Raw genomic sequence first — 136,703 nt, forward strand, 5'->3', positions numbered from 1 at the left:
CACAGGGCCTCTGGGCTCTTCCTTGTCCACCTTCCATCTTTCAGGGGTTTTCACCCACAGGTCCCCCACCCACACCCCAGGGCGGCATCATAATGGACACACTTCTGATTGGGCAAAAACCCCACACTTTTCAACCACACAGCTTTGACGGATGGGTTCAGACGAGCTGACAGCAAATGTCAAAGCTCTCCCAGCATCCCAGCGGCGTCGGGACATACACACATCGCCCAGTGGTCGGGGCTCATGTGCAGGACGCCAGAGACACACAGCCCCGTGGTCTGTGAGGTCCTCAACCCACGTCCCTGTTTTTTTTTTTTTTTTTAAGATTTTATTTATTTATTCATGAGAGACAGAGAGAGAGAGAGAGGCGGAGACACAGGCAGAGGGAGAAGCAGGCTCCAGGAGGGAGCCCGATGTGGAACTCGATCCCGGGGCCCCAGGGTTACGCCCTGGGCCGAGGCAGATCCTCAAGTGCTGAGCCCCCCAGGTGTCCGCCCCACATCAGAATTGTATACAAGAACGCGTCATGGAGCCACGAACCAAACCAAATGTTGGAAAGGAAGTCGGTCAGCAGCAACGTGCAACAAATACAGCAGGAAGAGAAGGGGCAGGGACGCACAGTTCATATCAGCAGGGCCCAACACAACCCCGTTAAGCTCCCGCTTCGCTCCTTTGAAGGAAATTGCTTGATATCAGACATGGGCATGCTTATGGCTATTGTGGAGGCCGCTTTTTGTTCTGAGGTTAATTTTAGAGCGAGAAGGAGCAGGAGGAGCAGAGAGATGGAGAGAGGACCTCAAGGAGACTCCCGCTGATCTCCAGACCAATCAGGCCTTGACCTCATGACCTTGAGATCACGACCTGGGCAGAAACCAAGAGTTGGCAGCTCAACTGAATGAGCCACTCAGGCGCCACCGGAGTTCATTTTAATGATAAAAACAAAGATTTTAAAAAGGAGAAAAAAGCAACTCATTTTGGATGCAGGTACTTGGCAGCTATGAACTGGGTCAGTCTGGTTTGCAGGTGCACACGTGAGTGTGTTTGCGGCTTAGGGTCAGCCTGGGACCCGTGAGATCCGGCCTCACGTGCGCCGTTTAGGGCGACTTCATCCTCACGCGCAGGGCTGCCATCGAGCACCCCGGGCTCTGCACACGGGCACGTGGTTGTGCTGTCGTTCAGAGACGGGGCGCCAGGAGGGCGGCCTTTCCAAGCAGCCAGGCCCCGGAGGGCCAAAGCCAAGGACGCTTGCACCAGCTCTGTGGGGCCCGGTGGTGGGCTGCGGCCGCAGTGGACCGGGCTCAGGTGTGCAGAGGCAGCAGCCACGGTGTCCTCCACCCATCTCAGTGCCTTCCTCTCCAGGTCCCTCAGCGAAACGCACTAGGGAAACCGAGTCAGCAGCAGACTGCGCTCCTGAGTTGGCGCAAGCGGGCGCAGGGCTGGGGCGCGGGAGCTTGGGGCCCCTAGGGCACCTCTCTGCCCCCCCCCCCCAGCCAGCACTCACTGAGGGCGCATTCTGTTCCTGTCCTGGAGGAGCTGCCGTCCAGGCGCTTGGCAGCCGCCCAGGACACTGCATGGGCCTCCCCCGGCCTGGGAGGCCCCGAGGCGCACAAAGCCGTCCTGTGCAGGCCCTTCCCCCGCCAAACCACAGCAAGTGGCAGCTCCTCAAGGCCCCGGGGTGAAAGGCACCTTTGTTCCCTGCGAGATGTGTGTCCGTGATCGGGAGCGCCGTGCGTGGGTACGGATTGCTCTGCGGGGACGACAGCTCCCACAGCAGCCTGTCGTCCACAGCAGCCTGTCGTCCCAGCTAACAGAAATCACGTCACAGACTTCCCACGTCGTGGCGCTCTCGTGGCGGGCGTGCACGCAGTGTTCTCGGCAGTTGTGAAACACGCATGGTGTTTGCAACCGTGGTACGTGCAGACTTACACCTGACACTTAGTGAGCTAGCTGCACCTACACGGCTCCGTACAACCCGGCTCACAGAGCCTGGAAACGACCCCGTGAAAGGGGGCCAGAGCCTGAAAACGTTTTTACAAAACCACACTACAGAGAAAAGAAACGCCGTTTGCAAAACAAAACAAAACAAAAAAAACACAATAGAAGAGGCCAAGAGGAGAGTGCAGGTGTGCGCTGTGAATGATGTAACGGCGCTGTTCAAAGCATAAACGGAAATAAGGTACTCAGGGGGCAAAAGGTCACCGGGGTCACTAATAACACCTCCCACAAGATACATTTATTACTATTGCGATTGTTCACGAGCTCGTTCTCTTGCTAAAAAGCAAATGTTCAACAGTTGCACGCGCGCGACGCACCGACACCGTTTGATAAAGGAAATTCAGCGAAGCAGGGTCCTCTGCGGGCTGAGGCTGCGCTTTTCCCGCAAAACTGCAGGACGGGCCTCGCGCGCGCTCCCGACCTCCGCTCGTCCCCGTGGTCGGCGGAGACGCACTGCGCATGTCCGCGCGCTCCCGCCGCGCACGCACCGCGCATGCGCGCCCCGGCCCCCGCCGGGCCTCCGGCTCGCTCCCGCTAGGCACGCACCGCGCATGCCCGCCCCCGGCCCTCCGCCGGCCCCGCTCCCTCAAGCGCCTCGCGGCAGGCACGCACTGCGCATGCTCACACCCCCAGGCTGCTGCCCCTCCCCCACGCCCAGCCCTAGCGCCCCCCGGCCCCCTCCCCCCCCCCGCTTGCAGCCACGCCCCCACCGCGCCCGGCCAAGGTCGCCGCGTCCGACGCCGGGGAGCGCGCGGGGCCCGGGCCGCCGTGATGACGTCACGCGCTGCGGTGACGCGCGACGTGGGCGACCTTGTTGGGGAGCGCGGCCGGCGCGCCCGTTTTGAAGCTGCCGGGGCTGCGCCGGCCTGTCCGCGCTCCTGACGCGCCGCCGCCGGGACGCCGCCGCCGGGACCCCGCCCGGCGCCCCTCCCGCTCCCGGGGGCGCCGCCCTCCGCCCGGACCTCCGCCCGCGCCCCCGCCGGGGCCCCCGCCGGGGCCGGGCTCTGTCCCCACCCGCGCCCCGCGCCTCGCCTCGGTATCGGGCCCGTGACCCCGCGACCCCGCGACCCCGCGACCTCGAACTCCGGGTTCTAGGCGCGTGACCCCGCGACCCCGCGACCCTGAACTCCGGGTTCTAGGCGCGTGACCCCGCGACCCCGAACTCCGGGTTCTAGCCGCCTGACACTCCGGACCCGCGACCCGGCCGTGACCTCGCAACCCCGGGACCCAGAATTCCGGATTCTAGGCGCGTGACCCCTGAGACCCCGCGCCCCGGCTCGTGACCCCGGGACCCCAATCTCTGGGCCTGTGACCACGGCGTCCCCAAACTCTGGACTCCGCGCCCCCAGCCCGTGACCCCGAACTCCGGGTTCACAATCCCTGGTCCCTGGGACCGGGAATTCCGGGTTCTACACGCGTGACCCCACGACTCCGAACTGCAGGTTGGCAATCCCTGCCTACCCGGGACCCCGAACTCCGGGTTCGGCCCCCAGGGCCCGGGGCTGCAGGCCCGGCACCGTCACTAGGCCGGCTGTCACCCCGCCCGTCCCCGGGACCCGGGACTCCCGCTGGTGGCCAACCCCGGCCTGGCCGAGCTCCATTCCGGCCACACTCTGCCCGCAGCGTCCGGCGGGGTGCCGAGGAGGGGCTCCCCGGGAGCGCGGCTCGGCCGTCAGGATGCCGCCCGGCAAAGTCCTGCAGCCGGTCCTCAAGATGAAGGTGGACGAGCTGTTCCTGCGCTGGCTCAGTGAGTCTAGCACACAGGCGCTGCTGCGGGACTGCCTGCAGCGGATCAAGGTGCCCGGGAGGAGCCCCGGCGCCCTGCTCGCCCCCGCAGCGCCCGCCTGCAAGCCCGGGGTGCTGGACGGCCTGGGGGTGCCCAGCCTGGCCCCCGCGTCCACCGCGCTCCCGCTGGGAGCCGCCTCAAGTCCCAGGAGCGGCCCACACGCACGAGGGACTCGTCGATCCACGGGGACCAGAGCTGTAAGTCCATGCGCACTTCCGCTCGCACCTCTGAGGGTAGCATGGGGGGGTGGGTTGTGACTGCACCAGCGTCGCGCTCTGGTGGGTCCCCACACGGCGGCCCTGCGCGCTGAAGCCGACCCGCGGCCGTCTGGCTCCTGAGGTTGCTGGAGTCGTGGCCTTCAGGGGCCTGCTTTTGCAGTTTCTTCTAGAGGCTCGGGCGTGGAGCCTAGAGGTAACTGCCTCCTGTGTGGTCTCGTCCCTAAAGGGTCCGGGGTGCTTACAGGCAGGGGTGCAGCGGACGAGGTGTGGATTTCTGCCGCCAGGCTCCGTGGCCCTTCAGAGCCCTGCCGCGGTGGCCGCAGCAGTTCACGAGCAGGTGTGGCTGGTGCCCACTGCTGCGCCGGGACCTGTTGTGACGCGGCCCACGGGGTGTCTGCAGGGAGCAGGCAGGAGGCTCAAGGCTACGCCAGACCCCGCCTGCTGTGGATGCCCCGGGTCGCCCCCCAGGGAGGCTCTTCCAGCTGCAGGCCCCAGACCGTCCTGCCTGCCCTGGCTCGGGTCGCTGTCCCCCTGACCTGCAGGACCAACACGCGGTCTGCGGTCGCACCCGAAGCGCTCGTCGCCCGGAGGCCGCGGGGCGTGTGAGAGGCCAGCACTCGCCTCTCGCAGGGCCGGGGGCATCCGTCCTCAGCAGGTCTTCTCGGGGCTGACCCCGAAGCCCGTCTCGGGGAGGCTCCTCCGCTCTCACAGGTGCATTCTGGAGCCTTGGGACCCCGTGACCTCGCGTGAACCCCGTGGGGCCTGCAGGTGGCAGGTCAGCCCTGCATGAGGACGGGCCCTGGATGCCTTCTGAAGGGCGTGTTTCTGTAAAGCAGGCTCGGAGGTGTGTGGCGCTGCGGGTTAAGTTCAGGTGTTCACAGCACAGAGAGGTTTTTCATGTCAAGTGGGAAGCACATTGGGCAGGAGGGGACAAGGGGACTTGGGAAGACGTCCCGTGTCCCGCCTCGCTCAGAGGCTGCAGCAGTTGGGCCGCGGGAAGGCTGGCTGATGAGCGGGGCCGCCTGCAGCCATCTGACTGGGAGGCGTGTGGCCACCTGCCCGTGGGCTCGGGCAGGGTGTTTGGGCAGGATGCAGCTCTGGTCCCACAGTGCTCGGGCAGGGTGCAGTGCTCTGGGCCCAGGTTGCTCGGGCAGAGTGCTTGGACAGGATGCAGCTCTGCGCCCACAGTGCTCAGGCAGGGTGCTTGGGCAGGGTACAGTGCTCTGGGCCCAGGGTGCTTGGGAAGGGTGCTCAGGCAGGGTGCGGCTCTGGGCCCACAGTGCTCGGGCAGGTACTTGGGCAGGGTGCTTGGGCAGGGTGCAGGTCTGGGCCCAGGGTGCTCGGGCAGAGTGCTTGGGCAGGATGCAGCTCTGGGCCCACAGTGCTCGGGCAGGGTGCTTGGGCAGGGTGCTCAGGCAGGGTGCAGGTCTGGGCCCAAGTCTGGGACCAGGGTGCTAGGGCAGGGTGCTTCGGCCGGGTGCTCGGGCAGGGTGCTCGGGCAGGGTGTGGCTCTGGGCCCATGATGCTTGGGCAGGGTCCTTGGGCAGGTGTTTGGGCAGGGTGCTTGGGCAGGGTGTGGCTCTGGGCCCAGGGTGCTTGGGCAGGGTGTGGCTCTGGGCCCAGGGTGCTTGGGCAGGGTGCTCTGGCAGGGTGCTTGGGCAGGTGCTTCGGCAGGGTGCTCAGGCAGGTGTGGCTCTGGGCCCAGGGTGCTGGGGCAGGGTGCTCAGGCAGGTGCTTGGGCAGGGTGCTCGGGCAGGGTGAGCGCTCTGGGCCCAGGGTGCTGTGCATGCTTCCTCGGCTGGCTGCCAGGGCTCGCGGATGCTGTGCGCCGGAGGGGGGGGGGGCACACTAGTGAGCTACACGATTCACGCCCAGTCCACGGAGCACCCGAGTCTCACTTCCAGCTCGGGTCATGGTCTCTGTCATGAGATCCAGCGCCGCGTCGGGCTCCACGCGCAGCACAGACTCTGCTGGAGGCTGTGCACCTCTTCCTCTGCCCCTGCGCTCTCCCCCCGCAAGGCAGAGACGCACCCCGTGTGCTGCCGCAGCCCTGAGATACCCTGAGGCCCGGCGGGTGCCGGTGCAGGACGCGGGAGGAGGCAGGGAGGGGCTGCTGGGACCTGCCGCCGCCTCGGGGCCATGGGAGGTCCAGGGAGGGGCTGCTGGGACCTGCCGCCGCCTCGGGGCCATGGGAGGTCCCTGGGCTGCTCGGCAGTGCCCGCGACCAGCAGGGCAGCCGTTTTGACGAGGAGCAGAACGCGGTTTTTCTCTTTGGGGTTTTCACGGCAACGTCGGCTCTTGTCTGGGACGTGACGTTGACCTGAAGCGCGTCCTAGCATGTTTGGAATTTACGGACTGTTTCAGGGGAACCTCGGGCAGCGAGGTGTTCTCACAGGGACCAGATGCCAGGGCCCCAGTGCCGTGCTCCCCGCCCACGCGCTGCGGCGGCCGTGTGAACGGAGACCGGATTCCCAGGCACAGACGGGACGAGACGGTCGGGTGCTGCTCACGGTCTGAGGGCAGGTCCCAGGGACAGAAGCACCCTGCTCCAGACACGGGAAGGCGGAAGGTGCGCCCTGTGCGGCGGCTTCTCAGCCCTGCTCCGTGTGATTCCCCAGCTGCGAGGACGCGGAGGCACAGGTCGTCCAAACGCTCCCACTGAGCGCCCGATGGCCCTGTTACGTCACGCACCCCGCGAGTGTCGCCGCACACGGATTGCGTGATGGGTTTGCAAACACGTTACATAAATGCTAGGGACACTTGGACGGCCCCCTGCCTGACTCCCCGTGGAGAAGATGGAGTCTGAATGGGGGGGACTCCATGCGTCTGACTCCCACAGTCCCACCAGGATGTCCCTGCTACGATGACCCTAAACGTGCCTCTAGGGAGGTTCTTCCCAGGGCAGTCAGAGCTAACTGTGCACGGGAGTGTCTGCGGGACTTCCTACCCCGGGGACCTCGTCCACGGGAGACATCGAGGTGCAGTTTGAGGGACCACGGACCCGGCTTTCCTTCCTAGAGGACGCAAAGTGGTGCTTTAAACAGATGTTAGAGCTGAGGTCTGGTCCAGCAGCCAGTTCACGCTCCCTGCAGGGCCTCCCCCTACTCCTCCCCCCCACAGTGGGGAACGTCCTGGCGACCTGGACCAGTGGCCAGTTCACACTCCTCCAGGGCCTCCTGCCTGCTTCTGCCCCCCATGGGGAACGTCCTGGTGACCTACCATGTTCGTTCATCCTCCGTGTGCTGTGTGGTGAGCGATAAGGACTCAGGTTAGAGTATAAGTAACCCTAACGTCGCCTCGTCTCACCACGTCTCAGAGCATTGTAGCTCCTGGGCCTGGGGAAGCCCCGACTGTCCCTGGGGGACTCCCCCAGAGGCGCACTAACGCATCAGGGGACAGGATACCCAGGATACCTTCGCCTGTGACCACCGTCAGCAGACACAGCGTTGGCGGTGGGATCTGACGTTCCTGAAACGCCAAGGGCCGCCGCCTGGGCAGTAGAGCTTCCTTTGCACCCGCTCTGGTCGCCGATAAGGTTCCCTTCGGGTATTTCCTCCGGTCTTAGGTTGGAGTCTCTTCTAACATGGAGCCGGGAGGGTTCTCTGTATAAAGCTTGAAGCACGTGCTTTGTAACGCAGGTGTTCTGAAGGAGGTAGGGGGTGTGAGGACTTGCTCACGACGTTGGGGGGTATGGCGGTCCCTCGGGAGGGGTGCGAGGGCCTCCTCAGGTGGCGGGAGGGCATGGGCCCCCTCAAATGGTAGGGGGGCATGGGACCCTGTCTGTTGGGGAGGGCAGAGTGTCCTTCAGGACGTTCTGGGGTTCAGGGGCTCCCACAGCGGGTGGGGGGATGCAGGGGCTCCATGGCAGGTGGGGACACTTCTGACTCTCGGGGGGCCCCTGCTGACTCACAGGGCCTCCAGTCTCCCCAGCTCCAGAGAAGCCGGCCTGGATGCTGATGCCCCAGAGGCTCACCTGCCCTGCGGCTCGCAGCTGTACTGTCCTGGACGTCACCTACGGGAGGGTCTGTCCCCAGCTGCACCTGCCCCGATGCCCCTGAACGGCTCCCTGGCAGGTGGACAGCTGCCACTTCGGGGTGCAGCTATCGCAGACATTAGGTGGCCTGGCTGTCGCCTAGGCGGTGCTTTCCCCTTTCCTGCTCAAGCTCCGTTCACTCTGACACACCACCGTGTCCCCCAAGCAGCCAGTGTTGTTGTGAGGCTCGTCTTCTGCAGCCGTGCGTCCTGCAGATCGCCAACAGCTGCGTTCCATCGGCACCCCGTGGTGGTGCCTTCCTTTGGGCCTGTGCCGCCCGCTGCGTCCTGGGCTGCTTTCCACTGTCATGATGAATCCCGCTGAGGATTTTAGTATTTTTTTTTTTTAAAGACTTTATTTATTTATTCATGAGAGACACAGAGAGGCAGAGACACAGGCAGAGGGAGAAGCAGGCTCCCTGCGGGACTCGATCCCGGGACCCCAGGGCAACGCCCTGAGCCGAAGGCAGAAGCTCCACCCATGAGCCCCCCGGGTGTCCCAGGACTTTGGTTTTTAAGTGTTAGTGTCGACGTATGTTTTCGTTTCTCTTGGGGAGACGCCTGCAGTGCAGTTCCTGGGGGTGACGGTGAACACACACTTAAAGTCTGGGGAACCGGGCGCGCTGTTCTCCAGGGTGGCGGCGCCTTTCGGCGTCCCGCGGGGGGCGCACGGGATCTGCCCGCCCTCCCTGTGGTAGCTTCCATCCCGCTCCACACTGCGGGCGTCCGCGTCCCCGGAGTCACGCCATGCACGCCTCACGGGACGGCTGTCAAGCAGCTCCTAGGGTTTTGGCCGGGGGTGCGCTGAGGCCGTGTGTGTCATCGGTGAACTGTCCTCCTCCCGCGTTGCGTCCTTCGCGGGCTTGCTCGCTTTGCGTGGACGTGCTGCGGTTCCCTGCGCGACCCGTTACAGCTGCTGCACGTGCAGCGTCCACTGCTGCTCGGTGACGTCCTTTCCCTTCGTGCTCACGTCTCCGGAAGCAGGAAAGCTTCACGTGTCGATGACGTGCGACTTGCCACGGGTTTTTGTTGTGTCCCAAATAGGACATGGCATGATCTAAACAGTCTTTGCCACGCTCAGGGTCGAAAAGGTTTGCTCCTCTTTCTTCTATGAGATTTGCAAGCTGGGCTCTTACATTTAGGTTTTGGGGTGTGTTTCAGGCTATGTTTCATACGTGGTCATCCTGCGTAAGGTCCGTCCTACGTCCTGGACCGTCAGAAGGTTCGCAGTTGCTCTTCAGGAAGAAGTATTTTAAATGTGAATCGGACGGCAGGGACCGGGGATGCTTGTCCCTCTGTGCCCCTATGTCCCCCCCACTCTCAGAAATATACCTCTGAACTCTTGAGTTGCTAATAATCTTACCCCAAAACGTACGTACAGGTGGACAAATGAGGAAAAGCTTTCTTTTTTTATATTTGGAATAAGATTTCGGGCTTGTAGCAGCGTTTCCGGTGCAGCAGTCCCATCCGTGGAACGTCTCACAGAGCCCCGTGCCGTGGTGCCTGGTTCGCGCACGCCTCGGTCGCTGCAGAAATCCGCAGCAGGGAAGCCAGAGGACTTCATTTGAAGGTGGCGTTTTATCCGGCCCGGTGAGGCCACACGCAGGCGCCCAAGCTCTTGCATGGCGTGCCTTGCTTTGCCGTGGGCCTCCTGTGCTCTGGCCCCATCGCCGCGGCGTGAACAGACCGCCCCATGCTGAGGACCTAACGGGCAGAGCTCACAGCTCTGGGGCGGCATGTGGGGCCCCTCGGGGGGCAGGCGTCTGCTCTGCGTGGCGGTCTGCTGCCCGCCCTGTGTTCACGCCAGGAGCGTTGCACCAGCAGGGAGGGGCGGCCCCGTGCACGGCTCACACACACACTCCCGTGGCGGCAGCGATGTGTGGCCCCCGCAAGAGCCCACCGTGTCCTTGTGGGACAGGCTGCGGTCACGTTGCAAGGGGGAGGCAGGGAGGCCCTGCCCGTGTGTTCAAGCTGCACAGGTCACATGTCCTGTTGGGGGTATGCAGGAAAGAGGAACGCAGCAAAACCAGCCGGCATGGCCGTGCTTGGCAGGACACCCCACGGCCCTGTCTGATGCACGCCATCCCCGGATCCCTTGTCCTGGTCGCGTGGTGTTCGGGCAGCCTTCCTGCCAGTGGCCTCTGGGTCTGAGTGGACCAGCCTCCCTGTGGTCTCACACAGCACGCCCAGGTCGCCCAGCACCCGCGTGTTCCGGGAACCTGGCGGTTTGCACGCCCTGCCCAGGTCTGAGTGTCTGGACGCCTCAGACGGGGTCGTGGCAGACCTGTGAATCCTAGAAGACCTATAAGAAGTGGCAGAGATGGACTTGCTGGGGTGAGACAGTGGGGAGGTGGGGGTGGGGGACGTGCTCCGGAACAGGACTTAGAACAGGAACAGGGAGGGTGCTTAGGGCACTCGGGGCGGCGCCCCTGCTCTCCCGGCCCTAGGCCCCGTAGCTGCAGACTCGCGTCCTTGTGGGGGGTCCAGGCCCCCAGGTGGCAGCACCAGGAGGAGCCCGAAGGACTCGCAGGACTCGCAGGGATCGTGAGCTCATCGCTCATCACTAATGCGCCGCCTAGCCTAGGGCCGGACGTTCATAATCGGGGCCGGGGCGGGGGAGGGGAGCTCATGGGAGCCCTGCATTTCCATAAACCTGAAAGCGAAGCCTGTTATGGAGGGAAGGTGGGTGCAGTGTGCTCTGGGCCAGTGCTTAGTGACCGCTGGCATTTCCTGGATGTCCCTGTCCCTGGAGCAGGAAGAGAGGCCACGTCCACCTGCTGGGAGTCCACCTGCTGGGAGGCGGGATGGCAAGTGCAGGCGGATGAGGTGTCCCTGGAGTCCTGCGGTTTCCTGGGGGCCCAGCTCTAGAGGGTCTGCAAAGGAGACGCCCGCCCATGTCCGTGGGGGCCTGGTTCAGGAAGCGGCGTGTGCTGGAGCTAACGCGGCTTCGTGCTGCTCCGGGGTCCTGCGTGTCTTCGGGACGCCTGTGTCTCTGAGTGCGCTTATTCAAACAGTACCTACGCCGTGTGCTGGACTGCACCGTCCGCGTGAACCCTGTGCACGTGGCTGCTGTGCCTGCCAGGCGGTGCGCACTGGACAGACCTCAGAGGAAGGAAGGGAGAGATGCGACGGCGGCGACGGGCAAGGACCAGTAAAGAGCTGCCATCTTCTGGGGGGTTGCAGAGGGCAGCAGCCCCCTGGGTCATTTCCCTTCTGGGTGGCCACCCAGGCGCTGGCGGCCAAGGAGCCTCAGGGGGAGCAGATTGCGGGTGGGGTCCTGGGGCACAGGCGTCCGGGGCGGGGTGAGGCCTGCAGCGAGTGAGTCGTCACAAGAAGAGGGCCATCTTTCTCCGGAGGACACAGTGTTGTCCACGGAGGGGCATCTCGGCTGCCCATACCCCAAACGTAACACTGGCTAGGTACTCAAGTGTTTCTGTCTAGTACATGGCAGGCCTTAATCTGGGCCGCGCAGGTGGGCTCCCTCTGGGCCCTGCAGGTGTGCTTGCTCAGGGCTCTACACGTGTCCTTTCTCAGGGCTCTACAGGTGTGCTCGCTGTAGGGAGTACAGGTGTGCTCACTGTGGACCCTGCAGGTGCGCTCATTGTGAGCGTGCAGGTGCACTTGCTCTGGAGAGGGCAGGTGCGCTCACTCTGGGGTGTGCAGGTGCACTCACTCTGGACCCTGCAGGTGTGCTCACTCTAGAGTATGCAGGTGCACTCACTCTGGGGCCTGCAGGTGTGCCCATTCTGGGCCCTGCAGGTATGCTCACTCTAGAGTATGCAGGTGCGCTTGCTCTGGCGTGTGCAGGTGCACTTGCTCTGGGCCCTGCAGGTGCGCTCACTCTGGGGAGTACAGGTGTGTCAGTGGGGAGTGCAGATGTGCTTGCTCTGGGCCCTGCAGGGGCGCTCACTATGGGGAGTACAGGTGTGTAGCTCTGGGGAGTGCAGGTGTGCTGGCTCTGGGCCCTGCAGGTGCACTTGTTCTGGGCCCTGCAGGGTGGTTGGTTCCTGTCAGTGGGATGGCTGGACGCTGAGGTTCTGCTCCCCTTTGCTGCTGGGTGTGCCTTAGTGTCTGTGTCACACCTGGGATCCTGTCCTTGAAACCACTCGGGTCACATGGGGGACCTCTGGCAGGCTTTGGGGGTCGGCCTCCTCCTTGCGTCTTTCCTTCCTGGTGCCGAGGGAGGTGGAGAGCCTGGGACGTTAGGTTCCCAGCCCCCTGCTCCGTCCACTCTGTGCTGTCTGTGCGCGGTCAGGACAGTCCCTGTGCGGCCGCGGCGTGGGGCCACCTGTGCTGTGTGCCTACATCAGCTTGCATTGTGCCCGTGTTAGTAGGGGCCGTCCTACGTCACCTGGACCGGGTGCGCCCTGCTGCGTCCTGAACCTCACATACTGTGCTCCGTGGCCCTCTGGTCACTTCCTGCAGTGAGCGTCCCTCCCTTACCTGGGTCGCCTTCCCTGGTAGCTCCTCCGCTGTACCAGTGGCCTTTGCTGCTCCCCGCTTACCTGCGCGTCATCCAAGGTACACAACCCATATTCCGCACAAGCTGCCCTACGGCACATGGTCTGCCTCTGCCTCTGTAGGAAGGCCGGGTGGGATCCTGCAGGCCTCGAGGACCCCGTGCTGTATTTCCTCAGCCCTAAGTGCAGAGGGCGGGTGGTGGCGCAGACCCCTTTGTTCCGGGCAGGATTTCAGGGAGGGAGCAGCTGCTCTGGAGAGCGCCCCGCCCCCCTCCGCCGCCTCTGCTGACTAGCTGGGTCACCTCCCAGCGGGGACAGCGCCCCCGCCCCGCCCCCGCCCCTGGGGCCAGCAGGCGTGTCCCACAGGGCTCCTTGTGGGGCGCAGGCAGGAGCAGGGGCGCAGGCAGGGGCAGGGGCGCGGGGAGCGCGGCGGTCAGAGCACCCCAGGAGCCGGCTCCGACGGCTCCCTCCTGCCCAGTGGCTCCCGCCCGCGGCCGTGGGGAGGAGCGGGAGCCCCCCCCTGCAGCCATGTGCCCGCGTCAGCCTGTGGAATGCGCGCCGCCCGGGCCCGGCCCCCAGAGCGCCCGGCCGGCCACGCATGGAGCGCGCTGAGCCCGGCTGCCCGGACCGTCCCGCCGGGCGCCGCGGCCCCCCTGAGCCCCCCGAGCTCGCACAGCCCCGCGAGCGAGAGCGCAGCGCCTGGACCGGCCTGCGGAGGCCCGTGCGCGCCGATATGCGGCTCCGGGAGCTGTCGCTGCGCCAGGACCCCGATCTGCGGCAGGAGCTGGCCTCCCTGGCCCGCGGCTGCGACTTTGTGCTGCCGTCCCGCTTCAAGAAGAGACTCAAAGCCTTCCAGCAGGTGCGGCGGCGGGGCCGGGGGGCCGCGTCCCGGGATGGGGGCTGGCGTGCCCGGGCCTGCCCTCTGCGGTCGGGGTGGTCGGGGCGTGCGGGCGTCCCCCGGAGCGGGAGCCGGGCAGCCGGTGTGCCTTGGGCCAGCCGCCCCGCCCGTCCTCAGCCCGTCCTCAGCCGCCCCTGAGGACCGCCGTCCCTGTAGCGCGCCTGCACCGCCTGTCCCCCAGCTGCTGGCGGTCCTCGGGAGTCATCCCCGGGGCTCTTCCCTGCGTGAACCATGGAAGCGTCCCCGCTCCCTGCCGTGTCCCCCCGGGGCTCCCGCAGCCTGTCGTCAGGGGCTTGTACTAACCCGCTGGCTTGTGAACTTTGTCGTCCCGTGAGCTCAGAGGAGGAAAACGTGGCTTTGTGTGTGTGACTGTGTATGTTTGTGTCTACGTGTGTCTGTGTGCGTCCGTGTGTCCGTGCGTGTCTACGCACGTGTCTGTGTGTCGTCAGCTAGTCTCAGGGGACCCCGAAATTGAAAAGTCTGGCTCTTCCTGTGAGTTCCCAAGTTACTCTGTATGGCGGGTTTGTCTGTGGCCTGTCGCCCTCCGCCTGCCCCCTAGTGCTCAGGTGCCAGGGGTCGGTCGGGGACAGGACCACAGGTTTGCACGGGGGTGACAGGACAGGGGGCCGTATGTGGGGACAGGATCGGGTGGACTGGACGGGGCAAAGGATGGGGGGTGGATGGGGTGGGCACAGGGTGGGTGGTCTTGGTGGGGGGGACAGGACGGGAGAGTGGACGGGTTGGGGGAGGACAGGGCACAGGATGGGTGGTCTGGGTGGGGGGCACAGGAGCGCAGGGCCGGAGGGGGAGACAGGACAGGGTGGAGGTAGGATGCGGCACAGCAGCACAGGTCTGGAGGCGGGGCACTGCTGCCCAAGTGCCTTCTGTCTGGGCCGACTGACACTTGTTACGTGAAAGCCCAGCGTTCCCTTGGCACGTGGGGACTGGGCGCCCATGTGGCCTCAGGAAAGAGCCCCCAGAGTCCCAGGTCTGTGCGGGGCTGGGAGGGGGAATCAGTTGTCTGTGGGGGCATCGGGGGCGGGGAAGGGCTGCTTGGCTGACGCTGCGACTGCAGTTTTAGGGTCAGGAACTGCTGGGCCCTTTGTGCCTTGGGGGCCCCGAGGTTGTGTGGGGAGGTGGGTGGAGCTGTGCTCTGCTCCCTCCATGTGAGGAAACCCGGAGCAATTGGCCACGCCAGCGCCTGCTCGGGATCTTTAAGGCGGAGGGAAGATCAGGGGATCGGCCCTGTGCAGTCCTCACACCCGCGGCTGCTCCTCCCGGTGTGCTGGGTGGGCTGACCTTCCAGGTGTCGCCTTGCGCTGGGCCTGGGCCGCAGGTGGGCTGACCGTCCTGCCAGTGACTTGCCCTTGCCCTCGGGGCTGGGGTTCCTGAAGCCCTGGTGGTCCTAGGCTGACCGGCATCTCCAGCATCACTGTGGGGACAAGTTCTGTGAATTCCTTTAGCAGGAGGCTGTTCCCGTGCGGGAGACAGCAGTCAGCCGTGTCCTGCGGGGGGGCGGGGGGGGGACGGGGTGTACGGGGCACAGCGCCTCTTTTCTGAGGGCCCTGTGGTCAATCAGATGGTGTTTCTCGTGGGGGGGTAGGGACGGTTCGGGGAGGAACAGCGGGGTGGGGGGGTTCCTGGCTTCCTTCCACCCCGGGGTATCTGGGTGTGGATGTGCACACGGCCCTGGGCACAGAGCTCAGCATATGCTTGTGCCAGCGGGGGCCACCGGCACGGTGGGTGGGACAGAGATGGAGGGACATAGATTGCTAGATTGCGGGTGATACAGGGGATTGCAGGGGGCGGGGAGCGGCAAGGGCAGGGATGAGGGAGGATGGGGGAAGGTGGGATTTCGGGAAGTGGCCTGACAGCCCCACAGGAGAGAGGCTAACTGGGATGCAGGAAATGAGATTGGGAGAGATGGGGAGGGGTGAGGATGGGGGAGGGGGATGAGAGGGGAGATGGGAGGGGGGAGGATGGGAAGGGGGATGAGAGGAGAGACAGGGAAAGGTGAGCATGGGAAGGGGGGTGAAGGGAGAGATGCGGAGAGATGAGGTTGGGGGAGGTGGTGGATGAGAGGGGAGATGGGGAGGGAGGAGGATGGGAGGGGACAAAAGAGACGGGAGGGCTGAGGATGCAGAGGGGGATGAGAGGGGAGAGATGGGAGGGGGAGGATGGGGAGAGGGATGAGGGGACAGATAGGGTTGAGGATGGGAGGGGGACAAAAGATGGGAGGGGTGAGGGTGGAGATGAGAGGAGAGATGGAAAGGGGACACATGGGGTGGGGCCTGGTGTTGCAGGAGCTGGTGCGGAGCAGCCTCGGGCACAGCGGCTGTGCTGCGTTGGCATCAGGAGTGTGTCCACGTGTGTCTGGGCTGCGAGCTCGCCTCACACCTGCCGTCCCGGGTCCTCAGGCTGCGGCACCCACTGGGGGCACTTATTCCCTGATGCTGCAGCCCGTGGGCCCTGGGTCAGGGAACCCCACCCCGGCCCTCGGATCAGGATCAGGGCTGCCCTGTCGCCTGCGCTGGCTGAGCTGGAACGCCAGCAATCGCTCCGTCGCCCCCTGCCCCCGGCAGTGCTCCCCAGGCTCCCCCAGGTGGAGCGGCAGCCTGTGCACCCTGGGCGATGCCTTGGTCCCCGCTCCTGCCCCTTGTCACTGCCCGTCCTGGCCCTGCAGGGTCCTCCACGGGGACCATGGGCCCTGCACCGAGCCAGGGGAGGCCCCGTGACGCCATCCCCAGCTGACATGCCTCTATGTCCAGCCGGCCGCCCCCGGTGACTTCGGGGCCTCTGGGCTCTGGCTGTGGGGACCCGAGCAGGGCTGCAGGCTCAGCGGGGTCACGGTGCTGGGGTGGGTCGGCTCCCTGGACCCAGGCTGCCAGGGCCAGCAGGGGACAGGACCGCCTGTGGGTGAGGTGTGGGAGGCGGCTGACTGTCCGTGGTGCCCCGGCCGGGGTGGGGGTGGGGGGAAGACCTTGCGCACAGTTTCCACCCCGTGGGCGCGGCCTGGTGGAGAGCAGACCCTCCCTGTGTGCTGTGCCTGCGGCACCGAGCTGGAGCGAGGTCCCGAAGGCCCCAGGGGGCCACATTGGCCTGGTCCCTGCCCCTGGGAGCCCGTGTCCCGCCCCAAGTCACGTGTGCTGCTGGGCCACCCAGAACCTCCCCAGGAGCACGGCCCGTGCCGAGGCCATTCCAGCTCCTCTGCACCGCGGCCTGAGCTCGGGGGTCCTGTTTCTGCACCCCGGGCGTCCTGTGCGAGGCTCCTTGGCACGTGTGCCCCGTCACAGGGACAGCCCATGGGAGGGGAGGAGAACGTGTGCCTGGGGACCCTTTGTCCCCCCACCCCCCCGCCGCGGCCTCAAAGTGCCTGAAGCTCACCTGCGCGTCCCTCGGGGCCCCCCGGCCCACCCCAACAGCAGCTGCGCATCCGCGGCCCAGGTAGGGGTGCGCCCTGGGCCACTGCAGCTGACACGCACCCTGCCCAGCGCAGCTCCATGGCCTGTCAGGCCCATCACCGTCACTGGGCTTTTCCTGCGTGTCTGTCCCGCGGGAGGGGGTGAGGTCCCTTCTGACGTCCCCACCCTCACCCTGTGACAGGAGGCCGGTGTTCAGACAGGATCCCCCCGGCAAAGCCACAGCCTGCACTGTGTGTGTGCCAGGTGCGGCTGTCCACCCCGAGAGGCCGCGGTGGCTTCGATGGGAACCCGTGGGCAGCCCCCATGGATAGGGGTAGCCCCGCCGTGTGTGTGCTGGACGCCGCGGCCGTGCTCCCGCTCGGCGGCCTCGTGGTGACTCAGTGTGCTGGACAGAAATAGCTCTGCGAGGGGACGTGTCGTCTTTATCAGGGAGTTCCGGGCGGCGTGCCCCACGGGCTCACACAGAGGGGGCGGCCGGCAGGAAGGCGGGCGCAGCACCTGGGAGCCGGGCCCCACTCCTTTGCTCCGCGCGCACCTGCCGGTGCGGGTTCGCCGTCGCGGCGTGTGGCCTTCTGGAGCCCAGGGACTCAGCCGAGCCCTGCTCCCACTGGGCGGCGGCTGGGGTGGCCGGCTCCCAACGGCACCCGTGGCCCACAGGAATGTGCGTCCTGCAGCTGTGCTGCCGCCGGGTCTATTTATGTCCCCGAGATTAACCCTGGACGTCCCCGCAGCCTCGCCGGGCTGCGCTCCGGCTCCTGGAGCTATGCGTCGGGCTATGGGGCCTGTGGACACGAGCCCTGGGAACCTGGGGCCTGGGAACACGGACACGGAGCCCAGCCTCCCTCCTTGCTGGCTGCCCCGTGGCGCTTCTGCCCTGGGCGCCGAGGCTCCGTGTGCAGCCCCGGTCGTGGCAACAATGCTCCATGCACGGCCTGGGTCACGGTCCCCCTCCAGGGTGCAGAGTCCACGGGCCCCCCAGGGCCCCCTCCAGGGCGCAGAGTCCACGGGCCCCCCAGGTCCCCCTCCAGGGCGCAGAGTCCACGGGCCCCCCAGGTCCCCCTCCAGGGCACAGACTCCACAGGTCCCCCAGGTCCCCCTGCAGGGCGCAGAATCCACGGGCCCCCCAGGTCCCCCTCCAGGGCGCAGAATCCACAGGTCCCCCTGCGGGGCGCAGAATCCACAGGCCCCCCAGGTCCCCTTGCGGGGCCCAGACTCCATGAGCCTCCCAGGTCCCCCTCCAGGACCCAGACTCCACTGGCCTCCAGGCCTCCCCTCCAGGATGGAGATTCCCCAGGGCCCCCCCCATCTCCCCTGGAGCGTTGGCAGCCTGAGGCCGTGCTTTCTCGTCAAGGTATAGATGGTCCCAAGGGCATTTTGAACAAGACCCTGTTGGGCACCCGTGGGGCCCCGAGTCAAGGGTTAGTCTGGGCACCTGTGCCTGGACGCTGCACAGGTGAGCTCTCCTGACCCTCGCAGCTGCCCTGGCTCGGCCCCCAGTCTGCTCTGTGGTTCGGGGTGGGTGTGGGGCCCAGCGGCTCGGAGCCCTGCTGCCGTCTGGCTGGGAGCGGCCGGTGTGGCCGTTACCTGCTCGCAGCACCTGTTGGCCTCCTGTGACCCTCCTGCAGGAGTGGGGGGGGTGTTGGCCGTGGAGGCGGGATCTGAGCCTGGTGTGGGAGGGGCTGACTGAGGGAGTGGGGGTGTCTGGGGCAGGCCATGCGGAGTGTGCCAGAGGCCCTGCACACCTGCCCCTGCCCAGCTCCTGGGCTCCTGGTCCTCAGCATCCGCCCCTGAGCAGGAACCCTGCTCCCTCAGCAGCCTCCAGGGGGAAGGGGGAGGGGCGGTGCCCGTGCAGGGGAGGAGGGGAGGCTTCCCCTGACCTGACCAGGACTCCAGTGACCTGCTGCATGTGTGCAGCGCAGGGACGGGAAGCTGTGTCCCTGGGCTCCCCTTTCCTCCAGCCTGCTTTGTGCCCCTCCCATCCGCACCCCTGCACCCTGCACCCAGCACCTCTCTGCTCCTTCCTCCCCCTTCCTCTCCCTGCCTCCCCCTCCCTTCCCCTCCCTCCTCCTGCCTTCTGACCCTCTCCAGGCACTTCCCTCCTCTCTCCTCTCTCCTTTCCCTCCTGCCTTCTTCTCTCCCTTTGTGTCCCCCTGGTCCCCTCCCACCTCCTACCTCCCTCCTCCTTCTCTGTCCCTCCCCCCTCCACATTTGGGGGCGTCTCCCTCACCATCCCTGTGCACCTCGCTATGCAGCTATGTCCCCTGTATGGGCGCCTCCGCCACCCCCACTGTGAACTGAGGCCAGGTCTGATGAGTGGGAGCACATGGCTCCAGGGGGAAGGCTCTGCAGAAGAGCGGAGGGGGTGAACAGATGGCTGACCGTGACCAGACCTGTGACTGTGGAGGGGATAGGGACTGCAGGGTGGGAAGGGGATGGGGACCATGGGGATTGTGACTAGAGGGGACAGGGACCACGGGGATCTGTGACCATGGGGGCCACGGGGAGCTTGGGGACCTGTGACCTGAGGGCAGGGACTGTGGGGACTTGTGACCACGAGGGGGGACAGAGACTGCAGGGATCTATGACCATGGGGCGGGGGACGGGAAGCGCGGGGACCTGTGACTGGAGGGGGGCACGGGGTCCAGGGGAACCTGTGATCAAGGGGACGGGGACCGTGCCTGTGGCCGTCATGCAGCTGGGCAGAAGCCCCGTGTGTCAGGGTGACCGCCTTCGGGGTCCAGGCCCTGCCCGCGCAGGTGAGGCGGGTGCATGTCCGTGTCTGGGCGCCCCTGCCAACAGTGGGGATCCCTGTTCCTCGGGGTCGGGGCTGCCGGGCCGTCCCCTGTAGCCGTGATCCCAGTGTGCCCTGGGCGTCTACCCCCTTCCCTGAGACCCTCCCTGTGGGTGAGCATCAGCCTCCGGTCTGTGGGCCTGGGCACCTGGGGCGGGGGGCGGTGTTCCCTGCTGGGTCTGCAGGACAAACCCCCAAGCACTGCTGGGAGCCCGGGGCGGGGCAGGGGGGCAGCCAGGGCCTCTGAGCGCAGCCCGGGACGTCCCTGCCTCGCTGTCCCAGGCCTCCCCAGCTCCAGGCGGGTTCCGGTGGCCGTCCCCCATGGCAGCCTCAGCTGTCGTTTGTCCCTGGGGGTGGACGGACGGACACCCGTGCGTTGGCGTGCGCGTGTCACCGACCTGTTTCTGGGAAAGTGCATACGCGTTCAGGAGCACACCAATCCGGGATTTTACTGACGTAACCCGGCACGCGGACGGCTGTCGCTTCACGAGGTGACTGCACATCCCCTGCGTCCGCTCTGCCGAGCGGCGGCCAGTACATGTCATCAGCGGGGCCGGGATGGTGCTGGCACATGGAGCCGCCACCTTAGCTGCCACCACGGGGCGGCCCGGGCCGCGCTATGTGCGGCGAGCAGGGGGCGGGCGGGGTGCTGCGTGCGTGGCTCCCGCGGGTCGGGTCAGGGTGCTGGGCGGGTCTGGCGACCTCTGTGCTGCACACGCTGGGTCCCCTGTCCTGGGTGCACGCAGCCGCCCGTCACCGACCACCTGAGCCCTGGGCTGGCCCTCCCCTGTCCACGAGCCTCCGCGCCGCCTCCTCGGGCAGCCTAGGCGTCCCTGTCCCCGTCCCGCAGGGTCCAGCCTGGGGCAGGAGCTGGGGTGGGGGGCTGGCAGCGTGGGTGCGCGACCCCCGCAGGGGCTGCTTGCCGTCGTGTGTCTGGATGTCCCGGGTGCATGTCCTGCTGCCCGGCCCCTCCGCATGGGCATGGAGAGCAGCCCGGGCAGGTTCTGACGCGCGTGTGTCTGTGTCGTCCCCAGGTGCAGGCCAAGAAGGAGCAGCCCCTGCCGCCCGCCGCCAGCCAGAACATTCCTGCCTTCTACTTCCCTCGGGGCCGCCCCACAGACACGCTGCACGTGGACGCCGTCATCTCCAAGATCGAGCACACCTTCGCCCAGTTCCCGCACGAGAGAGCCACGATGGACGACATGGGCCGCGTGGCCAAGGTGGGCGCCCACGAGTGCGCAGCTCGGCTGCTCACCATCCCAGTGGCTTGCCCTTCGAAGCCCGCGTGGGACTGCGTGGGAGCCCCGCCCGACGAGGCGAGGGACGCGCGGCCTGGGTCGCGGTCCCGGGCTCCCCCAGCCTCTGTCCCTGGGGCTGCGCACAGGCCTTCATGCGGTGTGATTTCATGCCAGGGACCGGCCTGCGGTGGCCTCGTGTGTCCTGGACGCCGTGCTGCAGGCGTGTCCGCGTCGAGGTGTGCAGGGCTGACTCTGCACACTCTGGCTGTCGTCCTGCTGCGGGCGTGCACCATGTGGACTCACGCGTGCCCCGTGAATGCGGCGTCCCGGACCCAGGTGTCCATGTGCATGTCCGCGGTGGCTGTGCGGGTGGCCCTGAGTGGGCTCTGTGGCAGCACGCGAGGGTTCCCACAGGCCCGGCCCGGCCCTTCCCGTCTCGGGGTGGACGGCTCCCGTGTGGGCCCCCCTGGGTTGTGCGCATACCCATCCGCAGAGCCTGCAGTGCTGATGCTGCAGCAGGAAGCGGCTGTGAGTTGCATGCACAGTCCCCCACGCGAGGGCATGTGTCCCCTGGGCGCTGAGCTGCCCGCGTGCCCCTGCGTCCCCTGCCCCGCGTGCTCCTGCACAGGTCCTCCCCGTGCTCCAGAGGCCAGCACTCCCATGGGCTGGGCCTGTGTCCCGTGTTCACGATTCTGCCGTCCAGGCGCAGGGGAGGTTTTCACGCTGACGCACGTCGTCGCACCCAGGATTTCCTTGTGGCTTGTGCTCAGCGTCATTTACTGGGAATCCTTTCAGGGCTGGGGAGGTGGAGCCTCCTCTCTCTGCAGGTCCAGGGCCTGCAGCTGTGACGAGAACGCGTGTCACAGGTTGTGAGGCGGTTGTATGTGGCGCTGTCGGGGTACGCTCTCCGGGGAGGTCTTGGCACCCCCGGGGGAAGAGCGAATCACGGGTGCACGTGGATCACTGGATCCTGCCCCTGTGCAGACACGTGTGTTTCTGTTGTGGCGCCACGACTGTGCTGTGGCGCCACGACCGTGCTGTGGCGCCGTGCTTTGTGGTCACGTTTCAGTGGGGAGTGTGGCTCTCGTGCATTGAAGGTGTTGCTCAGGGCCGCCTAGGCTCCGGGGACTCCCGGTCACGCCACGGGGCAATGGAGGGGTTGTGGGTTCTACACAGAGGTCAGCGGGTGAGCTCCTGAGGGTCAGGCTGCGTGGCCGTGGAGGGGTCGTGGGATCTGCACAGAGGTCAGTGGGTGAGCTCCTGGGGGTCAGGCCGCGTGGCCGTGCAGGGGTCGTGGGATCTGCACAGAGGTCAGCGGGTGAGCTCCTGGGGGTCAGGCCGCGTGGCCGTGGAGGGGTCGTGGGATCTGCACAGAGGTCAGCGGGTGAGCTCCTGGGGGTCAGGCCGCGTGGCCGTGCAGGGGTCGTGGGATCTGCACAGAGGTCAGTGGGTGAGCTCCTGGGGGTCAGGCCGCGTGGCCGTGCAGGGGTCGTGGGATCTGCACAGAGGTCAGCGGGTGAGCTCCTGGGGGTCAGGCCGCGTGGCCGTGCAGGGGTCGTGGGATCTGCACAGAGGTCAGCGGGTGAGCTCCTGGGGGTCAGGCCGCGTGGCCGTGGAGGGGTCGTGGGATCTGCACAGAGGTCAGCGGGTGAGCTCCTGGGGGTCAGGCCGCGTGGCCGTGGAGGGGTCGTGGGATCTGCACAGAGGTCAGCGGGTGAGCTCCTGAGGGTCAGGCCACGTGGCCGTGGAGGGGTCGTGGGATCTGCAGAGGTCAGCGGGTGAGCTCCTGAGGGTCAGGCCACATGGCTGTGGAGGGGTCGTGGCTTCTGCACAGAGGTCAGCAGGGGTTTCCTGGGGTCAGGCTGCGTGGCCGTAGAGGGGTCTTGGGATCTGCACAGAGGTCAGTGGGTGGGTGCCTGGGGGTCAGGCCGCATGGCCGTGGAGGGGTCGTGGGATCTGCACAGAGGTCAGCAGGTGAGCTCCTGGGGTCACCCCTTCATACCTGCCACCGTGTTCACAGTCTCTCCTGCGATCTGTGTCCGCGGGCTTCTCTCCGTGTCTTGGAGCTTGTCTTCCTCCCAGTGAGGTTTCAGAGTTTCTGCGTGAACCCTGCACGTCTTTAGTTAAATTCGTTCTCTGCTGCTGTTATCAGTGCAGTTGTGTCACGCACGTGTTGTTCAGACGGCCTTTGGTGAGTGTGTGAAAGTGCAGTTGATGCTCTGTGGATCTCGTGTCCTGCACATGTGTGACCTCACATGTCTGTTGTCGTGCTGCTTCGGGGTGTCCGTGAGTGTCCACAGGGGAGAAATGTGTCAGGGGTCCCTCTGGCCACCATCCTCCCCACCGCGCGTGTGCATGGCTCCTGTCCTCTCTGTGCCTCCCTGTGCCACTGGCTCAGCTCCTGTGTAGCGTGGGGGCAGCTGGACGTGTGCACGGCCCTGGGTCTGCGCTGCTCTCGTGCGGAAAGGATGCGGTGTCCCACCCACGAGTGGGACGTGAGCTGTGCGCTTTGCGCAGCACGTGTGTCGGGGGGGGACGTCTCCCCACAGCATGCGAGCTGCAGCGGGACTTGGGCTGTGCGCTGCGTGTGTCACCTGCCTCGTGTGCACCTGCTCCGTGGTTTGGTGTTTCATCCACCTGATCCCGTGTTTCCGCGTAGCACCAACCTCTCCTTCAGGGAATACCCGCCGTGGCCGCGGGGCGTCGTCCCCTCTGGGTGTTCGTGCTATCGGCTCACTCAGGATGTCACCTGCGTCCATGTCCCTCAGACGTTCTGTTGCCATCTGGGGACTCCTGCGTCTCCGTTTCACATTAGTCACATGGCTCATGGAGCAGGGGTCACACGGGTTCCCGTCTCCCTTCGCAGCTGGGCCTCTTAGAGGATCGTCAGACGTCCACAGGCGACGCTGATGGGTTCATCCCGTGTCGACTGGCCCCTGGTGCAGCGCGAGCTCCCCAACCGTGCCTGGCTCGTGGTCCTGCTGCGGGTCTGCCTGGCTGCCCGCCTTGTCCCCGTTGCACGTTTTGTGTCGTGACGTGTGTCTGGGAGGTCCCTGCATGTGAGGCCGGCATCATTTCCTGTGGGCGCGTCCGAGTTCCTGTTCCACCCTCACCCGTGGGGGTCACGGGCTATCGCCCATGTCCTCTGGCCACCCAGCCCCTTGTCCTGTGGCCGCAACATGTTCCCGCGGTCGCTCACGTCCCCGCGTCCCGCCCGTGCCCGTCCTGTTTCCCCCAGAACCCGGCCCGCAGGACAGCGGACCTCCGGCTGCAGCCGCAGTGACGCGTGTGACCATCAGGCTGCGACAGTGGGCGCGCCATGCTGCAACCTCTGGCTGAAGGAGCGGGTTTCAGGGGTAAGCAGCACGTTCTCACGTTCCCCCCGAGGCCCCCGGAGAAGCAGGCTGATGCGGCAGGAGGCCAAGGCTCCCCCACGCACCGTGCTGTCCGTGTGGGAGCCGAGTCACAGGCACATGGCGCCGGGTCCGCACACACCACAGTCATGTCTGTGCTCGCTCCCACGTCGGTGCCGCCGTCTCGGTGTCATGAGTCCCCCGGGTAGTGTGTGCATGAACACGTGACGCATTGGCCATCGGGCCCCGGCAGCGGTGCCGCGTGACGTGTACGGGCTGGCGATCACGGACGCGGGCAGCGGCGTCCTCGGGCACGTCTGCTTGGCGTTCCTGGTGGTTTGCGGACACGGTATTGGAGGAATGTCCGCGACGCCGGTTCACGGAGACGTGCGCTCGGTTCTCCGTGGTGCTGCTCGTCGCCCAGTGCGTGACCCGTGGTCCTCTGCCAGGACGGTTTTCCTCCTGCCGCCGTTCCCGTGCTCGCTCCTTGTCCTGGGGCCTGTGAGGAGACCGGAACCGAGAACCTCCCACCTCCCACGGAGCCGCTGCCCCGAGGGCACAGGCCCCTTCACGGAGCGTGTCCTCTCTGCTGACGTCGTGCAGGCGGCTTTGCTCTGCTAGCGTGTACCCGTAGACTCGGTTCTCACCTGTTCACGTGTCTCTGAAACGGTTCTTTGTGTGACTTGTACGTTAGTTGCTTCGGTATTTTTTCTCGTTTCCTTGTATCGCTTTTAGCGTCCTGACCAGGCCTGCACGTGAGCCTCCAGGGACTTAGTATTGTTTGTCTCGGCTTCCTTTGTCGTGTGGCCACAGTGGAGACGGATTCGGCTCACTTTTCACATGAGCACCCGTCAGCTTCTGGGATCATCGTTTTGTTTTTTTGGTCGCGATTTCTGCGCTCATCTTTACCATTTTCTTGCAGGTTTTTCTACCTGGTTGTTCTTTCCTAGCTTCTGCAGTGACTCGTTCCTTCTTGGTCAGCGTCGTTGGTGTAGAGTTGACATGACGCACAGGGAGATTCCCCGTGTTACACGTACAGCGCACTGTGTCTCGTGAACGTGTCCCCCGCACGCGTCCTCGTCAGGGCGGGGAGTGCCGTCCCTGCCGCCAGACTATCCTTGCAGCTGGTCCGCTCCTGGCTCCCTGCCCGTCACACACAGGCTGGCGCTATGTTGCCGCTTCAGGAATATCATGTGGCAGGGACCGTGCCGTGCTCTCTCTGTGCTTCCTGGTGTCTTTCACACGGAATAATTGTGATACGCCCCCCCCCCCCCCCCCGGCTCACAGACTGCCGGAGGCTGCCCGCTGTGGACACTCGCTGTGCCTTATGTGTTTCCCAGTGGGCCAGCTCTTGGTTGTATCCGTGGTGTTTGCTGAGGAGAGCAACCGTTGCGTGTGTGTGTGTGCACATCTGTATCTCGCAGGCAGCAGATACTCGGACTTGGCATTGTTGGCGACGGGTTTTATAAGAACCTGGAAATGCCTTCCAGAAGTGCTGTCCGTGGCACATCTCCAGGCCGCAGTGCTCGAGTGCGCCCGTTCCCCGCCAACCTCCCTGGCGCTTGGTTCGACCCTTTGACTTCAGCTGTTCCACCGCGTGTGTGCGGGCACCTCCTCGGGGCTTTGTTTCTCATTTCCCTGGTGGTCACGTTGAGCACTTTCTGGTGTGTGTGTGTTTCGCCCGTGCACGTCCCCATCCTCCGCGGCTTCCCTGAGGTGTCCCCGGGGCGGACGCAGGCACACGCTTCCTGTGTGTGATCTGAGGAGCTGTGACCTGTGTGTGTCCCTGACACTGTGCATGCAGTCCGACGGTACGCACTCCCTGTGCGCCCCGAATCTGCCCTTCCTGGCCACCTGCTCGTCCCTGGCCGCCGGAAGTACTGTTGGTTAGGTGACTTTTCTGGGATTTTCCGTTTACAGAGTCACGCAGTAGACACTTCTGTCTTTGCTGTGGTAAAACTCACGTAAACTGCCATTGGCATCTTACCAGTCGTAAGAGTACGGTCAGACCCGCTCATGACACGTAGCCTGTTGTGTGCCCGTTAGCATGATCTGGTTCCAGAACGTTCTCATCGCCTCAGCAGACCCGCCGTCCCCCAGCTCCTGGCACGCTGTCCGCTCTCTGCGGCCATGGACGGTCTGTTGGGGATTTCTCGGGTCCTCGGAGCCCCTGCACGTGGCAGCAGGTGTCAGCGCTCTGCTCGCGTTCACGGCCAAGTAACTGCATTCCATGTGGCTGGGCCGCGTGGTGTTGACGTGCTCGCCCACGGACGGGTGTGCGTGCATGTCAGATTTGGACGGCTGTGAAGAACGCTGCTGTGCACACGGGCGTGCAGGGTTTGGTTAGAGTCCGTGCGTTCAGTTATTTTCCAGGTGTGTGTATCTACACATGCCCTTGCCCCCTGACTGTGGACTCCATGACTGTTCCGTGTGTAAGCACGGAGGACCCGGGCATGCAGTTTCCACAGCATGGCAGCAATTCATGTCCCCGCCAGCCGTGCACGCGGCCCCCCGGCCTCCATGGCCTGAGCCCACTTGTGGTGGCTGCTCTGTCCCGTCAGCCGTGCATCTGTTGACACTGTCGTGGACTGTGCGTGTATGACCGTGTGTGTTCTCACCTCAGTCGTGCATCTTAAGAGTGGGGTCCTGGTCTCCTGTTGACCTAGCTCGTGTGTTCCGTACCGTAGACCCGCGTGCTCGGTCACTTGTGCACGTGGAGACCATGAGCACGTCTGCTTGAGGGTTAGCATCTCGCTCCAGGAAAGACCTCAGTGGCCTCCTGTGTCCCCGGAATTCGTGTCCGCTTGGCGGTCAGGGTGTCCTCACAGAATGGCCCAGGGCCGTTCCTGACCAGGCCCTTTTCTGGAGCCTTCTGTCTGGAATCGGGTTTACTTTTGCATCTGTGTTCAGTAGAACCCACACGGGAGCCCAGACGTGTCTGCGGTCGGACCCGTTTCTTTCCGGGAAGGTCAAAAGACATTAGTCCCTGTGACTCCCGTGCTCTGCTCGTACGGTCGGTTACTCCGTCCGTGCTCGTTGCTTCCAGCACCTTGGCCCCGGTTCGGCAGGCGATGATGCGCCTCCGTCCCCCGCCATGAATCCCAGTCCTGCCCTCGGGCCCTTGTCGCTCCTGTGTGTCCCGCCAGGGCCCTGGCTCAGCCGTGTGGGGACGCGCCTGCCCCTGCGCAGGCCCCAGCTGGGCGCAGAGGGGTCCTGCGCTCCCGTGTGCGCTGTGGGTTTTCCCCGCAGGCGGTTTATTAGAGTCTCTGACCGGCAGAGGTGGAGCTGGGGAGAGCGCGCGCCCCGTGGTCCTGTGGTGACGCGCTCGAGCCCCGTGCGGGAGGACACGTTACTGAAACTGCAAAGAAGAAACCAGAGAAAGGCGCCGCCCGCGGTCGGCATCCTGCGGGGGGGTTTCCTCGCTGCTAGCGTCTAATGCCGTGCCGCGCGCCGCCGAGGGTCTGTGGGATGGCAGCGCGCGCTCCTGACCCGCGGCGGCCCCGACGCCCCGCGCCCCTGCACAGACCCTGGCGCTTCCACGTGCGCGCCCAGCACGAGCATGAACAGCCGCCCCTTCCTGTGACCGTGGCAGGGCCGCGTGGGGCCCGGGACTTTCTCCCCAAACGTGTGCACGCGCTCATGGCCAGGCCTCGGGGCTCCACACACCTGGCGGGCAAAGCTTCACGTGGCACGTAGAGTGCCTTGCAGACGTGTCCCCAGGGCTGTGCCACGCGGGCGTGAAGCTGTGCGTGCCCACGCCTTCCTGACACCTGCGGGCCCTGCGGGGACGGCGGACATCCCGACTGCTGCTTTCTGACGCTTGCGCCTGGCGACTCCTGCCGAGGGGCGCTTACCTGCGTTCATGCATTTGAGTGGCGGCCTTCAACTGCCGGTTTCGCCGCTGTGTGCGTGGAGGATGCCGCCTCCGCCTCCGCCTCCGCCTCCCTGGGCTCCTCCCTCCCTCCTTGCGGTCCGAGGCCAGAGCTTCGGTGTCTGTCCCCAGCCTGTGTGCCGGCGCCCCCGCCACACGCCACACCGCTGCCCACGTGGAGACGTTCAGGGGCACTGTTGTCCCTGTCGCATGGCCCGCCCGTCCTCACGCTGTGCGTCCCCTTGGCCACAGTCGTTGCCCACTGCTGGACCCGCAGATTTGGGGGGCCTGCTGGTCACGTGCTGCAGACCGTCCCCGTCCCCGTCCTGCATTCCCGGCACCCAACATAACAGCTGCCATGGGTGCCTCTTGGCTGCCGGTGTGTGGGAACCGAGTGTGTGCTGTGTTGGGGAGGAGCGTGGGGGCACCGTGCGGGTGGGGTGCACGTTTGGGGCACCTCGTGCAGCGGGCTGTCGGCATCCTGCAGGGCGCATGGGGGTGCTCGGAGGCAGGTGCTGACCCTGCGGCCCTTGTGTCCCCGCTGCAGGCGTGCGGCTGCCCGCTCTACTGGAAGGGGCCGCTCTTCTGCAGCGCCGGGGGAGAGCGCACCGGCTCCGTCTCCGTCCACAAGTTCGTCGCCATGTGGAGGAAGTGAGTCCGGGGCCTGCGCGGGGACGGGGTGGGGAGGGCAGGCGTGGCCCCAGGTCCCCTGCTCCCCGGCCTGACCAGGAGGGGGCAGCGGCCTCCAGGGCACGCGCTGGCCGTCCTGTCCTGGGGCCGCCTCAGGATCACGGCCCGCCCTGGCCCGTGTTGGGGAGGGGCCCGTGCTGCCCTGTGAGGTCATCACTGGGCACCCCCTCACACCCCTCCCCCGCAGGATCCTCCACAACTGTCACGACGACGCGGCCAAGTTCCTGCACCTGCTCATGAACCCCGGCTGCAATTACCTGGTGCAAGAGGACTTTGTCCCCTTCCTACAGGTAGGCCCTGCATCCCCCCGCACGCTCCTCCCCTCCTCTAGGCCCGGCTTTCCGTCTACACTGCACGCTGCCTGGGACTCAGGCTCCCTTCCCTTGGGGAACTGCCTGCGAAAGAGATGGCTCAGGGGCCAGACGCTTTAGGGGTGTGGGGGGGGTGACCTCATTGCCCCCCGCAGTGCAGGGGTGTGTGGGGGAGGTCCTGGTGTGCTCCCTGCGGTGCAGGGTGTCTGGGGACAGCCTAGTGTGCTCCTCGCAGTGCAGGATGTGAGAGGGAGGACCCAGTGTGCCCCCCCATGGTGCAGGGGTGTGAGTGGGGGACCGTGAGCAACTGCAGCATTTGGGCTGCGGAGACTCGGGGCGCAGCCCCACTGTGTTGGTGCGGTGTAGGGGCAGGGCTCCGTGTTCTAGAACGGCCCGTGCTCCCCCAGACCCGGTCAGGCCATGGTCGCAGGTGGCAGAGTGGTAGCTGAGGGTGCAGGGCGGTGTTCTCCGATCTGTGCAGCCCATGCAACCTCCTGGGTCATGTGACCGTGCCTCGTAAACGAGGGTATTTGAACCCTCCACAGGGGCGTTTGCGTGGGTCCTCAGTGTGTTCATACGCGTGGAGTCAGTTAATGGTCCGAGATCGTGACGGGGCTTGCGGTAAGCCGCCCCGAGCCGCCGCCGCATGAGCCTGAGGGGCACAGACTCGTAGCCTTGGGGTCGTGGTTTGCCCACTGCCACGTGGTTGGGGCGTCTGCACTCGGCAGCCCCGGCGTGTACACTGTGCAGGGCTTGGCGGCGGATGTGGTGCTAGTGCCTGGCGGGCTCTGCGTGTGCGCCGCAACATCTTGTGTTTGTGTGCAGGATGTGGTGAACACGCACCCGGGCTTAGCCTTCCTGAAGGAGGCGTCAGAGTTCCACTCTCGCTACATCACCACGGTGAGTCCATGTGCACAGCCTCCGCCCCAGCTCCCGGCCCCAGTGAGCGTGCCAACGAGGACCCGGGTCCTGCCCCAGCACACGTGCAGACAAGGACCTGGGTCTAGGCCCCAGTGAGCATGTAGACAAGAACCCGAGTCCAGACCCCAGTGCTCGTGCCAACGAGGACCCGGGTCCAGGCCCCAGTGAGCATGTAGACAAGGACCCGGGCCCAGGCCCCAGCGCGTGTGCAGACAAGGACCCGGGTCCAGGCCCCAGTGCATGTGCCGACAAGGACTCGAGTCCTGCCTCAGAGTCTGAATGAGGACCCGGGTCCAGGCCCCAGCGCGCGTGTGAACAAGGACCCAGGTCTAGGCCCCAGTGCGCGTGCAGACCAGGACCCATGTCCTGCCCCAGCGCGTGTGCGACTGCGGACCCGGGTCCTGCCCCAGCGTGCGTGCGATCGAGTTGGGCGTTCTTGCATGAGGTCAGCGCAGCTGGGTCCTTCACCCGCCGTGAGGACTCCCGCCTCCGGGAGCTGTCCCCGGCCCCCCGCCTGCTGAGGTGTATCTGTGTGTGCCCTGGTCCCCCTGGGCGGTGCAGGCCCCTCGGGGGCGGATAAGCGGCCCCCTGGGTCCCCTGGCCGCCTCCCTGTGGTCCGGGGCACCGTCATTGTCACCGCGCTGCTGGGCCTGTGCGGAGGGGGCCCCGCATCCCCCGGGGCCAGGCGCCCTGCTCACGGCCTTCCTCCCGCAGGTCATACAGAGGATTTTCTACACCGTCAACAGGTCCTGGTCGGGGAGGATCACGTGCGCGGAGCTCCGGAGGAGCACGTTCCTGCAGGTAGCGGCCAGCGGGGCCGTGGGGCCCGCACCTCCCTGCCCCTGCGGCGCACATGCCCTCCGTCGCCCGCTCCATCCTGCACCCTCCTTTCTCTTCCATCCGCGATCGTCCTGCCCCTCCACCGTCTACCCGCCCACCCGTGCTCCAGCCTCCTTCATCCACCCGCTCTGCACCCTCCTCTGTCCCTCCTCCACCCCCCACCACCCGTTCTCCACCCTCTCCCCACCCATCTCTTCTCCATCCTCCTCCCTCCATCCTCCACCCTCTACCCCATCCATCCTCCACCCTCCTCCCTCTACCCTCCTCCCATCATCCTCCTCTCCTCCCTCCATCCTTCACCCTCCTCCCTTCACCCCATCCATCCTCCACCCTTTACTCCATCCACCCTCCTCCCTCCATCCTGCATCCTCCTCCCTCCATCCCCCACCCTCCTCCCTCCACCCCCACTCTCCTCCTTCCATCCTCCACCCTCCTCCTTCTATCCTCCACCCTCCTCTCCATCCTCCTCCCTCCTCCCTCCATCCTCCACCCTCCTCCCTCCATCCTTCACCCTCCTCCCTCCATCCTCCACTCCGTCTTCTACCTTTCTCCAGCTGTTCCCTGTCTCTTCTCCATCTTGTATTCTCCGCGTCCTCTACCCACCTACCCACCCATTGACCCTCCACCATGCACCATCCACGCAGGAGAAATGACCCATGGGCACTGGGAGCAGGGTGTCCTCTTCACTCAGGTCCCGTGGACACGTGGGCATTAGCGAGGGGGGTGTTGACCTGCCACACAAGGAGGCCCCGCTGTGACAGCAGTGACCACAGGCTGCTTCACGGTGCCAGCAGCAGCCAGGCAGTCTCCGGCATGACCCTGAGCTTGGCGCGCGCCTGGCCTGGGTGCTGTGCTCCGGACGCTCAGGCCTGTCTATGCCAGTTTGGGGCCCCCACCGTCGTAGTGTGAGACGCCTCGGGGGGCCGCACGCACAGAGAGGCCCCGCTGCTCTGGAAGGTGCGGCAGTTCTGCTGGCTGTGTTTTGGCAGAACGTGGCGCTCTTGGAAGAGGAAGCAGACATCAACCAGCTGACGGAGTACTTCTCGTACGAGCACTTCTACGTCATCTACTGCAAGTTCTGGGAGCTGGACACGGACCACGACCTCCTCATCGATTCCCAGGACCTGGCCCGGCACAACGACCACGGTGAGCGTGCGGCCCATGGGACGAGGGGACGAGGGGATGCAGGTGCTGGCCCTCGGGGCCCTGCTGTGTCTGCTGCCATGGCGTGGTCACCTGCGTGAGATGGCCATGTGCATGACAGCGCAGGGCACACACGAGCCAGGGACACACGCGGGACATGTGGATATGGACGGTCACCTAGGGGGGCTGTGCAGGCGGCTGAGGTCATTGGAGCAAGTGACCACAAACTGGGACCCTCCAGCGGTCGGATTCATCCTCCCCGAGCTCTGGGGACCTGAGTCTGAGGTCCAGGGGGGACACGCTCCCTCCAGAGGCTCTGGGGAGGGGCCCTACCGCCTCTTCCAGCGTCGGTGGCCCCAGGCGTCCCCGGGCTGGTGGCCGCGTCCCTCCCGTCTCTGTCCTCACGGGGCTCCTCCCCTGCGTCTGTGGCTCCTCCTCTGTCTCTTGCGAGGACCCCTGTCGCTGGACGCAGGGCCACGTGGTCCAGGCGAGCCCAGCTCAGATCCTCCCGTCGTCCCACCTGCAGCGCTCTACCTCCATTTGAGGCCCTGCGTCCCGGTACCAGGAGTCCGGGTGTAGACGTGTTCTGGGGCACGCAGTCCAGCCTGTTGCAGCACCCAGCCATCCTGCGGCGGGAGACCAGTCTTCAGGGTGGGATGAACCAGGAGATGTGCAGAGGGACTTTGTCTTCCTCTCCCCGTCTGGCGGGTGCTGCGCTGGGTGGGGCCGAACCGTGTCCCCCAAAATTCATTTGTTGGGGCCACGTTCCCCAGACTCCAGGATGGGACTCTAAGTGGAAGCGTGGGGCTTAGAGGTGATGACGGGCACACGACGTCAGTAGCGGGGCCCCGAGGTCAGGACCCGGTGTTAGACGAGGGCGTTAGGACACAGCGCGCACAGAGGGATGCGCACGTGAGGACGCGGGGACGAGACGGCCGCCCGCCCGGGAGACCGGCCTTGGGGTCACCAGCCGCGACCCCTCGTGGAGCTCAGACTCCCCACCGCCGGGGACGGGACCGGGACTAGGCGGGGGTGTGTCACCTGCCCAGTCGGTGGTGCTCTGTGACCCACACCCACGCTTGCTGGTGCGGTGCTTGTCACCTGGCGGGTGTGAGTTGAAGGCATTTGGATTCTATCACCACGTGTGCGTGTCGGGCAGCAGAGCGTCTGCAGGTGTGCAAGTGGGCGTGTCCCACCCTTGACAGTGCACTGTCGGGCCCCCGGGCGGCCGCCCACTCTCGTCCTCTGACGTGGGCTCAGGGGCCCCGCGTCCCCCTGCGCTCACCGCCCACTCTGTGTCCGCAGCCGTCTCCACCAAGATGATTGAGAGGATATTCTCTGGGGCCGTGACGAGGTACGTCCCGCCGTCCTTGCCGCTCGGTGCTTCCTGGCGCGGCGCCTCAGTCCGGCCCTAGCTCAGTCACCCCCCGGGGGCTCGTCAGGCGTTGACAGGGAGTGCTGGGGTCACGCGAGGTCATCGTGGAGGACGTTTGTCATGGGAGGTCACTGGTAAGGGGGACACATGCTGCTGTCACACAAGCTCATAGGGAAGCCCCACGCCGCTTCGTCACGTGGTGTCACGGGGACGCCCACACTCCTGCCTCGTGAGATCGTTAGGAGGACACACTCTCTGTCACGGGAGGTCATCAGAAAGGGCAGCAGACGCCGCTGTCGCGTGGGCGGGGCCTGGGAGGCCATGAGCGTGAGAGGCCCGGGAGCCACCCCGCCTGGCTGCCGCACACGCGCTCTCGCTCTCCCCGTCGACGGCAGGGGCAGGAAGGTGCAAAAGGAGGGAAAGATCAGCTACGCCGACTTCGTGTGGTTTCTGCTCTCCGAGGAAGACAAGAGAACTCCAACCAGGTAGGGACTCGGCGGCCGCCGGTGCGACTCTTGGCGGGGGCGGGCGGGTGTGCGCGGGGTCCTGCGGCGCCGCCCCAGCACGTGTCCCCGCGGCCCGCCGCGCTGCAGCATCGAGTACTGGTTCCGCTGCATGGACCTGGACGGGGACGGGGCGCTGTCCATGTTCGAGCTCGAGTACTTCTACGAGGAGCAGTGCCGCCGGCTGGACAGCATGGCCATCGAGGCCCTGCCCTTCGAGGACTGCCTGTGCCAGATGCTGGACCTGGTGAAGCCGCAGAACGACGGTGAGGCTCCGTGAGCGCGCCGTGGGGCACCCGTGGGGGGCGGCCCCGTGGGCGGTGTCCCCGTGAGGCGACACATTGTCTAGGTGATTCCTCAGCATAGTTGCGACACCTGCCCGGGCGGGGCGAGGTTTCCCGGAGGGAGGGGCACAGCGTGTGAGGTGATTCCCCGAGATGGGACGCCCCCGTGTGAGGAGACATATCGTGTGAGGTGATTGCCCCACTGCCGTGAGCTGTGCTGCCCCCTGTGAGGGGATGGCCCCTCGAGTGAGGAGACACATATGAGGGGATTCCTCGCCGTGACCTATGATGCAGTTCCGTGTGAGGGGACATGTGTGAGGGGACTCCTCTCTCCACTGCGTGAGCTGTGCTTGTCCCCGTTGAAGGGATGTCCCCCCCATGTCAGGGGACACATTGTATGAGGTGATCCCCCCCGTGAGCTGTGGTGACCCCCGTGAGGGGATGTCCCCCCTGTGTGAGGGGACACATTGTGTGAGGTGATTACCCCCGTGAGGTGTGGTGACCCCCCTTTGTGAGGGAGAAGCCACTCTGAGGGGACGTCCCCCTGGGATATTGCCTCAGCCTGTGTGAGGGAAGGTCTGCTCTGTGAGGTGTGAGGGGATGCTCCCCATGTGCCATGTCCCCCTGTGGTACCCCCCTGTGTAGGAGACACCCCGTGTGACGGGATGTTCTTCCTGGGAGATGGATGCCCTGAGCGACAGCACGTTTCTCTCGAGTGAGAGGAGATAGCCTCACGTGTGATGCTCCCTGTGTGAGCAACGGCCGTGTGAAGGGCGCCCCTGAGGGAATGGCATCCCCACTGTGAGCTGGTGATGAGGGTGAGCGGGCCTTGGGGAGGCCTGGTCCCAACCTTGCCGCAAGACGCCACCCAGGGTGGGTGAGGAGGTGCCGTCCTGTGTGACGTGAGCGCCCTCGTCCCCCAGTGGTGGTGACTGCTGAGTGTGGACCCCACACAGTGCGGCCCAGCCGGCCACCCCCCCGTGCCCCCTCCGCCTCGCCCGTGGGAGGATCCTGCCCTGTGGGGTGAGCACACGTGTCCTTCAAGGGTCAGGGGTGTCCCTGACGCCATATCCCTCCACCTGTGCTCCAATTCCCCAGCTCGGGGACATGGAGCAGGAGCTCCTGCTGTGGGCGCGGCCCCGGGCGCACATCCCCACCCGGGGACCTCCTGACACCCCTCAGCTGAGGAGCCTGCGGCCAGGGCGCAGCCAGCAGGGGTCGGAGGAGGGCGTTCCCAGGGCAGCGGGACAGGAGGCTGCTCCCGCGGGACGCCTGGACGCGGACGGTTGCCGCGGGGAACCGGGTCTGGGGTGCTGACGGTCCCTGCGCTGGCCCTGGGCCGTGCCCCGTGGCGCCCCGTGGTGTGTGCGTGGGCTCCCCTGCGGCCGCAGCGTCTGTTCCCGCGTGCCGGGCGCTAGTGTGCCGCGACCCACCCACGTGTCCGCCCTGCCGCGGCCGCCGGTGGTGCGGTGCTGTCGGGCCGGATGCCCACCAAGCGCAGTAGTGGGCCGATTGTCAAGGCTCCTCAGGACGGGCGCCCGCGTCCCCCCACCCACGTGACCATGTGGCGGTTCTCGCCCCGTAGGGAAGATCACCCTGCGCGACCTGAAGAGGTGTAAGCTCGCCAACGTGTTCTTCGACACCTTCTTCAACATCGAGAAATACCTCGACCACGAGCAGAAGGAACAGGTCTCCCTGCTGAGGGTGAGTGTGGCCGGGGGCTCGGGGTGCCCGCTGCGGCCGTGCCGCGTGACGCACGTGTCTCGTGCAGGACAGTGAGAGCGAAGGCCCGGAGTTGTCCGACTGGGAGAAGTACGCCGCCGAGGAGTATGACATCCTGGTGGCCGAGGAGGCGGCGGCCGAGCCGTGGGAGGACGGGTGAGTGGGCACGGGTCGCAGGCGTGGCGGGAGGGCCCAGGTGGTACGCGGGCGGCGGTGCCCCCGACTCCCACAGCCTCGGCCACAGGCGGGGCCCGGGGGCTGCTCACGCGCCTCCCGGCCGTGTGTCCATGGGACAGGGCAGGGCGGGCACGTGGGCCCTGAACCCTGAGGGGAACCCGGGGCGGCCGCGGGAGGGCTCGTCCTGGGGTCAGGGGCCAGGTGCCGAGTGCAGCCGCCGCACCCCAGCCGCGCCCGCCCCAGCGCCGGCCTCCACCCCTTTTCTGGACGCAGGCCAGGCAGTGCCACGCGGCTCTGCCCCGACAGCGACCTGTGAGCACCCACCGGGAGGCCCGGGTGACCCCTCCCCGGCCCCACAGCCGCCCTGCAGGGTGTGTGCGCCGTGCCGTACCCCGCCCTGCGTCCTGCCCGGCCCCCTGCGCTCTTGACCCTTGGGTCGCCTGGAACTCTGGGGGTCCATCCGGCCACACACACGCGACGGGCTCTGGTCACACGCGTGCTCCCCATTCCCGTCAGGGGCCCTCACCTACCCACCGCAGGCACCCGAGGGCCCCTGGCACCGGGTCAGGGTCACCCAGGGTCAGGCGAGTTTCCCATGTGGTCGCGGGCAGCAGTGGAGCCTGTAGGGTGGGAGCCTCAAGTCCACGGGCTCCTGGTCTGCTGGGCCCGGGGGCGGGGTGCGCACGGGGCTGTCTTGGGGGGCTAACCCCAGCCCCAAGGGTCCCGGTGAGGCCGGGCACGTCCAGCCCCCCTCATCCTGCCCCCCAGCTCCTGGCGGTACTCGGCGCTGCTCCTCCGGCTCGTGCTTCCCTGACACCGCGGTGTGCAGCCAGCCTCCCTCCCACGGGCCCTGCCAGCGCCGGGCATCGGTGGGCACTCGGCCACATGGCCAGACGTTTGCCTGCCACCTCGTGGACCGGCCCTCCCGGAGGCCTCACGCTCCCGAGGGCCCCGCGGAGCCGCGGTTCTTGGCTTCCCCCTAACGCGTGGGCGCCACTTTCATGGCAGCGTCGCCTCTGAGAGGCTCGTCCCATTGACGCCGCGTGCGTGTGTGCTGCCGTCTCAGGCTGTGGCCCTGGTGTCCCCGTGTCGGATGCCGCGTCGCTCAGAGCCGCAGGCCGCTTCATGGGTGGGTCAGGGCCATGGCCCTTCCTGCCGGCGTGGTTTTGGTGCACCTCCTCCGGTGGAGGGATCACGGGGACTGGGTGCGGGTTAGTGGGGACGTGCTGTGCGCCCCAGGCCCCCACGTCCCGAGGGCAGAGCAGCCGCTGTGCGTGCATCTCCGCGGTGCCCTCCGGCCGAGGCGTCAGGGCGAGCCTGCCTGCCTTCTCCCTCACAGGGCTGTGGCCACGGGGTTTCACCTGCACGCGCGTCGGGGGAGCCGCTGGTGATTTCCCCGAACGGGCCCGCGGGCCGGGTGCGGGGTCTCTGGGACCGTTGGAGCCTCGGCACCCCAGCCCCAGCTAGTGGCTGTGGGGTGACCGTGAGCCCGTGCTGGCCCTGTCCTCATCTCGACTCTGGGGTTGCATGTTGCCAGCCTTCCTTGGTCATGGGCATCGGTGCGTCGGCCACACGGCAAATCCTTGTGCCCGTGTGATCCTAAAACTGCGCGTGGAGCGCCTCACTGGCTGCCTGCTGCGTGAGTGTGCCAGAGCCGGCGGGCATCCCCAGGACGCATCTCCGCGTCCTGTGGCCTTGGCCGCTTCCGCCAGGTTTAGTGGCCTCCAGTGCGTGGCTCTGGGTGTCCTGTCCCCCAGCGCTTCCTGATATTTGCTGCCGGCAGGGCAGTTAGTCGCGGTCTGCAGTGGGCGGCGGGCGGCCGGCAGCCAAGTGGCCACGGGTGTGCTGGGCGTGGCAGCCGCTGCAGGGGCGACAGCACAGGCTCTAAGGCCTTGCTGCGTGCACGGCCGCAGTGGTACCCGCCGCTGCCCTGCTAGGACGTCCCCACGACCTCCGTCGGGTGGCCGCCTGTCCTGCGTGGACCCCAGCCCTCGGTGCACACCCAACCTCACACTCCCTGCTGCGTCTGCTGCGTGCAGCCCTCCGTGTGCACGACGTGCTGCCCGTCCCTGTGGGCAGGAGCCGGCCCCGGTGACACGTCAGCGCGTTCCCAGGGGTGACTTCCAGGGGCACCTGGGGCTGGGCGCAAGTGCACCGCACGAGGCAGGGGACAGGGGGCCGTGCCCCAGGGTGCTCAGGACCGCGTTCTTGCAGGTACGAAGCCGAGCTCAGCCCCGTGGAGCAGAAGCTGAGCTCCCTGAGGTCTCCGCTGGCCCAGAGGCCCTTCTTCGAGGCACCGTCCGCCCTGGGCGCCGTGGACCTGTACGAGTATGCGTGTGAGGACGATGACCTGCCGCCCTCGTGACCGCGCCTCCAGGACGGGCGGGCGCTTGCTGCGCGCACAGCGGCGTGTGTCCCATCGGGACTTCCGTGGGACGTGATTTGTGCCGGACGACAGGTTGTTCTTTCTTCCTGGAAGCTGGTCAGGTGGCCGTCGAGCATTGTCCCTGCCCGTCCAGGGGCCCACATCCGTGCAAGGACCCCCGACAGGCAGGACACACGCGGCCCCTGCAGACTCACCCGCCCGGCCGACGTCCGTCCACGTGGAGGGCAGCCCGGTTCCGCGCCTGGAGCTCGCCCGCCGCGTGCTGACCTGTGGGTGTGGGGCAGCCCCGTGTTCTTACGAGGTGGGTCCGGAACATTCCAGGAGGTGTCCGTCCACAGCAGTGTCTGGGGCGCTGCCCCAGCCACCGCCCTCCACGCGGGACCTGCCAAGGAGCACCCCTCGCGTGTACTCACGTGTTTGTGTACATGTACAAAACGTGTAAAGTTAACTTTTATTTGGTGTGTATAGCGGTTTAAAAATGTTTTACGAGATCACGTTTGTATTTTCAAATAAAGAGTTTAAGGATTTTGTGACGGGCTCGGCTTACCCGGCCCTCGACGCGGACACGGCACACTCAGGTCACACAGCAGGCGGGGGCGCTGCTGGGGCGGACGGCAGTGTCAGCACGGGAGACCCCGTCCACGCTGCAGCCCTGGCCCTGTGGCCTGCCGTGCCCAGCAGGGAGGCCCTCCCCACAACCCCTAGCGGTCCCGCCGCCACCAGGGGCCGCGCTCGCCCACAGTGGCTCCCAAGGCCCAGCGGGCACAGGGACGCGTACCACGGGCACACGTGTTTGCCTCCGCCCCCGGCGGGGTCCTCCCCGCACACCGACCTCTCCCTCCCCGTGCACACGGGCATGTCGTCCTCCCTCCCTGTGCACACGTGCACGTCGTCCTCCCCACAGCAGGGGCTCAGGTATGGCACCGGCACGGGGTCTACATGGCAGGGTGCCCGCCCCCCACCTGTCAGGGGAGGGCGTCCTGCGAGGGTCCAGGCCGCACCTCGTCAGGACCCGGGGGAGCGGCCCCTCCCACCCGGCCCTGCCGCTGGCCCACAGCGCCGGACACCCCTATGCACCCAACGGAGGCCCAGCTGTGAGGAGCAGCAGAGCCGCAGCTTGGAGACCAGCACCGTGCTCAGGGCGGGGCAAGCTGGTTCTGGAACCTTCCAGCCGCGTGCAGCAGTAGCCAGCGAGGACGTTGCAGGCAAGTAGGCACCTGGTGGGCAGGGGGGCGGGTGCGCGGGCACCATGGGGGGCCCCAGGCCGCGGCCACGGGGTCGCTCCCCACACACGGGTTCGCGTGTGCAGCTGCGGACATCAGAGGTCACCGGCCTCCCCTGAAGACCGCAGGGCCCCGGTTGGCCGCCCCTGGAGGCCGCTGGCTCCCCGTCCCCAGGACCGGGTGGCTGTGGTTGACACGAGGCGGTGACCAACGGGGAACTCGTGACCCCCGATGTGAGGAGTCCCACCGGGGCCTGCATCCTCTTCAGTCCGACGCCCCCTGGGGATGCAGAGAACAGCCCTCAGGACCCGACAGGGACGGACAGGTGGAGGACCGTGCTGGAGGACGGAGCGCTCCGGCCCAGGCCTGTTCCCAGTCGGCGGGGGGCGGGGGGCGGGGACTCGGGAGGGGGCGGGGACCTCCCCCTGCCAGGGCCCTGGAGCGCCAGAGCAAGGCCGGGATGCAGAGCGGGCTTGGGGCGCGGCCTCCCCTGCACCCTGACCCCCAGGGCCCCCCAGGCCTGGCACACTGAACCCCCCAACCCTCCCGCGGCCCCCTGGGTTGGGTCACTGACCCCCTCCTGCACCCCAGCGTCCAACGGCACCCAGGGCCGACACACGAACCGCCCCCCACACCCCCAGGAGCCCCCGCACCAGTCTCAGAGCCACCCCAGATCCGCGGCTCTTGGAGGCGTGACTAGAGGGCAGCCAGGCAGGAGCCAGCAGACATGCCGAGGACCGAGGGCACCCCAAGCCCAGTGTCTGAAGCTCAGCAGGCCAGGGCACGGGGACCACCCCTTGCCAGCCTGCGGCCCCTAGGACCCTGCGTGGGCCTGGAGCGCACACTGGGTCGGCTCAGGGCCTGGCCCCCATCCCCCCATCCGGGAGCCTCAGATCGTCCATGCGGCAGACACCTGGTGAGCCCTCTGACCAGAGCCTGAGTCTCCTGCGAACGTGTGCAGGGACCTGCTCCCACCCACCCTGGGCACGGAGGCCACAGTGTCGCCCAGGACCCCATTAGGTGGGACGTCCCTCTGAGCACCCTGGGATGGGGGGGCGCAGGCAGGAGAGGCAGCCCCACGTCCATGCCCCACACGGCCACCGCCCAGAGGCCCAGCGGCACCAACCTCCTGGACAGAGATGCCCTCCACATCCACGTCCTCGTTGGAGGAGTTCTCGGAGTCCTCGGACGACAGGAAGTCCACATCAAAGATGTCCCTGCCAGAGACCAGGGGTGGCCCGTTTCCAGGGAGACCAAGGCAGGGACTGTGCCGTGGACGGAACATGTGTGGATGGCCGAGGGAAGGCAGGACAGGGAGACACGTGGACAAGGCACAGTCCCCAGGACGTGGGCCCCAGCGGCAGCTCTAACACGGTCATGTCCCCAGTGTTGGTGGCGCTACGGGCAGCGTGGACAGTGCTGTGCAGCAGGGGGACGCGGGAGGAGCAGTGTGCACACCTGCCTCCCGCCCCCAACAGCCCCGTCCCTGCTGCACACCCGGGCGGGCCCCCGTCGGGCCAGCGTCCCGTCGCAGCCGTCCCCAGGCCCTGCTCTGGGACACTCGGCCTGGCAGCCCCGCTCCACCCCAACGCAGGGCCGCGGCGGCCTCACCTCTTGGGCTTCCGCTCCTTGGAGGAGCAGCTTCTCGGCTCCCGGTCCCCCGCGGCGCAGCTGGCCAGCGTGTCTGGCGTCCAGGTGGAGCACGTCCCCGCGGGCAGCTCTGCAGGCCGGGAGCCGTCAGCCCGGGCCCCGCGGCCACCCCTCCCCACCCGGGCCACTCTCCCCACCTTGGGGCCGCTTGCTGTCCTTGCATATGGCGTCGAACGGGTTGGCGGCGGGCTCCTCCTCCCCCTGCGCCATGTAGTCCGTGCGCATCAGGGACTTGCGGTAGGCGAGCATGGGGTTCATGTCCCCCTCCCCAAACACGGGCACGCCCTCAGGGATGGAGTCCTGGAAGTGGGCGAGTCTGCGGGCAACAGGGGGCGTGGTGGGGACGTCAGGGGAGACGCCCCCAGGCACCCCGTGGTCCGTCCCCTGCTGGGCTAAGGGCCCCGGAACCCCGCGGGAGAGGCGCCCCCCGCAGCCACAGGGCGATCCTGCAGCACGGACCCCAGCAGCGCAGGCTCAGCCCGCCAGAGGGAGCGGCGACCCTCAGCCCGGGTCATGCCCACCCGAGAACCTCCCATTCCCGCGCCCCTCCCGGGGCCTCAGCCCGGGGCCTGCACACTCACGCAGCCGCGCGCTCCGCGGGCGGGATCTTGCACGAGAACTCGGCCAGCACGAGCAGGAAGCTGAGGTTGGGGAAGCGCTGGCGGGCCTCCTCCTCGGGTACCGGGGACTCGGAGAAGGCGAACGCCAGCCCGCGCCTGGGGACGGGTCCCGCAGGGAGGTGGGGCGGAGGGCGGAGGCACAGACGGGAGGCAGTGGGGCGTCAGGTGGGGCTCCCACGGGACGGGTGGGGTCAGGTGAGGCTTGGGGGGAGGGCGGGTATTAGACGGGGCACAGCACCAGGTGGCGCTCATTGGGGCAGGGTGGCTGGTGGGGGTCACTCCGGGGACAGGGATCGGCGGGGTCACTGCACACAGTGATCAGGTGGGGTCACGCCAGGGACTGGGGTCAGGTGGGGCTGGGACAGGGATCGGATGGGGACAGGAATCGGGTTGGGGTCACAGTGGGGACAGGGTCAGGCGGGGTCATGCCCGGGAAAGGGGCTGGGCAGGGGTCAGAGTCGGGCAGGGTCATGATGAGGCCGGGGTCAGGCGGGGGTCACAAGGGGGCAGGATGGGACACCTGGGAGCACAGCGGCAGGTGGCACGGGCCGGGGCATGGGTCGGGCAGGTCAGGGCCCCTCCCGGCATGCACCTGTGGATCAGGTGGGCAGCGTCGCGGGCAGAGTCGAAGCCGAGCGTGAGTGCGAAGCGGCGGGCCAGCAGGCGGATGGAGTAGAAGGGGCCGCAGATGAACTCGATGGGGTCGGAGCCGAGGCCGTACGTGTCCACGTGCTTCTGGAACAGCTGCGGGAGCACAGGGCTGTGGGGCAGGGGTGCGGGCGACCCCGCGGCCCGGCACCTGGCAGTGGCCCTGTACATGCTCGGCTGCAGGGGTGCCGCGCCTGGAGCGCAGGGGGGCGCCGTGTGCGTGGGGCGTCGCGTCCGCGCCCCGTCAGCGCTACGAGGAGGCACAGCGTGGCCTTGCGGTCGCAGGAGTGGGGCACAGAGCGTGAAGCCCGCACAGGAGCCGGGGGCTGGCGGCCTGACTGTGCCCCCTGCCCCGGGCACTGACGTTCAACAACACCCAGAGAAGCAAGCGTCTCCTGCGCCCCCCTCCGCGCCCCTCCACCCAGGGCTGAGGCAGCGGGCCCAAGGCTGTCTGCAGGGGACCCTGCAGGGGCTGGGAGGGGGGGGACAAGCACGGCGGCACACTCCGCTACCCACGGCGGGATCCGCGGACGCCCAGGCCGCGGGTGACACCTGCCCCGCCCTCCCCGACGACCACGGGCTCCACAGGAAACCAGCGAGACTTGGCGGGGGCCTCCGTGGTGGGGACGTGGTGACAACGTTGCACGCTTGCCCTGGGGAAGCTCCGCATCACTGTTGAGTGTCAGGGGTGTGCACGGTGAGGTGAGTGGGTGTCGCAGGTGTGCACAGCCCTCGGGAATCGGGAAACAGAAGCCGCGTTCCGGAACCCGCGGGCAGAGCCCGTGCGCCAAGTGCCCAGGGAGGGGCCTGCCCCCCACGCCCACAGGCAGCACCAGGGCCGGGACCACAGGGGCAGCGGACACCCCCCGGCCCTGCCAAACGCGTGGAGACTCAGCCCCGGGGGGAGAGACGGGACCCACGTCCTTCCAGAAACCTCGCACGTCAGCGGCCCCACGTGGGTGCACAGAGCCAGAACCAGGAGAAGGGGCGGACGCGCGGTCTTCTGAGACCCCAATGCCACGGACGTCCACGCGGCCCGCGCTCGAGACCCTCCCCACGCGTCTGAGTCGCCCCTGGTGATGAGAGGCAGACACCCCCGGCTGCGAAGCAGGACCGATTGCACACCAAGCCCGGTGTCCGGGTGGAGGGGTGTGCGCACGGCTGGGCCGCGAGGGGCAGCGGTGCCGTGGCGGGGTGTCCCCACGATGCGGCCCACGCCGGGGCGCCGGGAGACACTCACCTGCTGCAGGCACAGGAGCAGGGACAGCGCGTTGCGCAGCCTGTCGTTCTGTCTCGTCCTCGTCATGGTCTCCTTGATGATGTCGCCAAAGTGATGATAGTGCTGTGAGCCACACGGAAGCCGTCAGCACCGCCCTGCCTGCGCGCCCACGCTCTCCTCGCCGTGTTCCACGGGACACACTCAGGGCGGCCACGCAGCTCGGACCCCGGGCTCCCCGGGGCCTCCTGGACGGGGACCCCACGGTGCGCTCAGCACCACCTGGGAGGGGGCGCACCCCACACGACCTGGGGCGTTGGTCCTCGCAGCCCCTGCGTGCCGTGAGCCTCAGGCCCACGCAGGGTGAAGACGGGGGAAGAGAAACAGCGTGGCACACACCAAACTCAAGAGTCAAAAAGGGATCGAGACCGGATTTCCCACAAATGACCCCGAACAAGGGGTTCACGTCTCTGTCGTACACCAACACCAAAAGGAGGTCCCGACGGAGCGGCTTCTGGGACGGGAGGTGCGGTGACTGTCCACTGCGGCCGTCCTCCGTGCATGCACCCACGCGGGTACCCGCCACTCCTCCACCTGCCCAGTTGTCCGTCTGTCCACGCAGCCATCCATGTGCCCACCGACTCATCCACCCGTCACAGCCTCCCCTGCCCATCTGTCCGTCTACACAGCCACCCAGGCGTCGTCCACCCACTTAGCCGCCGACTCCTCCGCCAGCATCTCCCCTCGCGTCTGGGCATCACGCGTTCCTCCGTCGCCGGCCCCCCGCCACGCGGTCGTCAGAACCACTGCCCCCGCTGATCTGGCGCAGACGGTAGTGCCTCGGCTCAGCCCGGCCCTCACTACGCTCACACTCACTCTCGGAGAGGAAAGTGCCAACAGCGGTGCTTCCGTGAACCACCCGGCACAGCTTGAAAACCCAGGACACGACGCCCCAAGTGAAAACGCACCCCAGGGCCCAGCTGTGGGAAGAGGCGTGACACAGAACACGGCCCGAGACACCAAGGGGGACGCCGTCCACACGCGCACGTGGGCTTCTCCGGGGGAGGACCCGGGTCCCAACGGAGAGTCCGTGGGTACTTTGCACGCGTCGCCCCCATGTCTGGGCAGCCGCGCACACACCTTCAGGTAGAACTGGTACACGGCGGCGGCCGCGCTCATCTCCAGCACGTTGCACACGATGAGCTTGCAGAACACGGCCAGCATGTTCCTCCTGTGGAACAGCTCGTGCAGCTCGTCCGCGTCCTCCTCCCTGTACACTCGGCGGCCACCTGGGGACACAGCCCACGCCCTGCCTTCCGCCGCCCCTGTCGTGTCCGGGGACGGGAGCCGGGACAGCAAGGGGGCAGGGCCACCAGCGCACACCCTGACCCCAGGGTGCAGGCGCAGACCCAGACCAGGAGGGCCGTGGGCCCCTGCATGTCCGGGTCCTGACCGCCTGCCTGGACAGGCCCCACGCCCCCCTCACAGCACGAACCACAGCGACACACGCCCGGGGATGCAGCTCCAGAACCCAGGGGGCACAGCACCCCAAGCCCCATCCAGGCTCCCCAGGGCCCCTCCTGCCCTGTGCCCTCGGGCTGCCCCCAGCTCTCTCCCCTCCTGCCCCCTGCCTGTCCCACCTCTCCTCCCCCCCCCAGAGGTCCCCCCACCTGCCCCCCGGCGCTCTCCCGCCCTCCTGCCCCTGGCTCTCTCCCAGCTCCCCGCCAGGCCCCCTCCTGCCCCAGGTTGCCCTGGCTCCCTCCAAGTCCCCCCCACCCCCGAGGCCCCGCACGTCTCCCCCAGGTCCCCAGGAGGCTGACCTGCGGCTCCCGCGTCCTCCAGGAACACGTGCTCCCTGACGAAGGTGAGCAGCTTGCACTGCAGGACGTGATCAGGGACGAAGAACAGCAGCCCCAGGCCCGTGTCCTCCTCGGGGCCCTGGTGGCTCAGGATGAGCAGCAGGTCACACAGCAGGATGAAGGCCTGAGGGGGCGAGGGGTGAGGGGGCGCCCAGGGACAGGACCCCACCCCCACAGGGACCCACCTCATGCGCCGCCCACACAGAGCTCCCAGGGCATTCAGCACCCGGCGCCCTCACCTGAATCCCATCCCGCAGGCACAACAGGCCCAAGTGTGAAGGTACAGATGGGACAAGCACGCGGGACGCTTGGGGTCACATGCCGGCGCTCAAGGGTGACAGCAGAACGATGGGACACGCAGGCGGGACGTGCGCACGCTGCACACATGCAACGTGCAGTTGGGACACAACACGTGGGCAGGACACACGCTGCACATGCAACATGTGGTCAGGACATGCACACGCAACACGCGGGCAGGACACCTGCAACACGCGGTTGGGACATGCACGCAACACACAGGCAGGGCACACTGTACATGCAACAGGCTGTTAGGACACATGCACAACACGCAGTCGGGACACACAGCTGGGCCTGCACACCCCGCACATGGACAACACACGTGCAGGACACACACCCTGTAACGTAACCCCCGTCCACCAGAAACCCAACATGCGGCCGCAGCACATGCTGACGGACACCCGAGACCCACACCCCACACACGGATGGCGATCGGAAACGTCCCCAGCACCCGGGCAGGAAGGGCGGGCTGAGGCCACCACCGAGCCCCACGGACAGGGAGGCCGTGACACACCTGGTGCACGGGGCGCGCAGGGTCATAGGACAGGGCAATGGCTGCCGAGGGACACCCCCCCCCCCCCCAGTGAACGGCCGCGCATGAGACACACTTTATCCACAGCGGGACAGTCTCCCGAGTGGACACCAGGAGCCCGGACCCGCATCGCCGAGCCTTCACCCCGGCTCCCCCACTCGTGCCCCCACAGACTCCGTGTGCCAGAGCCACCAGAGGCGCAGAGGCACCTCTGTCCACGCCTGGGGCACCGGCAGGCCACCGCCTCGCGGCAGGCTCCAGACAGCTGGTGCGGCCTGTCCCCATGTCCGGCCCCCACGGTCCCCCGCGGCCACACCCACCTTCTCGCTCAGCACCTTGCTCTGGTGGCTCAGGTACACGCGGCACGCCAGGCAGAACTTGAGCAGCCGCTTCCTCAGGTCCAGGAGCGCCTCCTGGGGGGCGGGGGCGGGGCCTCCCATCATGATGGCATGCACCCCGCCCCTCCCGTCCTATATCTCCTTTCCCCATCCGCCTCCCCACCGTCACCCCACACGCCCCGCCACTCCCCCCCCACCCCCACTGCCCCTCCCCGTCACCCCCACCTCCATCACCCCCTATTCTCGCCCCACTGCCCTGTGCTGCTCAGGACCGACTGAGGCCTACGCACCCCCAGAGAAGCACAGACATACCCCGGAACCTGTCTGGCGCCCCACGCAGGGACTGGCCAGCACCAGGGACTGAGGTCTCCGCCCACAGACACCCTTGCTTCGTGGGACAGGTGCACAGGGCGCTCGGGCCGTGGCCCCAGGTGGGCGCTCACGTCACAGCCCCGGAGCCCCGCCAGCCCGGGACGACAGATGACGGGGCCTGTGCCTGCACCCACTCCACCCAGGTCCCCCCACCCCACCCCACCCCGTGCACGGCTGCAGAGCACAGGCCCCACCCCATCCGCGCCTGCACCCACCTGGGACGGCAGCCGGTCCGTGGCCGCCACGATCTGCCACAGGAGCGCATAGTAGGTGCACTGCAGCGCGCAGTGGACGACCTGAGGGGCACGGGCCGTCAGCCGGGGGCACCGTGCAGGGACCCCGGGCTGGCCCGACCCCCTCCCGCAGCACTGCGCCTGCCCACCCCGCCGCTCACCTCCGTGGGCAGGCTGCCCTGGTGTCTGCGGAACGTCAGCAGGCTGTCCATCTTTTCGTACAGGTTCCAGCCACTTAGGTCGTGTGTGCTGCGCACGAGGCCCACGAGGCATCTCAGCACCCGCCTCGGCCCCGGGTGAGCCACTCACGGCGGTCGGTCAGCGGCCTGGGGCTGAGGGACCGCCCGTGGGGACACTGGGGGCACCCTCCCCACACGGCAGGCGGGGGCTCCGTCCACTACGGTGTCCGGCCCCGCGGGTGAGGCAGCCCCAGCTCCTGGGACGTGGCTCAGCCCCGGGCACACCCATGGACACCCCGCGGCGCTGTCCCCGCCCCCTGCTCGCGGTCAGGCAACAGCCCAAGGGCACGGGCCGCGCACCCCTCACCTGTAGAAGGCAGCCAGCCTCCGCAGCGTGGAGCAGATGCGCCCCATCTCCCCATGTCCCAGGAACAGGCCTTGTTTCTGCGGGGCAGGGAGAGCACGCGGGGTGGGGTGGACCTCGCACGGCCCAGGCGGCCTCCCCGAGCCCGCGTTCCCCCCGCTGTCTGTCCCCCACTTCGGAAGGCAGCGCTGGACACTCCCAAAAAGGGAAACTGTGTCACAGCCCATCCCGCGTCCAGCTCGCCAGGAGACACGGGAGACCAGAGGCCACCCCAGAGGCGCAGAGGCACCTCTGTCCACGCCGCTGGCAAGCGGGGCCGGGACAATCTGGGATGGGCCAGCTCCCTGCACCCGCCTCACGCCCCGTGAAGATCCCGCCACGTGGGACACGTTCCTCGCTCTGCAGCTGGGAGAACAGTTGCAGAAGCGCTCGCAGCCCCCTAGCACCCCAGGATCAGGGAGGCCCCGGGCTGCGGAACTCAGAGCAACGTGGACTCCTTATGCGGTAACCGGCCGAGTCCGGGCCACACCTCCGGCCCACAGCTCACGCGGCCCTCCGCCGTCTGCATGGAAGTTCCACCGGAACGCGGCCCAGTGACGTGCTGGCTGCGCTGCTCTCATACAACCGCCAGGCACAGGATGGCCCAGCAGCGCACAGTCACGCCGCAGCTCCTTACACACCAGTGCCCGGTGGACACAGGCCAGGGCCTCTGACAGGCTGTGCTCCGGGGGCTTACAGGGCTCCCACGGGGAGAAACAGGACACTCTGTCACCCCCCGCCAAGCGTACACGCTGCCAGCAGATCAGGTACAGCACCAGCAGTCGGGGCTCAAAGGGGAACCCACCCTGCGTCCCCAGGGTCACACCGGCGAGGTCACGGAGCTGACCCCTGACAGGTGCACACTTTATAACACTTCAACAAGAGAGCACGGAGCCTCAGTACCCTCATTCAGCACGGGGTCCCCACCTCCACGCATTTCCCCAAGCCCCAACATCCGCACCACCCACATCACGGCCCACACGGAGCCCCCAAAGCCTCCGCAGCCCGCACCTCGTGTTGGATGAACACGTCCAGCAGCGGGGTCAGCACGTCCACCAGCATGTCGACCAGCCGGCTGCAGGCGGGGGCAGCCTGGCCGTGGGCAGAGCCGCCCTCGTCACAGTAGGTGCCGTAGGCGCGGGCACAGGCCTCCAGCACCGCCACGTCCGAGTGTCGCTGCACCAGGCAGTCCAGTTCCAGGAGCGCCGCGTCCAGGTACTGGGGGGCGGGGGAGCAAGGGCTGGTCATGGGACTGGAGGGGGGTCGAGAGGGCCGCTCAGGGGCTCAGGAGATTGAGGGCGAACGTGCCAGCGAAAGGTCAGGAGATTAGGGAGGAAGCCATGGGGTCATGGGTTGAGATGAAAGGTCATGGGGTCAAGGACGAAAGGTCAGCAGTCAAATGCGGAGCTGTCAGGGGTCACAGGGTCGGGCGATGAGGGGTGGGGTGGAAAATCACAGGGTTGAGTGATCGGGGGCTAGAAGAAAAGGGCTAGGTGGAGCCCAGGGCAGGGGGTATGGGGGCAAGAGGATGCTCATAGGAGCTGCAAACATAGGAGTCAGGACCCTGCCACTGGGTGGGAGACGGCTGACCCCTGCAGGGTGGACAGGGAGGAGGAAAGGAGCCCCCACACCTGACACCCCAGGGAGGGGGATGCAGCCCCCTTGTCTAAATGCACAGAAGCAGGTGTGGCCCTAGTGGAGAAGATGTGGACCCAGAGGGGGAGGGGTGTGGCCCCAGGGAAGGGGGCGTGACCCAGGGGAAGGGTAGGGCTCTAGGGAAGAGGTCTCGGCCCCAGGGGACACAGGCACGGACTCAAAGAGGTGTGGCCGCAGTGAGTGGGTGTGGCTCTAGGGAGTGGGCGTGGCCCCAGAAAAGGTGTGTCCCGGAGGAGGGCTGCGGGGGGAGGGGCGTGGCCAGGAGGGCAGCTGTGGCTCTAGGAAAGGGGCGCGGCCGCGGTTGGTGGGCGTGGCCCCAAGAATAGGGTGTGGAGCAGAGGAGGGGGGGAAGGGGCGTGGTCTAGTGGAGTAGGGGCGTGGCCAGGGGCAGCTGCGGCTCCAGACAAGGGGCGTGGCTTAGAGGAGTGGGCGTGGCTTAGAGGAGTGGGCGTGGTCAGGGCGGCTGTGGCTCTAGGAAAGGAGGCGTGGCCGCGGCGAGTGGGTGTGGCTCTAGGAACGCGGGCGTGGCCCCAATGAAAGGGTGTGGCCCAGAGGAGGGCTGCGGCTCTAGGGAAGTGGGCGTGGCCCCAGGAAAGGGGTGTGGCCCAGGAGGGCTGCGGTGGGGAGGGGCGTGGCCTAGAGGAGTCGGGGCGTGGCCAGGAGGGCAAGCGTGGCTCTAGGAAAGGAGGCGTGGCCGTGGCTGGTGGGCGTGGCCCAGAGGAGTGCTGAGGCTCTAGAGAAGGGGCGTGGCCCGGAGGAGAGTGGGCGTGGCCCAGAAGGGGCCCTGCTGCTCTAGGGAAGGGGCGTGGCCCGGAGGAGGAGGAGGAGGCCCGCTCCCCCACCCCCCACCCCCCCGCCCCCACCCCAGCCAGGCCGTCCCCCTGGGAGGCGCCCGGAACCGGGCACTTACGGAGCCCAGGCCGTCCATGTCGTACACGTCCAGGTTGCAGTACTGAGGGATCTGCAGGAGGGGGGTCACCTTCTCTTTGTCCGCTGCAAACTGCCCAGACAGCAGGCGTGACGCGGAGCCTCCCCAGCGCCCTCCTGCAGCCTCCGGACCTGCCCTGGAGCCCCCCAGCGCCCGCTCCCGGCCTCGGGCCCTTCCCCACTCGGCACCTTGGACAGCAGCTGGGGCAGCACCTTGACAAAGTGTCGGCTCATGTTGGCATGCTCGCGCCAGCGGCGGGTCCCGTCCACCTCCCTGGCACCCTGCAGGCAGAGCATGCATGGCCTGAGCCCACGGCCCACACGAGTCCCGCAGTGGCCCGGGGACCTGCTCCCACGTGACCAGGTCACACGCGGGCGGCGCTGCCCAGAAACCGAGGACAGAGCTCCGGATTGCCTCTGGTGTTGGGTTTCCAGGAAAGCGTTTCCCTTGCAGGGAAGCCATCAGGACTGAGTTGTCTCCCGCAAGTTCACACCTCGCGGTGACCCTAACGCCGTAGGGCTGGTGTCATAAGAATGAGAGATGAGGACACAGAGCCGGACACGTGCACAAGGGAGAATGCGACAGCCACGTGAGGATGGAGGCAGAGACGCGGCCACAGCCCGAGGATTCCTGGAGCTGGAAGAGGCCGGAAGGACCCTTCCCTGCAGCCCCGGAAGGACCCCGCCTGCATCTCGGTGGTCCTGCCCGCCCAGGCTCAGACGTCTGGTCTCTAGGACTGCGGCGAGCGCTTAATTCCCATGGCTTTATGTCCCCCGGGACACCAGAGGCTCACATGGAGGCAATTCAGAGGCTGGCTGACACACTGCCGTGTCCGGTGTGAACACGGCGGGGGGGGGGGGCACTGCGCAGGGCCCTCCCCAGGGAGGCAGGCAGCAGACACGGACCAGCTGGCATACAGCCTGGCAGCCGGCGGGAAGGGTGCGCGGGAGCCGCGGGCACAGCCAGCAGCACCTACCTGGGCGGCCGGGAGCCCTGCCCGCAGCGCCAGCGGCCAGGTGAGCAGCCAGGGTGGCAAGCGCAAGGCTGAAGCGGCAGCAAGCGGTCCCCGGCCCCGGGCAGGGCGCGACAGGGCGCGACAGGGCTGAGGCAGGCGCGGGCACCCACAGCGCCCCCGTGCGCGGGGCTCCCAGCAGCGGCACAGCAGCCACAGCGCAGCGGTCAGCACAGGGGAGGAAGCGCATCCAGGCAGGGGGCAGGGGTGGCACTGACTTTCTTGCCCAGGCGGCGGCCAGCGGGAGGGCGGCCCTCGGCAGCCTGTCTCACGGCGGCCACGAGGATCTCGATGAGCACTCTTTCCTGCTGGCTCGTCAGCGCTGCGGGGACACGGAGACGGGGGCAGGTCAGCCCACGCCGACCCTCACCGGGTCACGGAAGCTTCTGGACTGATGCACTGCTGAGAGGCCTGGCTGGGCCTGGCTCAGGCTCGGAGCACGTGCGGAGTGGGAGGCTCCTGGGCACAGCAGGCCCCGACCCGGCTCACGCAGTCAGCAGTGTGCAGAACCAGGGCCAGCCCTTCCCTCAAAGTGTGCACACAGCCCCGGGCCGCGTTCTCACGGCAACCCCTGACGCCACCTCCAGCGGCGGGCGGCGGCCCACCCGGCACCATCCCGTACCCTGGGACTCGGGTCTAAAGCCACGCACTTGAGGGGACACTGTGTTCACCGGCTGCTCCCCAGGGACTTTCACCCCAGGTCACAGCCACCCGGAACCTCAGAACAGGAGCTTGTGGGGAAACTGGATCTTTCCAGGTGTGACTAAGTGAGGCTCTGAGCTGAGCTCGTCATGGACCAGGTGGCCCTGCATCCAGCAACAGGGGTCCTCGTAGGAGACAGGAGGAGCCACAGATGCAAAGGAGGAGCCCCATGAGGATGGAGGACACGGGAGGGATGGGCCACCAGCCCAGGGAGGCCTGGGCCCCAGACGCTGGAAGAGGCGGGAGGGACCCTCCCCGGAGGCCCCGCCCCGGACCTCAGGGGTCCAGCCCCCGGACCTCAGACTCTGGTCTCCAGAGCTGGGAGGGGACGGATTCTTGTTTTAAGCCCCCAGGTTTGAGGTCATTTGTCATAGGTACCGCGAGAACCTCACACCTGGGTCCTCCTGTCCAGCGTCCCACATCCTGGGATCGGTGCCACTATGAGCCCGGGGGCAGCAAAGGCCCAAGCTCATGGTCAAGAAGCTCAGAGACCCCGCGGCGGGGCCTGGAAACTTGAGTCAGAGTAAAGGAGGCGCCCCGGTGATGAAGGAACGGGCCCCTCCGTGGCCCCCGGGAGCGTGGTGGAGGCTGCTGGCCCCGCCAGGAAGGGGACAGGCCTGGAGGCCTCAGGCATGGCTCAGGGACTCCAGGTTTTAGCAGAGGACACTTGTCTTCAGCAGGGCTGGGGGGGTGGTGGGTCTCAGAGGGCAGGGCCTCCAGTGGGGCTGCGGGCCTGCGTCAGAGGAGGGGCGGTCTCCTTGGGGCGGTGCCCGGGGGGACGGGGTGGTCTCAGAGGGGCGAGCCTGCCAGGGTTCATTCACCAGGCAGCTGCCCACACTGCATCCTGACCGCGGGGCCCAGGCTTTGATCCCCTTGCAGGACAGCAGCCGCGGCCACTGTCCTGCAGACCCCAACTAGAGACCGGGGAGTCCCCGTCAAGGCCTGAGGACCCTTCGCCCCAGGGAAGCACGGCACGTGCCCCTCCCCCGGACCAACCAGTCAGGGAGCAAACGCTGCACAGCAGTGTGGACAGGGCCGCTAGCGCCCTGTGCCGGCCGCTCGTATCAGTGACACCATGGACAGACGCTTGGCAGGACGGCAGGGGACCGCAGAGATGACGCGACATAGGAGGAGGGGCATGGCGGGACACAGGCAGACAAGGACATGCAACACGAGGTGGGGGCGGGACACAAGGGGGACTGGAGCACATGGGGACACGAGGGTGATGGGGATGGCAGGACACGGGGACATGGGGGAACGGCAGGACACAGGGACACAACAGGACATGGGGGGACAGTGGGACGTGGGGAGGATAGCACGGCCCGGGGAGGACAGCAGGACAGGGAAGGATGGCAGGACACGGCAGGGACGGTGGGCCTAGGGGGACGGCAGGGCGGCCAGCAGGATCACGGGCCCGGCCCACGACTCCGAGCAGGCTCTGGCCACGCTCACCTTGGCGCCCGCCGCGTGGCTCCAGCAGCAGGGCCGTCATGCACTCCCAGTTGCGCACCAGGGTGGGCGCTGCCTCCCACAGGCCGTCCACCAGGTACGGGACGTGTCTGTGGAACTGACAGGGACGTGCCCGACGTGTGAGGTCGTGAGAACGGGACAGCGGGACAAGTGAGACACGGGGCAGGGACCACACGCGATGACGACACGGGGCACGGGGGTCATGTGACAGTGGCAAAGGGCAGGGAGGACACGCAACCACGCGGAGACGAGAACACACGACGACGTGGGCAAGAAGCTCATGTGGCGGCGACACAGGGCAGGGAGGACACGTGATGACGACACGGGGCACGGAGGTCATGTAATAACATGGGAAGGACACGCGATGACAACACAGGGCAGGGAGGTCACGTGATGATGACACAGGGCAGGGAGGTCATGCGATGACGACGAACAGCAAGGAGAACACGTGATGACACAGGCAGGAACGGCCCCCTCCCGACCCCCCCGTGCGCAGACACGTGAGGACACAGCAGGACAGCGACCCAGCGGCCCGAGTCCCACGCGCCACAGCAAGGCTGTTCACACGGGAAGCAAGGCCCGGCCCAGCCCACCTCCGGGCACGTGGCGCGTGGCGCGGGACACGGCACGGAACTCGGGCTGCGGGGCGGGACCCAAGTCCCGGTCCCTCGTGTGGCTCGGACGCCGCGTCCCCGGGCCCCACGCTGCCGCGCCCTCACCTCACCCTGCAGGTAGAAGTCAATGAGCGTCTTCATGTTCTGGAGGTTTCTGTCAAACTCGTCAGGGGGCTCTTGGCCAAAGAAACCTTCGTGGGGCGGAGGAGCCAGGAGCCTAGGGAGACGAGAGAGGGGCCTCAACGTCGGCCTGGGGGGCCCCAAGCACGCGGCTGGGCCCCGGGTTCTGCGAGGCGGGCTGACCTGCACCCTCGCTAGCACGTGCCACACTGAGACCCGGGGAGCAGGGCTACCAGGACCCGTGGAGGAAAGTTCTAGAACTGACTTCTGCTGTCCGAGCTGCCGGTCAGCTCAGGCCAGCACTGGGGAGGGAATGAACAACCAGACTGAGGTCCTGGGGACCTCAGGTGACCTTGGGGACAGGGAGGCTCAGGGGACCTCAGGGATCCCAGGGATAGGAACTTAGGGGATCCCAGAGACAGGGGGCCTCAGGGAATCCAGGAGACCTCAGGGGATCCCAGGGACACAGGATGCCTCAAGGGATCCAGGAGATCCAGGGGTCTCAGGGAATCCAGGGGGCCTCAGGGGATCCCAAGGAGAGGGGGTCTCGGGGGATCCAGGGGACATCAGGATCCCGGGGACAGGGGGCCTCAGGGGATCCAGGGGACGGGCCTCAGGATCCAGGGGATCCAGGGGACAGGGGACCTCAGGGGACTTCAGGGGGCCTCAGGATCCAGGGGATCCAGGGGACCTCAGGGATCCAGGAAACCTCGGGGGCCTCAGGGAATCCAGGAGACCTCAGGGGATCCCAGGGACACAGGGGGCCTCGAGGGATCCAAGAGATCCAGGGGACCTCAGGAGATCCAGGGGCCTCAGGGAATCCAGGGGACCTCAGGGGATCCCAAGGAGAGGGGGTCTCAGGGGATCCAGAGGACCTCAGGAGATCCCAGGGACAGGGGGCCTCAGGGGATCCAGAGGGGATCCAGGGACAGGGCACCTCGGGACCTCAGGGGATCCCAGGGACACAGGGGGCCCCAGGGCATCCAAGGACAGTAGACCTCAGAGGATCCCAAAGGCGGGCGCCCTCGGGGATGGGGGACCACCCCACCAAGTCAAAGCAATCCCCACATAGACCTGCCTCTAACAGGTAACCAGTGAGCCTGCGTGCGGTCACAGATGCGACTGTGGGGCAGCGTTCCTCTCCCGTGGCGCTCCCGCACGTCCCGTTCTGTCCCCTATACAAAGCCCTGGCACCTGGCCTGCCCTCCACCCTGCACCTGCGGGCCTGCAGCTGACGGGACGTTGGACACGGGCTGTGGGGCCCGCCTCCGAAGTGCCGGTGACGTCATGGTGCCGGGGACAGCAGCGGGCACGTGCTGCACTCACCTCCTGCAGATGAGCTCACCCGCGGCCGTGGCCATGGGCCTGTAGGCCGCGTACACAAACTGGAACAGGAACACGTACTCCATGGCCGAGAACACGCCCACGTAGTGCCTGGGGGGACGTGCTCGTGAGCCCCGGGCCTGCACGTGGGGCTTCCCCACGCATCTACACGAGACGCGCTGCCACCAGGGCCCTGCCTCACACGCCTGTGCACGCGGGGCGCCACGCTCCTCTCCAATCCCCTGTTGGCCCAGTGGCCCCAGTCGCAGCCTCCCCTACACGGGGCCCCCGGGAAGCCGACGCTCACCCGCGCAGACACGTCCCAGGACGCGAGCCCAGGCCACGGGGGAAGATGCCACAAGAGCCGGCCCCGAGCGCGGGATCCTGGGAGGCCCGCCCCCGACAGGGCCGCCAGTCCTGGGCCCTTTCCCCTCCAGCCCCTGTGGGCACCAGGGCCTCTCCGGGGTGTGCCCCCGGCCCGCGCAGCGCTCCTGGTGCCAAGCAGGCACCCTGCAGGGTGCACTCGGGGGAAGCGATCAGGGGATGAGGGTGGGGGACACCCCGACACCACACGGGGGACGCCACGTTGTCCAAAGACGCACATTGAGCCCACGTGTGGCACCGGGTCTGCCACAGCGCAGCCGTTTGCCGACAGCCCCTGGGCGCTGCCAGAAGCAGCAGGAACAGGGCAGGGGACCTCGGGATTCTGGGGACACGGGGCCTCAGGGGATCCAGGAAGAATCCAAGGATGGGGGGAGGCCCCAAGGATGCAGGAGACCCCAAGGGTAGGGGGAGACCACAAGGGCGGGGGGGGGGGCAGGTGCAGGGGGGAGACCGCAAGGGCACGGGGAGGCCCCAAGGACATGGCAGGAGACCCCAAGAGCAAGGAGGAGACCATAAGGGCACAGGGAGGCCCCAAGGACATGGGGAGATCCCAAGGGTGGGGGCAGAGGTCCCAGGGATGCAGGAGAGGCCCCAACGGTGGAGGAATGACCTCAAGGATGCGGGGAGGCCCCAAGGGCAGGGCAGAGACCCCAAGGGCACAAAAAACCCCAAGGGCATGGGGGAGGTCCCAAGGAGGCGGGGAGGCCCCACGCAAGTGAGGGGTACACCTGCACTCGCCCGCGGGCGCCGCACTCAGCAGGGAGCACACTCCGTGGTTCCGAGTCAGCCCCGTCCAAACCTCAAGCCTCAAAGCCACGCGGCTCCGCCCAGTGTGGGGCACCCAGGCCCCTGCCGTGACCGACCCAGTGCACTGGCACCTGCCTGGGGACTCAGGCCACGGTGTGGCCCCAAGACCTGGAGCCTTACCCCCCCCGCTGAGGCCCGCGAGCTGCCATCAGAGATGCAGCTGGAAGGCCCGGGAGCAGGACCGCCAAGGGCGACAGAAGACAGACGTGCGTGTGGGAGCCAGGCCCGGCAGACGCACACTTCCTCCCCGTTGTAGTAGGCGGGGCCCCCTGATTAGACACGGCCCACCCCCAGGGAGCACAGGCCAACCTATCCGGGAGCTCCTCAGCTGGAATCCCACGTAAGCTGCCGCCGCCCGCAGCGCCCACCAACGGGGAGCAGCGAGGTCGACGCGAGGCTTCAGCCGTTGCCACTTCCTGGCAGGCGCGTGCAGCTTCTAGCTGTGGACTCGCCGCAGACCCCGAGCCATGACGAGCCCCACGCGTGTGTCCAGCTTCAGTCCCAGAGCCTGCTTCACGTGCCCCAGGGCCACCCGCCGACGTGCAGGCCCTCAGGAGGGCTCCCCTCCCCAGCTCGCACACACGTCCCGGGACGTCCCCACCTCTGCGACAGTGAGCCGATTCCCACCAGGGCCTCCTTCCACGTCCCCACAGCCCCGTCTCCCTGCAGGACGCTGACACAGCGGCCGCGGGAACAGCACAGAGCAGGACACGCAGCCAGCCTGGGCCGCCCACCCTCCACGGGGCAGGAGGCAGAGGCCCCCACCCGGGGTTGGAGGGGCCACCACAGCCAGGCCTGAGGCGCCCCTGGGGGACACGGCACCTGAAGGACGCAGGCCCGGCCGCGAGACGAGCGAAACGGCCTCGGGACGTGATCTGAGCACAGCAGAGATGCCCCAAGGTCACGGCTTCCTGTTCATGGCCACCCTGCGCCCGGACCCAAGGCCTCCAGCACCTTCTGGATCCCTGCACGAGCGCGCTGCCCACTGCTGCCAACGCCAGGAGAGTCGTGGGGTCCACTGGGGGACCGGCCGTCCCTGCCCACAGGCTCGTCTGGGTGGGCAGGAGAGGGCCCACGCCCCGAGTGCGTCCGCGCTGTGCTCAGAACGGGGCGGCTCCAGGGCGCTGCAGGTGCTCCTCCCAGGACCCGGGCCAACCCAGGCCGCGCCGCCCGTGGGCGTTCTGCTCTGTACACACCGTGGTGCACTGCCACGTGACACCTCGTCACCCATCCATGCTCCCGGGGGCGCAGGGGGCGTGCTGCCAGGTGTGGGTGGCACCAGCCTCCGTGGGACCACAGCACAGCACGCAGGATGCCCATCCCCAGCTCCAGGGTGCCCGTGTGCGCAGCAGCAGGACACACAGCCACCAAGGATCCGATGCCCAAGTGGCCTCACGCTATTCTCGGCTCAGGACACACCGGCAGCACAGGCAAGCACGCAGCCTCTGGGACACAGCACGTCTCCCCGGCACCCATGCTGGCGTCTACACACAGGGCCGAGCAGGAGGCTGTGACCTGTGTCCCCGTGTCCGCAACACGCCTCACATCAACATTGGACGCCTGAGTCTCAACAAGGCAGCTGCATCCTGCAGGTGCCGGACGTACAGGGGAACAAGCACCCATCGTCCTGGCTTAAGACCTCACAGGGATCCAGGAACTTCCAGAAGGTTCTGTGGGCCGGGCCAGTCGCTGCTGCCTCCTGAATCCAGCTCCTCTGTCTCCTTGGAGCCCCTGACACACGGGCAGCAGCGGACGGGGGAGACTGGGACCCCAGAGAGAACCCCACACCCGCGAGTGCCAGCCCAAGCCTGGGGTGACCTCAGGTGACCCAACGAACCCTTCCCTCGGATCTCGAACCAGGACGCTGGTGACAATTCTTTAAACTTGCAGGAGCGCCCGCCGCCAGAGCCCGCCCACCCGCCCCGCCTGCGCATCTGGCCCCGCCCCCGCCGCCCCCGGCCCCGCCCCTCCCACGCCCCCACCCTCCACCTGTGCGCCTGGCCCCGCCCCTCCCACGCCCCACCTTCCACCTGTACACCTGGGCCCGCCCACCGGGCCTCCCACGCCCCCGGCCCCGCCCCCGCTTGCGCATCCTCGGCCCGCCCCGCCTGTGCGCCTGGCCCCGCCCCCGCCCCCACGCACCTGGCCCCCCCTGCGCACCCTCCGGCCCGCCCCACCTGTGCGCCTGGCACCGCCCCCACCTGCGCACCCTCCGGCCCGCCCCAACTGTGCGCCTGGCCCCGCCCCCCGCCCCTCCCACGCACCTGGTCCCGCTCCCCGCCCCTCCCACGCACCTGGGCCCGCCCCCCGCCCCTCCCACGCACCTGTCCCTCCGCCGCCCCCGCCGGGCACTCACTCGGAGATGAGCCTCAGGAGCTGCATGCACTCCGACGTGATCTCCGGCTGCTGGTCCTGCGTCATGGACAGGATGCGCTTCTGCGGGAGCAAGACCGCGCGCGACCACCGTCTGCGTGACGTGTCGCCGCGGCCCCACCGCCCCCGGAGCCGCCCGGACGCCCACGGCGCGGCCGACACGCAGCCTGGCCCCAGCGGGCCGCGAGCTGGGCGCCGAGAGCCCCCCCCCCCCCCGCCCCCGCCCCGCCCCGCCCCCTTGGTCGGGGGCACGTGCGCTCCCCGCGGCCCCCAGGCCGTGCGCTGGGTCGTGCCCTCGTGTGGGCGCCCCGGGTCGGCCCAGACGCCAGCACCCGCCCCTGGGTGACGCCCTAGGGTCCCCAGACTTTGTCCCTAGCGGTCACCTGCTGCGGGCGCACCGTGACAGGGAACGCGCGCTCGAAGCTGGGACGCGGGGCCTACGCCTTCGGAGCCACCGGTCGTCAGACCCCAGCCCTAGAGCCAGCAGACAGGAGACCCCGTCCCCAGACGCTGCCACTCATCAGGTCCTGGGCGTCGCAGGACCAGGACTGGGACCTTCTGCCCCCAGACGCGACCGCGCCCTGAGGGGGCTCAGCGCCCTGCACACCCCGGTGCTTGAAGCTGGAGGGTCTGAGAGCCCATGGGTCCAGCACAGCAGCCCCCGCGGCCTCCCTGCACCTGCAGCACAGGTGCGCCCTGAGCTCCCAGACGGTGCACACGATCGTGCCCGGGCTCTCCCTGGCGCCCACCCTTCCGCAGGCGTAACGTCACGTGTCCTGACCTCCCCTCGGGGGTCCCCAGGTCAGGAAAGGCTTCTATGAGGACACGACCATGTGGGGCTGCTGGGCACCTGCCCTCGCCGGGTTCCTGCTCAGACCCCGCTGGGGATGCTGACAGGGTGGAGGACCAGTTGCTGTCCCACACTCCCCCGAGGACAGGGCGCCTCCGCCAGGCACACCAGCGCTGCACGTCCAGGATGCACCTCCGTGGCCCCACCCCCACTCCCAACCAGCCACGTGTCCTAGGTCCTCCCCGTGTGGCTCCCGCGCCCATGATGGAGAGGTCAGCACACCGCCTGCCCCCTGGGGGTGCGCACACCACGCACCCTGTTTCCAGGCCAGGGCGCACATCTCCGGAGTGCAGTGACAGCCGGGCAACTCGGCCGAGGGCTCGGACACCCCGAGAAGTTCCAGGTTCACCTTCGCAGTACAGCGGCCTGGGCACCCAGCTCCAACGTGTGCCACACCCTGGGCCCCCAGCGGCTGCTGCGCGTCCCGTCCACACAGGCACCGAGATGCCTCGGAGGAGACGGCAGCCAAGACGCAACACATCACGCACCTTGAACTTGTGGAAGAAAAGCCCCAACTTCATGGCCGACTCTCGCTTCTCGTAGAGCGCCTTCAGCGCCAGGATGCACTTCATGCGCACGTTTGCGTCCTTGGGGACAGAAACGGGCGAGTCACCGCAGAAGGGCGGCCGCGCCCCCACACTCTCCCGCAGACGCTTCCATCCGCGACCGCGCAAGCCAGGCCGCCCGCAGCCTGAAACAGTCGAGGCGGGACCTGCGGGTTCACAACCCCCTCGCGGGGCACAGATGCCTTCTGGGGTCTGAACTGTGCACCCCCAGCTCATAGGTTGGCCCCCGCGCCCCCAGGACCTCTGATGGGGCTGTTTTGGGAGGCGCGGTCTGTAATGGCAGGACGAGGCTGCCAAATGAGGTCAGTAGGGCGGGCTGATCCCATAGGACGGGGCCCCTATAAAGAGACGGGAGGACACAGACACGCGGAGTGGAACGGGCACGTAAGGACACGGGGAGAGCTCGGGGTTTCCACGCCCAGGACAGAGGCCTCGGGTCACGATCTCGGGGTCCTGCACTGAGCCCCACGTCAGGTCAGGGATCCCTGCTCAGTGGGCGTGTGCTGCTCCCTCCGCCCCTCCGTCACCCCGGCGTGTGCCTGCTGGCCTCCCTCAAATAAACAAATAAAATCTTAAAAAAAACAAGAAGGAAAGAAACAAACACCCGCCTGGCCCAGCACACCCAACGGCTCCGCGACCCCTGCACCCCACGCGTTCTCTGTACAAAACTAAGGGGGTCCCTGAGGTCGTCTCGGGGCTAAAGCCGCACGTGGGCAGCGCGGGGCCCGAAGCAGGACACAGGCCCGCGCCACACCGTGGCCCCACGTGGGGTGAGGCTGCCCGCAGGGGCGCGGCGGGCGGCCTATCAGGGAGCGCATGTCCTCCGCACCCAGGGGTCACCCTGCGGGGGCGCTCGCCGCACCCAGGGCCGGCGGGGCCTCTCAGTGCCTCCCGGAGGTCTCTCCACCCCCCAAGCAATGCGGGGCACAGTGGGGGCAGCCCCCCAGGACCCAGGAGTACCGCACACCCCCACGTGCCCCACTGCCGCGACAGCGCCCACGGCCGAGCCCCGCAGGCCCAGCGTGGCCCCAGCGGCAGCCCTGACGGCCTCCTCCCTGCACACCTGGCTCCCGTGGCCCAGTGCAGTCACCGTGCTTGTGGCCACGCACTACGCCTCTCCCACTCCCACCCCACAGGGGAAAAGCAGAGAAGTCTGCTCCAGGCCAATGTGTGCCCCAAATCCGTAGGTTAGCTCTCGATGCCCCCAGGGGATGGTATGTGCGGGTGAAGCCCCCGGGAGGGGACCGGTCCTATGGGTGGAGCCCCCGGGGGGGACCAGGTCCTAAGGATCGAGCCCCCAGGGAGGGGACTGGGTTCTAAGGGTGGAGCCCCCTGGGAGGGGACCGGGTCCTAAGGGTCAAGCCCCTGGGGAGGGAACCAGGTCCTAAGTGTGGAGCCCCAAGGAGGGGCCCGGGTCCTAAGGCTGGAGCCCCAAGGAGGGGGCCGGGTCCTTGTAAAGGACGAGCCCCAGAGCGCCCCCTCGCCCCAGGCTCCACGCGAGGACCAGGCGGGAGGCGCACCGTGAGCCAGGGATCAGGGTTCCCTCCCGTCGGGTCTGAGGCCCCTGGACCCGGGACGGCCCAGCCCAGCAGTGAGGACAGGGAACACGGGCTGGGGAGCCCCGCGGGGGGTCCGCCACCGCCGCCTGCCCCAGCTCAGCCCCAGGACACAGAACAGCTCACAGTCCAGCCGCCTTGCCCTTTCCCGCAGAAACAAACTCGTCCACGCAACAACCCAAGACCGCGGCCACGCATGGCCGACCGCCGCCCTCCCACCCACGCCGTCCACGGGCAGCACGCCACAGGCAATCGTGGCATTCGTCTCAACACCGTGATGAGCCACAAGCTCGTAAAACTCCGTGCACAGCGGAGGACCGCCTGTGGGGCCTTGCCTGCAAAATGCGTGGAGCAGCGGAGCTCCAGGGGTGCACCCACGCCTGCCCCTTGCACCCTGGAGGTAAGAGCCCCAGCTCGGGAGTCATGCGCAGGACAAAACGGCTCCGGAAACGGGATCACAGCCACGGGTGGGCACAGACAACTCCCAGGGCTACATCACGGTCGCTGCCGCCCAGAAGGCATCTGATCAGAAGCACCAAAGGGCACTCGTTTGCGTCTGTGATGGGAGCAAAGCGCCCCGGCGGCCGCGGGACCCCCGCCTTTGCTGTGCGGGGACGTGAGCGCGGGGTTCAGAGCTGCGCAGTCGAGGGCCACGGCGGTGGCCCGGTGTCAGGCCGGGTGAGGACTGAGCTGGCTGCAGGCGGGTGGACCGGGACCGGGCGGGCTACGGGGACGCAGGCTGGGGTCACCTGCGGACATGGCCGCTCCGTGATCCTCTGCGGGGGGCAGGCGCGACGCAGGGCCACGTCCGCAGGTCTCCCGAGCACAGGTGACCCCACAGCCCAAACCCGCCGTCGGGCCCAAGGACGGCAGCGCAGAGAGCCTCCCCACGACACTGGGCTCCGGACAGAGGGCGAGGCCACGGCGGCGCGCGCACCTTGTCGTACAGCATCCAGCCGATGTACTTCAGGTAATTGTTGTCCAGGAACATGTCTGGGTACAGGCGGATCCAGCAGCCCAGCTCCCCCATGCAGATCACCCGGATGTCCGAGCTCACGTCCCTGGGAAACGAGCGAGCGCGTCACCCGGCGGCCGGGCGCGTGGCAACCCGGGCTGAGCAAGGCTAGGTCACGGCCCGGGGCGCGGGGCACGCGGGGAAGAGCCTTACCGGTAGCGCGGCACAAATGTCCTTTTAAAGAGCGCGCAGATGATGTTGTCGATGGCCATGGGCTTGTTCTGGAACTGTGGTGGCACAAGGACGGGGGCGCTGGGCGGGGCGCTGCAGGCCGCCACCAAGCCGCGGCTGGGGGGCGGTCACCCCTCGACACGCGTCTGCATCCTCTACGCTGACCAGCCTGCGCCACTCGCTGTGGACCATCCCGCCCCTGGATCTGGGCCTCTGGGGCCGCCTCGCACATGCTGACCATGCACACATGTGGGCATACAGGGCAGGGGTGAACGCGCTGGGAGGAGGAGCAGGAGGGGAGAAGGGGTGCAGGGAGGGGGGAGAAGGGGTGCAGGGAGGAGAGGAGCAGGGTGCAGGGAGGGGAGGAGCAGGGGTGAGGGCGTGCAGGGTGAGGGTGGGGGATGCAGGCGGTGCATTGCGGGGGGACAGGGTGGAGGACTGTGCTGCGCCAGAGGAACCTAGAGGGGCAGGACCCTCCGAGGTGCACAGTTGTTTTTCTGGAAGCTTCCTGTACCCCAAGGTGTGGTACCCCGCCTTGGGAGGGCACAGGTGACCTCCCATGTGCCCACAGGTGTGGGGGGGCTCAGACAGCAGGGGGATGAGGGGGGCAGAAGCGGGGACAGGAGAGGGCGCAGGAGGCAGAGAGGCAGATGACAGTTTGCACCGGTGGAAGCACAGGTGAGCCCAGGAACAGACTTGTCTGTGAGCATCGCAGGGAGGGGGGGCACCTGCCTGTCCCCGGGATGACCCCCCCCCAGGGTCGGCAGCTGGAGCAGGACAGGGACTGGGGGAGGGGCAGGGACTGCTGGCCCCGCTGTGCGGCCGCACCCCTCCTGGCCGCCGGCGTTTGGGAACCTGTAACCCTGGGGAAGGTCACAGCCCTGGGGACGGGGTCTGTCCTCACCACCGGCGCCCATGCATGGGGTGCAAACCACACAGGGGGCAGCCGGGCGGCGGAGGGGCTCAGGGCGGACTCTGGCTCCTACCTGCTTTCCTGCACAGTGATGTCCTCACACCTGGGTCCCCTCCCTCCCTCCCGTGCTGCCCCCCCCCCGCACCACCCCCTCACCTGGTGCCGGCGCTGGTCCAGCAGCTCCATGTAGTACTTGTGCCTGCCCTTGAGCTTGGTGATGCTCTCGATCTCGTACAGCCGCTGCGCCGTGCGCCTGCCCGTGCAGATGCCCTGGTTCACGCTGGCCAGCGCCGTCAGCAGCTTCATGGCTGCCAGCAGAGCGCGGCCGTGACCCTGGGCTGTGACCTCAGCGCTGGGCAGCACCTGCCACGCCAGGGCCCGTTCTGGCCGTCCGACGGGGGGATCAGGGTGACATGGGGGTGGGAGGCCGGGGCCGCAGGGGCTGCTGCGTCCTGCCCCTGCTGGGCCACGCGTGGACGGTCCCCCCGATGATGAGCGTGTGTGCCGACCCGAGAACACGAATGGGCAACCCCGGCACGTACACACACCCGTGACCTCCGCCGCCGCAAGGTCAGGTTGGGGTGCCGGCGGGACGGAGCGGGCCGCACGCGGCCTCGGAGGGCACGGCCAAGGGACCGTCGCTGTGCCCCACCCTCCTGCCACAGAGGCCAGGATGGGACCCTCGGGGGCTCGCGCCGCCTTTACCCGTGTCCCCTGCAGGCCCAGGCGTGGGGACGACGCACACGCGGCCCCAGTGGGGCTGACGCCCGCACACACGGGAAAGAGCCCTCTGTGTGCACGACCCGTCTGGCACCCGGGATCCGAGCCCCACGTGCAGCCTCCCGCTGCAGCCTTGTCCTGGCCCCTGCGCTCCTGCGCGGTTACCAGGTGGCGGCCGCGCGTGTGTGCGCGTGTGCGTGTGTGACGGTCACTGCAGGGCGCTGGCTGTGGGCTGCCGCACCTTCCGGAAGCACCCTTCGCTTCACTCCCAGGACGGGAACCAGGACCCTCCACCGAGTCCCCGTGCTCCGCGCTGGCCGCGAGCGCCTGCCCAGGGACCAGCTACGCCAACGTAGCGACGCGCAACCAATGACCCGGTGTCTGGAGCCAGCGGTCGCTCACGAGACGTTAGACCCCACGGACGGTAGGACAACTGATGACGGTTGCGACACAAACAGGACCCGCCGGGCAAGGCCACTCCCGGGACTCGGGCGGACGGCAGCGCAGGCCCAGGGCCCCGGCACCGGGTCCGCCGCACCGCGCCCTCCCGCACACGTCGCCCTGGCCCGCCGCGCTCCCCCCACCGCTGTCACGGCCTTTGCTCCTCGCGGGACGGTGGGCAGGAGCCGCTCGTGCCCCCGACACTCTGCTCCGGGTCCTCCCGCAGCAAACCCCGCTCCGTGGCTTCTGCGCCCCCGCAGCTCCCGGGCCCACCCGCCCAGCAGCCTCTGCGCCTGCAGGTCCGCACGCTGGCAGCGCGGGGTGCGGACACCAGCCCTGACACAGGCGCCCAGGCCCAAGCCCCCGTCCCCGGGGCCCCGCCCACGGCCCCGCCCCCGGGCCAGTGGCCCCGCCCACGGCCCCGCCCCAGCCCCGTGGGGCCGCCCCCAAGCCCGAGACCCCGCCCCCAGTCCGTGCCCCGCCCCCTGTGGTCAGTGGCCCCGCCCCGTGCCCCCCGCCCATGGCTCTGCCCCCGGCCTGTGGCCCCGCCCCGAAGCCGTGACCCCGCCCCTGTGGCCAGTGGCCCCGCCCCAGCCCCGTGGGGCCGCCCCCAAGCCCGAGACCCCACCCCCGGGGCCAGTGGACCCGCCCCATGGCTCCGCCCCCGGGATGTGCGGGGCCCGAGACCCCGCCCCCTGTGGTCAGTGGCCCCGCCCTGCCCCGCCCCGCCCATGGCTCCGCCCCCGGTCTGTGGCCCCGCCCCGGAACCAGTGGGTCCGCCCCCCGGTCTGTGCCCTGCCCCCAAGCCCGTGGCCCCGCCCCCTGTGGCCAGTGCCCCGCCCCGGACCGTGGCCCCGCCCCTGTGGCCAGTGGCCCCGCCCCGAAGGCAGTGGCCCCGCCCCTGTGGCCAGTGGCCCCGCCCCCAGCCCCGGGAGCCGGCACCCGCCCGGCGGCGCCTCACCTGCCAGGGAGCTGGTGTGCCGCAGGCTGTACACGGCCGAGTTGGTGAGGCCGCTGAGCATGCAGATGACCGTGTCCATGAGGTGGCCGTCACACAGCACCGACGAGTGTGTCAGGTGCACCAGCAGCTCCGTGAACTCGCAGAAGTTCACTCTAAACCGTTTCCAGAAGGGCCCCGGCCCCACGATGGGGTAAAAGTCATTCTGCTGTGTTGAAGACAGAAGGGGGGCGAGGTGCTGTGTGACGGGCACAGGGGACTGGGCCCCGAGATCGTGACCTGGAGCTCTGCCCCGCACAAGGGTCTCCGGGTCACACGAGCACACCCTATGAACCTGGGGGTCCCACATCCACGCTGACACAGGGTGACCCCGCGAATCCCTGACCCTGCACCTGGGGGGTCACAGGTCCACGCTGACACAGGGTGACCCCACATCTCCCTGACCCTGCACCTGGGGGGTCACAGGTCCACGCTGACACAGGGTGACCCCGCATCTCCCTGACCCTGCACCTGGGGGGTCACAGGTCCACGCTGACACAGGGTGACCCCGCATCTCCCTGACCCTGCACCTGGGGGCGTCATAGGTCCATACTGACACAGGGTGACCCCGTGTCTCCCTGACCCCGCACCTGGGGGGGTCACACGTCCACATTCACCCATGACCGCAGCTCTCACTCGTCCTGCACCTGGGGGATCACAGGTCCACAGTGACCACAGTGACCCCAGCTCTCGTACGCCGTGCCCCTAGCCAAGATCAGATATACACACCCAGTGACCCCACCTCCCTGAGACCCAGCAGCTGGGGGTCACATATCCACAGCCACCAGGGTCACCCCATGTCCCCCACAGCCTGCACCTGGGCCGATGGTCCCGCGTCCCCCTGGGCAGGTCGGCAGGCTGTGCCGGGCGGCCCCCACTCCGGCACGCGCCCCAAGGAGCTGGGCCCTCTGGCTGTGGCCAAGCACGTGCAGCTGCCGACCGCCGTGTGAGCGTGAAAGCTCCTTACAGGCACCGCTCTGGCCCGTGGGGCTCAGCCAGGTCCTGCTGTCCCCAAGGGACCAGGGGACTCCCAGGGACTCCACTGGGGAGGGGGTCGGAGGCCGAGGTCGGGAAAGGCAGCAGTGCTGGGCCTGCGGGCACGGGCACCCCCCGCCTTCCGTCTGCTTCCCGCCCCAATGCCCACAAGTCACCAGGACAGCCCGCGCCCACCTCCTGCAGCACACGTGACACGGGGCTCACGGGGACAGCCCTCCTCCCGCCGCCTCCATGCCCCTGCCCACACCCCTGCCCCGTGCACTCCTTGTGCTGCTCCCCGCACAGCACTCCCTCCACCCCGTCCCCCACGAATCACCCCCCTTCCCCCCCCCCCCCGGAACCTGTGGTTGCCGCTCGGTGCCCTAGAACAACTCCCTGTTCAACCACTCTGCACGCACACGCACACACTACACAAACCCTCACTGCGGGTCATTCCAACCATGAGCATCACAACACCCTTCGGGGGCTGACGCACCGAGTACACAGAACACGACCAGATCTAAATGTGCCAGTGTAGACAGATCAGTCAGGTCTAAGTGTGCCAGTGTAGACAGATCACTGTCACGGCTCCATGACACAGTGTAGACAGATCACTGTCAGGTCCAAATGTGCCAGTGTAGACATATCAGTAAGGTCTAAGTGTGCCAGTGTACACAGATCACTGTCAGGGCTCCACAACACAGTGTAGACAGATCACTGTCAGGTCTCAATGTGCCAGCGTAGACAGATCAGTGTCAAGTCTAAATGTGCCAGTGAAGATCGATCACTGTCAGGGCTCCGTGACACAGTGTAGACAGATCACTGTCAGGTCCAAATGTGCCAGTGTAGACAGATCACTGTCAGAGCTCCACAACACAGCGTAGATAGATCACCGTCAGGTCTAAACATTGCAGTACACACAGAATATGATCAGGTCTAAATGTGCCAGTGTAGACAGTATACAGTCAGAACTCCATTACACAGTGTAGACAAAACAAGATCAGGTCCAATGTACTGGTATAGATGGAACACAGGTGTCCCTGACACCATGTAGACAGATCACCGTCAGGTCTACATCCCACTGTAGACAGGACATAAGTCTAAATGTGCTAGTGTAGACAGATCACTGTCAGGGCTCCATGACGCAGTGTACACAGATCACTGTCAGGTCTAAACATCCCAGTGTAGACAGAATATAATCAGCTCTAAATGTGCCAGTGTAGAGAGAACACAGGTCTCCATGACACAGTGTAAACACGATGAGGTCTACATGTGCCAGTATAGAGGAACAGTAAGGCTTCGATGACACAGTGTAGAAAGAACACTGTCAGGTCTAAATGTGCCCGTGTAGACAGAACACGATCAAGTCTAAATGTACCAGTATGGATGGAATAGTCAGGGTCCCATGACCAAAGTAGACAAAACATATCAGGGCTCCATGATGAAGTGTAGACAGATCACCATCAGGTCTAAATGTGCCAGTACAGACAGGACACGATCAGGTGTCAGTGTGCCAGTGTAGACAGATCACTGTCAGGGCTCCATGACACAGTGCAGACAGGACACATCGGGTATACGTGCACATTGTAGGCAGCACACGGCAGGTAGACATTCCCAGTGTAGACAGAACAGGCTCGGGCCTAAGTGTCCCAGTGTAGACAGGACTCACTGAATGAACTCACTTTTGCAGGACGAGTCAGCTCTAACTGCCCTGTTGCGCACAGACACAGCCCGGCCCCACCACCTCACGTGGGCCCTCAGTGTACTCGGCGTGGACCGAGCGCCGCCAGGTACCGTCGCACTGTGCGCAAGCCTGGGAAGCACTACTGTAGCCAGTGTGGACGGGACGGGTCAGGTCGGGGGGAGTTCCCCTCGCCCCAGTCAGGACCTGGTGAGGTCACAATCCAGCAGGCCGCCAGGACCCGGGCAGCGGGGCCCGCCTAGCGCTACCCGGCACACGCCGTGGCCCCTCGTCCACGACCAGGGCGCCCGCCCCGCACGGGGAACCCGACACGAGCTCCGCAGACGTGGGGCTCGGCAGGAAACCACGCGGAACCGCCCCGTTCTGAAACTCCGCAAAGCGTGTTACCAGCTTCTCTGGCCACATGATGGTCAGGATCCAGGGGTAAGCCAGAAACTTCTTGTAGTACAGCCCGGTCTCCTGCAAGAACAGAGAAGCGGCGGTGACGTGCAGCGTCCCCGGGGCACCCGACTGGCTCCGGCGGGCCAGGCCCGTGCAGCACGGGCGCTCGGAGCACTTCCGACCCCCCGGCGGCCGAGGCCCGTGGCGGAGGGGGCCCTGCTCCGGGCGGCCGACAGCGCGCGTGCCCTCCTCTAGGCAGGAGTCCACGTCCGCCCTCACGCCAGCACCCTTGGGAGGGGCGGGAACGTACAGCGGCCACGGGGCGCAGCCCTTGGGTTCACGGGCTCACGCCCAGAACACACACTGCATCTCCCTGGAGGCCAGGCAGGGGAGAAGGCACGGCACAGATGCCACTCGGCACAGATGCCACTCGGCGGGGGGGCGGGGGCGTGTGCTGCTCGCGCTCCCCTGGTGCATGCCCTACGGCCAGTACGTGTGTCACCCGCCTGCTGTGGGCCCTGCACGCACGGCATTTCCCCGGAGAGTGTCCTGCTCCTTGGAAGGCACAGGGTCTCCCGCGACGGAGGCAGGGTGGGGGGCTGGCAGAGCCACCACTGCTGCTTCTGAGGTGGGGGAGACTGAACACGACCCCGATCCACGACGGGGGCTCCCCGAAGAAGAGGCACAATCTGAGTCAGGGCCACGCCGAGTGACCCAAAGGAAGGACCTAAGTTTTGGGATGTGGAGGCCAGAAGAACAGCAGGGGTGTCCCCCACAACTGAAGGCCTGGGCTCCCCACACCCCTGAGCTTGCGGGCTTAAGGGGAGCCCACCCGGGGACAGACGGTGAACATCACATGGGGTCCCAGCGGGTTCTGGCAAACACACACAGTGGCACACACACCAATGCATGGGACTACACACATTCGCTCACGTGCACATATACACGCATGCAGCACAGCACAGAGGCACATGCATGGACCTGCACACACACTCGCTCACATGCACGCATGCACAGCACCATTCAGAGGCACATGCATACAGATGGACCTGCACACACTCGCTCAGGTGCACACAGGCACATGTGCATGCACACACAGCACAGCAGCACGTGCACAGAGCTACACACACACGTTTGCTCACCTGCACATATGCACACGTGTGCATGCACAGCACAGAGGCACATGCACACATGGACCTACATAATACTCATGTGCACATCTGTAGACATGCATGTATGCACAGCACAGAAGCACATGTACACGCATAGACCTACATACACTCGTGCACATGCACGTGTGTGTGCACAGCAGTGCTGTGGCACATGCACACACAGACCTGCACACATATGGACACGTGTGAGCATTACAGCACCATTCATAAGCACATGCACATACATGAACCTGCACACAAACTTACATGCACATATGCACACGTGCGTGCATGTACAGCACTGGACAGAGGCATATGCATACGCATGGACCTGCACACACACACCCCCTCATGTGCACACGTGTGTGTACGCACAGCACGACTCAGAGGCACATGCACACACATAGGGAGTGAGAGGAAGACAGGAGAGTATTAGCTGCTGAACACACTCGAAGCTTACACGTCCTTCCCCTTTTCTTAGTTTAGTCGTTCCAAATAAGAAATCAAAGAAAAAAGTTACTGTTCTTTGACCTGATTCACAAGACTCTCGGAGGGCACTGTGAAAGCGTTTTAAGATACGAGCCATGAATGCAGAAATTATGCCCGTCCCTGAAAGGACGAGTCGATGAGCAAACCGCGGTCCCCTCACACAGCGGAACAGGGCGCAGGCTCGAAGAGGAAGGACGTTGTGCACCTGCTGTGGACGGACCTTGAGGACGTGGTGCGCAGTGACATGAGCCAGCAGCGGCAGGACGGCTCCCACCCCGGAAACGGGGTGGCCTCCCTGCCCGTGCCCCACCCCGCCTGTGGGCGCGCGTGCCGGGGGGCGGCGGGGCAGCGGCGCTCAGGAGGCAGCTCCCGCCCCGCGGCCCCGGGCTCCCGGGCTGCACGGAGCCCGCCGCACCTGGTCAAACTTCTCGGTCATCTTGTGCACCACGCTCTTGCCTTGGTTGCTCTGGTACAGCTCGGCCGTCACCACCCCTGCAGAAGAAAGGGGGACACGTGGCCCCAGCCGCCTTCTCCCGCGTGGTGACGCCTCGTCCGTGAGAGAGGGGGCGAGGCCGCAGAACCCGCAGCTCCCACTGTCTGCACGGTGGGGCCTCGGTGAGGCACGCACAGGGTGCCCGTCGGCCGCCGCAGGGGCTTCTCGACAGGCTGGTGGGCCCCGCGGTGGCCGCAGCAGCTTCCAGAGGATGCCCTGGTTGTCCCCGGTGAGGACGACTGCTCGAGGTGTGACGCACGCACGGGCGAGGGGCGCACTCAGCGGCGGTGCGTACACTCACTGTGAGCGCCCATCACCAGGGCCCACTGCAGGCAGCCCCCCCCCACACGTGGGCAGCGCCCTCTCGTTTCCCCGGCCCAGGAACCGCTGAGACGTCGTCCGTTGGTGGCTGGACGTGCCCGTTGTGGGCATTTCATGCACAAGGGGTCACAGCTGTGCGGTCCGGTGCCTGCACATCCCCCCGAGCACCATGTGTTCACAGTCCATGCACGTGGCAGCAGAGGTCAGCGCTTCCCCACTGCCTGTCGCTGAATAATCTTCACCCCTCGATCCCACGACCCAGAGATCATGACTTGAGCTGAAACCAAGTGTCAGATGCTTAACCAGTGTGCCACCCAGGTGCCCCTGCGTCCCTCTTCTTACAAGGACAAGGTCTCATGGGACCAGGGACACCCTAAGGACTATCTTCCTGCTTCCATCTGCAAAGATCTTACCTCCCAGTGAGGTCACATCCTGAGGTCCTGGGGTCAGGACGTGGGCACATCTTCCCTTGGGGAAGAATCCATCCTTTGCTCTGAGATGACAACGCTGCTCACAGAAGCAGCAAGCTCTCCCACATAAAGGAGCCTCCGGGCCACCCTGGCTCTTAAATCCGCACGTAGGCAGGACAGGCAGGCCCAGTGAACCCATGTTTGGGGACACCCAGAAGTGCCCAGGAGCACAGCTCACCTTCGCAGCCACAGCACTGGACGAAGAAGCTGATGAGGTCCAGCAGGGCCAGCTCCCTGTCCTCCTTATACGACTGTACCCACTCCTCGACGGCCGTCTGCATGGGCAACAGCCACTGGTGAGCACGCGAGTGTGAGGAGGTGCATGTGACAGGCCAGCCGTGAGGACACGTGTGCGATCATGCATCAGATGGCCAGTGGTGAGCACCTGTGTCTGTGATGAGCAGTGTGTGATAGAGCAGTGTGAGCAGTGGTGCACACATGTGTGATGAAGGGCATGTGACGGGCCGACCGTGAGCACTTGTGTGTGTGTGTCTGTGTGTGATGAGCTGCATGTGATGGGCAGCAGTGGGCACTCATGTGTGTGTGTGTGTGTGTGTGTGAGATTAGATGTGTGAGCACTTGTCTATTTGTGATGAGCTGTGTGTAACGGAGCAGCTGTGAGCAGGTGTGGGCACACATGTGTGATGAAGGGCATGCATGGGCCAACCGTAAGCACTTGTGTGTGTGTGTCTGTGTGTGGGATAAGCTGCATGTGATGGGCAGCAGCGGGCACTTATGTGTGTATGAGATCACGTGCATATGGTGCACAGTGGTGAGCATGTGTATGTGCATGTCTGTCATGAGATATGTGTGTGACAGGCAGTGGGGGCACTTGTGTGTGAGGTCAAGTGTGTATGACAGACACGAGTGAGCACTTGTGTGTGTGTATAGGTGATGAGGTGCATGTGACAGCCAGCAGTGAGCACATGTGTGTGCTCATGTGTGTAAGATGAGGTGTGTGTATGACGGGCAGCAGTGAACACTTGTGTGTGCACGTGTATGTGATGAGGTGCATGCGACGGCATCAGTGAGCATGTGTGTATGTACATGTGTGTGATGAGGAGCATGAAAGCACACATATGTGTGAGATATCACGTGATGGGTAGTGGTGAGCATGTGTGTGTGAGGTCCCCTGTGTGCAACAGGCGGTGACGAACACGTGTGCATGTGTGTGTGAGATCAGGTGTGGGTGATGAGCAATGGTGAGCACGTGTGTGTCTGTGTGAGGGAGAGAGCAAGTGTGTGTGCTGGGCAGCACTGAGCACCTGTGGGTGTGCACATGTGTGTGGGATCAGGTGCATGTGATGGGCAGCTGTGAGCACGTGTGTGAGATCAGCTGTGTGTAGGATGGGAAGTGGTGACCACATGTGTGTGCACGTGAGTGTGAGATCAGGTGTGTGTGCCAGGCAGCACTGAGCATGCGTGTGTGCACGTGTGTGTGCCAGGCCACAGGGAACACGTGCAAAGGGCATACGTGACAGCCGGAGGGCAGGCTCACACGGGGCTGCGGCGCTGCTGCCTGCAGCGGGTACTGAGTCCGCAGACTCCCACCAGGCGCCCCGCCCGCACCCACGCCCGCACCCGCACCCCACTCCCACACCGGCTTGTGCACCCCGCTCCACACCCCACACCCGCTCCCCGCTCCCACACCCGCGGCCCACGCCCGCACCCGCTCCCGCATCCACTCCCACACCCTGCTCCTGCACCCCGCGCCGGCTCCCCGCACCCGCTCCCCCCGCCCGCATCCGCTCCCGCACCCGCATCCGCTCCCGCACCCGCGCCCCACGGCGGCGGCGGCACCTGCACGGAGCTCCTCCCCAGGGCGACCATCTCAAAGAGGGTCAGCTCGGTGGTGACGGCCACTCTCCTCTTGCGTGGCTTCCGCGGCGGCCGCCCTCGCCGGTGGTTGCCCTGCCCGCTGGCACTCAGGCCCCCGGAGGCCGCTCCCTGCGTCTGAAAGCCAAGGCGAGGACGTGTCGGGGCTGCACCCTGCGCCGGAGCCCCGTGTCCCCGGGAGCCCGAGGAGGCCCTGCTGAGGTCCTGGGGGACGAGGACCACGGTCCTGGGAGCTCCACGGTCACAATCAGGAGACAACAGCGACCCCGCGGCACGCCCTGGGGGGCCCGGCCACACCACGTCCTCACGGCCGGCCATCACATCAAACAAGTCCTGGCTCCGCGTGGCCTGTCTGCACCTGCCAGAGGCCACCCCTGCTCACCTGGGACCCCGGGCGGGGACCGCAGGATGGGCTGGGCCACGGGCACCTGCAGTGACAGTGGCCGAAGACACCCCAGCACCCCCCCAGCAGGGAGGGGACGCCCAGTTGGAGGACGGGGGAAGGGACACTGAGCCTGAGGACTGGGAGGGGACACCATGTATGAGGATGGGGAGGAGACACTGAGCCTGAGGGTGGGGAGGGGACGCCGGGTCTGAGGGCAGGGGGGGGGATACCATGTCTGAATGTCTGCGGATGGAGAGGGGACACTGAGCCTGAGGACAAGGAGGGGACGCCGTGTCTGAGCACTGGGAGGGGAAGCACCCTGGGAGCACCATGGGGCCCTGGGCTTGTGGTTCGGTGGGCAGGCAATGTAGGGACGAAAGCCTCCAGGGTCCAGGGTCCAGGGTGGGAGCCGCCCAGCGCCCGGCCTGCCATGGAGAAGCACGTCGCCACCCCCACCCGGGCACCCCTCCCAGCAGTGCTCTGTGCCAGCTGGAGCTCCTCCTCCTGTCATCACCTCAAACAAGGTCACCATGGAGATGAACTGGCCAGCCTGGTTCCTGAGCCTCCTGCACGAGGGCCGCCCTCGCCGTCGGGGTCCACGCCCCCTGGCATCCCGGCCCCCCGAGGGTCCTTCCTGCACCTACAAGCAGAACGTGGGATGTGAAGAGTCAGGGAAGGCGGGGGACCGGACGCCGGCTTGACGACAGGACCCCTCACCACAGGAGTCAGGAAGCACAGGCACAAAGTAGCCGCTACAGCTGCCGGTTCCCAGCAGGGGCCCCCAGGCTAGGAGGGATGCCGCCCAAGTCACCCACTGCAGCTGCGGGACAGACACCTCGGTCAGAGTTCCAGACTGTCACCAGGCCCTCAGCTGACTGCTCATACACCAGCCTCCCCTGTGCCCGCGTCCCCATCTGCGTCCCCGGCCCAGCCTGACACAGCAAGTCCATGTGCTACAGCCACAGCCATGAACCAGCCATGTCCAGGGGACTGCAAACCATTCTGAACCCAGTGCTCAGGGCTGTCCCTCAGCGCCATGGGGTACCCATCACCCCACTGATCAGGGCCCAGGATGCAGATGGGGAGCTCAGGCGCATGACCACCAAGGTCGGGGGAGGTCAGTCTCCTGGGACAGGTGAGCCAGCTCTCCCTGTCCTTATGGGCGGGTGGGTGGGGCCCAGGGTCTGAGCCCACCACAGCCTCAGGGGGCACAGGGAGGGTGGCTCGGAATCCGGGGTCATGTTCACGTGCCGATGAAGAGGGTCACAGTAGAAGCTGCGGTCATGCGCAAAGACGGCAGACCCCGGCAGTCATGGAGACCGTGAGACTGGGGGGTCTTGGCAGAAACTGCGGCCACATAGGCAGACAGCAGCACTCAGGGGTCACTCAGGGTACTCCTGCCCCATAGCAGCCTGACCCTCCCTAGTGGGCTGCAGCTCCCGCGTGAGGACCACTACGGACGCAGTGAGAGCCACGGCCACACCTGCCCCGACCCGAGGCTGCCCCGCCTGCTACAATCTGACCCACCAAGGGCTCCCTGACACTGTGAGTCCCCGAGGGCCATCCTGCGGCACAGAGGGCCTGCTGGATAGGCACACATACAGCACCCCACCCCTGCATCCCCACCCTGGGGGCCTCCATGACATCACCACATGGCACAGTCTTCATAACCGAGAACATGCAAGGTCTCCAGGGCTAGGCCAGGCTGGCTCACTGGCACGATGACCTCACCGCCACACACACCAGGTCCCGCCTCTAGGAACCGCACATTGACACGTGTGTACATGACAGTCCTTGCGTCAGGAACACGCTCTCAGGTGCCTTCAGGAAGATAAAATTACAAAGGTACATGCATCCCCAGAGACACTGCGGTGACGCACATGTGGTGTGATGCTCATGTGAGGAATTTATATCTTTGATCCCTACTTGTCTCATCAGAGTCTGAGAATTGGGTTAAAATCTGAAGCTATAAAAGGCATTTTCTGTAGTGTTACGTAGGATAGGGAAGAGGGAGCAGAGTAAATGTTTGAAGGTGGAGGAATGGCAAGCAAGTGGTATGTCCTGGGGATAACAAGGACCAAAAGCCAAACATTAGACTTTCTTATTTGAAATTATTACAGACTTGCAGAATATGTGCAAAACATACACAGGGCAGCCCAGGTTGCTCAGCGGTTTAGCGCTGCCTTCAATCCTAGAGACCCGGGATCAAGTCCCACATCGGGCTCCCTGCATGGCGCCTGCTTCTCCCTCTGCCTGTGTCTCTGCCTCTCTCTCTCTCTCTCTCTACGTGTGTGTCTGTCATGAATAAATAAATAAAACCTTAAAAAAAAAAGATCTCTATTTTTAAAAATAAATAAATAAATAAAAATAAATTGCTCCATGTGGCCAGCAGCACTGCATGAGGGATGAATAAGCACTAGAAGCACAAGTCTCCTTGCCCATGGAAGACTGGATGGTTGTCCTATACCTGCATCTACACTGGGCCAGAAATGGGGCAAGGTTGACTGTTTCTATTCCACAAGGTACTGGAAGTCCTACCCCGTGGAACGAGGAGGGGAAGGAAATAAAAGGCATCAGACTCAGAAAGAAGGTATAAAATTATTCTGAGGCAATTTTGACATGATTGGCTATGTAGAAAAATCCCAAAGGACATAACAAACTCTCTCCTCAAATTCAAAAGTGAATTTAGCAAGGCCACAGGATACAAGGTCAGTATAATGAAATCAATCATATTTCGATAAACAAGCAATGAAAAATTGGACACCAAAAGTTTTAGAAAACAATACGTATTACGACAGCTCCTCAAAAACAAAATACTTAAGACATCAGCCTAACAAAATACGTGTAGGGTCTGTGTAGGAAAACTACAAGACTTTGATGAAAAAAAATCAAATAAGACCTTCAGAAACAGTGAGCTATACCATGTCCATGGAATGGAATGGGGACTGGGCCACTCTACAACAGCTGGGGACGTCAATAAGCCACTCTCAATAGGGACAGAACGACCAGACAGAAGACAAGTGAGGACGAAAAGGACTTAAGAAACCAACTAGATCTAAGACACATAGACTGAGCCCTCCACCCAGCAACAGCCAGCACACACCTTCCACTCATGAGCACTCCGGACACTCCCCAGAACAGACCACTTCTTAGGCCGCAAATGAAGTCTTAATAGATTTCAAAAGACATAACATACGAAGCATGTTCTCTGACCACAATGAAAGAAGTCAGAAACCAGGAACAGAAGGAAACCTGGAAAATTCACAAATCTATGGAAATTAAAACACATACTACTGGGCAGCCCGGGTGGCTCAGTGGTTTAGCACCGCCTTCAGCTGAGGGCCTGATCCTGGAGACAGACCCAGGATCGAGTCTCACATCGGGGTCCCTGCATGGAGCCTGCTCCTTCTTCTATCTCTGTCTCTGCCCCCTCGCCCTCCATGTCCCTTATGAGTAAATAAGTAAAATCCTAAAATAAATAAAATAAAATAAAATAAAACACGTACTACCAAAGAATGAGTAGATCAGAGAAGATATCACAAGGGCAATTAGAAAATACTTAGAGACAAAGGGAAATGAAAACACAACATCACTAAAACTTCCAGGACACTGGGAAAGCAGTGCTAATGGGAAATTCATAGCTATAAATGCAGACACTGAAAACCAAGAAAGATCTCAGATAAACAAGGCAAGTAAGTTTACATGCTAAGGATCAAGAAAAAGGACAAAGTGAATCCAGAGCTTGCAGAAGGAAAGAACTAATAAAGAATTAGAAGTGACGGATGCCTGGGTGGCTCAGCAGTAGCGCCTGCCTTCGGCCCAGGGCGTAATCCTGGAGACCCGGGATCGAGTCCCACGTAGGGCTCCCTGCGTGGAGGCTGCTTCTCCCTCTGCCTGTGTCTCTGCCTCTCTCTCTCTCTGTGTCTCTCATGAATAAATAAAATCTTTAAAAAAGAAATCTGAACACACCTATAACTAGTACGAGACTGAATCATTAACCAAAATCTGAGAGATCATGAACATGACGGCTTCACTGAAGAATTGTACAAACCTGCTTTGTTTTTTTTTAAGATTTTGATTTAAGATTTTTTAAAGATTTCTCCCTCATGAACACTGATGTGGAAAACCTCAAAAATAATACCCACAAACAGAACTCAGCAGCACGGTAAAGGACGATACAGCCACGTGGGGCTTACTCCTGGAGTCGAAGCTTGGTTCAAAATACAAGAACTGATCAACTTAAGGTACCACACCAACAGAATTAAGGAAACATGTCACATGATCAACTGCATTGATTCAGAAAAAGTATCTGACGAAACGCAGTACCCTTCTGGATAAACACAAACACACACACACACACACACACACACACACCGAGAACCTCCTAAGAATAGACGGAAATAATCTCAGTGTAACCAAAGCCGTCTATGAAAAGCCCACAGTGAACACCATGGGGAACGTGGAGAGGCCCAAGGTCTTCCTCTAAGATGAGGAGCACGGCAAGAATGTTCATTTGTGACACTTTATTTATTTATGTATTTATTTATTTATGAGATGGCTTTTTTTAAAAGATTTTATTTATTTATTCATGAGGGACACACACACACAGAGAGGCAGAGACACAGGCAGAGGGAGAAGCAGGCTCCATGCCGGGACCCCAACGCGGGACTCGATCCCAGGACCTGGGGATCATGCCCTGGGCTGAAGGCAGGCGCTAAACCACTGGGCCACCAGGGCTGCCCGTGCCACTTGTATTTAACACAGTAGTGGGAGTAGTGGCAGAGCAAGCAGGCCGGGCGAGAGAGAAAGAGAGACAGGAAGGAAGAAGGAGGGAAGGCAGACAGACGTCCAAACCGGAATGAGTCCAATTACGTTTGCAGATGATATGATGTCACGTGTAGAAACGCTCGTGATCCTAGACACACACACGTAACTGTGGAAACCAACACATGAATTCAGTCAAGTCGCAGGATACAAGGTCAACACACAAAAATCAGCTGCATTTCTACACACCGGTAACGAACAATCTGAAAAGGAATTAGAAGAGGACACAGACGACAGTATCTAAAAGAATAGAGCACTTATGGGATTCCTGGGTGGCTCAGCGGTTAGCGCCTGCCTTCAGCCCAGGGCGTGACCCTGGGGTCCCGGGGTCGAGTTCCCCGTCAGGCTCCCTGCTTGGAGCCTGCTTCTCCCTCTGCCTATGTCTCTGTCTCTCTCTGTCTCTGTGTCTCATGAATAAATAAATAAAATCCTAAAAAAAAAAAAAAAAAAAAGAATAAAAGACCTAGGAATTAGCTTAACCATGACGGTGAAAGACTTGAATAATGGAAAGTACAAGACATCGCTGGAAGAAATTAAAGAAGATATAGATAAATGGAAAAGCATCCCATGTTCATAGACCAGAAGACTTCCGAGTATTAAAAAGTGAACACAACGCAACATGATCTAGAGAGTCAGCAAAATCCCAATCAAGACCTCAGCATAAATTCCCTAGATATTTGTGAGCTGGGTTTTTTCTTTTTCTTTTTCTTTTCTTTTCTTTTCTTTTTTTTTTTTTTTTTGTGAGGTGGTGTAACATTTAAGTGGAAAGAAAGAGCAATGAGCACAGTGAAAACCATCTGCAAAAATCACTCACTTGGAGGATTCACACTATCTAATTTCAGACTTTAGTGTAAAAGTATACTAATCAACCCTGTGTGGAAAAAGACAGTCCCGTACATCAGTGGAATAGGACACAGTCCACAAGGAGAACCACAAATACGGTCAACTGGCTTTTTATAAAAGCGCAAAAGCAACTCAGTGAATAAAGGATAATCTGCTTAAGTATCGTGCTGCACAACTGGACACCCGTATGAAAACAGTGACCTCCGGCCCACATCTTCCGGCTTACCCAAAAATCATCTCAAAATGGATTATGGACCTAAAAGCTTTATTTTATTATGCATTTTTTTAAGATTTATTTATGCATTAGCGACAGAGAGAGAGAGGCAGAGACAGGCAGAGGGAGAAGCAGGCTCCATGCAGGGAGCCGACATGGGACTCAATCCCGGGCCTCCAGGATCACGCCCCGGGGCTGCAGGCGGCGCTAAACCGCTGAGCCACCTGGGCCGCCCTGGACCTAAAAGCTTTAAAACCATACAGCCTTCACAAGAAAAACAATGGAAGAAAAAATTTGTTATCTGGCGTTAAAGTCCTTAGACCCATCACCAGAAACGCAATCCATCAAAGGAATGATTGATAAACTATGCTCTATCAAAACTGAAAACGTTTCCGCTGTAAGAGATACTGCGGACGGAAGGATGAGACAAGCCAGCGTCTGGGAGAAAATACTTGCAAAGCACAAACCTAACAAAGGAGGTTTCCTGATATTTTATTTTAAAGAACGCTCAAAACTCAACAAGGAATGAAACAGGTCAGTAAAAATGACCCGTGAAAGATTCCTGCAGAGTCTTCAGCAGAAAGCACACTCCGACGGGACGACGCACATGGGGAGGCGCTCGTGTTGGGTGCACACGGAATCCGCTCGGCCGCTGTGGGGGCCGCGAAGATCCCGCAAGCTGAGGGTGCTGGCGCGGACGGTCCTAGCTGCCGGCGTGTGCGCCCGAGCACGCTGCAAGGCAGTGCGGCGACTCTCGGCCGTGCAGAGCTCGTGCACCAACGCTGCGCCCCTGCGTTTACCCGAGACGCACAGGCCTGTGTCAGTGTGAAGCCCTGGGCACGGCCTCCTGGCAGCTCCGCGGTCACAAGCCGACCTACAGGCTCGGCCCACCCCAGGACACAGGCAGCGTGCCGGGGGCCCACGGGCTGGCAGCCTGGTCGCCACGAGGGCGGTGACCTCCCGAGGTGTCACCGTGCAGCCACATGCGGAACTACGTCGTCGTGCTGAGGACAGAAGCCCCACCAAACCCAAAGAGAAACGGAAAAGAACCGTGTAGTGCATGAGCCCGTGTAGACAAAGCCCAGGCCGCGCTCAGGGGGCACGGTCAGCGGGCACGCCCGTGACGAAGGCGGCAAGACCGAGCCCTACGAGACTGGGGGGATGGCGGAGTGCCACCGTCCCGATGGTGGTGATGGTCTCACGGTGTGGACCTAGTCACACCGCAGGCTTTCAGCACGCATTGATTCCACATCAAGCATTTAGGGAAAAACATGCAATGAGCTTGAGTCTCCGTGGCAGGTACACGAGAGGACACGTCACGTCTGCGTGGAGGGGGCAGCAGGACCAAGGGACGGGGAGCCGAGAACAGCCCACGAAGCAGGCTCCGTGCCTATGAGTCGGGCAGGAGCGTCACCAGCGACTCCTCCTGGGGACACAGCTCCCGCCCCGTTCACCCCGACCCTCAGCACCCCTCACGGCCTGGGATTCCGCGCCCAACAGGGCCGCAGCCTAACCCACACGCCCGCCCGTGTGCCGCACATGGACGCAGCAGGTTCTCACTCGTTTGGAGACCACTGCTTGTCACCCTCCACATGGCAGCGCCCGTGCGACACCAAAATCATAGCCGGGCTGCTGTTTATTTTCATTCTGAAATCAGGAGCGATCAGAAAATAGCAATCTTGGGGCACCGGGGTGGCTCAGGGGTTGAGCGTCTGCTTTCAGCTCAGGGCGTGACCCTGGGGTCCCGGGATCGAGTCCCGCAGAGAGCCTGCTTGTCCCTCTGCCTGGGTGTCTGCCTCTCTCTCTGCATCTCTCGGGAATAAATAAATAAAATCTTAAAAAAAAAGAGAGAGAGAGAGAGAGAGAACAGCGATCTTACTGCGGTGCAGTCACAGCCTCAGGTGCTGGTAACGACCCAGTGTCCGCTGGGGGTTATCAGCCCCACTCGGAACAGCCACAGATGGGATCGCCGACTCCGCAGCCAGTGCTCACGCCAGCCGCACTCAGGATACATTCAGCCTTACTGTGTTGTTTTTCTCGTACGTTTCTGCCCTTTTTTTTGTAGTAAGCTCCACGTGTAGCACGGGGCTCGAACTCACGACCCTGAGATCAAGAGCCAGCCCGCTCCGCCAACGGAGCCTTAAAACTTTGTAAGACAATAGATATGATGTGAACGCGTTTCTCAATTAAGGTTTCGGGCATCTATCTGCGGGCGCAGACGAGCAGACACGCAGGTGCATACGTGCGCTCAGGTGTGTGGTACAAAGAGAGCAGAAGGGGGCGCCTGGCTGCTCCACGGGGACAGCACGCCACCCTTCATCTCACGGTTGTGAGTTCGAGCCCCACATCGGGTGTAGACATTACCTAAATTAAATAAAATAAAATAAAATAAAATAAAATAAAATAAAATAAAATAAAATAAAATAAAATAAAATAAAATAAAAATCCTGGACGAATGTTCACCAAAATCTTGGCAGTGACCGCTGTACGGTCGGATGACAAGGGACGGGTACTGCCTTCCATGCTCCCGTGTGCACGCTGTCCGTGTAAACGCGGCCGCGCTCACGGCGCAGGAGCACTTACCAACACAGCGTCCCGGCCGCCGCCACCACAGACCGCCACCGCGTTCACCCTCTCTCGGCCAGACCTTCCACCAAAACACAAGAGAAGTCAGACGGCGGCCTGGAGCCCCTGGCGCCACAGGCCGCCCCCCACGCCCCCCCGCGAGTCTGTCGGAGGCACACAGCGCGACTGCAAACACGGGGGTGCCAAGTAGCTCGTCTGCCACTCGCGTTCTGCAAATGGTTGTCGGCAGAGGGAATGAAGCAACAACGGCAGACAATGCCAAGGAATCGGGAGCGGCCGGCTTAGGAAGGCGTGAGCTCCAGGGGTCCCCGTACTGCGAAGGGAGGAGGGAGGGGTGAATCACACCCCCGCCTCTGCCTGCTGCTAAGTCACCCTGCGGGGTCTGGGGCGTCTGAGCCCAGGATATACCTCAGCCTCCCGTCCGCGCTGCGTCTCCCAAGCGCGGATAGCGGACAATCGAGAAAATGGAACACTTTCAGATGCAGCCCAGCGCTCGGAGCTGCCTCCCCGCCCGCGTGCACAGCGCATCTGCCCCGGGGCCCCGTCTTCCCCTCTTCCCCACGCCCCCCGCAGCCTCATCCCCATCGCTGCCCGTGGAGCACAAACAGGGGACCCTCGTGCGAGGGCTGCGTGGCCAGTGAGGTACTGGCCAGAGCGCTCTGCGTACGCGAGGCTGCCAGGATCCGGGGCTCACTCGGGGGAACCGTCTGCCCTCGGGAGCGGCCATGAGACACAAGGTCCACAGCAAAGCCCTAAAAAATGCGTTACCTCATTATGAAGCGTTAATCCTCGCGCGGCCCTCCCACGGCCACTGCTACAGGCCGCAGGGCAGGCCGGCTCGGGGCGCGGGCGGGATGCAGCCGGGATGTGGCCGGGATGCGGCCCGAGGCCCCCGAGAGGGCGCGAGCCGCGGGGAGCCAGCGCCCGGCCCGGCCCGGCCCGCACACGCTCGCTGGCGCTTCTCCCCCAGCCACACGCTCCCCTCTCCCGAGGAGGCAGGGCTTGCGCGCGGGGACCTGCCCGGACCTCACGCCAGGTGGCGTTGCAGGACCACAGCAGGCTCCCGAGCGCTCTCCGCTGGCCTGCCCTGCCCACGGGCCTCCCGCTTCCCAGAGCCAGCTCCTGGGGGACCCACGACCCGGTGGCATTTCCCCGGACTCCCTCATCCCTGCAGGCCTGGAGCCGTGCGACACAGCAGAGGGCTGGGGGACCTGCCCCGGCTGCAAGTTTTAATCCCGTCTCTGTTCCATCCACACGGGGATGGGGACGGCACCGGGAAGGACGGCCCGTCGGGGCTGAGTTTGCCCGTTTTCCGTGTGCCGAGGGACCGATGTCTCAGCTCAGTCCTGCTCAGCTTGCTCGCGTGACTTGGGGCCACGCGGACCACAGGCCTGCCCGGTGACACCATGTCCGGGGTGCCCTTACTGCCCGTACGTAGGAACGGAGGTGCCGCCCAGGCTACGGCCCCCGTGGTCCCCGGGTGTCTGCCCCGTGCTACGTGTCACAGTGCGGAGCTTTCACATCCTCTCTCTAAACAGCAGAAAGGCCGCGGCATCCTGCACACACTTAAAAGGGAACGTTTCCATTAAAACTGCTCCTCTGTGAAAACAAGAACCTCCTCGTGACAGCGGGCACCCACGTGACCCTTTCAACACCGCGCGCGTTTGGATCTTCCCTGGAGACTATAAAGAAGGGCCCGAACGGGAGGCGCGCTCCTTTGGAACAGCCCTGCTCTCTCTGCCTGGACCCAGCAGACTCTGCAATCATGCTGCACACCACTTACCTGCCACGTGTTGGTCCCCAAACGGGACCTGGGACCCCTAGGGTCACATGCAGGCCAGTACCAGCACAGACTTCTGAACCCCGCCCAGGCCGGAGTCGAACCCCAAGCCGCACTGGGGATGCCCCAAGTCACCATCCCACGCCCAAGGCAGAGTACAGGAATCATACCCCCATAGCAGTGATGGACTCAGACGTGCTAGGAAAAATGAGACTCCTAGGGACTGGCTCGGATCCCCGAGGCAGGGTGTGGGGCCCCCAAGGCAGGGTTCCAGACCCCCAGGGATGGGACAAGATTCCCACGGCAGGGTTCAGGCCTCCCGAGGCTCTGCTCATCTCCCCAAAGCGGGGTCTAGGGCCCCTGGGTCACAGTCCTGGCTATGGAACCCCTGCGGCCAGGTCAGAATCTCCAAGGCAGAGTTGCGGACCCCGATGGCTGGTTCAAAGCCCAGGGCCTGAACCTCTGAGGCCTGAACCCCCAGTGCCTCACCTGGATTACCAACATAGACTTCATGACCCCCCAGGCTAAATTCGGAATCTCTAAGCAGTCCCCACTCCTCAGCCAGGCTCCAGATCCTATCTCAGACTTCAGGACCCCCGGGGAATGGTTCAGATGTGAAGCCAGGGAAGTGTCTGGGACCCCCAGGGCAGCACTTGCACCCCTTAAGGCAAGGTGCCAGATCCCTGGGGGCTTTCAGACCTGCAAGGCAGGATGTGGGACCCCCCGCTCCATGCAGGGCAGCACTTGGATGGATGTCCAAGGCAGGATGTGGGACCCCTGGGGGAGGATATGAGGACTCCCCAGGGGACCTGCAATGGAGGATGTATGCACCCTAGGGCAGGATGGGGGACCCCCCCCCCAGGGCAGCACTTTGATGGATGTCTAAGGCAGGATGGGATGTGGGACCCCTCGGGGAGGATATGAGAATCCCTTCCCCATGGGACCTGCAGTGCACCCTAGAGCAGGATGGGGGACCCCCCCCTCCACCAAGGGCAGCACTCGGATGCCCAAGGCAGGATGTGGGATCCCTGGGGGAGGATATGAGGACTCCCCAGGGGACCTGCAGTGCAGGAGGTACGCACCCTAGGGCAGGATGGGGGACCCCCCGCCAGCCAGGGCATCACTTGGATGGATGTCCCAGGCAGGATGTGACCACTGGGGCAGGATATGAAGACTCCCCAGGGGAGCTGCAGTGCAGGATGTACGCACCCTAGGGTAGGATGGGGTGACCCCCCCTCCACCCAGGGCAGCACTTGGATGCCCAAGGCAGGAGGTGGGATCCCTGGGGGAGGATATGAGGACCCCCAGGGGACCTGCAGTGCAGGAGGTACGCACCGTAGAGCAGGATGGGGGACCTCCCCTCTACCCAGGGCATCACTTGGACGGATGTCCACGGCAAGATGTGACCCCTGGGGCAGGATATGAGGACCCCCTAGGGGACCTGCAGTGCAGGAGGTACGCACCCTAGGGCAGGATGGGGGATCCCCCCCCAGCCAGGGCAGCACTTGGATGCCCAAGGCAGGAGGTGGGATCCCTGGGGGAGGATATGAGGACCCCCAGGGGACCTGCAGTGCAGGAGGTACGCACCCTAGGGCAGGATGGGGGACCCCCCCCCAGCCAGGGCAGCACTTGGACGGATGTCCACGGCGGCAGGTGGGACCCCCTCCACCCAGGGCAGCACTCGCCCCCCGCGGAGGGCTCGGCGACCCCCGGGCGGGAAGGGGGCGAGGGGGACGCGTGCGGGGAGCCCCGGGCGGGCCGCACTACCTGGCGCGGGCGTCCGCCGAGAGTCGGCCCCGCGAGCCGAGCTCCGCCTGCCGGCGGCATCCCAAGCCCCGCCCGCCCGAGACCGCGCACCAATCAGGAGGCGGCGGGCACGTGACGCCCGGCGCCCAATGGGGAGTGCGGGGGAGCACGCCCCCGGAGCCCCGCCCCCGCCGCGCGAGCGACCGCGGGATGTGGGCCTTGCGGGCCGCCGTCCGCCCGGGGCCGGGGCTCTGCCGACTGGCTCGCGGCCGCCGGCTTCCGAGAGCCGCGCCGCTGCCGCCGCCGCCCGCCTGCCCGGAGCGCGCGCTCGCCGCCTTCGGTCCCGGGGGCGTCAAGAGGCGAGGCGGTGAAGGCCGGGGCCGCCGGGACGATGATGGCCCGAGAAGCCGAGCGGGAGAGCAGGAGGAGGAGGAGGAGGACCCAGGTGACGCGGAGCAAGAAGAGGAGGAGGAAGCGCTCCTGAGGACGGAGCCTTTGCTGCCTCTGGGGACCCAGCGCGTGTGCCTGATCCACCCTGAGGTCAAGCGGGGACCCGAGAAGCCGAAGCTGACTCGAGGTGACCCGCTGCGGCGCAGGGGCGGGGGGAGGGCGAGGACGCAGGGACGCGGGGACGCCAGGATTCCGGGGGCGGGGGCGGGAGCAGGAGGCGGGGCTCCGAGGGCTGAGGGGGCGGGGCCGGGAGCAGGAGGCGGGGCTCCGAGGGCTGAGGGGGCGGGGCCGGGAGCAGGGGGCGGAGCTCCGACGGCTGGAGTGGGCGGTGGCCCTCTGGGGGCGGGGCCGGGAGCAGGAGGCGGGGCTCCGAGGGCCGAGGGGGCGGGGCCGGGAGCAGGAGGCGGGGCTCCGAGGGCCGAGGGGGCGGGGCCGGGAGCAGGAGGCGGGGCTCCGAGGGCTGAGGGGGCGGGGCTTCGAGGGCTGAGGGGGCGGGGCCGGGAGCAGGAGGCGGGGCTCCGACGGCTGGAGTGGGCGGTGGCCCTCTGGGGGCGGGGCCGGGAGCAGGAGGCGGGGCTCCGAGGGCTGAGGAGGCGGGGCCGGGAGCAGGAGGCGGGGCTCCGAGGGCCGAGGGGGCGGGGCCGGGAGCAGGAGGCGGGGCTCCGAGGGCTGAGGGGGCGGGGCCGGGAGCAGGGGGCGGAGCTCCGACGGCTGGAGTGGGCGGTGGCCCTCTGGGGGCGGGGCCGGGAGCAGGAGGCGGGGCTCCGAGGGCTGAGGAGGCGGGGCCGGGAGCAGGAGGCGGGGCTCCGAGGGCTGAGGAGGCGGGGCCGGGAGCAGGGTGCGGGGCTGAGGGGCGGGGCCGGAAGCAAGAGGCGGGGCTCCAAGGATCACCCTGAAAGCGTCCCCGCCATCCCCCCAAAGCTGCCCTGGGTCGGCTGGAAGCTGCCGACCCCCTGCCCCGGGACCCCCCCTCCCTGGGGCATATAAGTGCCGTGACCTTCCTGCTCCCCATCTGCACAGGAGGAATCCGACACAACTGTAGAGCCTGTGCGCGGCCAGGGGGTGTGTGTGTCAGCGGGTCTGCGAGCCTGTGAGCGTGAGTGTGAGTGTGAGCGGGCATATACTCTCATCATGTCCCTGAACCCTAAGGGTCGCGCCACCGGTGTTACCGTGCTCACACGGTACAGCTACAGACCGGCGGCGGCCCGCCCTTGCCCTTGCCCTTGCCAGGCCCCGTCCCTGGGGCAGGGGCACCCTCCGCCCTCCCGTGACTCCCCTGACGCAGGCTCGGGGCGCCGCTGGCACAGGCAGGGAGCCGCCCCCTGGGCCGGGCGACAGGGGGTGGGGACCCCGCAGGGTGGTCCTGGATGCCCTGGGATGACCCAGCCCCACAGCGGGAGGATGCCGGAGGATGAGGTCCTCCGGACAGCATAGACGGCCCTCCAGGGACCTCGCCCCGGGGCTGGCTGCTGCTGGCTGCGGAGAGGGAGGCCGCGGAGAGCCCAGTCCCTGGCGGTGACACAGGCACGGGTGTGAGCCTCGCGTGAGGCCAGGGCACAACCACACTGGCTTTGGGCAGAACAGGGACCCCACAGGGTGGGGGTGCAGTTTATCCTGCCCCTCCCCCCCACATGCCCTCCCCTTCCTGTCCCTCATCCTCTCCCTCCACCTCTCCTCCCCTCCCCTCTCCTCCCTCCCCCTCTGCCTCTCCTCCCCTCCCCATTCTCCTCCCCCCTCCTCCCCCTTCCTGCTCCTCCCCTCCCTCTCCTTTCCCTTCACATCCCTTCCCCCTCCCCTCCTTCAATCCCCCGCCTCTCCCTCCTCCCCTCCTCCTCCCATCTCCTCCACGCCTTCCTGCTCCATAGAGACCTTCCCCGAACTCTGTGTAATTCTCCGTAACATAGAATTCACCATTTCATGGGCAGGTTCAGTAGCATTTAGTACGTCCACAGTGCTGGGCGGCCTCCACCGCTGCGCAGGTTACATTCGTCACCTGGGAAGGAGACCCCGTCCCGCTAATAGCGGCCACTCTCCGCAGCATGCCTGCCCAGCCCCTCACAGCCCTGAATGTGCTTTGCGTCTCTATGAACTTGCTTCTTCTGCACGAGCTGTGGAAGTGTTTTGTTCCTTTTTTCTTTTGTTCTTTTTTTTTTTTTTTTGCTCAAAGGCTTTGTTTTCATGCAGCTGCAGATTCGCAGAGGGTTCCCACATAGGTCGTGTCCCACTGCTCAGCATCGTGTGTCATCAGCATCCCCACCACACTGGGAGGCGTGTTCCAGTGCAGGAACCTACATGAACATGCAGCCGTGCCCAGAGGCCGCGGCTTGGTCACCTTTCGCTCTGGGTGTTGGACGTTCTGTGGGTCTGGACAGGGTGCCATGCCGCTCGCCCAACATACGGGGTCACATAGGGTAGTTCCATGGCCACACCAGTCTGCACTCCACCCCACCCCCACCCCGGCAACGACAGCTCTCTACCATGTGCTTCATCTTGCTTTTTCCAGGATGTCGTAGTTAGACTCGTGCACCGCGCAGCCTTTGCAGACCAACTCGTGCATCCGAGGTTCCTGCGTGATTTTGTGGCTTGACAGCTGACTTGTTTAGTGCTGATGACACTGTCATCTGCGTGGGCCCTGGTTCCTTTATCCATCCACCTGCTGGGGACACATGGGTCCTTCCAAGCGGCTGTAAACATCTTTCTGCAGGTTGTGTGGGGACACATGCTTTCGGTTCACTTGGATGAACCCCAGGGAACGTGACCGCTGGACCCTACGAGCATATTTAGGTTTGGGTTGTTGTTGATGTGGTTTATGGTTTTATTTACCTCAGAGAGAGAGAGAGAGAGAGCAAGAGACAGAGCACAAGCGAGAAAGAGGGAGGAGCAGAGTCCCACTGAGCAGGGAGCCCGACGCGGGGCTGGACACCAGGGTCGTGACCTGAGCTGAAGGCAGACGCCTCACCTGCTGAGCCACCAGGCGCCCCACACCTGTGTTAAGTGTTGTAAGAAGCCTCCAAGGTGCTTTCCCAGCGGTGGCACCGCTCTGCGTTCCCGTGAGCAGCCACGGAGACGTCGTGGCTGCACGGCCCCACAGGTCTGCACGTGCTGCGTTAGGGCCCGGCTCACGGCCGCGTGCTGGGCTCTCATTCCAGTTTGCATTTGCTCCCCCGCTGAGCGTGTCTTCTTCCCAGCTTGGCGTGTCCGCAGGTCCTGTGGTGACATCTGTGACAGGTCTCCAGCCCCAATTTTTTTTTTTTTTTTTTTTTTAATGATAGTCTCACAGAGAGAGAGAGAGAGGCAGAGACACAGGCAGAGGGAGAAGCAGGCTCCATGCACCGGGAGCCCGATGTGGGATTCGGTCCCGGGTCTCCAGGATCGCGCCCTGGGCCAAAGGCAGGCGCCAAACCGCTGCGCCACCCAGGGATCCCTCCAGCCCCATTTTTAATCAAGTTCTTCTCTCTTACCGCCGAGCCTCCGGAGTTGTTCATACGTTGTGGAGACTGGTCATTTCTCACATGTTTTTTACAAACGTCTCGCTCTGGTCTGTGGCCCGACTCTTCCTTCCAGGTGCAGACGTCTGTCATTGTCACTCGTCCTCGCATCCGCAGGCTTAGAGATTCTGGGCTCAGCCTTAGTGGCCCTCTCTGAAGCCCATCAGAGGCAGTCTTCACTTCTGTTAGCGTGTTTCTGACCGCTAGCTGGCATCTGCCTTCCGTTCTCTCCTGGCCTGTGCGTCTGTCTGCTTACGCTGCCGTGTGTTCTTGTGTGCTCTTTTTTTTTTTTTATTTTTTTAAGATTTTATTTATTTTTTCATGAGAGAGAGAGAGAGGCAGAGGCAGAGGGAGAAGCAGGCTGCATGCAGGGAGCCCGATGTGGGACTCGATCCCGGGACCTCAGGATCATGCTCCCAACTGCTGAGCCACCCAGGCGTCCCGTCTTCTGTCACGGCCCTTAGCACGTCAGTCACAGTCGCTTCAGGTTCCCCAACTGATGAATCCAGCAGCCCTGCCGCTGTCAGACTCTGGTTCTGATGCTGCTCTTTGTCTTCACGTTGCGCGTTTTCCTCGTGGCAAGCCCTGTGATTCCTGCCTGGTGGGCAGGCATGAGGCGCGGACCGAGGAGCTGCCGTCCGTGGGCCTGCGGTGCTGTGCTGGTGACGTGCAGGCGGGGAAGCACTCGGTAGCCCCAGTCCCCAGTGCGCCCGTGCCTCTGAGCTATGGACTGCAGCAGCGTTTCAGAGTTGGCTTCCCCACGGGGGCCTGAGGCCTGGAGTTGAGGGGTGCCACATGGCATTCTGAGCAGCCCCCAGGCGGCGGCCCGTGGCAGTAGCCCGAAGGCACTTGACCCCAGCAGGAGGTTATGGGAAGCTGTACCGTGATCCACGATGGAGCTGGGGAACCTGGGCCCCCGCGGAGGTCAGGGCAGACAGCACGGGTGTGGTGTGTCAGTGGGCCACGCGTGACGGTGAAGGAGGGACGTCCGGGTGGCCCCGCACACCTGACCTGAGCGGCCACGGGGTGGGGGTGAGAAGGACCAGCTCTGTCCATCAGCAGTCAAAACTGAGGACACTGTGCCTCCTCTCAGCCCAGAGGATGGGGACCCCGTCCCCCCGGAGCAGAGCCTGGGGCCGCCCCTGGCCTCCAACCCCTGCCGCCCTCTCATGCACATCCCCACCCGGCCTGTTTCCTCCCTGTCCCTGAGCTCGGGGGATGACCGCCCACCACCGGCGATGCTCCTAGAACCTGCCGCGGACCCCCTCCTGCGGGGCCGGCCTCGAGGACCCAAGTGTCATCCCATGTGCCCTGAGCGGTGCCTCTTCCTGTGCCACATTGGCACCAGGCCCCGGGGACGCCCACTCCTTCCCTCGGGGGCTCACTGCGGGGGAAGCAGCGGGTCCTGGGCCCTCAGGGGCTGCCATGCAGGACATGCCATCTGCTGGGTCACAACAGTCCCTGGGGCCTCACTGAGCAGACGTCCCGTTACGTGCAAGCCCCAGGTCCCACGTAAGGAGGGGCCGTCCTTCCTGTTCCTGCCTGTCGTCCCTCCTGCTGGTCTGCGTGGAACAGCACAGCCGTGTGTGGGAACAGGCCTCCCTGGGGGCCTTCTGGGGCCCTCTGCACACTGCAGGAGCCCTCCCAGCCGAGGGACACGGGCCAGGGCGCGCTGGGCAGGGCTGGACGGGGCCCGGGCCGACCCCACAGGGACGCCCCCCTCACCCCGGCCCTGTGTGTCCCCACAGCCGAGTGGCAGGTGGCGGAGGCGGAAGCCCTCGTGCACACGCTGGACGGCTGGTCGGTGGTGGAGAGCATGGTGGTGCCCAGCAAATCGTCAGACGGGAAGCTCATCTTTGGCAAAGGGACCTTGGAGCATCTGACGGGTGGGTCCCTGTCCCCGTCCCTGTCCCTGTCCATCCCCTCCGTAGCTCCCTCCGTCTGCACAGAAGCAGCAGCAGTGGGCGCTCCATGTGGGCAGCCCCTCGAGGACTCGCGTCCGACATGGGAAAGCCACGTGTCCCTCTCAGAACCCACTCCATGCCCGTTGGTGCCGTCGGGACAGTTATGACTCGGGTGGGAACCGCCCCGCGGCCCCAGCCCTCCCTCCCTGCAGACACGGTGCTGCGAGGGACCCCGAGGGTCTGCAGCCCCAGCCGCCCTCCAGCACATGGCAGGAGCAGCGGGCCGCCCCGCAGACGTGCCACCCGTCCGTGTCACCCCAGCCCTCAGGCCCGTTCAGGCCCCTGAGGCTGCGCCACCTCCGTGCGTGCGCAGACCCACAGCCCTGAAGGCAGCCCCAGTCCTCCCCTCGACCCCTGTCCTGCACACCTGATTCCCCAGCACGCGCTCGGGGGTATGGGTGTCCCCTGAACACGGCCAGCAGAGCCCCGGGTCGGTTCCACGACAGAGTGCGTGGAGCAGGGGCGTCTGAGGCACCTGCTGTTCTCCTCAGAGAAAATCAGGGGGACTCCAGAGATCACAGCGGTCTTCCTGAACGTGGAGCGGCTGGCCGCGCCTACCAAGGTACTGCGGAGTCCCGTGGTCTCCCCCGGTGTGGGCGGACAGAGCCGGGCCAGCGTCCTGCGGGAACGGGACCGCCAGGCACACGGGATCCCACACGGCGTGCCGCCCGCCCCCGTCGCCGGGTTGCCCTGGCCTATGCTTTCACCCCCGTCTCCCTTTCCAGAGGGAACTGGAGGCTGCCTGGGGTGTGCAGGTGTGCGACCGGTTCACGGTGGTGCTTCACATCTTCCGCTGCAACGCGCGGACCAAGGAGGCACGGCTGCAGGTGGCGCTGGCGGAGCTGCCCCTGCTCAGGTAGGGGCCACCGCACCCCCGCTCCTCGCACTCGTGTCTTGGACGGTCACCTGGGACGCGGTGGACGCAGAACACGGCCTGGCCCCGGCCTGTAGACCACGTGGCTCCCACGCTGTGCCCCTGCCAGAGCTCGGTGGCCCACTGTGGCCCCTCAAGGTGCCGAAGGCCCTGGCGGGAGGGAAGGCCACCCTGCCTTCTCGTCACCACCCTCACTTCCAGGTGTTGGCGCCTGCTGTGCTCTCCTAGGTGGGCACGCGTGTGTGCGGCCGCGTGCTGAGATGCCCCCTTGCCACGGCAGGTCCCGCCTGAAAACCAGCATGGCCCTCCCGGACGGACGAGGACGGGGCTCGCGCTACATCATGGGCTCAGGTAACGTGTGAGTCCCGTAGCACTGGGCACTCGGGACGGAGGCTGTCACGGCAGCCGTCCTCCCCTAGGAAGGGGACAATGTCGCTGGAAGACCACCGGGGGGCAGGGGCTGCATGTGGGCCTCGTGAGTGGTCACATCCGAACCAGCTGCGACATCTGGGTGCTTTTCGGCGGCAGCGGCTCCTCCTCTGTCTCCTACGAGGACCCCTGTCGTTGACGTAGGGCCACCTCGTGCAGGACGAGCTCATCTCAGAGCCTTGACCAGCTAGGGGCGCCCAGACCCTACTGTGAAATGAGGTCACGTTCGCAGGTCCTGGGGTGAGGATGTCCGTGTCTCTCCCAGGGCCTGCTCCGGCGGCCGTGGGTATCGCAGGGGCGCTCCTTCCCAGGCTCCCCCTCGCTCCCAGACCCAGGGGAGCCCCGCTGACTTCAGGGCACGAGGCTGCAGGTGCGGCAGCCCTCGCTGGGCAGAGCCACGGTGCAGGAGGGAAAGCGCTGGGGCTGCGGCTGTGTGCAGAGCAGGTCGGGGGCCCAGCGAAGTGATGCCCGAGTGCCTCCCGCACAGGGAGCCCAGTGGCGCATGGTGCTCTCCGTGCCTCCTGCCACCTGTGCTCACGGCCTCGCCACCTCCGTGTTTCTAGGGGAATCCTTCGTGCAGGTGCAGCAGCGCCTCCTGAAGGACCAGGAAATGAAGATCCGGAAGGCCCTGGAGAGGCTGAGGAACAAGAGGCATCTTCTGGGGAGGCAGCGCCGGCGGCAGGAGTTCCCCGTCATCTCCGTGGTGGGGTACACCAACTGCGGTGAGCGCGGCTCCGGGAGTGAGACGCCGGGCACCCTGCTGTCGGGCTGCCGTGTCGGGAGAGATCCCGCTGGCTAAGGCCGCGAGACCGGGGACTCGGGTCAGCGCGTGCCGAGCAGAGGCGGCTGGCGTGGCTGTGTCCCAGGGTGTTCCGGCGCCCACAGCCCGCACCCTGCATGTCACTCGCGTGGTGCTCGGGTGCTGGACGGCGCACTGGACTGCTGCCTCTCGCCGCTGCTCTGTAGACTCAGAGATGAGAGGAAACGTGGTGTTTTGGAGCTCGTGTCTGGTAGACCTGCCCGGATTAACTATAAAGCAGTTCAGGTCGTGTCCAGTAAGACCCCGTGGTGCGTTCGGGGTTCAGGTTCCCGTACGGGTCACCGTGATTGTGTGTGGGACGCTGAGCGGGGTTTCCTCCGTCCTGAAGCCCTGAGCTCACGGTCATGCTCCCGTAAAGGGAAAGCACGGCAGGCTTGCCCCTTCACGTCGAGGTACACCTGCCATCCCGTGCTGCGCTGCTGGAAGCGGCAGTGTGCCCACCTGTGCTCCAAACCCCACATGAGGTCAGCAGCTCCCTGACCTGGGGGGGAAGGTCCCCAGAACTGCCCCACCTGGGAGGTGCAGTGCACCTGTGTGTGCTCCGAACCCCACGCAAGGTCACCAGCCCCCTGATCTGGGGGGATGGTCCCCAGAACCGCCCCACGTGGGAGGTGCAGTGCGCCTGCATGTGCTCCAAACCCCACGCGAGGTCAGCAGCTCCCTGACCTGGGGTGGGGGGAAGGTCCCCAGAACCGCCCCACCTGAAACGGGAAGCTGTGGGTACTCGTACGATTTACGAGATCCTGTTTGTAAAAGTGTAGGTTCACGTGTGCTGGGGATGCAGAGTACTCTGCGTGGCTGCGTGGGGGGCGGGGCAGGTGTCAGGGAGGTGTCGGGGGTGAGTCTGGGGTGCATGGGGCAGGGGTGTCGGGGTGTGTCAGGCAGTGACTGGGGCCTTCGGCAGTGGCTGACAGAGGTCACACAGGGTAGGGGCCCCGCTTCCTCCACCATCACCCTGTCTACACGGACACCCACTCCCTCACCGTGTACCCACCCCCACTCCACCATCACCCTGTCTACATGGACACCCACCCCCTCGCCCTGTACCCGCCCCACTCCACCATCATCCCCATCCACACAGACACCCACCCCCTCACCCTGTACCCGCCCCACTCCACCATCACCTTCCCCTATGCAGATACTCACTACATCTTAGGCACAAAGCACCGGCCGCATCTATGTGGGCACCAGTCACCTATCACTCACATGCAAATATGAGCACCTGTCTACACTGTTGCCTTTGTTGGCACAGGTGCCCAACCCCCCCCAGGTTCACACACATCAGCACCCTGTCTACACCATCACTCTGCTGTGTGTAGGCACTCGTACCCCAGAGCCTGGCCCTCTCGACCCGCGAGCACAACGGGCAGCACCATCCTCCTTTCGACCATACAGGGCATCCCAAGGGTCCTGCTGAGACCTAGGAGCTCAGAGACCTTATGGACCACGGGCACCCCCTCTGCAGAGGCACGTGGATTGGACGTGGCGCCGCCCACAGTGCGACAGTAGATAGTAGGACACACGGGAGGGGGCCTTTCAGGCAGCATGTCCCCTGGGGCCCACCTTCTAGGAAAAACCACGCTGATCAAGGCCCTGACAGGCGATGATGCGGTGCAGCCCCGGGATCAGCTGTTTGCGACGCTGGACATCACAGCCCATGCTGGGTGGCTGCCCTCCCGCGTGGCTGTCATCTACATGGACACCATCGGCTTTCTCTCCCAGCTGCCCCACAGCCTCATCGAGTCCTTCTCCGCCACCCTGGAAGACGTGGCTCGTTCGGTGAGTGTGCGATGCTCTTACCTAAAAGACCTGCGTGATCTGGGGCTGGTCCCCTCGCACATGACACAACGTGGAGACTGGATTCCCTGATTCCAACAGGACGTAGGGACTAACTAGTCTCCTCACACCTGATACAACGTGGGGGCTCGATCCCCTCACATGACACGACCCTGGGGACCGGATTCCCTCACCACACTGCACCCCGGGGACCGATCCCCTTACATACCACCTCCTCACGAAGCTAGTGCCTAACCCACCCTGAGCATGAGCCCTTCCTAGTGACCTCTTCCAAGACTAATTCCAGAAGGAGGTGGAGCCGCTGTGCAGGGAGCGGGTGACTGCGCCTCCGCCCTTCGGTCAGCCTGTGTGCACAGGTTTGCAGCGATGTCATTCAAGGGCCCATTCTCTTTGGGCTTCCACCGAGCCCCAGACCTAGTGTCAACACCAGGGAAAACCAGACAGACTCCAACTGGAGGGCGTCCCACAAAATTCCCACCAGTGAGACGTTTAAAACCCGGCGAAAAGCATTCTTTAACATCTGAAATAACTCAGAATCTGAAAGTTTCACGGAAGGTTGAAAGGCCCCTGAAGAATGAGGCCCCCGCGGGGGGAGGTGGGGCTGGACCGGAGCAGGCAGGGATCTAGCAGGCCCCTGTGGTGCAGGAGCTGTGGGGGATGCCAGGGCCCAGGCCGGGCGCAGGGGAGCAGCCTGGCCAGGGCAGGGCCCGTGCAAGGGCCGCGGGTGGGCCGCCCACCAGCTCTGGTCTCGGGGAGCTCCGGCCCCGGGTGCCACCCACCTCACAGGGCCGGGACCCCATGGGAAGCAGCCCACTCCCACCCGGGCCTGCAGTGGCCATCAGAGCCCCCGTCCGAGGCAGGTCCTCCCGCGTGGGGTGCCATCCCTGTGTCCACCATGTGGCTCCCCTGCCCCCCAGGACCTGATCGTCCACGTGAGAGACATGAGCCACCCGGAGACAGAGCTGCAGAAAGCCAGCGTCCTGTCCACGCTGCGTGGCCTGCGCCTGCCTGCCGCCCTCCTGGACTCCGTGCTGGAAGTTCATAACAAGGTGGACCTGGTGCCCGGGTGAGTGCAGCCTGGCGCACCCGCTGCCCACGACCCTGGAGCCCCTGCCCACTGCCCGTGGCCCCGCCCCAGCTGGTGACAGCGGGCTGCCCTCCTCGGGCACTGGAGGCATCCCCCTGCTTTCGGGAACGGGGGGGTCAGGGTGCCCTCTGCCACCCACGGGCCGGGAAGGGCCTCAGAGCTGCACACCCCGGGGGGCGCGTTGTGAGCCCCTCGCTGCCGCGTCCTGGTGATCTGCTCTGTGCACTCTCCTGGCACCCACTGGGGCAGTCACACTTGGGGCCCCGGGGGCGGGGGACCCTGGGCGCTCCTCACTCCGTCTTCCCGAGGCTGAGCAGGCACTGCTGGGGGGCTACTCCCGCAGGTACCGCCCGGCGGGCCCACAGGCCGTCGCCGTGTCCGCCCTCCTGGGGCAGGGGCTCCCAGAGCTGAAAGCGCGGCTGGAGGACGCCGTTCTGAGGGCCACGGGGAGACAGGTCCTCACCCTCCGGGTCCGGCTGGCGGGCGCGCAGCTGAGGTGCGTGGGGCCGCCCAGCAGGCGGGACAGTGGCCGTGCAGTGGGTGCGGGTGCGGGGAAGGCAGTGGAGCCGCAAAGCCCCGTGAGCAGAGGAGCCCTGGCGGCTGTGGGGTTGTGGGGTTGCCTGCCGCGCACGTGGGTTAGTGACTCCTATGTGGGCGCCCCCGGGCTGTGGGCGGGACCCGCCAGTGAGGACGTGGTCACTTGCGGGCTCAGGAACACAGCCCGTGGGGTCCCTACTGAGCGCCCCTTCCCCGCTCCGTCAGCTGGCTGCACCAGGAGGCCACGGTGCAGGACGTAGACGTGATCCCCGAGGCCGGGGTGGCCGACGTCACGGTGGTCATCAGCAGCTCAGCCTACGGCAGATTCCGAAAGCTCTTCCCCGAGTGAGCGGACACCGCCTCTGGGCCTCTGGGCTGCCGGGTGGGAGGCTGGCGGCCGCGGCTGGAAGTCGAAGGTCAGGTCGCAGGGGGCTCCGCGGCTCTGGTCCCCGGGGGTCCGGCATCGTGGATCCTGCATCGTGACAGCTGACTTCCCCTCCCCTGGCTTTGGCTACAAGGAACAGGCTCCGCTGTGTCTGCACCGGCGTTTCTGGTTCTCCCGCCCGCAGGCCGCCACGTCCTCCCGGTGTTGGAGCTTCCATCGGCTGTTTCACACTCGCAGCCGCCAGCCCTCGCTGTGCCCCACAGTGTCTGCGACTCCTGACCGTCTCGCGGCGACCCACGGGCCTCCCTGCTCCGGTGGCGGAGGAAACACGGTTTGTCACTGAGTCGGCACGAAACCAGCAGCAACCTGCTTGCGGGCAGGCCACTCAGAGTGGCCCATGGGAGGGACAGACGCGGCCCGGGCCCACAGACCTGGGCTGTCGTCACCCAAGGTCCCAGGACACACCCAGGGGTGCAGAACTGGCCATGCCAGCCCTTCTGCTTTAATTTTGCTTTGTTTGTAAAGACTATTTGAGAGACGGAGGGCGTGGGAGTGACAGAGGGAGCGACAGAGGGACAGACGGAGGGGCTGAGGGGGAAGCAGCCCCCCGCTGAGCAGGGCGCCCAACGATGTGGGACTTGATACCAGGACCCCGGGATCCTGACCCGAGGTGAAGGCACACGCTTCATGAAGGGAGCCCCCCGGGCGCCCCTGTCCTCATTCAGGCACCCCCAGTCCTGCTTTCTGAAACATTCATTGGCACCTCAGGGAGCCCACTAGACCCACGCGGTTGCCCGTTTTCTAGAGGAAATGCCGACGTGAGGGGTCCCTTGCAGCCATGGATAACGTCCCACGTCATTTCCCCCCTTCAATTTGTGCTCATCCTTCCAGTGTGGTTTTTTGAGTGATTCTGGAATTCGGCATTCAGGAATAAATCTCAACGCTGCTTCAGGGCGTGCACGAGGGTGTGTCTTTTCTAAAGACAGAGCGTTCTCAGGTCGCGTGAGGCTTGTCCACACACATGGCCCTACGGGCCTCGCGCCACCTCTGGGTCCTTCCCCAAGTGCTCCTGCCGCTGGCCTTCCAGAACTCTGCCGTCCTGTGGGAGGTCAGATTGGGAAGGTGTGCTTGAATAATACCGTCCCCACACGCACATGTCCTGGCCCCCACGCAGCGGACAGAATAGTGTCCCCAAGGACGTCCCCGTCCCGACCCCCAGCTCCTGTCAAGGAAGATGCTGCTTACATGGCAGAGAGGACTTTGCAGAGGGAACGGGGTTAAGGACCCTGACGTGGCGATGGCCTTGGTGATCCGCGGGCCCAAGGCCACCACACGGGTCCCAGTGACGGGGAGGCGGGGGCTCAGACTCCTGAGGTGTGAGGTCAGAGCAGAGGTTGCGTCAGAACCCTGGCTCGGCTGGCGTCCAGGGTGGAGGGAGGCAGGAAGCGGGGAGGGTGGAAAATGGAGCACGTTCCCGCCAGCAGCTCCTGAGACACGCTGGCCCTGGCTTTGGCCCAGGGACCCATCAGCCTCCTGCCTTCCAGAACCCTGAAGAGAATAAATCTGGGGGATCCCCGCAGCTCAGCGGGTAAGTGCTTGCCTTGGGCCCAGGGCGTGACCCCAGGTCCCGGGATCGAGTCCCGCGTCGGGCTCCCCCCGTGGGGCCTGCTTCTCCCTCTGCCTGGGTCTCAGCCTCTCTCTTGGGCGGGGGCGGGGGCCCCGGAGCGGCTGGAGCCGTGGGGCGGCTCACCAGGCCGGGAGCCCTGCCAGCCTTCCTGGTCCCCCAGCTCAGCCCCAGGGGTCTCGGGACACGGTGGGGTCACGGAGCGTCCTTTGTGGGCCGCCCCCCCTCGAGGCCCTGCCCCATCCCCCCCGGCGCTGCAGGTGTGCACCCTCAGCCGGGCGCTCTGCGGGCGCTGTGCCAGGGCCGCCCTCCTTCCGCCCGGCCCGTTTGCACTCTGGCCGCCCCCGTGCGGGGCACGCCGGGGCGGGGTGCGGGGGGCAGGCCTCGGGGGTCTCCCTTTCCTTCTGCACCTGCCACTGTGCCGGGCGTCCCCCCCTGAGGCCTGCGGGACACCCACTGCACGTGCCCAGCCAAGCGGGGGCTCTCTCAGGGGCCTGGGCTCAGGCGGGGGCCTTCGGGGGCTCAAGCGGGGGCCAAGAGCTTTAGGGGACCTGGGGGGAGCGGGAGGGGACCTCAGGGGCCTGAGGGATACAGAGACACCGAGCCCTGATGGTCCTTCACTCAGTCAACGACGAGCTGAACCGCGCCACCTCCTCCCCCACGGGCTGCAGCCTCCACGTCGTGCAGCCTCCACGTGCAGCCTCGTGCAGCCTCCACGTCGCCTGCCACCCAGATCCTCTGCGGGCGACCCTCAAATACAAGCTCCTCTATGAGTAAGTACCCCGGGGGGCGGGGGGCGGCTAGCGGGCTCCGTGGAGTGTGCGACGCCTGATTTCTTGGTGAGGTTCGAGCCTCGCCTTGCTGTGGAGATTACTTAAAAGTAAAAGCTTCACACACACAAAAAAAATTAGGTGTGCGGTCCTTCCTTCATGTCTGCGCTGACGGGCTTCCAATACCACAGAACTTGGAAGTTTCAGCCACACAGCGCAGCATCCACCTTCAGCTCAGGTCATGACCCGGGGCTCGGGGATCCAGGCCCGCCCCCGCCCCTGCTCCTTGGAGTCTGCCCCCCCCCCCGCCCGCCACCCACTCGTGCTGTCACCCTGTCACTCACATAAATAACAACTTTAAAATGTTTCATCCAGTCTTTTTTTTTTAATATTTTGTTTATTCATAAGAGACAGAGAGACAGACAGAGAGACAGAGGGAGAAGCAGTCTCCAGGCAGGGAGCCCAATGTGGGGCTTGATCCCAGGACCCTGGGGTCACGCCCTGGGCCCAAGGCAAGCACCAGAGCCACCCAGGGGTCCCCGCATCCAGTCTTTTAATTAATAAAGTGGCCGACAGTGATTTTTTTTTTAAATTTTTTTTCCAACAGTGATTTTTTTTTTAAGATTTATTTATTTATTTATTTATTTATTTATTTATTTTATCTATGATAGACATAGAGAGAGAGGCAGAGACACAGGCAGAGGGAGAAGCAGGCTCCATGCAGGGAGCCCGACGTGGGACTCGATCCCGGGACTCCTGGATCGCGCCCTGGGCCAAAGGCAGGCGCGAAACCGATGAGCCACCCAGGGATCCCCCCCGACAGTGATTTTTGAACAAAGTGCATGACCCGGAGAAAGTGCTGGGCCAACGGGGGGCTTGTACACACCCTCCCGGGGCGCGTTTCCAAAGTGTCTCAGCCGGAAGAGAAACGTAATTATCCGCGTTTCCCCAGAGAAGGGGATGCACCCACCCTCCGGGGCCACAGGGAAAAACCTGTTTGGGGGCAAGAAGCAGAAAATCGCATGAGGCCCCCGAGTTTCCATGGAAAAGGCGCGTTGGAACAGAGCACACGGGTCAGGGTTGTGCGGCCGGCGACCCTAAGGGCGGAGGCTGGGGTCCCAGGCACCCGCCCGCACGGAGCGTCCCCGCGACCCGACCCCGCGTGTTTGTGGCCGCCCAGTCGCGAGCGGCCGCCGGCACCGCCTTGCCAGCCCCGTGCCTCCAGCTCGAGCGTCCGCATCACACTTCGGCGATTCCCGCCGACATTTGTCCTGGGGGCGTCTTTGCCGCGGTCCCCGCGGGGGCTCCGGGCACCCACGCGGCGCTGAGCGTTCGGTCGCGCGGAAGCAGGTTTTGCTTAAGGTGCGCGCGGTGTTTCCGGCGTGGACGCAAGTGCACACCCAGTGCACACCCAGTGCACACCCAGTGCGCTGCAGCCTGCACCTCGCGCTCCTTCGCACTCGGGAACCGGACGGTTCCGGGACTCGCGCCCTGCGGCCTCACACAGCGTCGGCGCCCGCGTGCGGAGCGCGAGTCGCGGCGTCGGGGCCGCGGGCGCTGGCTCAGGGGGCGCCCGGCTGCGTGGAGACGCGTGCGCGCTCCCGGGGGCCTGTGTCCGCGTGGGCGTCGGCCTGCCTGTCAGCGAGCGTGCGGGGCCAAACGCGGGCGTGGGGACGCAGAGAGCAGGGAGACGGCGTCCTCGGGCCTGCGAGAAACGGCGGACAGACAGACCGACCGACGCCAGAGCTGGGGGGCGGGGCGGGGCGGGGGCCGACAAACGCCCCGCAGACGGCGGCGGCTGAGGAGCGAGGTGGCGGCGGTCCCCGCGGCTCACGGGCGGGGCGGGAAGGGCCCGGCCGCCGGCGGGAGGCGCTCGCACCAGGGCTGCGGCAGGGCGGCTCCGGGGCGCGTGTCACCCCGCTGCGGGCACGCGGCCGCCCCTCACGGGTGTCCCCGCGCACACGGGCCAGCGGGCGGGGGGGGCCTCCGGACCGGGCGGCGGGGGCTGCGCTCCCTCAGGCGGCCCGCGACGGCCCCGCTACCTCAGGGGAGCCCGAGCGAGGCCCCAGGGAGCCCAGGGCGGCCGGCAGGACAGGCCCCGACGGCGCCTCTTCCTCAGGGGAGCCCAGGGCGGCCGGGAGGACAGGCCCCGCGGCGCCGCTTCCTCACGGGAGCCCAGGGCCGCGGGCAGGACAGGCCCCGCGGCCCCAGAGCGGGCGCTGCTCTCCCCGCTCCACGGTCTCCTCCGTGGGACCCCGCCCGACAGTCCCGCGACCACGGGGCGCCGCCGGCTGCCGCTCTCCCGAGGCCCGGCTGAGGCGACAACCGCGGCCACCGCACGGTCCCCTCAGCAGGCGCGCTCCAGCTGCCGCAGCCGGGAACGCTCACGAGCCGTGAGGCGCGCGCCCCAGGCCGGGCGGGGGACGGACGCCGCAGCGGCAGGACGGACGCGTCAGCGGTGCAGCAGCTTCGCGTTGAGCCCGACGACGTCGCCCACGAACGAGTCCGCCCCGATGAAGTCTCCCGCGATGACGTTGGTGCAGCGCGCACCCGGCCCGGGGCACTGCTCCCGCACCCACGCGCGCAGGCACGGCAGGCTGGGCAGCGTCATCTTCCGCAGGGACTCGGACGGGTGGCCGAGCACATACGCCAGGTTCTCCGTCAGGTTGATGCCCGCCACGAACAGCCCGCCTGAAACGGGAGGACACGGGCGCGCTGCGGGGCCGCCTCAGCTGCCCGCGGCCGCCGCTCCGCCCACCCGGCCCCGCGGGCTCCGGCTCCCTGCCGCGCGACTCCCAGCAGCGCAGGAAACACGCGCGTCCGCGTCAGGCCGCCTCTCCCGCCAGCCAACACGCCGCCCGGAGTCACGTCCCCGGTCCGACCCCGCGTGGTGGGCGGAGTCACGCCCCAGAGTCATCCCCGTCCTGACCCCGTGTGGTGGGCGGAGTCACACCCCAGGGTCATCCCGTCCTGACCCCGTGTGGTGGGCGGAGTCACGCCCCAGAGTCATCCCCGTCCTGACCCCACGTGGTGGGCGGAGTCACGCCCCAGGGTCATCCCCGTCCTGACCCCGTGTGGTGGGCGGAGTCACACCCCAGGGTCATCCCCGTCCTGACCCCCACGTGGTGGGCGGAGTCACACCCCAGGGTCATCCCCGTCCTGACCCCGTGTGGTGGGCGGAGTCACACCCCAGGGTCATCCCCGTCCTGACCCCCACGTGGTGGGCGGAGTCACACCCCAGGGTCATCCCCGTCCTGACCCCGTGTGGTGGGCGGAGTCACACCCCAGGGTCATCCCCGTCCTGACCCCCACGTGGTGGGCGGAGTCACACCCCAGGGTCATCCCCGTCCTGACCCCCACGTGGTGGGCGGAGTCACGCCCCAGAGTCATCCCCGTCCTGACCCCGCGTGGTGGGCGGAGTCGCGTCCCCAGAGTCATCCCCGTCTTGACCCCACGGGGTGGGCGGAGTGACGCCCGAGTCGTCCCTGTCCTGACCCCCACGTGGTGGGCGGGGTCCCACCGTAAGGAAAGGAGGCACGGGCGGATTGAAACACACAGAGGGGACGTCCTGTGGGACGGCCGAATCAGGAGGGACCACAGGACGTGCTGGTCCCCAGAGCCTGCACAGGCTGCCGGCCTTGCCAACGGCCTGGCTTCGGTGGGACCCACCCAGCTTACACTTCCACCCTGAACCCTGGCTCGTGTCCACCCGGAGCACAGGACAACACGGGCGCCGCACAGCGAGGGCCCAAGCTCAGCCGCGGTCGGGGCAGAACGGTGCCCCAGTCGCAACCCTCAGGTTTCAACCACGTGCGCCTGCTCCCCAGCATCCATCAAAGCTGCGCCCCACAACGGACCCCAAACAAGCAAAGAAGCCGGAGGCCAGGACAGCGGCGGGGTGAAAACCCGGCAGCCTTCCATGGAGAAGCGCCCCGAGTGGCGCCGGAAGCACAGGCAAAGCTCGCCGCGCGCACCGCCTCTGCCGCGGTGTCTGCGGTGGCCGCTCAGCTGGCGCCGCCCGCCCTGTCGCTTTCAAACATTGTCATCGGGACGCGGGGGGCTCAGCGCTGGGGCACCTGCCTTCGGCCCAGGGCGTGACCCCGGGTCCCGGGATCGAGTCCCGTGTCGGGCCCCCAGCGGGGAGCCTGCTTCTCCCTCTGCCTGGTCTCTGCCTCTCTCCGGCTCTCGTGAATAAATAGAAAAAAATCTTAAAAAAAAAAAAATCATTCTGGAAGGCCGCTGCTCAGGGAACCGCCTGCCGTGCCTGGTGGGACACAGGACGGCGCCGCATCCCCGCGACTGGCGCATCACATGCGCCCGTGGGCACCGGCAGAGCCACGCATCCTGCGCCACGCGCGTGAAGTACTACCCGCAGACCGCACACGCAGGAAGTCCCCCATCTTGGAGCCGGGGCGCCACAAACCCTAGACGCCCAGCACAGCTGCAAAGCGGGGATAGCCGTAGGACGTGTGCCAGGAAACGGCTGGTTTCTTTACAGAAGCAGCACAAACACTCAGGGCACGGGGACCCCCGGGTGTTCCCACAGGGAGTCCTCGGGAGCACGGACTCCCACACGGCCTCTCTGAGCTGGATGCGGGGCTCGGCCTTGGGCAGCCGCCCGATGGCAGGGGGACCGAGGGTGCGCGAGCGGGCGCCGGGCGTGCAAAGCTGGCAGCCAGGAGGGGTCCCGGCAGAGAGGCCCGTCACCGCCAGGTGGGCGCCTTGCAGCCATTGTACGAAGGAGGCCCAAAGCCCAGTCGGATGACAGACTTGACAGAGACAGACGGACAGGGACGCCGTCAGAGACAGACGGACAGGTGGAGGAGGCCGGGGGAACGTGCAGCTACGGGCACTGGGTGTGATTCACTCCTCATCGCGAGGCGATACCCCCACGTCCCCGCTGCGCTGTGGCAGCACGACCGAGCCCGGGCATGGACCCTTAGCAAGCGCCCCCCGCACAGGCGCTCACTCGTTGCAAGAAACAGCATCTGAGTGTGAGCACGGCACTCTGCACACCACGCGGGGCGCTCATGCCTCTGTGCAGGCTGCACAACCACACGTGCAGAGCACAGCCTGGGCGGGGTGTGGCCACTACATGCACGCCAGAATCCATGCCACGTGTGTGTACACGTGTGTTCACAAGCATAGGGGTCACGTGGATATGTGCGTGTCTGTGTCTATGCTCACGTGTGCGTGAGCCTGCATGCACACATACACACGTGTACACACCCATACGTGACTTCATACCTACGTGTACACCACAGGAGATTCCCGAGGCCTACACTCCTCTCCTAAACGCGGAAGCAACCCTGTGAGTGGCAGCGCGGGTGACGGGACAGGGTGGCATCTGCCGTGTGGCCGCGCATGGCTCACCTGGGCGGCCGCAGCTCTTCATGCGCTCGAGGTAGCGGATGAGCTCCTGAGCCTTCACCTGGTCGCCCCACCAGTACGGGATCCCGGGCCACAGCTCCGCGTGGCGGCTCACGACGCTCGCCTCCTCGTAGGACACGATGACCTGCTGGCCGCGCGCCCACAGCTGCCTCAGGGTCGGCACCTCCTGGAGGGACAGGGGGGCGGGGCGCGTGAGGGACCCCGGGGCGGGGGGCGGGGCGCGTGAGGGACCCCGAGGCGGAGGGGCGGGGCGCGTGAGGGACCTCGGGGCGGGGCGCGTGAGGGACCCCGAGGCGGAGGGGCGGGGCGCGTGAGGGACCCCGAGGTGGAGGAGCGGGGCGCGTGAGGGACCCCGAGGAGGGGGGCGGGGTGCGTGAGGGACCCAGAGGAGGGAGGCGGGGCGCGTGAGGGACCCCGAGGAGGGGGGCGGGACACGTGAGGGACCTCGGGACGGGGGGCGGGGCGCGTGAGGGACCCCGAGGAGGGGGGCGGGGTGCGTGAGGGACCCCGGGGCGGGGCGTGGGAGGGACCCCCGAGGAGGGGAGCGGGGCGCGTGAGGGACCCCGAGGTGGAGGAGCGGGGCGCGTGAGGGACCCCGAGGAGGGGGGCGGGGTGCGTGAGGGACCCAGAGGAGGGAGGCGGGGCGCGTGAGGGACCCCGAGGAGGGGGGCGGGGTGCGTGAGGGACCCCGCGGCGGGGGGGCGGGGCGCGTGAGGGACCCCGGGGCGGGGGGCGGGGCGCGGGAAGGACCCCGGGGCGGGGCGCGTGAGGGACCCCGAGGAGGGGGGCGGGGGGCGTGAGGGACCCCGCGGCGGGGGGGCGGGGCGCGTGAGGGACCCAGAGGAGGGAGGCGGGGCGCGTGAGGGACCCCGAGGAGGGGGGCGGGGTGCGTGAGGGACCCCGCGGCGGGGGGGCGGGGCGCGTGAGGGACCCCGGGGCGGGGGGCGGGGCGCGGGAAGGACCCCGGGGCGGGGCGCGTGAGGGACCCCGAGGCGGGGGGGCGGGGCGCGTGAGGGACCCCGAGGCGGGGGGCGGGGCGCTGAGGGGGTGATGCGTCATTGTTGGGGTGCTTTACTGCTGCAAGCTGGGCAGTACTGTCGGGGTGAGCGAGGCCAGGGCCGCCTGTCCGAGACACTGGCTCTGCAGGATTAAGGGCTCTGGCACTAGTCCCATCGCCCGCCCCCTGAGCCCACGCTGAGCCCTGTGACAACTGGCAGAGCGACGGGCTCAGGGAAGGTCACCTGTCACTCCATGATTCCCTGTCCAAGGAGCGCGTCTCCTCCTGGTGGCCTGAACCTCGACTCCCACCTGCTCTGTCTCCCTCTGAGGCCCCCGCCGGAGACTCAGGACGCGGCGTGTCCCGGGGCAGCGTCTCCGCCACAAGGCCCCCCGGTCCCCGAGCACCCGCCCTGGGTCTCGGCGGCCCTGTCCCTGCGCTGGCCCAGAGCGCGAGGTCCGCGGGGCTTCCTCCAGGCTACAGGCCGCCACTGGGCCAACGCCAACCCAGAGGTGCCAAGTGGACCCAGGATGGACCTGCGGGCAGTGTTTGGGGTTCCTGAGCATTAAGGGAGGCCTTTCTCCTCCCAACAAATGGAAAAGATTTTCTAGATGATAAAGCAGGTTGTGTTGTGAGTTGACCTGCGTCCCCTCTATAGTCACGTGTTGAAGTCCTCAGCCGTCCCCCAGGACATGACTCTCTGGAGGTGGGGTCTTTAAGGGGATACCGAAGGTTCCGATGAGGTCGGGAGGGTGGGCCCTGACCCCGTAGCCTGGGGTCCTTACAGGAAGAGGACATGGGGGGACAGACACGCACAGAACCACACGAGGACGTGGGAGAGGCCGCAAGGGCACCGGCCCTCTCGGCAGCTGCCAGCTGCCGCATCGCATGTGGCAGGGGCTGCGGGCACACGCAGCGTGCTCGGGGCAACGAGTCACCAAGGCGACCTGGAAGCAGGCGTTACAGGTCACCAAGGTGCCGGAGAAGCAGCCTGCACTGTCCCGCCAGTGCACGTGCCACCACCGGGCTGCCCCTTGCCGGGAGGGCAGGGTCCCCATCCTTCGGGGATTCTGCAGACACACGAGCACCTCACCAGCCCCACCCTGCCTCAGCATCACGCTCAGCGGGACCAAGCGAGCAGGGAAGTCTCCTGTCATGATCCTGCCCCTCCAGCCCCGCCACGGGGCTTCTTACCCCTCGGGGACACAGCATGTCCCCAAAGATGTTCTTGATGCAGGCCACCAGGTACTCATGCAGGTCCTCCGTCATGCCCTCGAAGTTCCTGCACGCCAGGATGACGACCTCCCGGGGGTGGCTCTCCAGCCACTCTGAGATCTCTGTGAGCGTGTCCTGCACAGGGGAGGGGGCTCATTCAGACCGTCCCCAGAGAGGCCAGGGGTTAGGGACGCGCCCGCCGCTCCAAGGGGCTTCTCCAAACAGAGCTCCTGGACAGACGGCCCAGGTCCTGCACCAACAGACACCCCTCAGACGCAGCTGCGCTGAAGCCACATGCTCCAGGGCAGGAGCATCCGCCTGCTGCGCTTGTGCATGCGTGTGACCCAGTGTGTGCAGGCTCACGCTAGAGGGCACCGCGTGTGCAAGAGCGAGGCCGCATCAACATCCCGTAAGGGGCATGCGGAGTGAGGTCCCGGGATGGTCTCCCGGCCCCAAACGCCCTGAGGCCTCGCTGGGGGGCACGGGGTGCCCAGGGCAGGCATGAGCGTGACGGGGACGCCGAATATTGACTTCAGAGTGCCCCGTGCAGCACCTGGAGGGGACTGGAGCGCCTTGAACCAGGCGGGAAAACAGGGCGCCCCACGTCTGCAGAATCTGGGAGGCCCGGGGGTGTGGGTGCCAGCTCGCACATGCACCCTGGCCAAGAGTTCTGGAGGCCGGCCTTCTCCCGTCTGGAGTGGACACGGGTGTGGACGGGGAGGCCCCGCAGCCGTCCGCCCTTGCACGCGCACCTCCACCAGCACGGTCGTGTACACCATGTGCACAAAGTGTAGGTTCTTCTCAGAGCCAACGAGCATGTGCGCGATCCGCAGGTCCAGGTACCGCACCCCCGCGTCCAGCTGCTCCGTGACATTCAGCACCTGTGCACAAAGGTCCTCGTCTCTGCTGGGGGCCGTGTGGTCCCCACCTCGGCTGGCTCACTGCCCCCGTGCCGGGGCTCGGAGTTGGCATGGAGATGCCCACGTGTGGGCCTGCGTTTGATGTGGAGTCGGTAGGTACTGACGCCTGCAGGGTCCGGGACGCCACTTGGGCCACGCATTTGGGAACGTGCTTCCTGGCAACACTGGGCACATCCAGCCCCAGATGGAGGCTGCGAGGTCCCGTCCTGCGGTAAACGGCCCCTCGGCCCTATACTGGCCTCCAGACCTCCCTGCTGGGCCCTGTCTCCCCCTCTTCCAGGGCAGCCACCAGGAAGGACCCTGTATGGGCACCTGGCTCCAGGGAGCCTCGCTGGGACCCTGTGGCGGGGAGAGGGGAGGGCAGGATGCTCCAGGAGGGTCACATACCCTGAGCATTGTCCCCACCCCACCACCAGCACTAGGACTGGCAGGAAGGGGTCCGCAGAGCGTAAACGGGACGGCTGGACCCTTGCAGGCAACACCACAATGGAAAAAGCAGGAATTTACAGGGGAGTCATGCCTACACCCTGGGTAGCCGCGCGGGGAACTCGCACCCCTCCTGCTGGTCCTTCATTGACAGTTGTGGCGGGGGGGGGGGGGGGGGGGGGCACGGCAGAGAGGCCTGCATGCATCCCAGGGCCACAGCCCAGTACCTGCACACGCACAGTTCATGCTGAGCCACCAGCCCTGTCACCAGCATCCCCACATACCCGCGTACACAACGTGGACCTCTCGTGGCCCACGTCACAGTGGGCCTGGTGCTAAGGGTCCCCAGCACTGCGGGGCCCCCAGGACCGTGTGACCCAGCACTGCAGGTCGCTGCACTGAACGGGCTCATCCCTCCCACGGGGCTCCGGGGTGACTGCAGGAGGCAGGAATGCGGTCTTTCCACATTCCAGGACTGGAGTTCCAGGAAGAGCAATTGGGAAGGACAGAGCCGGAGCTGGGGCCGCCACCACGGAGTCTCCAGCACAGTGTGGGAGACCTGAGCACAGAGATCCCGACCCTGAGGGGCCTAACCCTGAGGGCCGGGCTGCTCCCCAGGGGGGCCCCGCGGGGGAGCCAGCACCTGGGCCCAGGCCAGCACCCCCACCATACAGACTGCCTAAAGCCTTGCAGGATGCAGCCCCACTGCAGCTGGGTGCCCCCCACGTGGACGGCCCATGTCACCCTGACCTTCCTCTGCATATCCCCCCATGAGGACATACCAGGTCACCCTAACCTTCCTCTGCTCCCCCTCCAGAGGACCCCACAAGGCACCCTGACCTTCCTCTGCTCTCCCCCATGAGGACCCCCTGGGTCACCCTGACCTTCCTCTGCACAGCAGTATTCCCCCGCCAGGGTCACTGTGACCCTCCTTACACACCTGCTGGCCCCCCAGAGAGAAGGGACCAGCAGGAGGAGGGAGCAAACCCCAGTCGGTAAGGACGGGCTCTTCCCTCCTGGGCGTGAGGGTGAGGACCGGTTGGCTGCGCCCTCCTCCGTGCATTTACTGAACAAACCCATCGCTGCGGGTCCTTTCTCTTGCTTTGCACGCAGGTGCACATCTGCAACAGACCTCTGCACACGTGCACAGCTCGGGGGTGTGGTTTCTTGTGACCTGGCGGCTCTGAAAGGTGACCCGGAGGGAGGACACAGCGCCGGCCTCTGCAGGGAGGACGGGCCTCGAGCCCTGGCTGCCTCCACACACAGACTGCCAGGTCTCACAGGCAGGGCCCTGGGGTGCTGTGTGTGCTGGGTGGGCCCGGGGCCGGGCTCAGAGCCCCCGCACACACACAGGGGTGAGGGCGCCTGCCCAGCCGGAGGACGGCGGTCAGGCCCGCCGCTGAGCCTACCTGGGTGGTGGACCACTTAAGCACCAGGGGGCGGGTGACACACGGCAGCACCTTGTCCAGAAGCTGCAGCAGCCGGGACTGGGTCTGGGAAATGGGCGAGTTCTTGTTCAGGCAGTAGGTCATGGTGTCGTGGCTCCCTGCAAGCAGACCCGAGGGGACGTCTCACCAGGGAGCCTCTTCCTGAGCCATGTGGTGCGACCTGCACGTGCACAGCACGCCCAGCACCGGGCGTGGGCAGTGGCCCTGCACACACGCCCACCCGGATCCTGCGGACGGGGCCTGGGTATGTGGAGCCTCATCCAGGACCAGGGGAACCCGAATTCCAGGGCCTTGTGTCCCTATAAGCGGCAGAAGAGGAGACACAGACACACACGGCAGAAGCCACCAGACACCAGGCATCCCCATCCCTGGGAGGGGAAAACCGGAGGTCACTGCCAGGTCGGCCCCGTGCAAACTGTGTCGTTGCCCCACATGCCCTGGATGTGCTCCTCTGACCGGGAAGAAGCACCCTCACATTCGTGCACACTAAAAAACCTGAGGGTTTTCCAGAAACTTGAAAAACAAAAAGAACAAAGGGGGATTTTTTTCTATGAGGTGCTAAAGTACGCGTGCTATGCGTGGACGTGCTGCGTGCAAAACTAAGCCTGCCACGATCGCTCAGACGCGGCGTAGTGGACCGCAGACTCGGATCGCAATACTGCGTTCACACCGGGGCGCGTGGTACGGACCTGAGGGACTGTCAGCAGGCGCCCTGGTCAGCGGGCCACGCGGGAACGGTGCACACCGGGGGCCTGGGGCCTGTTCCCCGCCCAACACGCCCCGTGGTGCTTGCAGATCGGGGTGGCCAAGGAAGGCATCCAGCCCTCTGGGCCACATGGTCAGCGTCTCTGAGGGTGGCCCTAACCTGAGACCTGTGCAGGACAGACCGACAGACCCGACTTCCCAAAGAAAAGCTGACCTTCCCTTGGGGCACCTGCGTGGCTCAGTGGCTTGAGCATCCGCCTCTTGATTTCGGCTCCGGTCACGATGTCGGGGTCATGAGCTCGAGCCCCGTGTGGGGCTCCCTGCCCAGGGCAAGTCTGCTTGAGGTTCTCTCTCCGTCTGCCCCTCCCTTCCCTCTCTCTCTCTCCCTCTCTCTCTCACTGTCTGTCAAATAAACACATATTTCTGTTTTCCCAGGACCTGGGCAGCTCTGAATGCGACCCGGAGGGAGAACACGCCACTGGCCTCCCCAGTGAGGGGGAAAAAATGGACTTTTCCTTGATGTGGAAACTTAAAAGATAGAAATGACACAGTATCAGATGCTGTGGGTGTCCCCGTGGTCAGTGGACTAACGTCCTAAAGGTGTCCCCGGGACACACATGTCCAAACGCCACACGGCGGACAGAATGTGAAATCCAACCTCCCCCAGCTCGGGAGACCCGACATCTGAGCTCCGGGGTGGGGGCAGGACCCCTGAGATCCAGGGGCTCCGGGGAGGGTCCCTCCTGCCTCTTCAGGCGTCTGGGGCCCCAGGTGTCCCCGGGCTAGACGCCACGTCCCTCCCGTCTCTGCCTCCGTCCTCACGGGGCTCCTCCTCTGCGTCTGCGTCTCCTCCTCTGTCTCCTATGAGAACCCTTGTCATTGGACATAGGGCCACCTGGTCCAGGACGAGCTCAGCTCAGATCTGTGCTCAGCGGGGAGTCTGCTTGGGATTCTCTGTCTCCCTCTGCCCCCCGCCCTCTAAAATAAGTAAATAAATTTTTAATAAAAGTGATAAAATTCCCAAAGAAAGACACAGCTGTATGTGAAAATGTGAATAAATCTCAAAAACTGTAAACATGTATCCAGGTGAGAAATCTGCCTATTTTTGCAGGAGGAATTCCAGATATTGCACGTCCACAGACGTGGACACACGTGGCGGGATCCACTACACACTTCTTTTCTGCAAAAACCGAAGGCTGCAGTGCCCACATGCTCATCAGTGTGGGCCTGTGGCCACTGGTCCCGGGGCCACCGGAGCCACAAGGGCCTGACTCAGGGCCGCAAGGTCCTTGGACCAGAAAGTCCCCAGAGCTCAGTGTGACCTCCTTGTGGGTCGACCTCTGGACCCTCCAGCCCCAACTGCAGAGGACGCTGAGCTCGCGGCTGACGGGGCATGAGGGATGCAGCCACAAGAAGCCAGAGGGTTCCCTACACGAGGGACAGGCTGGCAGGGGGCGTGATCCCGAATCCCTATGCTGTCAGATTCCCACGGAGCCACGCGCCCCGGGGGTGTGCAGGTGCCTGACAGGCATGCATCATAACAAAGGAGATGGAGAAGAGAAGACACTCACATGGTGTGTGTGTGCACGTGTGCTCGAGTGTGCGTGTGTACACGTGTGTGCATGTTTATGTGTGCCTGTACTATGTGCGTGCATGTGTGTGTGGATCGGTGCCTGCATTGTGTGTGTCCATGTGTGTGTATGTGCCATGTACCGTGTACATGGATCTGTGTACGCACCTGTGTTGTGGGTGTGCATGTGTTATGTGCCTGTATTATGTGTGTGTTCATCTGTGTGTACATGCCTATACCGTGTACATGGATCTGTGTACGTGCCTGTACCGTGTGCATGCATGTGTGCATGCACACCTGTCTGCCTATATTATGTGTATCTAGTGTGCACTTTGCGTGCTTTCCAGCACACCCAGACCGTCCCCTGCCGGCAGCGTCCCAGCAGGGGACACAGAGGCCCTCACCTGGGATGGACAGGTGGTGCAGGGGCACATCCCAGAGCAGGGGGCACAGCGCCGACATCCAGTCTGCATTTGTGGTGCATGGCAGGCTCTGGAAGCTGCCGGAAGCGCTCAGCTGTCCGCCCATCGGGGGCCACCCTGCGTGACCTGAGGACGGAAGGGAAGGTTTGCAGACATAAACCAAGGGGACCCAGAGCCGCCTCCAGGGCGGCCCCTGCTCCCGTCATGCTAATCCCCCCCACTCCCTTCCCGGGTCTGTGGGGGCAGGTCCTCCATCCTGAGGGGGGGGACGCCTCGAGGGCCCAGGTCAGCACCCCACACTCTGTCTCCCTCTGATAGGGTGCAGGGAATGTGGTGCGTGGAGTCCCAGACAGAGCCCCGCTGAAGCCCACACAGTCCCCCGGAAGCACGGGAGATGCCGGGCTGGGGATGGCAGGGAGCCCTCCGGTCCTTAACCTGTGGCCCCGGCCACTGCCTCCTGAGCCCCTGCCAGGAGCATGCCCAACCCCCACAGGGCAGCGGACCCTCAGGATTAGCACACGCGTGGGTGTGTGACATCACCTACAGAGGAAAGGGAGCCCCAAGACGTGTGCACAGTGTTCCCTGGCCAGGGGGCGAGACCTGGGGGTCCCCTACTGCTAAAGCCACATGCCTGCCCACCACAGCCCAGCGCCCTCACCTGCCACCTGTACCCAAGGGACACCATCAGGGGCTGAGCCATGTCCCCAGCCCCAAGGTGACACATCCCGGTCACCCTGCAGGAGCCTGTCCTGGGCTGAGCCGTGTCCCCCCCCCCACCAGATCCCTGGCTGCAGCCCTGGGGCATAGGAAGGCTTCCGAGCAGAAACACGAGATGTAAGAACCAGGCCCATGGCGACCACGCAGCATTTGGCCACCATGCCGTCACCCCACCCATGCGTGGGAGGGCCGAGTCCCCTCTGGTGTGCATGTGCCCCTTGCCCCTGGGCAGCTCTTGGTGCTCTGTGTGCACAGCGCAGGGGCTCAGAATTTGCCTCCCTGAAATAGGCCACTTTGCTATCAGGATTATTCTGAGCTGAAGACGACTGAGAAACCACAGCCACCCGGGAGCTCCGAGCTGTCCCCTCTGCCTGAAACCAGGTGGCAATTCCCTGCTCCGTCCCCAGTTCTGGCTCCAGCCCAGAAATGAGGAACATTCGCAGCAGAGAAGTGACGCTTCCCTCCCGGACTTTCCCCCCAACGTCTACCTTCTCACAAGTCACTGTCCTGACGCCCCGGCCCCCTTCCTCCGCGGTGTCACCCAGGGTCCCCACAGGGGTGCCCGGCTCGCTGAGAAGGCGGGCAAACCGGGGGTGGCCTCCGTGAATCCTCCTCCCCTGCGAGGCCTCGCACACGGAGCCGACCTTTTCTCCTGTGCGTCTTTGGTCATTTTGTTTATTTCTTTGTTAGTTTTCAAAATAAGCCTGATGCGCAACGTGGGGCCCAAACTCGCAAGCCCGAAATCACGCGCTGCACGTTCCACCCATGGAACCAGCCACAGCCTCCTGGTTTTCCTCGTTTTCATTTGCAGGTCGCGTCCCCAAGCCTGAGAGCGCACAATCTCCCCGTCTACACCGCGGCCAGGGCACCGAGAGCGAGAGCCGGTAGCGCTGGTTCTCCCACCTCGGCAGCGACGAGCACCCGTCCTCTCCCGATCCGTAAGGGGGTCCCTGAGAGGCTCTCTGAGCACCCCTGCACCCATCTTCCCTCGTGGTGTGTCCCAGGGCTCAGCTCGCTCTCAGGCTCAGCGGTGTCCCTGCAGGAGAGCGTGTGGAACCCCACAGCTCCTGGGGGCACTGACGTTCATGCAGCAGGTGTCCGGGGGCAGGGCTGGGCTGCGCCCCCAACCCCACAGGAACCATTCCTCCAGGTGCACCCGGGGCCACACGCCATGTCTGGAATGCAGGCGGACCGGGAATTGTGTAAGCGAGCCCTCAGCACTGCTGGTGTGCGCGGACCTCCCCTGTGTGCTCGGCCCCAGGAGGCCACCGCCCATGTCCTTGATAGGAGAACGGGGGCGGGGCCTTCACGCCCCTCGCAGCCGCAGCGGAGGCCAGCCCAGGCCCAATCCTCCGCGGACGGCCAGACGGGAGCGACAGCACAGTCCATGGCGGGACACCAGTGCCTGCGTAAAGGGGACGGCAAACGTCCACCAGCGGAGGCCCCTCCATGGTCCCTTGGGAGAAGTCCCGGTGCCCCCGCGCCCTCTGTCGGTCCCCTGGGGGAGGGAGCCCTGGAGTGTGTGTGTGGACAGGGATTGCACAAAACTGGAGTGCACGCCGGCTTGCAGGCGCCCACAGCCCAGGCAGGTGACACAGCCGAGCCTCCCACCTGTGAGCCTGCAGGGACACTGCCCATCCCCACGTGGCACATCTGCGGGCGGTGACTGGCGCACGGTGACGCTCAGGAAATAGCTCAGGAAATAGCTTGTAGGTGAACTAAGCGACTTGCCAGCCGCTGGCATTCCGTCCTCACCGGGCTCCCCAGCGCTCCCAGACCGGCCAGACGCGGTGCCCCAGCACCTGAGGACCAGACCAGCGGTGGCACCCCGGGTGCCAACATCCTTTCACCTGCCAGGCAGCAGGGTCGGTGCCCAGGGCACCTGCCACCATCAGGACCCTGCAGCCACAGCCTGGGCGTCCGGCTCAGCTCTGACCCCAGCACCCTGCCACCCTCCCCGCGAGTCTGCAGGGGACACTCTGGTGGCCCTTCCCGCTGCATCTCCCGCGGGTCAGAGGAGGAGTGGCCCCAGTGCCCACACCCCAGGCTGGGACCCCCTCAGCCTGCTGTCCCCACGGCCCCCCACCGGCCAGCCCGGCACTCACCACCCGCCGCAGTCTCTCCCAACAGAGTTTCCGGCAGAGATTCCCTCCTCTGGCCACTGCCGCTCAAGCACTTCCTAAAACGAACTCTGCCAGGCCATTGGTCGCCGGGAGCACCACCCCGAGGGGAGGAGGAGCTGCCTCCTAGATGCTTCTCTCCGCCCCTGGACCTGGACCGGGCAGCAGCCTGCAACCCCCAGGCCCAGAGCAGGAGCCCCCCCCCCCCCCCCCCCGGGGCCGGCGCTGGCCCACGGCCAAGGTCCTCACAGCCCCAGGCTGCAGGGACCACCGTCTAACGGGGCTGGAGGATGTCCTGAGTATGACCGTGGGGTCAGGGGTCAGAGGACAGGGAGAGGAGGGCACCCTGAGTGCAACCACCGGGTCAGTGGTTAGGGAGCAGGAGGGTGTCCTCACGGTGTCCTGAGTGTGACCGTGGGGTCAGTGGAGAGGACGTGAGGACAGGAGGACGTCCTGAGCGTGAGCACGGGGCCAGCAGCCGTGGGACAGGGCGGGGGCGGGAGGACGAGCCCTGGCTGCGGTCTGCTGCTGTCACTCTGGACCCCAGGGCCACAGCAAACAGGACTTTCATCAGAGCTCCACTGGCCTCACAGCCTCCGCGCCCAGTGCCTGTGACCTCTGAGCCCCTGGTCGACAAAGTGACCATGTCCTCCACTGAAGTGTCCGGCCCTCTAGCCTGAGTGGCCCTTGTCCCGGGCCTGACCAGGGCATGTGGCCTCCGTGGAGGAGGCGGATTCCCCAGGGCACACCTGGAGCCCGCCCCCTGCCCTGGTGCTGACCCCAGGTGACTGGGAGCCCAGCAGGTGGGACCGTGGTCCTCCCCCCAACCCTGCCCCGGCTGCCCGCCCCCCCACCCCCGTTCATGGCACACTCAGCAAATGTGCCTCATGCAGGTGTGTGCATGCCTGCCAGAGACAGAAACCTAGCGGGGACACAGGACACAGGTGTGGGGTGGCTCAGAGGGCCAGCCCAGGGCGGGGTGGGACCTTGGACCGTGGCCTCGCTCTGTCCTGGTCCTGGCACCCTCACCCTGGAGTCCTTGATGGCTGCAGGCACCGTGGGGTCTCACGGGGACACAGCTCAGAGGCCATCATAGCCCAGTGGCTTCTCCTCCCTCCCCTCCCCCTTCCTCCTCCTCCCTCCCCCTTCCCTCCTCCTCCCTGTCCCTTCCTCTCTCCATAGAGACTCAGCTCCCTGCCTGAAGCCCTCTCCCTGGCCCCCTGGCCTCTTGGCAGCCCAGGGCCCCACACGGAGCCTGTGAGCTGGGGCGGTGAGTTCTGGGGTTTGACAGTCAGCAGCTCTGGGCTCCCCGCCCCTGCAGAACAGACCCTCCCCCCATCTGGGGGAACTTCCTGAGTCCCAGCCTTGTCCCAGGCAGCAGGACAGGGACTGCACCTCGGCCATCCCCAGAAACTGCTGAGCCCAAGCAGGACATGGCCCTGAAAGACCCAAGTGGTCAGGCTGTCCCGGGGCGGATGTGGGGACACGGGGAGGACGCCCCAGACAAGGATGCCCAGCCTCCTGGCTTTGCAGACAAAACAAGGGCCAGGACCCAAGGGATGCTGGGCTCTGGGAGCTGGACAGGCTAGGGAACCCACAGGGGCGGCCGTGCCCACACCTCAGTGAGCCCAGAGACCCACGTCAAACCTGACGCTGCACCCGGGGTCCTCCCCCCACTGAGGTGACCCTGCACCCGGGTCCCTCCCCTCCCCCACTGAGGCTGACCTGCACCCCGGCCCCTCCCCCACCCACTGAGGCTGACCCTGCACCTGGGTCCCCTCCCCCACCCACTGAGGCTGACCCTGCACCCGGGTCCCCTCCCCCACCCACTGAGGCTGACCCTGCACCCCGGCCCCTCCCCCTCTGGGCTATGGGCACCTCCAGTTTCCTCCTGGATGTTGGGCACCTCATTCCTTTAGTCCCAGCGCTTTGTCAGTCCCCAAAGCACAACCCACAATGAGTGTGTGGACAGGACCTGCGGCGCACCCTATAGGCAGTGGGGTCGTCTTCCCTGCACAGGTTGCTTGTGGGGGGCCAGCACTGTCGCTCAAAGAGCCTTCCTTTGTGGAGGACGATGGCCACCTCTTCCCAAGGACACCCTCAATCTCAGCACTGTGCTGTCACATTGGGGGCAAAGTATTAACATCAAGGCAGCTGAGTCTGTGGTGTGACCCCAACGCATGACATCACCCCAGCCCTGTGACCTCCACTCTGTGACATCACCTTCACCCTGTGACATCATCCCCCACCCCATGGCCCCACCCTGGACATCATTCCTACCCCATGATCGCATTCTGTGACATCACCCCTACCCTGTGAGCCTGGCCCCCAGTACAGTGACCTCCACCCAGTGAACCCCACCCCGTGACATCACCCCTACCCTGTGAGCCTGGCCCCAGGAATGTGACCCCCACCCCGTGACATCACCCCACCCTGTGGCATCACCCCTACCCTGTAAACCTGGCCCCCAGTACAGTGACCCCCACCCAGTGACCTCCACCCTGTGACATCACCCACCGTGTGACCCCCACCGTGTGACATAACCTGACCCTGTGACCCCCACCCCATGATATCACCCCTACCCTGTGAGCCTGGCCCCCAGCACTGTGACCCCCACCCAGTGACCCTCATCCCGTGACATCACCCCACCCTGTGACCCCCACCCCATGACATCACCCGTACCCTGTGATCCTGGCCTCCAGCACTGTGACGCCCACCCTGTGACATCACCTGACTCTGTGACCCCCACCCCGTGACATCACCCCTACCCTGTGAGCCTGGCCCCAGGGATGTGACCCCCACCCAGCGACCCTCATCCCGTGACATCACCCCACCCTGTGACCCCCACCCCATGACATCACCCCACCCTGTGACCCCCACCCCGTGACATCACCCCACCCTGTGACCCCCACCCCATGACATCACCCCACCCTGTGACCCCCACCCCGTGACATCACCCCACCCTGTGACCCCCACCCCATTTCTCTGGGCCCTGTGCTGGGAACAGGATGTACCTGGGGGTGAAGAGGTCTCAGGGTTGAAACTCCTCCCGGGGTAACACGACTCGTGTCCGGCACCAGGTCAGCAGGATTTTCTCTCCTGGGGTCGTTTTCCTGATTCTCACGGTTTCCAGCAGGGACACAAACAAACACAAAAACCAAGGTTCTAAACACCTTTTACAGGTTTTCCGTCAAATATTGTTTCTGTACCAATTCTTCAGGTACCGACTTATCCTTGAATTTCTGCGCGGGGGACCTACAGGCGGGGTCCTGGGGATCCTGGGAATCGCCGAGGGTCCACCCGGATGCAGGGACCTCCTTCCCCCTCTGGCCACCGCTCCAGACTCTCTGGTCAGATGCTGTCCCCGGTCCTCCCCACTGCTCTCCGGAGTTGGTGCCCCGTGTCCCCTCTGCTCCCTGAGGTCTCTCCCCCATGTCCCCTCCCGCTCCCTGAGGTCAGTCCCCGTGTCCCCTCCTGCTCCTGAGGCCTCTCCCCCGTGTCCCCTCCTGCTCCTGAGGTCAGTCCCCATGTCCCCTCCCGCTCCCTGAGGTCAGTTCCCTGTGTCCCCTGCCCGGGGTCTGTCCCTGTCCCCACACGTGGTCCCTGTGGCTTCTCCACAACCACAGCCCCTCCCAACCTTTCTCTGTGTTACCTCTCTAGCGGTGCTACCTCTCCTGCTCTGGTCACTTCTTCAGGGGTCACCGTCCTGCCTCTGCCGGGGGGCTCATGGACGTCAGTCACCCCGCGGCTGTGTTCTTGCCCAAGGTCCCCGTCTGTCTGCCTCTTGGTGCAGCCGCAGACCCCGACAGGCAGAGGCATGCTGAGTCCCACGGGCCCGAGAGCGGGGAGGCTGCCGTGACCCTGAGTCCCCCGGGGCTGCCATCCCTACGGGGCCACCTGTAGGCATCTCACAGGGACTCCCAAGCAGCCCCACTGGGGCCGGGCCGCTGGGGCTCCCTCACCCGCGTGGGCTCCCGGTTCTGGGGAAAGAACCCGAGACCAGTTTCCTAGGCTCCGAAGCAGCGTCGTGTGAAATGTCCAGGGACCACATTCATGCACATGCTCCTCAGTCGGGAGCGTGGGGAGACGACGTGTGCACGTTTCCCAGGGACCACACCACGTGCTCCTTGTCCAGCTCCTGCGACCCTGCTCGGGGTGGAGCCGACCTCATGCAGGCTCATCCGTGTGTCGTCCGTGTGTCGTCTGTGTGTCCACACTATGAGGACCACCGCCCATGGGTCTCCCCTCTCTGTGACTCTCTGTGTCTCCTTCTCTGTCTCTCTCCATCTGTGTCTCTGTCTGTCTCTCTCCATCACACTCACACGCTCACACACTCACCGAAGCTCACGCTCACACGTGCTCTCACAGCTGCAGAAGCAGAACAGTCCCCCAACGCCCCCCTCCAGACACACGCTCCTGGGCTGGGGTCTTCAGCTCCAGACCTGACCCCAGTGTGCAGGGTGGGCGTCTCTGCGACACCACATGGGATCCCAGCAAAGAGCCCAGGCACCGCAGCAGGGCGAGGGAACGCAGAGGGAATGGGCTTGGGAGAAGAGATGAGGAGACCCCGAGGGTGCAGAGGGTCACCCCATCCTGCACACCTGGAGGAGTGCAGTGATCCAAGGAATCCGTGCCTCGGTGCTCCAGAAATCAGCTGCACTGTGGGTGAGAGGATGCTGGGGTTGGAGCCCCAGGACCTCACTCTGCGACCTCACGGGGTCCGCGCAGAGGCCATCACGTCAAGCGAGGTCTTGGGCTGGACCAATTTTCACATAAGGAGAGGAAACGGGGCCACAGACACACACCCACCCAGGGACAGCGTCCTGAGAAGTTGCCACAACCCAGCAGCCCGCAGACACTGCGGGACACGCCTGGAGCCGAGCCGTCCCCGGATCGGCCACATCTGGGCCTCAGGTCCCTCCAAGGGGACCCAGAGTTGCCACCCCAGAACAGCCACTTTGGCCTACGGATTGGCTCGAGCCTCTGGCACCTGAGGACGGACACGTACGGAGGAGGTGTCCACCCTCCTTTCCACCTAAAAGTGGCCTGAGATCCGGCACCCTGTCCTGCGCCAGGACGAGGAGTGACCGTCGTCTCTGGAGATGGGCTGGCAGCACCGCAGACACCGAAGACAGACCTAAAGCAGCCGTATGATTTCATGCTCTCGTCCCCGCAACGTCTTCCCTCGAAACCCAAGCTGTCCCTTAGTTGAGAGGGTCTGTCGCCCGTGACGGTGACGACATCCGTGAGCGTCCCTTCCTGTCTGTGCAGCCCTCTGCGTGTCGGTGTTCACGGGAATTGCGTTCTGCTTTCCTTTTGATCTTTCTTTTCTTTAACGCACAGGCCTCAGTGACCGGACACAAGAGGATGGAAGGGAAGCCCTCCGTCTCCGAAGCCCCCGCAGAGCGACCTGGAGTGAGGCCTGGAGCCGCGACCGGGCAGCGCCCCCAGATCCTGGCGACAGTGCGCACATTTCTGCCGTTCCACCACGGTTAGCGCACGTTGGTGTTGGCATCCCGGTTCCTGGTGGTGACGCGCTGTCCCGTGGCTCCTCTGAGACTCGGGCCGAGGACTCACTCCCTCGCTCCGGCCACCGCTGGCTCTGCCGCCCGAGCGCTCGGCCTGTGGGCATCAGGGCCACCGACCACAGGCTCAGCCTCTGTCCTGCCACCAGGCCTCCGGCTGGGGCCGCCATGCACCTGAACCCCAGGTGGCCCTGCTGTGCGCCCCTCCTCACAGCTGGCTGGGTCGGGGAGCCACGCCCGCGCACCGCAGCCAGGACCCCGCGCCCATGGCCCACCACGCGGGAGCCGCCTGCAGACTGGTGTCATGGACTGCGGCCTTGCTCGTCGCTCTGCGTGGGCTCGATGACCTTCCCATCTCCACCTGCACCAGACATGCTGTACCCAACACCATCCAGGCCGATCTCCGTGAAATCACAGCAAAGCGCATCGCCTGGTCCCGAGGGACAACAGTGGCCAGTTGGACATCAGGGACCTGGGTCGCTAAGCGTGCTGTGCCCACGAGCGCACATTGTGTGACGGTTTGGGTCTGGTCAGCACCTGCGAACCTCCACCATGGAAAGCTGTGTGCACCCCAGCCCTGCTGTCCCGCCCTGGCCAGCACAGTTGGGGCGGGCCTTCCCCCTGGGGTGGCTCTGGCCCCCTGGGTGTTCCTGTCGCCTCCCCACGGCTGCTCCGACACATCAGCACACATGGGGGCCCTTAACATTCATGGTCATGCTGGGGAGGCCGGAAGCACAAAGCGAGGCTGTCAGCAGCTTGGATTCTTCCGGAAGCTCTAGGGGACCGTCCGTCCAGGCTGCCTCCCAGCTCTGGCCCGGGTCATCCCGGCGCCCCTTGTGGGTAGACACATCGCCCGTCGGCGCCTTCAGTGCCACCTACACTTTCCGTCTCTGCCTCTGGTTCGTGTGTCTCCTAAGGACACGGTCACCGGCCTCGGGGACCCTCTCCTGCAGGATGAGCTCGTCCCACATCCTTCACTGAATCACATCTGCACAGACCCTTCCCGAATACGATCCTGATTAGGGGTTAGGATGTGACATGTCTAGGGGATCACGATTCAACCCACTTCAGCACCTCAAAGCTGTGCCTTTTAACTCTTACTGTCTGTAACTTGCAAAAAGTTTCAGGGCGTATGGGATCCTGAGGGGCTTCCTTGTCCCATGAACGTTACCTTGGCGACAGTCACCTGTTGTGAGGCCTCCGCAGTGTGGTCCCTCCGACTGCAGTCCTTTGCCGGGAACCCCGCCTCGTAAGCCGCGCGGCGCGGGGCCTCCGGTCTTTGCTCTTATTCCTTCTTTCTCTCCCCTAACCCCTCTGCTTTACCTTCTGGGGCTACAACGAACACACTTTGTTTCTTGCAGCAGTTTCAGGTCTACGGAAACCCTGAGCAGAAAATGCAGGGCTCCCGTGAGCTCCCCGCCCGTGCCCCCGATGATGAACGTCAGGCCCTGGGCGGCACATTAGTGATGAGTGATGAGCTCACGTCGCACGTCATGAACCCTGCGAGTCCTTCGGGCTCCTCCTGCTGCTGCCACCTGGGGGCCTGGACCCCCGACAAGGACGCGAGTCCGCAGCTACGGGGCCTGGAGAGCAGAGGCACCGCCCCAAGTGCCCTGGGCGCTCCTGGCCCCTCCGCCCGCAGCACCACCGCTCTCACGGCCCCCGACGTCTGCCCTTCCAGACAGGCGTCCCTCTCTTCTCCTCTGCTTCTACCTGAAGTTATGTTCTCATTCCTCATCATTCAGCTTGTCAGACATTTTCTTTTTCCTGCAGTGAAACTATTCTGTGACAGATCTTGATGCCTAAAAACGCGGTATTGATCACGGCAGCATCACTACAGCGGCTCAGTCAGCAGAAGTGCGACTCCTGACCCTGCGTCCCTGAGGTCAAACCCCATGGTGGAAGTAGAGATCACCTAAATGGATACATAAAATAAAAGTTGAAAAAGCTTCATTACATATATTCCCATTTCCACCTTGAGATATTAGCAGCGAGACTCCTTAGACGGGCATCGACGGCTTGTTACGATATCACGTCTTTCACCTGCTTCTTCACGACGTGCCAAGGACTGCACGGAGGCTTGTGTCCCCTCAGCGGACACTGTGATCCGCTTCTCCTTCAGTCCAGTGCAAAGCAAATGGTGGCAAACGTTCAAAAGGATGTGTGGCCCACTCAGGAAACTGGTTTCCCGTTCTCGGGGTCTGGGGAGCAGCCAACAGGCTTCAGCGCTGCTTAGCAATTGCGCAATTGTTGATTTTGCCAGATAGTGTTTGACTTAAAAATTCTTGCTCTTTTTTTTAAAGACGTTATTTTTGAGTAGTATGTACAGCAAACGTGGGGCTCGGACTCACAACTCCGAGATCAAGAGTCTCACGCTCAGTCCGCGGAGCCAGCCGGGCGCCCCGACTGGCTCACGTGCTCAAAGCCTCAGGAAAGTTGGGGGAGGTCCATCTTACTCCGCTTTTGCCCGCGGGGTATTTTATCTTCATAAGGCCTCTCACTCATAGGATCTTCAGATCTGCATGTTTAGGGGTGCCTGGTGGCTTAGCCGGTGAAGTGTCTGTCTTCAGCTCAGGTCATGACCTCGGGGTCCTGGGATCGAGTCCCGCATCCAGCTCCCTGCTCAGGGGGAGCCTGCTTCTCCCTCTCCCTTTGCCGCTGCTCATGCTCTCTCTCTGTCAGATAAATAAAACCTTTAAAAAACCAAAGATCCTCCTGCTTAGGTGATGGGATATTGCCTGCGTGTCCGTCCCTGGATCCCGGCCCACCACCCAGGCCGCTCCCTCCTCAGACAGTCGCAGGCAACACGAGAAGAATGCGCGCCCGTGTGCTGACAGCAAGCTCGCCACCCCCGGCGAGGCGAGCGGGGGCCCCTTCCTGAAACCAGCCCAGCCACCACCCAGATGCCACGGAACTGCCACGAACACGGGGCTCGTGCACAAACAACATGGAGCAGAACAACGCTCCGAAGCTGCCGCCATGTGCTACTACTCAAAGCCCAGAATGTTCCTGGCAGCTTGGTGATCACATCAGTAACATACAAAAATGCACATTTAATGCACAGGATCGGTGAGTTGTGACACGTGCGCACACCCTGACACTGCTGCCGTGTCAACAGGACGACGTTCCCTTGTCCTCAGCTGTCCTCCCGCCCCCGCTGTCTCCTGTCGGCAGACAACCCCAGACCTGCCTTCTGCCACAGGCGCTACTGCACGTCTTCTAAGGGCCTATGCTTGCGTGTGTGTGCCTGTGAGTGTGCGGCTCAAACTTGGGGTTTTCTGTTTTAGGAATAAGTCAATAAGAAGACATATAAAAATCAGGGCTTTTGTCGTGGTCGTACGTTAATTCCCCGGGGGAGGGGCAGGGACAGAGCCGACCACCACACAGACTGCACCGTATTAACAGAAAAATACAGACACGTCTCAGCAGAAGAAGCAGGGACGCTTGCAAGACGAAGCGAGGCCCGGCCAGCCCTGGACTGGGGTCTTAGGGCAGGAGTCAATCTCAGAAGCTCCGCTCGAGCAAAGCAGCCTATCGGCAGTTTAGGAAGGAATCCTGGCAGGCTCCGGGGGAGGGTGGCCGGCAGCACCTGCAGCCCCCGGGCGGGACTGTTGACAGCCCAGCCCGTCGACTCTCGACTCTCGGGACCCCCCTCCCTGCCAGGCACCCGAAGAGGATGGTGGGCAAAGCTGGGAAGCGCTGCTCCTGGTCACAGCCGCGGAACTCCTGACCTCTCGGAGACACCGGGGATGCGCTGCCCTCCTGCGCTCCTGCGCTCTTGCCTGACACAGGGATTCTTGGCGTCGTTGGAGGACCCGCTGCCCCGGGGCCCGTAGGCGGCAGATTTCATGATGCCCCATGAGTGCCACCTGCTTTCACCTACAACAGAAACATCTCCAGCTGCAAAACGCGGGCAGCCTTTTCTCACGGACTGCATTGTGTCTACCTAACGTCCAGGAGTTCAAGTCCTCACCCCAGGGCCCCCGAAGGTGCCTGTATGTGGACACGGGGTCTTTAAAGAGATAAATTAGGGCAACCCGGGTGCCTCAGCGGTTTAGCACCTGCCTTCCGTCCATGGTGTGATCCTGGAGACCCAGGATCGAGTCCTACTTCGGGCTCCCTGCATGGAGCCTGCTTCTCCCTCCGCCTGTGTCTCTGCCTCTCTCTCTCCCTCCCTCTCTGTGTCTCTCATGAATAAATTAAAAAATTATAGAAAATTAAAAAAAAAATAAAATAAAGAGATAAGTTAGTTTATAAAGAGTCAGGAGGGTGGCCACAATCCAACATCTTGCATTTATGGGATCATGAGGATTTCACGTGTGTTGGAGACGGGGCTGCATGAGGGGTTTGCTCTGCAGATGAGCTCCCAGGAGGCTAGTTTCAGGAGCGCCCATGAGTCAGAGGCTCTGCAAAGAGATTCCCTCCCAACCGCTGCCCTCTCCTGCACGTTGGACAGAGGACACGAGAGCTGCAGGCTGCAGACCTTCGGGCCCAGCTGCGTCCTCACAGGTGTACATGGAATCGCAGATTGCTGGTGGGCACAGAAGTCCGGTGTTGTGTGCCCGTATCGCGGGGGTGCCTTGAGCTGCCAGGCATCCTGCAGGCTGGCGCGCTGCGCCGTGTCCCGCTCGCTGTCCTGGGGAGGCCCAGCAAGCAAGTCTGAGCAAACACTCTGACGTTGTCTACTCATAACACAATGCATTCTGAATGGCTTTACGGTGCACTTATTTTTGCAGGAATGTAACTACAGTGTGATTCTAGGAAAGGTTCTCAGTTTTACTCAAGGTCTTACTGAGAATTATTCAGCATTTTGGAGAAACATATCTTCAGTGGTAACGTGGCTCAGTGTTTGAATTGCCCATAAATGCGCCAGGATTGCTGTAACCATGGTGATTCAGATTTTATACAGATATGCCTATTTGCCCTCATGCGGGAATATTAAATATAAAGGTTGATTCCAATTGAATCTCGTTTCTTAAATTCAAATGCAAGCACCCGATTACTCTTACAGCTTGAGTGTGGTTGAAGCCGAGCACTGACATATTAAATTACATGTTGTTTTATTAAAACACGTGTACGTTTCATCTCCCTTTATCCCTTTGTCGTGCAATTACAGCTGCGTATAGATGTGTGCATTTCATCAGATGTGAACTACGCGTGCAGACACACCCTCGGGCCTCTGCATGAGATGCATGAAAGGGAGGGTAGTGTTCTCACCAATATAACCCACCACGAGACGCCGCTCCACTCCCACCGAGAGGCTGCAGTCAGAACACTGACAGTAAACCAGGGGAGAGACTGGAACCTTCGAACATCACCGGTGGGAATGTGCGATGGTCCCGTCACTTGGGAGAACAGTCTGGCGGCCTCTGAAGATGTTCAGCAGGCAGCCGCCCGCGACGGGAGCAATTCTGCTCCCACGTACGTGGCCAACACAAAGGAAAATATACGTGCACGTGGAAACTTGTACCCAGCTGTTCACGGCAGCAGCGGCACAACCGCCGAAAGCCGGGAACAGCCCACGTGACAGCAAGCGATGGAGGGTTAGCACACACGGGAGTCCTGCGCGGCCACACGCAGCAGTGCAGCTCTCACACCTGCCCTGGACCTGCCCCGCCAGAGAAGCCAGGTGGGCGCGCCGTGTGTTCATCTGGGGGCCATGAGGACATGGTGCCCACCGGCTGCAGAAGGAAGAAGAAGGTTCGAAGCAGAGACCCTAACCCTTCGATACTTATCAAGAGGCCAAATCCACAGCTCAGCCTCACACCTTCCCGATGTCTGTCCAGATACCAGCAGAGTCCCATGTTCTCTCACTGGCCGCACAAAAGTACACCCCGTGTCACCTGAGAAGATTTCTGTGCCCGCCTGGAAAAGGAGATTTGGAGCTGAGCCCCACAGCACAGCTGCCCCTTGACAACCCAAGTGCTCATTGTGCAGCCGACGCTGGAGAGACAAACTGGGCCACGGCAGGCGCCGATGTGCTCACGTCTTCCCAGCAGGCCAGGAGCACCTGCAGTGCAAGCCAGTGCGTCGGCCGTGATGTGCGATGGGAGGGCCTGAGAAGGCCATCACGGAGCAGGAAAGATGAGCTGCTGTGTGGGTGAGACGCACACGTCTGGAAATGTGTGATGTCTCTATGCGTATGTGCGCGGGTGTGCTGCGCTCGTGTGTCCATGCGTGGCTAGGTGTCCACGTGCATATGAGTGCATGCGTGTGTGTACGACATGTGGGTATGCACGACAAGCTGTGTGCACGTGCATAGTGCAGATGCCCACACTCTGTACCCGTGTGGGTATACACGTGTCTCACCTGTGGGCGTATGTGCATGTCTGTCCGTGCACTCGTATGTGCATGCATGCATCTGAGCACGGATGCGTGTGTATGTGTGCACCGGTGTGGGCGAGATGTGCCAACGAAAAGGGCAGCGTGTGCAAGACCACTCAGGCAGCGGAAGGAGCGGGAAAGACTCAGCCCCTCTCTAGTGGCTCCTCAGCCATGTCCCTAACCCGCCTCCCCACTCAGTCCCTGCTGGGCTCTGACCCAGGCTCAGCAGGATCCACTCTGGCCCTGACCTAACCCTAACCCTAACCCTCCAGAGCCCCCAGGCCATGACCTGACCTTCCCACTCCCGCTGGACACTGGCCCTGCGCCCCGCCCCCAGGGCAGCGGCCTCAAGGACGAACTCCGGCACCCCCAGGCCCAGCCGGCTCCCCAGGTGTTTCCCAGCTCCCAGTCCAGGTGTGATGACGGTGCTGACCCCAGGAAGCTAACAGCCCTGAGCCGTCCCCTACCTGAAACTCCTCCTAACCGAGGGAGGGGCTCCCCGTGCCTGCACTCTTGGCACAGACCGGGAGGTCCACGCGGAACACCTGCTGCCTTCCGGGTGCCCGGGATTCGGTGGGTGCCAGGCAGCGTGCCCCTGTGAACATCGGCCGCCCAGCACGGAGTCTCCAAGGGGCTTCCCTGGAGGAATGCGCCCCTGTTTTCACCCTTCCTTGCTGGGGGAGCAGCATGCTCTGCGAGACCAGTGGGAACTCTCGGTGGGAGCATAAGGAATCAGCACCCGGATTCCTGCTGACCAACCCCTTCCAGCAACCTTGAGGTCGGGCCTGCATCCCTAGGGTGCACCGTGACACATGCTCGTAACCTATTCCCACTCTTGTGAGCCTCCTGGAGGACAAGGAGGACAAGTCCCTGGAGATGGGGCTGGTCCTGCGGACTCCACACACCTCCCCTCTCCCTATGCCCCTTGCTGTGTTGGGAGCATCTCCAGTGTTTGGAAGGCTGAGCTCCCGTCTAGATGTCTCCAGTGCCCCTCAAGACCATCCAGAACTATCCAGAACTAGTCTGCCCCCGCGGCTGGAATCTCTTCCCTCTCTGCGTTCTCAGGACAGATTTAAGTTTCCACAGCAAAGGTGGCAGCCGTCAGGGCCTGAGTCCCCACTCGTTCACACCTTTCCCGCAAAACATGCTTGTGAGCTCTCCCACATAGACACCCCCTAGCCCCCCTCATGAAGTCTTGTGGACACAGTGGAGCCTTGGTGCGTTTTGGGGCTGTGGGCTGGCTGGAGTAGCCACTTGCTCCTCTGCATTGCCCCCCATGCCCCCTGACCACCCCTGTCACAAAATTTGACTCTTAGGCTTCAGTTTGCAGAAAACTTCCCTTCAGTGGGATCCATTTCACAAACTCCTTCCCTTCAGTGGGATCCATTTTTACAGTCCTATTATTGGGGTCACCCTGAGCAGGCTCTATCTGCCATCACCAGGAGCTTCTGTGGGGCACAGTCACCCACCTCTGGTCCAGCTCCCAGCTCAGATACTAGAAGACCGGACTGGGCCCCAGCAAGGCCCACCGCTGCTCCTGGATGAGCCCACCTCTTCCTGGTGCAGAGGGCTATGCTGTCCGGCCCCCTCCACCAGCGTGTACAAGGCTTCTGTTGCACACGGGCAGGGCCTCTCTCGGCTGGTGAGCTGCTGTGCCTGCTGCACCCAAGGGCATCCTGGCATGTGTCTCCACCCACCACCCTGTCCTCTCCTATTCCTTACATCTTGTGAGAACGATCTTGAAGCACCCTGACTCACCACCTGGTTGAATGACTTAGAAAACAAACCAGAGTAGCAGCCCCACGTCAGCCCTGACCCCTCCTGACCCCCACACCGGTTCCCGCAGGGTCCATCTTCTTCACTATGAGCTCCTGATGGGTGAGAATTGGCCCATCAGGGCAGCCTGACGCAGCCACGGGTAGCCTTTCTGGGAGTGCGGCCCAGGTGTCCCTGGAGCAGAGGTCTGTAGAAATGCCCCCTCTTCAAAGCAAAACATGCTGTGAGCTCTCCCACGTAGACACCCCCCAACCCCCCTCATGAATTCTTGTGGACACAGTGGAGCCTTGGTGCGATGCTCCACTGCATTGGAGCAACGTAGGGTGATGCTACCTGTCCTGTCAGTAGCCCCAGGGTTGGGCTGGCAGAACAAGGGGCCGTGGCTGTGCAGGTCACCTGGTCTGAGCGGCCTTTGCTGCAACCTCCCTCTGAATTGCTGGGTTGCAACCTGCCAAGGGAGAGGATGAGTGAGCTGCACGCACGGTGTGAAATTCCCCCCATGCAGAGGTGAGGAAGCAGGACAAGGCCGTGGGTGAGGAAGGGAAGGGCTGACTTGGGTAAATCAGAAACTTCCAGAAAAGTATCCCCACCAAGGCCTTGCATGTCCTTCCTGCTTTGGTTCCACTGCCAGCGATCCCAGCATTTCAGGTTCCTGCCCACGGCCTGTGTGGCAAGACTAGGAGGGTGGGTGGCTCCGGCAGGGGCAGACACCGCTGGGCTGAGCTAGCAGTCAGATGGCCCCTCGCAGGGCAGCTTTCCACTGGAAGGGGGACGCTCCCTGCACGGGGCCTGCTGGCCTCACAGGAGGACACCCCTGCCCTCCCCCGCTCTGACCACCTCCCTTCGGCTTCAGGGGTCTGCTCAGGGCGCAGCAGATGCCCCAGTGGGGTTTCATCACTGCATCTACCGGCTCCTGGTTCCCTCCGTGAACGGTGACCCTGAAGGTCACCCGGCAGATGGTGTGTGAGGCTTCAGACCTGGCACCCCCGCCCCCGCATGCACTGGGGCAAGACTCTGGAGGCCGGGATGCCGCCTGTGCACAGAGGGGCCTCCAGACTTGAGCCCTCAGCAGTGTGGTGCAGACGCTGCCCTGGGACGTCGGGCGGCCGCCGCTGGCTGTGAGACGCTTGTAACCCACCTGCCTGTCCTGAGCCCCCTGCTCCCTGGAGCCTACGGAACCGGGTCGGTGCGTTGCCTGCAGCTCACTGGGCCAAGTTTCCACAGCCCTGGCTTAGAACAACAGGAACGCGGGCTCTCTGGGTTCAGGCCTGAAGTCGAGATGCACGTGGGCAAGGCCGCGCTCCCCCTGGCCGTTCCAGCGGCGAGGGTCCCACTGCCTCTCCAGCTCCTGGGGATGCTGGCAGGCCTAGGCTCGTACATGCCCTGCTCCGGCCTCTGCCTCCGTCTCCGTGGCCTTCTGCCCTGCATTTTGTCTTCTCCCTTTTCCCCTTCTTGCTGTGTCCTAGGCCATAAACCATAGATCTGGAGCCTGGAGTGGCTGTGGGAAGTGCCGAGTCCAATAGTACCTGAGTCCTTCCCCACCGAGGACGTGGACTCTCTCCCACTGAGGATGCCGTACTTTCAACTATTGTGACTATCCAACCGAATTCATTAAAGCTTTTATTTTATTTTTTAAGGTTTTATTTATTTATTCATGAGAGACACAGAGAGAGAAGCAGAGACACAGGCAGAGGGAGAAGCAGGCTCCATGCAGGGAGCCCGATGCGGGACTCGATCCCGGGTCTCCAGGATCACGCCCCGAGCCAAAGGCAGGACCAAACCACTGAGCCACCCTGGAATCCCAAAACCCCCATTTTTAATTGTAGTAAAACACAGAATATGTTTACCCTCTTTACAGTTTTCGAGCATACAGTTTAGTAGTAACTATTTTCTGTTTTGTGTAACAGATCTCTAGAATCTTCTCATCTTGTAACGCTGAAACTCTGCCCCTTAAACAGACCCCATCCTGTCTTCCCAGCCCTTGGCACGCACGATTCTACTTGCATTTTCATGAATTGGGCCCCAATTCATTCAAATATGTCTTGAGATCCTGCTTTCTTTTTTTTAATTTTAAGATTTAAAATGTTTTGTTTGTTTTAGAGAGAGAGGTGGGGAAGGGCAGAGGGAGAAGGAGAATCTTACGCAGACCCCGTGCCCAGGGTGGAGCCCGATGCAGGGCTCCACCTCACAACCCTGAGATCATGACCTGGGCTCAAATCCAGAGTCGAATCCGTAACTGACTGAGCCACCCAGGTGCCCCAAATTTTTATTTTAAGTCATCTCTGCGCCCAATGTGGGGTTCAAAGTCACAACCCCGAGATCAAGAGCTGCGTGCTCCACGGACTGAGTCAGCAAGGTGCTCCTGAGATCCTGCTTTCAGTTTTGGATATGTGCCCAGAGGTAAGATCGCTGGGTCAGACGGTCGTTCCATTTTTAGTTTTTGGAGGACCCTGCATGCTGTTTCCCACAGTGGCTGCACCATTTTACATTCCGACCAGCACAGCCAAGGGCTTCAATCTCTCCACATACCCACTCTTCCTGGTTGTCTCCTGTTTTTTGATAGTGGCCGTCCTGATGGGTGTGAAGTGGTATTTGTGCTTCCGATGTGCATTTCTTTAACAATTAGAGATGCTGAGCATCTTTTCATAGATCTGTTGGCCATCTGCGTGTCTTCTTGGAGAATGCCTCTTCAGGTCTGCCTATTAGGAGGCCACTTGTTTTTGTTGTAGTTGTAAGAGTTCCTTGTATATTGTGAATATCAACCTCTTATCAGAAATAGGATTTGCAATTATTTTCTCCTATATGTCTCCTTTTCACTCTATGGATTCCTTTGTGCAGAAGCTTTTATTTATCTTTTTAAGATTTTATTTATTCATGAGAGACACAGAGAGAGGCAGAGACACAGACGGAGAAGCAGGCTCCATGCAGGGAGCCCGATGTGGGACTCGATCCCAGGATTCCGGGATCACGCCCTGAGCCGAAGGCAGATGCTCAACCGCTGAGCCACCCAGGCCTCCCCGTGCAGAAGCTTTTAAGTCTGTAGTCCCGTTTGTGTATTTCTGCTTTTGCTGCTTGTGTTTATGTGCCCTTTTCATAACCTGAGTGGAGAACAGGTGTTATTGCCCCAAGTCCACCAAATTCATCCCAAAGCAAAGGCACAGACATATTAGTAAGCAAGGAATGTCTCCATATCAAGCATAAACATAGACTTTTGCTGAGAATTTTCATTAATGTTTGTTTTGACTCAATGACAAGACTTTCAAAAAGGTAATAATATGGTGGAAAAGTTCCTGTACATCATCCATCGAAAGTACCCCGAAGTCAGCAGTTTATATTAGCTTTATCCTGGATCAGAGCCTGGATCATGGTTGCAAAACAAACTAAACTGGATGGCTTACAACTACAGAAATCTATCCTTTTCCAGTTCTGGAGACCAGAAGCCTGAGACCTAGGCAGGGCAGGACCACTGAGGTCCAGGTTGGGCAGGGCTGTGCTCCCTGCGGCGGTTCCAGAGGGCAGGGGTCCCTCCTGTCTCTTCCAGCTTCTGGGGCTCCAGGCGTCCCTGGGCTGGTGGCTGCGGCCCTGCCTCTCTGCCTCGTCTTCACGTGGCTCCTCCTCTGTGTCTCTTGTAAGGGCACCTGTGATTGGATTTAGGTCCGTGTTCATCCAAGGTGGTGCCAGCTCAAAGTCCCTCATTTAGGGCAGCTGGGTGGCTCAGCGGCTTGGCGCCGCCTTCGGCCCAGGGCGTGATCTTGGAGACCCAGGGTCGAGTCCCACGTCAGGTCCTCTGCGTGGAGCCTATTTCTCCCTCTGCCTGTGTCTCTGCCTCTCTCTCTCTCTCTCATGAATAAATAAAATCTTTTTTAAAAATTCCTCATTTAATGTATCTGCAAAGATACTTTTCCAAATAAGGTCACTTTCACATGTTCTGGGAACATATCTCTTGGGGTCCACAACTGAACCCACTATTTGGGTACAAGATAACCCTTTCATCCTAGGGGATGCGTAAGGTCTTCTATGGACTGGTGCTGACAGCTATACTGTGGGCATGTGCGTCTGGGGACACTCAAAGCATCTGTGAGGGAGGACCCCAGGCCTGGCTCCATCAGAAAGGGGGCTCATCCACCACGAGAACAGTTACGCCATGCTTTCCGTGGGTGCCAAGAGCAGAATTAGTCACCTTGGAAAGCTGGTTCTTGTGTAATTTCATGATTAAAAACCTCATGTAACCAATAATTGCAGGTTTAGAGCAATCGATTGCTGGCACATGATGACAACACTGTCACTTTCGGCTCCACAAGACTCCATTAGGAACGCTGCAAACAGGGAAGACTTGGCGATTCAGAAAGTTGGTTGCCATGGGAACCGAGCAGGCTTGTCACGGTTGTCAAGGAAACTCCTCCTCAGCGCTGAAGGCAGAAGTGGGCGGGCCCTAAACTCCGGGCGATCCTCTCAGAGGGGCCCCTGCTTTCAAGCCATTTACCTGACCCATGGTCTGCAAGGACACGTTCCGCGTGGGCTATGGCTTGGGGAAAAGTCTTAGGAAGTCGTATTTTTTGTCACAGTCCTGGAGGGGTTTGCAAAGCACCTTTGTTTTTAGGGAAACTGTGTTACTGCAGTGGAGCGCCCTGGCACAGCAGGGCTGACCGTCGAAGGCCATGTGTTCGTCATGTGAGTCTAGGGCCAGTGGGTCTCCAGGACCCAGGCTCTGTCCGTCTGGTCTCTCCTTCCTCCTTCTGGGTGGAGGGTTCCTGCCAGCAGGGGATGGGGCTGCTGGGGTGATCACACAGGAGCCGACCCCTCATCCTAAGACCCTCCTCAATCCTGCTATGTCCCCTTAGTAACACCTAGAGAGGCGGCATCCACACCGCAAGGTGACGTTAGCCTGGGAAGTGCAGTGGAGACATGGGCAGGAAAAAGGAAGAAAAACAGGGTCTGGTGGGGAAGCTCTGGCACAGTGGGGTCGCCAGGGCACAACAGTGAGGTCCCTGGGGTGCCACAAGGGTCATCGGGGCACCACAGTGGGGTCGTCGAGGTGCCATAAGGGTCACCGGGGCGCCTCAGTGGGATCGCCGAGGTGCCATAAAGGTCACTGGGGCACTGCAGTGGGATTACCGAGGTGCCACAAGGGTCACTGGCGCACCACAGTGGGGTTGCTGAGGTGCCACAAGGGTCACCAGGGGGGCACCACGGTGGGGTCACCAAGGTGCCACATGAGTCACTGGAGCATCTCAGTGGGTTGCCGAGGTGCCTGCCACAAGGGTCATCGGGGCACCTCAGTGGGGTCGCCAAGGTGCCACAAGGGTCACCAGGGCACGGCACCATGGTGGGGTTGCCATATGAGTCACTGGGACACCACGGTGGGGTCACCAAGGTGCCACAAGGGTCACCGGGGTGCCATAGTGCAGTCACTGAGGTGCCACAAGGGTCACTGGGGTGCCATAGTGCGGTCACTGAGGTGCCACAAGGGTCACTGGGGTGCCACAAGGGTCATTGAGACACCACGGTGGGGTCGCCGAGGTGCCACAAGGGTCACCAGGCACCATGGTGGGGTCGTTGAGGTGCCACAAGGGTCACTGGGGTGCCATGGTGGGGTCGCCGAGGTGCCACAAGGGTCACTGGGTACTGCAGTGGGCTCACCAGGGTCTCATGCAGTCTCTGGTTCCCTCTGTTATAGGAGTTACAGATGTGTATGGACTCTCTGATGTTTCCTTGTTCTGGAAATCCTATAGAAGGTGGCTCACACGTCCAGCTATGCTCTGGGGGTGGTCACAGCAAAGTTCTGTGGTTCAGCCTGGAGGTGCCAACGCAGGCGCACACACCGAGAACCAGCGAGAGTGAAAACGTGTTGTGCGAATGTGGACGGGGTGCGGTAAACGTGAGGCACCTAAAATCTCTTCTATTGCTTTTAAAAGACATAGTCACGTAGTATAAGCTTTAGTGCGTTTGTGAACAATGGAACCAGTACCATTACCGTGGCGCCTGTGCTGCGCTTTGGAGACGCAGGCGCGGTGGGTTGCGTGGTGCGCGCCCCTTGGTCTGCACCCCAGATGAGCAGTCAGCCTTCCGGGCACACTTAGGGTGCTTGTAACACTTGCTGCTGTGGAGCGTGTGCTCAGGTG

At 64.5% G+C, this 136,703-nt stretch overlaps 4 protein-coding genes and 1 long non-coding RNA gene across 24 annotated transcripts in view; 3 read left to right on the plus strand and 2 right to left on the minus strand.

The window, feature by feature from the left end:
* The first annotated feature begins 2,966 nt into the window (after nt 1-2,966).
* On the plus strand, nt 2,967-38,946 carry PPP2R3B (protein phosphatase 2 regulatory subunit B''beta). 2 transcript variants are annotated; one of them, XM_077888897.1, is made up of 13 exons: nt 2,967-3,978; nt 20,637-20,822; nt 28,612-28,715; nt 28,942-29,044; nt 29,891-29,965; nt 30,701-30,787; nt 31,816-31,972; nt 33,275-33,323; nt 33,740-33,829; nt 33,938-34,113; nt 35,717-35,835; nt 35,903-36,009; nt 38,245-38,946. In XM_077888897.1, the coding sequence occupies exons 1-13, from the start codon at nt 3,673-3,675 to the stop codon at nt 38,393-38,395; spliced, it is 1,710 nt and encodes a 569-aa protein (XP_077745023.1). In that variant the 5' UTR covers nt 2,967-3,672; the 3' UTR covers nt 38,396-38,946. The 2 variants fall into 2 exon arrangements, with proteins under 2 accessions (XP_077745023.1, XP_077745024.1); XM_077888898.1 differs by lacking the exon at nt 2,967-3,978 and adding an exon at nt 13,094-13,350.
* On the minus strand, nt 38,849-86,882 carry LOC144308438 (cohesin subunit SA-2-like). Its single transcript, XM_077888895.1, has 33 exons — nt 86,822-86,882; nt 83,272-83,335; nt 75,322-75,447; nt 74,387-74,539; nt 72,765-72,861; nt 71,718-71,794; nt 69,669-69,740; nt 66,569-66,773; nt 64,603-64,754; nt 63,516-63,589; nt 63,285-63,408; nt 60,714-60,812; nt 59,359-59,438; nt 55,815-55,922; nt 54,474-54,585; nt 53,737-53,851; nt 51,801-51,904; nt 50,759-50,851; nt 50,553-50,642; nt 48,998-49,204; nt 47,951-48,027; nt 47,566-47,653; nt 47,387-47,467; nt 46,782-46,874; nt 45,594-45,756; nt 44,914-45,062; nt 43,798-43,899; nt 42,502-42,653; nt 41,871-42,005; nt 41,427-41,605; nt 41,251-41,359; nt 40,766-40,856; nt 38,849-39,918 (listed from the first exon to the last, which is right to left on the minus strand). Exons 3-33 carry the CDS (start codon nt 75,337-75,339, stop codon nt 39,904-39,906), a joined length of 3,414 nt encoding a protein of 1,137 aa, XP_077745021.1. The 5' UTR covers nt 75,340-75,447; nt 83,272-83,335; nt 86,822-86,882; the 3' UTR covers nt 38,849-39,903.
* Nucleotides 86,883-87,002: 120 nt separating this feature from the next.
* Nucleotides 87,003-113,202, plus strand: GTPBP6 (GTP binding protein 6). 12 transcript variants are annotated; one of them, XM_077888919.1, is made up of 18 exons: nt 87,003-87,377; nt 92,487-92,624; nt 93,194-93,264; nt 93,428-93,558; nt 93,857-93,927; nt 94,569-94,727; nt 96,396-96,604; nt 97,540-97,688; nt 98,053-98,205; nt 98,472-98,591; nt 98,765-98,962; nt 100,113-100,219; nt 100,881-101,028; nt 106,290-106,571; nt 109,462-110,969; nt 111,125-111,248; nt 111,531-112,456; nt 112,563-113,202. In XM_077888919.1, the coding sequence occupies exons 1-12, from the start codon at nt 87,011-87,013 to the stop codon at nt 100,120-100,122; spliced, it is 1,776 nt and encodes a 591-aa protein (XP_077745045.1). In that variant the 5' UTR covers nt 87,003-87,010; the 3' UTR covers nt 100,123-100,219; nt 100,881-101,028; nt 106,290-106,571; nt 109,462-110,969; nt 111,125-111,248; nt 111,531-112,456; nt 112,563-113,202. The 12 variants fall into 12 exon arrangements, with proteins under 12 accessions (XP_077745045.1, XP_077745042.1, XP_077745044.1 ...); XM_077888916.1 differs by having other exon boundaries at nt 109,462-109,640; nt 109,965-110,969; nt 111,125-112,456; XM_077888918.1 differs by having other exon boundaries at nt 109,462-109,640; nt 110,448-110,969; nt 111,125-112,456.
* On the minus strand, nt 103,225-120,282 carry PLCXD1 (phosphatidylinositol specific phospholipase C X domain containing 1). Of its 8 annotated transcripts, XM_077888930.1 has the most exons (9): nt 116,942-117,044; nt 116,075-116,241; nt 114,102-114,245; nt 111,384-111,520; nt 109,381-109,509; nt 108,608-108,763; nt 106,399-106,582; nt 103,455-103,716; nt 103,225-103,408 (listed from the first exon to the last, which is right to left on the minus strand). In XM_077888930.1, the coding sequence occupies exons 2-8, from the start codon at nt 116,223-116,225 to the stop codon at nt 103,478-103,480; spliced, it is 1,140 nt and encodes a 379-aa protein (XP_077745056.1). In that variant the 5' UTR covers nt 116,226-116,241; nt 116,942-117,044; the 3' UTR covers nt 103,225-103,408; nt 103,455-103,477. The 8 variants fall into 8 exon arrangements, with proteins under 8 accessions (XP_077745056.1, XP_077745054.1, XP_077745055.1 ...); XM_077888928.1 differs by having other exon boundaries at nt 103,225-103,716; XM_077888929.1 differs by lacking the exon at nt 116,942-117,044 and adding an exon at nt 116,448-116,670 and having other exon boundaries at nt 103,225-103,716.
* Nucleotides 120,283-134,979: 14,697 nt separating this feature from the next.
* LOC144308007 (uncharacterized) overlaps nt 134,980-136,703 on the plus strand; it is a 5,041-nt gene continuing 3,317 nt past the window's right edge. Inside the window, exons 1-2 of the long non-coding RNA XR_013374654.1 lie at nt 134,980-135,252; nt 136,259-136,703. The exon at nt 136,259-136,703 is cut by the window's right edge and continues 1,262 nt beyond it. This is a non-coding gene — a long non-coding RNA (uncharacterized LOC144308007). The remainder of the gene's footprint in view (nt 135,253-136,258) is intronic.

Source organism: Canis aureus, chromosome X, assembly GCF_053574225.1.
Source record: "Canis aureus isolate CA01 chromosome X, VMU_Caureus_v.1.0, whole genome shotgun sequence".
Classification (NCBI taxonomy): Eukaryota; Metazoa; Chordata; class Mammalia; order Carnivora; family Canidae; genus Canis; species Canis aureus.

Bases quoted from the DNA above. Each gene is read 5' to 3' on its own strand.
- PPP2R3B (XM_077888897.1), top strand. From the start codon at position 3,673: ATGCCGCCCGGCAAAGTCCTGCAGCCGGTCCTCAAGATGAAGGTGGAC. The intron at 3,979-20,636 runs GTAAGTCCATGC...TGTCGTCCCCAG, and splicing joins GATCCACGGGGACCAGAGCT to GTGCAGGCCAAGAAGGAGCA. The intron at 36,010-38,244 runs GTGAGTGGGCAC...GCGTTCTTGCAG, and splicing joins GCCGAGCCGTGGGAGGACGG to GTACGAAGCCGAGCTCAGCC.
- LOC144308438 (XM_077888895.1), bottom strand. The intron at 54,586-55,814 runs GTGAGTGCAGCA...TCGTCTCCCTAG, and splicing joins GGTGAGCTCATCTGCAGGAG to GCTCCTGGCTCCTCCGCCCC. The intron at 47,468-47,565 runs GTGAGCGGCGGG...CGTGCCCCTCAG, and splicing joins AGGGCAGCCTGCCCACGGAG to GTCGTCCACTGCGCGCTGCA.
- GTPBP6 (XM_077888914.1), top strand. From the start codon at position 87,011: ATGTGGGCCTTGCGGGCCGCCGTCCGCCCGGGGCCGGGGCTCTGCCGA. The intron at 93,928-94,568 runs GTAACGTGTGAG...CCGTGTTTCTAG, and splicing joins GCGCTACATCATGGGCTCAG to GGGAATCCTTCGTGCAGGTG. The intron at 98,592-98,764 runs GTGAGCGGACAC...TTTGGCTACAAG, and splicing joins TTCCGAAAGCTCTTCCCCGA to GAACAGGCTCCGCTGTGTCT.
- PLCXD1 (XM_077888930.1), bottom strand. From the start codon at position 116,225: ATGGACTGTGCTGTCGCTCCCGTCTGGCCGTCCGCGGAGGATTGGGCC. The intron at 114,246-116,074 runs GTCCGCGCACAC...TTCCGTCCTCAG, and splicing joins GGGCCGAGCACACAGGGGAG to GTCACGCAGGGTGGCCCCCG. The intron at 111,521-114,101 runs GTGAGGGCCTCT...GTCTGCTTGCAG, and splicing joins GCACCACCTGTCCATCCCAG to GGAGCCACGACACCATGACC.